The sequence below is a fragment of the Maniola jurtina genome, chromosome 11 (genome assembly GCF_905333055.1).
Source record: "Maniola jurtina chromosome 11, ilManJurt1.1, whole genome shotgun sequence".
Lineage (NCBI taxonomy): Eukaryota > Metazoa > Arthropoda > Insecta > Lepidoptera > Nymphalidae > Maniola > Maniola jurtina.
The window spans coordinates 5,359,115-5,481,010 of record NC_060039.1 but is presented as its reverse complement, the minus strand read 5'-3'; the positions used below and the strand labels follow the sequence as shown (position 1 = coordinate 5,481,010).

General features: G+C 34.3%; 3 protein-coding genes and 2 long non-coding RNA genes across 56 annotated transcripts; 2 read left to right on the top strand and 3 right to left on the bottom strand.

Annotated features, from left to right (window-relative positions):
- Positions 1–447: 447 nt before the first annotated feature.
- LOC123869512 (extensin-like) lies at positions 448–6,967 on the bottom strand. 2 transcript variants are annotated; one of them, XM_045912491.1, is made up of 15 exons: positions 6,870–6,967; positions 5,268–5,336; positions 4,427–4,483; positions 4,233–4,289; positions 4,025–4,081; positions 3,831–3,887; positions 3,637–3,693; positions 3,443–3,499; positions 3,249–3,305; positions 3,041–3,097; positions 2,847–2,903; positions 2,653–2,709; positions 1,828–1,881; positions 1,691–1,740; positions 448–868 (listed from the first exon to the last, which is right to left on the bottom strand). In XM_045912491.1, the coding sequence occupies exons 1-14, from the start codon at positions 6,937–6,939 to the stop codon at positions 1,709–1,711; spliced, it is 795 nt and encodes a 264-aa protein (XP_045768447.1). In that variant the 5' UTR covers positions 6,940–6,967; the 3' UTR covers positions 448–868; positions 1,691–1,708. The 2 variants fall into 2 exon arrangements, with proteins under 2 accessions (XP_045768447.1, XP_045768448.1); XM_045912492.1 differs by lacking the exon at positions 5,268–5,336 and having other exon boundaries at positions 6,870–6,963.
- Positions 6,968–11,403: 4,436 nt separating this feature from the next.
- Positions 11,404–64,178, bottom strand: LOC123869491 (mucin-19-like). Of its 50 annotated transcripts, none has more exons than XM_045912415.1 (91): positions 64,088–64,178; positions 63,150–63,176; positions 61,991–62,029; positions 60,899–60,940; positions 60,404–60,445; positions 59,219–59,260; positions 58,009–58,050; positions 56,917–56,964; positions 56,167–56,214; positions 55,061–55,090; positions 53,938–53,988; positions 53,395–53,445; positions 52,785–52,832; positions 52,252–52,299; positions 51,065–51,112; positions 50,277–50,324; positions 49,181–49,210; positions 48,437–48,496; positions 47,897–47,947; positions 47,224–47,271; positions 46,695–46,742; positions 45,716–45,754; positions 45,403–45,441; positions 45,093–45,128; positions 44,781–44,816; positions 44,171–44,218; positions 43,643–43,690; positions 42,989–43,027; positions 42,676–42,714; positions 42,366–42,401; positions 42,054–42,089; positions 41,444–41,491; positions 40,915–40,962; positions 39,976–40,014; positions 39,663–39,701; positions 39,353–39,388; positions 39,041–39,076; positions 38,431–38,478; positions 37,902–37,949; positions 36,963–37,001; positions 36,650–36,688; positions 36,340–36,375; positions 36,028–36,063; positions 35,418–35,465; positions 34,889–34,936; positions 34,235–34,273; positions 33,922–33,960; positions 33,612–33,647; positions 33,300–33,335; positions 32,690–32,737; positions 32,161–32,208; positions 31,222–31,260; positions 30,909–30,947; positions 30,599–30,634; positions 30,287–30,322; positions 29,677–29,724; positions 29,148–29,195; positions 28,209–28,247; positions 27,896–27,934; positions 27,586–27,621; positions 27,274–27,309; positions 26,664–26,711; positions 26,135–26,182; positions 25,196–25,234; positions 24,883–24,921; positions 24,573–24,608; positions 24,261–24,296; positions 23,651–23,698; positions 23,123–23,170; positions 22,469–22,507; positions 22,156–22,194; positions 21,846–21,881; positions 21,534–21,569; positions 20,924–20,971; positions 20,395–20,442; positions 19,456–19,494; positions 19,143–19,181; positions 18,833–18,868; positions 18,521–18,556; positions 17,911–17,958; positions 17,382–17,429; positions 16,728–16,766; positions 16,415–16,453; positions 16,105–16,140; positions 15,793–15,828; positions 15,183–15,230; positions 14,654–14,701; positions 13,715–13,753; positions 13,402–13,440; positions 12,396–12,437; positions 11,404–11,585 (listed from the first exon to the last, which is right to left on the bottom strand). In XM_045912415.1, exons 1-90 carry the CDS (start codon positions 64,149–64,151, stop codon positions 12,403–12,405), a joined length of 3,774 nt encoding a protein of 1,257 aa, XP_045768371.1. In that variant the 5' UTR covers positions 64,152–64,178; the 3' UTR covers positions 11,404–11,585; positions 12,396–12,402. The 50 variants fall into 50 exon arrangements, with proteins under 50 accessions (XP_045768371.1, XP_045768372.1, XP_045768382.1 ...); XM_045912416.1 differs by having other exon boundaries at positions 48,437–48,487; XM_045912426.1 differs by lacking the exon at positions 16,105–16,140.
- A 522-nt stretch (positions 64,179–64,700) lies between these two features.
- On the top strand, positions 64,701–93,545 carry LOC123869521. 2 transcript variants are annotated; one of them, XR_006796911.1, is made up of 3 exons: positions 64,701–64,719; positions 75,191–75,198; positions 93,213–93,545. It is a non-coding gene; the product is annotated as an uncharacterized LOC123869521 (long non-coding RNA). The 2 variants fall into 2 exon arrangements; XR_006796910.1 differs by lacking the exon at positions 64,701–64,719 and adding an exon at positions 71,508–71,519.
- LOC123869508 (odorant receptor 67c-like) lies at positions 65,919–69,867 on the bottom strand. The gene is made up of 5 exons (XM_045912485.1): positions 68,887–69,867; positions 68,283–68,379; positions 67,928–68,032; positions 67,286–67,441; positions 65,919–66,047 (listed from the first exon to the last, which is right to left on the bottom strand). Exons 1-5 carry the CDS (start codon positions 69,687–69,689, stop codon positions 65,994–65,996), a joined length of 1,215 nt encoding a protein of 404 aa, XP_045768441.1. The 5' UTR covers positions 69,690–69,867; the 3' UTR covers positions 65,919–65,993.
- A 2,156-nt stretch (positions 93,546–95,701) lies between the features above and the next one.
- LOC123869522 lies at positions 95,702–114,029 on the top strand. The gene is made up of 4 exons (XR_006796913.1): positions 95,702–95,973; positions 112,021–112,035; positions 112,071–112,078; positions 114,020–114,029. It is a non-coding gene; the product is annotated as an uncharacterized LOC123869522 (long non-coding RNA).
- Positions 114,030–121,896: the final 7,867 nt, after the last annotated feature.

The window sequence follows — 121,896 nt, the reverse complement described above, 5'->3', positions numbered from 1 at the left end:
TTTTTATCACCCGCTGCGGGTTAGTGCGGGGGCTGTGCGGGTGTGCGGGGCGTCCCCACCCCAGTTGCCATCTCAAACTGTCGCGCACTATACCTACATATATTAATTGTGCGCGATAGATCGAGATGGCAATTTTCTAGTGAGGTGACTTCACGTACTGGGTAATCGATATCGAAATTTCTTTAGTACGCAACAAAATGTAGTCAAGTTATTACTACCTTTTTTTCATAACAATTAGATTCAAATGAACTCATACAAACGTCGCTATAAACACTTGATTTGAATTGTGAAAGAGAAGAATTTATTCTGGGCATAGACTTCTTTTCGATATATGCCATGGTAAAACAGCCCTATCCAGTGAATTAATAAGAATTATTTTTCCGTTCAATATTCTAAGACTTTTCATGCTAGATCACGTGTTTGAGAATGGATTATATTGGTTACTTCTTTTACGCGTGACGAACAGACAACTGCCGTCATATTTTTCAATACACAAAACTACAAGCAACGACGAACTCGATAAATGTGGTCGATATGGACTCGTGCAACACTGAAACTATGACAGCGCGGGTGTGCCGGACATCCCCCCGGCAGGACTCACCTCATACCCTGATTGCCATGTCAACCTGTCGCTATAGGATATATAAGGTTAAGGAAAGCACCACATCTGCACGGACGAGCCTGATGATTAAATTCTTGAATGAAATTTTGCTAGATGTGTCTCTAGCCTTATAGGGCTTTAAATCTGCTACGAGAAAGAAAGCTCAGGATTTCCAGTAAACGATATATGCAAAATAAGACCAAAAATTAGTTTATTCAATATTTATTCAATTTTAGTCAACTCCAAACACTGTGAAGGACTATTTATCTGAAAAAAAAATGTAATATAAATAAAAGAAAAGAACATCTTTTATAATATTAAATCTAACAAAATTATGTCCGTATCACATGGCTTGTATTCGCGCCCTATGATGAGTAAGACAGAAGATACAAAACTACAAGAGTGGAAGAGATAAAGTAATATTTTTACTTTCACGTATTATGTGACTCAAATGTGGTTTTAAGTCTTCACTTTTTTTTACCATTACATCATTGGTAAGAAATATAAAATGATCGAGAAAATATTACAAGAAAAAGTTTACTCTTGAGACCGAAGATTTTAACCGACTTCCAAGAAGGAGGTGGTTCGGCCCGTTTTTTTTATGTATGTACACCGATTTTTTCGATGTTCCTGGACCGATTCGCAAATATATTTTTATGTAGTCAACAGCAGAAGTTTCTGTGGTGGTCCCATAAAAAAATCTGGCTCCGACTCCTTAATCCTGATGCTGCAGGGTTGTATATATATAAGATGCGCTTTGCGGCAAATTTGAAGTCACCGTCAAAATAGCTTAAACCGACTTCTTCTGAATAGTTTCGACTAACATCTCAAGAAACTATGGCTAACTAGTTGTCGGATACAGAAGGCAGTACTTCTTGAGGCGGTTCCTCACTCTGGAGCCCTGACCACCGGAGACCACCGGCTGCTTAGGTCCTACCCCGCTGCTAGTGAAACCCATTCAACCGTGTTTTTAGGAATGTTACTGTTACCTATTTTATTTTTTGTGGACATAATATGATTGATATTATAAATAAATGAGGGAAAAAAAAGATTGTTATATGTAATGATAAATTGTGAAAACTTTGTTACCAAGTTCAGCGTGAACTTTTAACATGTGCTGCATCCAGAGGGTTGATTCACTGCGAAAGACATAAAATAAATGAATACCATTACTAATTAATAAAAATTTAAGCATGAACCAGAAAATATATACACATAATACGTACCATTAATTATTGTTGTGGTTTTATCACCATTTATTTGATCGCCAGAGGGCTGAGCTGGAGGAATATCACAAGCAAGTATTTCATTATTCAAGGCTAGACTGATTAGCCTAGTGGTTTGTGTTTTACTTATAGCTCAATTTCAATATCAATAATAAGTACAAGTGTAAATTAAAAATTTGTAACACCCCCGACAAGTGAAGGTTACGTAACTTGAAAAGAGCTGATAACTTTCAAACGGCTGAACCGATTTTCTTGGATTATAGCTAAGAACACTCTCGATCAAGCCACCTTTCAAACAAAAAAAAAAACGAAATTAAAATCGGGTCATTAGTTTAGGAGCAACGACGCTACAGACAGATACATACGTCAAACTTATAACATCCCTCTTTTTGGGTCGGGGGTTAAAAATACCAATACTGAAAATAATGATGACCAAAACAAACAGACATTTTGTTGGGTTTTTCTTACTATGTTCTAGCCAGGAAAAGAAATACGTTTATTTCATGCATCCAAAATATGTGCGGAACCCTAAAAGGGTGAGTGAGGCCCGACTCGCACTTGACCGGTTTTGTGTTTGCTACGAACTAATGCCAACATCTATACTAATAATAAAATTGTTAATAAATATTATTAAAACGTTATAGACACGATTAGTTTCGCTGCAAGAGGGCGTGCATGAAGGCTGAGCTGGATTTCAACAAGGAAATATTTTATTATTCAAGGCTAGGCTAATAGTTCAACGGAAAGGTGCTTAACTACAAACTAAATTTCAACATCAATAAATCATATTATAACGTTGTTATACAAGCGATTAATTATACATACGAGTTGGTGGTGAAGTTTCAGGGCAGCCAGCGGATGGGCATGGAGGCATAGCTGGAGCTGAATTTCAACAAGAAAATATTTTATCATCAAGGCTAGGCTAATAGCTCAACGGAAAGGTGCTTAACTACAAACTAAATTTCAACATCAATAAATCATATTATAACGTTGTTATACAAGCGATTAATTATACATACGAGTTGGTGGTGAAGTTTCAGGGCAGCCAGCGGATGGGCATGGAGGCATAGCTGGAGCTGAATTTCAACAAGAAAATATTTTATCATCAAGGCTAGGCTAATAGCTCAACGGAAAGGTGCTTAACTACAAACTAAATTTTAATATCAATAAATCATATTATAACGTTGTTATACAAGCGATTAATTATACATACGAGTTGGTGGTGAAGTTTCAGGGCAGCCAGCGGATGGGCATGGAGGCATAGCTGGAGCTGAATTTCAACAAGAAAATATTTTATTATCAAGGCTAGGCTAATAGCTCAACGGAAATGTGTTTTACTACAAACTAAATTTTAACATCAATAAATCATATTATAACGTTGTTATACAAGCGATTAATTACGGATTGTTGTTTATACATACGAGTTGGTGGTGAAGTTTCAGGGCAGCCAGTGGATGGGCATGGAGGCATAGCTGGAGCTGAATTTCAACAAGAAAATATTTTATTATCAAGGCTAGGCTTATAGCTCAACGGAAAGGTGTTTTACTACAAACTAAATTTCAACATCAATAAATCATATTATAACGTTGTTATACAAGCGATTAATTATACATACGAGTTGGTGGTGAAGTTTCAGGGCAGCCAGCGGATGGGCATGGAGGCATAGCTGGAGCTGAATTTCAACAAGAAAATATTTTATCATCAAGGCTAGGCTAATATCTCAACGGAAAGGTGCTTAACTACAAACTAAATTTCAACATCAATAAATCATATTATAACGTTGTTATACAAGCGATTAATTATACATACGAGTTGGTGGTGAAGTTTCAGGGCAGCCAGCGGATGGGCATGGAGGCATAGCTGGAGCTGAATTTCAACAAGAAAATATTTTATCATCAAGGCTAGGCTAATATCTCAACGGAAAGGTGCTTAACTACAAACTAAATTTCAACATCAATAAATCATATTATAACGTTGTTATACAAGCGATTAATTATACATACGAGTTGGTGGTGAAGTTTCAGGGCAGCCAGCGGATGGGCATGGAGGCATAGCTGGAGCTGAATTTCAACAAGAAAATATTTTATCATCAAGGCTAGGCTAATAGCTCAACGGAAAGGTGCTTAACTACAAACTAAATTTCAACATCAATAAATCATATTATAACGTTGTTATACAAGCGATTAATTATACATACGAGTTGGTGGTGAAGTTTCAGGGCAGCCAGCGGATGGGCATGGAGGCATAGCTGGAGCTGAATTTCAACAAGAAAATATTTTATCATCAAGGCTAGGCTAATAGCTCAACGGAAAGGTGCTTAACTACAAACTAAATTTCAACATCAATAAATCATATTATAACGTTGTTATACAAGCGATTAATTACGGATTGTTGTTAATACATACGAGTTGGTGGTGAAGTTTCAGGGCAGCCAGCGGATGGGCATGGAGGCATAGCTGGAGCTGAATTTCAACAAGAAAATATTTTATTATCAAGGCTAGGCTAATAGCTCAACGGAAAGGTGCTTAACTACAAACTAAATTTCAACATCAATAAATCATATTATAACGTTGTTATACAAGCGATTAATTATACATACGAGTTGGTGGTGAAGTTTCAGGGCAGCCAGCGGATGGGCATGGAGGCATAGCTGGAGCTGAATTTCAACAAGAAAACATTTTATTATTCAAGCTAGGCTAATAGCTCAACGGAAAGGTGTTTTACTACAAACTAAATTGCCATTAGCACACTGATGTCCGTGTGGAAAAGAGGTTAAGAAATTAGGAATTCGCGGACTCCCTTGCCAAAGGAGCGCCGGTAGTATTTCGGCATGGCTCTCTTATCGATACGATCAAAAGGGCTCTTGCCACAATAAATATTCCTGCGATCACTAAGCCTACAGCTGGATTAGTCGAGATGATGGTGATGGCAAGAGACCTGATGGATTGACGCTGGCTCCCTGGGAACAGAGACGGGTACTGGTGTAGGACTCAACATGATGTGTTGACACATTGGCCTCGAGTCTATATCAGGCGCACAGCATCAAGCACCAAGAAATGGCTGATTCCGGTAAGCAATGGAAGTATGTCTCTCTTATCGAGAGTTACATTTTTGTTCTGTTTGGCGTGAAGACACTTGGGCCATGGAGTCTCAGTGCTAAAAAAAATTACGAGACATTTCGCGTTATATAGCCCCATCTGGTGAAACAAGGGCTGGCTCATTTTTTGCGCAAAGAATCAGCCTAGTTGTCCAGCGCAGAAATGCAGCCAGAAGGTACTCTTGGCGCCATTCCACGCCGTCGTGATTAGTAGGTACAGTAATTAGATAAGGTTAGCTTTAAGTTTGACGATAAACTTAAAGCCTTCGCTTAAAGCTAATAATTTGATATAAAAACTTTTCTATAACAATAAAATATAATATTATAACATTGTAATACATACGATTTGGTGGTGGAGTTTCACATGACGGTTCAGGAATTTGACCAAAAGTCAAGTCGAGGAATGTTGGTACTAAAAATAAATAATTTTGTAAAACAGTTACCTATTTAAAGATTAATTTTTGGGTTATGATTTTCGACAATGCCGGCCTTAGGTGTTTATTGTCTACGTTATAAGGAAACGTCTGTACGAAATTTCAGCTTTATAGGTCCAGGTTGGGCGTTAATAAATCCATCAGTAAGTGAATCAAGACTTAATTAAAAAATATAGGTAGATGGAAACTTATAACATATCTACCTATTATTATTATGATGTGCTTCGTGAGTTGTGTGTTTCGTTCGGCTGCTTTGTTTCCGTTCGAACCTTCGTAATCGTCCATCGTAATAATAATAACAATTCGCTGGCTCGGAATTCAACACAAAGAGCAATAGCGCACTAGCGGCCAGGCCGCAGCGGCCAGGTCGCGACGGTCATCGAGATAGATACATTAGTATGAAATCGCCATAGAGCACGCGCACCTGGCCGCACGCGGCCAGCGGCCACACCGAGCCGCAGCGGCCAGCGAGATAGAAGCGACGCATTTACGACCCAGGTTCAGTCGCTGGCCGCTGCGGCCACTGAGATCAATTGCATTGTAGTTAAATGACCAGGGTGCGCGCACTAGCTGCGGCGGCCACACGTTTTGTGGAACTACAGCGTGATTTATGATCATCGCGATTGATGACTACCCGGTGATTGATGGACTTAATTTTCTTAACAGTTCTTCAAACGAAGATCATCCGAAAATAATTAAAGAACTTGTCACCATATTGCTGAAGGTCGGTGAAATAAGTATGAAATAATCCCTTTGTTCGCCCTTTCACGTAGCAAGGGATGAACCCAATATTTTTTCCTTTTCTTTTTCCGCTTCTTACTTATAAGATACAAAAGCATTGTCATTTCCTCAACGTCCATTTTGAAGCGCGCTGTATGTGCAACTGACGATCGTAGCCGCGGTTTTGGCCGCGTTGCAAATCGCAACCCCTGCGGCCAGGCCGCGCGGCGTGGCCGCGCTGCCAGGCCGCTAGTGCGCTATTGGGCAAGCTCTCGCGAAAAATAACAACTTTGCAACCTTGCATCTATATTCTATATTATATATATTATATATTATAAATGCGAAACTGTATCTGTCTGTCTGTCTGCTACGCTTTCACGGCTCAGCGGTTCAGCGGTTAACCGCTGAACCGATTTTAATGAAATTTTGTACAGACTTAGGATACATTTCGGGGAAGGACATAGGCTACTTTTTATCCCGGAAAAATAAACAGTTCCCGCGGGATTCCTAAAGACTCATCCGCTTGACTGATTTGTATGAAATTTGGTACTGAGGTAGCTTGCGTCTTTTTATCCCGGAAAATGAAGGAGTTCCCTCGGGATCTTTATAAGACCTACATCCACGCGGACGAAGTCGCGGGCATCATCTAGTAACAAATATGCAATGCAACTATTCTCAACAAACCCCCTTTTAGCATATTGTGTACAAAGAGCCCAGTGAGATATAGGAGGATATTCAGGACATTATATTCGAAACAATTATTATCTAAATTCAATTAAGTAATTACTTACTAAAAAAGCTGCTTCCCAAAGTTATGGAATACGCCGTGAAGATGGCAAAGATATACAACTTAGGAGTCATTTTGCCAAATGAATAGTTTGTAATCTTACTGAGTTCACATTAAGTAACATCTACATTTATACCCATATATCCATGACTAATTAAAATATTCGTGACCACGGTTTGGAATTCATTGACTCCATAAAACTTAAAATAATGTATTTTTAAGTTTATGGAGTCAATGAGTTCTAAAACGTGGTCACGTGGTCTCATAATATTATTACGATATTGATAATATTATTAAATTTTCTTTTTTATTTGCATTTTTTTTACCTATAGTCTTTTATCCATTCCTACCAGTATTTCCCTATCATAAAAATGCGAAAGCGTATCTCGCAGTTCGTCCTTGTTCTTTTTTCACGGCCCATCCGCTTAAAAGATCTTGAAAGAGTTTGGTGCACATATAACTAGCTCCTTGGAGAAGGAATAGATTACTGTTTATCCCGGAAAATCAAAGAGTTCCCATGGGATTTTTAAAAAACCTAATTCCATTTCCAGGCGGGCGAAGTCGTGACAGAAGAGTACTTAAATGGACAGCGCTGGGGAGTGCACTAGGTTTACTTATCTGGACGAATATCTATGCAGGGTTAGCTTCTGAATCAAATGGCGACAGCTAATAGCAAACGGGCAGGCGGATTGATGGGATGGGACAGTATCGTAGAACCCTACGAATAAAGAGACTGTTACAATAAGGCCTACTTTTCAGGAGGCGCATTTTTGTGTTTTATTTGAACATGTTGCTATAGCAATAAGGCCGCCTTTTTACCATCCAGTATAGTTTTTTCTAATGTTTTCTGTGTAATTAAGTATACAGTGTGTTCTTTTTAACTGGGACAGTATGGGGAAATCCAAAACTATAGGAGGTATAGGGAAACTGTATAAGGAAATTTCACCTCTTTTTTTATGAAAACAATTTTGGCATAGTCAAGTTTTTAGTTCGGTCAAGCGGAAGTTCTCCATAAAAATCAATGAAATTGACTAATTTTTTCAATTTCATGTAAGGATCATTTCATTGTATGGAAAGAATAAAATCAGGACAGCATAAGTTGCAAAAATGTTAGTAAATGTTTTTTCATACAATTTCTAAGTAACTGGTAGGCAGGTAGGTAACTTAATAACACTGGTTCAATATGACATTTTATCTTGTCATACAAGTGTAAATTAAAAATTTATAGCACCCCCGACAAGTAAAGGTTACAGTAATTACTAGAAAAGAGCTGATAAGCTTCAAACGGCTGAACCGATTTTCTTGGATTATGACCCAATTTCATCATACTCTGTTTGTTAATTTAACATCCTGTGAAATGGTTTAACAGACTGTTAATGAAAATGAATGTCCCATCATGGACAAACAAGGCATTAATTTCCTTAACAAGTGATTACATTTAATGACAGGTATAGAGGTCCGTTAACTTTGTAACAGACCGTTAGGTTCATAATATTATATCAATTGACAAATGTCAAGCTGTCAAGATGGATGTTGCCTAGATAGGTACATAATTATTTATATTTTGAAAATAATGTTTTGAAAACTCCGATATTTGGATCGTAGGCGCGGAATTTCTAATTTATATCACAGTTAAACGAGAAAACATCAATTCAATTATAACATCAACAGTCAACTAAAGGCATAAAGGCCACGAACAATTTACCTAAACCATAGTCGAACTATTTTTAGGGTTCAGTAAGTATCTTTAGAGAAAAAAAGAACCCTTATAGGATGTTGACTGTTGTAGTCGCGTAGTTGTGCATGGCACCATTAAATATCGTGGGAGGCGCACCTTCTTTTATTTCATCTGCTTGAAGCTTAGCTCAGCTTATTAACGTTGACATAATACGGTTAAAATTAATTATCATCATGATCAAGCTCACTACTGAGCACAGGTCTCCTCTCAAAACGAGAATCCAAGCGCAATATTGGCAGACCTCACGCACCTTTGAGGGATCATTATGGCCAATTCTCAAGCATGCAGGTTTCCTGACAATGTTTTCCTTCACCACTTCGTTCGCAGCATCAGGATTGAGGAGCTGGGATCCAAATTTTTTATGGAACAATGTCGCAATGTTCCTCTATCGATTTAAAAAAAAAATACGTAAATCGGTTCAGAAATCCTCGAGATATCGATGTACATAGGTAAAAAACACAACTCCTCCATTTTTGAAAGTCGGTCAAAAAAATAAACTATGTATGTTACTCCTTGGCTAATCATCTACTTGTCTGTGAAAGTCCCGTGAAAATAGGTCCAGCCGTTCCGAAGATTAGCCCGTTCAAACAGACAGACACAGATAGACAGACAAAATTTTTAAAAACGTGTGATTCAGTTATGGTATCGTTCAAATAACCATATGAGCTTAATATGAGGTAGTTATTTCAAAATTACAGAAAGACACTTCAATTTTATTTATTTTTCGAAATCACAGACAGACACTCCAATTTTATTTATTAGTATCGATATAGATTAAGGTTGATTTCCCAGGACAAAAGTAGCCTATCCGTAATGCCCGTCCCCGGGATGCAAGATATTTCTGTCGTAAAACATTTAAACGGATGATCCTTTAAAAATCCCGTGGGATCACCAGGATTTAGGAATGAAAATCCTTACAGCATCAGGATTGAGGAGTTACGTCCTCGAGGTCAATGACAAAGTCTTTACTTGGTAAAGATATCTTCAATATCGATTTATAACCGACTAAATTCTAAATCCGATTTCTAAATCCCATACACTTTGGTGGTCAGGTCCCCTGCAGCATCAGTATTGAGGAGTCGGGATCTAAATTTTTTATCGGACAATGTCGCAAAGTTCTTATATCGATTAAAAAAAAATTACGCAAATCGGTTCAGAAATCTCGTTGATTTCGGTATACATAGGTAGAAAAACACAACTCCTTTTTTGAAAGTCAGTTAAAAATGTAGTCTATCCAACTCCCTGATTAATCCTCTACTTGTCTGTGAAAGTTCCGTCAAATTCGGTTCAGCCGTTCCAAAGATTAGCCCGTTTAAACAGACGTGGCAAACAGACAGACAAAAATTGTAAAAACGTGTGATTCAGTTATGGTATCGTTCAAATAATCATATGAGCTTAATATGAGGTAGTTATTTCGAAATTACAGACATACTTCAATTTTATTTATTATATAGTATAATAGAGTATAGATAAGGGTTCGGTCGCCAAAAAATGTAGTTTAGTTTTTTTTTTTGTTGTCCTGGTTTTATTTTTGTCATAGAACCAGTGCTGTTTTAGTTACGAATATATGTTCCATATTGATCTAAATATAACCTCTCTGTAGTTTAGATAAAACCATGAAATCTCAGCTATCCTTACAAATTTGTATTTATTTTAGTTTTTTTCCGATTGGCAAAATTTTGTGTGAACAACGTGAGGAAACCTACATGTCTGAAGGGTTCTCCATAATGTAATCACAGATATGTGAAATCTGCCAATGTGCTCTATAGTTTCTAGATGAAATGGTTTCGACACACCGACAGATAGATAGGCTTATAGACTATAGACGTACTGTTGAATATAAGTTCACTAGAGGATGCCCGCGGCTTCACCCGCGTGGATTTCGGATTTTTAAATCCTGTGAACTCTTTGATTTTCCGGGATAAAAAGTAGCCTATGTCCTTCCCCGGGATGTACCCCAAGTCTGTACTAAATTTCATTAAAATCGGTTCAGCTGTTGGGCCGTGAAAGCGTAGCTGACAGACATACAGACACACTTTCGCATTTATAATATTAGTATGGATTATGGATCTTTTATCATCGTCTCAGATTTATTATTCATCTCAAGAATTCTATCATGCATTAGGCATATCATCATCATCTTTTATCATCATCTCAGATTTATTATTCATCTCGAGAATTATATCATGCATTAGGCATATCATCATCATCTTTTATCATCATCTCAGATTTATTATTCATCTCAAGAATTCTATCATGCATTAGGCATATCATCATCATCTTTTATCATCATCTCAGATTTATTATTCATCTCGAGAATTATATCATGCATTAGGCATATCATCATCATCTTTTATCATCATCTCAGATTTATTATTCATCTCGAGAATTCTATCATGCATTAGGCATATCATCATCATCTTTTATCATCATCTCAGATTTATTATTCATCTCGAGAATTCTATCATGCATTAGGCATATCATCATCATCTTTTATCATCATCTCAGATTTATTATTCATCTCGAGAATTCTATCATGCATTAGGCATATCATCATCATCTTTTATCATCATCTCAGATTTATTATTCATCTCGAGAATTCTATCATGCTTTAGGCATATCATCATCATATTTTATCATCATCTCAGATTTATTATTTCATCTCGAGAATTCTATCATGCATTAGGCATATCATCATCATCTTTTATCATCATCTCAGATTTATTATTTCATCTCGAGAAATATATCATACATTAGGCATATTGATGTGGTAGGAGGTGAAAATAGAAAACAACGTGTGTATACTTGCTCAATATATTTGGAAACACAATATAATATTATAATCTTGATTGAAAAAAAATCACAATGTAATATATATGCTTTAATATTATAATTGGCATGATCATTGTCCGTTAGCGTAGCATCGCGATGGTCGGTCGTCGTTGTTACAGATTACAATCTGTAGGTCTCAGCATCTTCTGCCTGTAAATAGATACATTTTTAAATATCAGGCATTTTTTTATTGCAAAATTATCCAATTATAAGAAAAAACTAGCTGATGCCTGCGACTTCGTGCGCGTGGATTTACGTTTTTCATATTCCCGGAAGATTTTCCGGGATAAAAAGTAGCCTATGAGTTAATCCAGGGTATAATCTATCTCCATTCCAAACAGCCAAATCCATCCAGTACTAATTACTGTACAAGTCATGCTCGCGTGGAATGGTGCATGGTGGTGGTGGTGGTGGGCTGCATTTCCGCGCTGGACAGCCGCAATTTATGTGCCTACCTTTCTATTCTCACAAGTTAAGATTACTTCACAGCTTAAACTACTGGATCTAAAACACCTGGCCTTGCAGATTTTGCATATAGATAGTAAAACCGGTCAAATACGAGTCGGACTCGCACATGAATGGTTCCGCACCAGCGCATGAGTCGATAATTATAACAATACGAACATTTAAAAAAAAAATCGCATGATGAAATTTTATTATTTGTTGTTACAACGGCAAATACACAATGTGAAAACTTCAACTCTCTAGTTATCTATTTTATGGTTCATGAGATAGAGCCCCCTGACAGATGAACAGCGGAGGGAAATACATAGCGTTCCGTTGAGATCCTTCATGGACGGAATCGTTAAAACTACAAACTAACAATCTATCCACTAAGAAGCCACCTACTAAGAAAATATTCAGAAATTTTAGTAGGATCTTTAAAACCTACATTTAAACGAACGAGTTCGAGGGAAGATATTATTTTTCTACACAAATAAAATATAAGATAATAAATACCATTCAATCAGCAAGGGCACAAGCAAGTCCTGGAGGTGGGTTCTGAAATATCACAATTATTTAACAAATTTTCACAATATAATAATAATTAAGAGTAAACAAACTATGTAATCCATATCTATACTTCCATACTAATACATACTTCCGTATCCATACTCCATATTCAAACCAATCCATACTATTATTATTATCATTTATTAGGGTTCCGTACCTCAAAGGGAAAAACGTAACCGTTACAGGATCACTTTGTTGTCTGTCTGTCTGTTTGTCTGTCTGTCTGTCTGTCCATCCATCCGTCTGTCCGTAGTGTCGGTCAAGAAAACTTATAGGGTACTTCCCATTGACCTAGATACATGTAGGTAGGTCTTATGCCATAAGTAAAGGTAATAAATCCGAAAACCGTGAATTTGTGGTGGAAAAAAATAAAAAATTTGTATTAATATGTGTGTAATAGTATGTGTGTTAATTTTCAAAGTAAGATAACTATACCATATGGGATATCATATGAAATAGCATTACCTGTACATTCTAAAACAGATTTTTATTAATTTTTATGCACAATAGTTTTTGATTTATCGTGCAAAATGTCGAAAAAATATCCCAGTACGGAACCCTCGGTGCGCCAGCCCGACTCGCACTTGGCCGGTGGCTCCATACTGTGGTAATATGTTAACGGCCACGCAAGCCGCAGTACTACAAGGATATTATTATGTTTAGATCATCTAATTAATATCTCAGTAAACTAAAAGACTTATGTAATCGAAATATCAAAATTTAACTCCATATCTTCACACATTATTTTCGACTTTGCTACTTTGATTTACTACCACCCATTATGCATCCGTTTCATTAACTACTATTAAATCATCTAATCATTCAGTAGTAATAACTAAAATACTACTTTCATTCATATTATTGCAAATGTATTATCTTCATATTAAAGTACCAATGACACTTCTGGTAATAAAATATGAATGTATATTTATTCAAGTCTTTTAATACTTACGTTCAGATCCAGGAGCCGGGCTGCTAGAGTTGGTAGCAGCTGTAACAAGTATATTGATAACATTGAATAAATAAAATGTTAATTAATAAGAATGAAGGATAATAATAATTAAACTCACACTCATGTTTTACTATCACCCACAATGCAACCGTTTCATAAACTACTTATAAATCATCTTATAATTCATAGTAATAACTAAACTAATATCTTCACTCATATTATTTGCAAATTCATTATCTTAATATTAAAGTACCAATGATATTTCTGGTAATAAAATATGAATCAATATTTTTTCAAGTCTTTTAATACTTACGTCCAGATCCAGGAGCCGGGCTGGTAGAGTCGGTAACAACTGTAAGTGGTATATTGAAAACATTGAATAAATAACATAATCATTAATAAGATTAAATAATTATAATAATTAATATACAATAAAATTGTTAAGGGACAATATCTATACAAGACACATTTTGGGTAATAATAATTAACAATGTAGAATTGACATTATCGGATATTATAATACAAAGATAATGGAATATGTAACTAAAACTGTAACTGGGCTATTTCTGTACATCTAAATTTATAAAAGGAAATGGTGACTGATTAACTAGTTTACTGACTGACTGATCTATCAACGCACAGCTAAAAGTACCGAACGGATCAGTTTGAGATTTGGCATGCAGATGCTTACTATGATGTAAATATGCGCTTAGAAAGCTTTTACGAAAATTAGGTGTTTGAAATTTGTGTTGTTCACGCGGATGAAATCGCGGGCATGAGCTAGTTGAATATAAAGTAGGGTTAAATATTATTACTATCGATATAGAATACGAAACAGTTTTTTTAAATTTTTATTTGTCTATCTTGGCGCGCATCTCGCTAAACGGACCTACTGAAAGGATTTCACCACCACATTCATATTTATAGCTTATTCTCCAGTGTAACAATTATAAAGGATAGTTATAATCACCAAAATAATAGGACTCGTTCGGGATAGGGAATGGCAACTTTTGTTGATGCTACTCCATAACTCCGTCAAATCTTTATTGAATTAGGCAATTCTTTTTTATTTATGACAATATTTCTATCACAATATAGAGCTAATAAAATGAGTAACAGCAAGTCAATGGCAATTATTGAAATAGCTTAGTAAAAGTTGACTTTTAACCATGCATCTCTAACTATGACGATGACGGCGATACAAGAATTATTATTTCGGGCTTAAATAAAATTAGAAATAAAATATCCTTACCGACAGAAATTGCGGTTGCAGTAGCTGAGCTGTTGCCTGAAGCGGTAGCTGTATTGTAAAAGCGAATTAGTATGATGTAAAAAGGAAACATTAATTGTGCGTGTTTTCTGTAATAATTTTGTGTCGTTAGATGAAAACATGTTCATTCATTCATTCGTTCATAATTTTTTCGCACACTTAACCTTTGTTGGCAAAATAAAGATAAAATATAAGTGCCTTATAAGAAGTATCGTTTGGCCGGGAATTCGCTTAGACTCACTGGTTGCAAAATAATGCCACTTAATTTATAAAATTTCTGTTCACTTACGCTTAATAATTTTGCCAGGATAAAATACAACGAAACCATTTTGAAACATTGAAAAACATAATAATTCAAATAGTTGACAGTATTTTAACAATCGCATACAAGCTCAGCTGAGTGCCGTGCGTACTGCGCAGGTACTCGGTGTTGGCTTAAGCTTGCATCTAAATATCATTTTTTTTTTAGTTACCTGTACTCTAATGATAAATAAATTTTATAATAATTTACCGTTGGCTGTTGCAGTTGCATCAGAAGATCCACCGCTGGTGTTATTTTCTACAAAAAAAATTGAACTATTTCAGGATATCAAGCAGTAGGCCATGTTTCAGTAACATCTTATTGTTGGTTGGCCGTACATAATAATTATAATTAAAGCAATGCAAACATGACTATCTTTACTTCTATAACAGCTATTAAAATCATGATAAAAAATTTGAACTGTTTTGACATTGCACCAGATCCAGAGCCTATTGTTTTATCTAATCTAAGGAAGGTATCACTCGGGAGGATAAACTAATATTTCTTTTGACTTTCGCTTTCATGTTCTGCAGGCACCCTGATTTTTTTTTCATGAATTGAAACGTGACTCCATACTGTGGTAACATGTTTAAGGCCACGCAAGCCGCCGCAGTACTACAAGGGTATTATTATGTTAATATCATCTAATATCTCAGTAAACTAAAAGACTTATGTAATCGAAATATCAAAATTTAACTCCATATCTTCACACATTATTTTCAACTTTGCTATCTTGATATTAAAGTACCAATGCCATTAATGCCGATAAAATAGCATAATTAAAAGAATCCAATAGTTTTTCAAGTCTCTTAATACTTACGTTCAGGTACAGCAGGCGAGCTGGTAGAATTGGTAGCTGTAAGTGGTATATTGAAAAAATTGAATAAATAACGTAATAATTAATAAGAATAAATGATTGTAGTAATTAAACTCACACTCGTGTTTTACTACCACCCATTATGCAACCGTTTCATAAACTCCTACTAGATCATCTAATTATTCAGTAGTAATCACTAAAATAATATCTTCATTCTTATTACTTGCAAATTCATTATCTCGATATTAAAGAACCAATGACATTTCTGGTAATTAAATATCAATCAATGTTTTTTCCAAGCCTTTTAATACTTACGTTCAGATCCAGTAGACGAGCATGTAGAGTTGTCAGCTGTAAGTGGTATATTGAAAACATTGAATAAATAACATAAAAATTAATAAGAATAAATGATCATAACAATTAAACTCACACTCATGATTTACTACCACCCATTATGCATCCGTTTCATAAACTACTATTAAATCATCTAATCATTCAGTAGTAATAACTAAAATACTACTTTCATTCATATTATTGCAAATGTATTATCTTCATATTAAAGTACCAATGACACTTCTGGTAATAAAATATGAATGTATATTTATTCAAGTCTTTTAATACTTACGTTCAGATCCAGGAGCCGGGCTGGTAGAGTTGGTAGCAGCTGTAACAAGTATATTGATAACATTGAATAAATAAAATGTTAATTAATAAGAATGAAGGATAATAATAATTAAACTCACACTCATGTTTTACTATCACCCACAATGCAACCGTTTCATAAACTACTAATAAATCATCTTATAATTCATAGTAATAACTAAACTAATATCTTCACTCATATTATTTGCAAATTCATTATCTTAATATTAAAGTACCAATGATATTTCTGGTAATAAAATATGAATCAATATTTTTTCAAGTCTTTTAATACTTACGTCCAGATCCAGGAGCCGGGCTGGTAGAGTCGGTAACAACTGTAAGTGGTATATTGAAAACATTGAATAAATAACATAATCATTAATAAGAATAAATAATTATAATAATTAATATACAATAAAATTGTTAAGGGACAATATCTATACAAGACACATTTTGGGTAGTAATAATTAACAATGTAGAATTGACATTATCGGATATCTTAAATATTATTACTATCGATATAGAATACGAAACAGTTTTTTAAAATTTTTATTTGTCTATCTTGGCGCGCATCTCGCTAAACGGACCTACTGAAAGGATTTCACCACCACATTCATATTTATAGCTTATTCTCCAGTGTAACAATTATAAAGGATAGTTATAATCACCAAAATAATAGGACTCGTTCGGGATAGGGAATGGCAACTTTTGTTGATGCTACTCCATAACTCCTTCAAATCTTTATGGAATTAGGCAATTCTTTTTTATTTATGACAATATTTCTATCACAATATAGAGCTAATAAAATGAGTAACAGCGAGTCAATAGCAATTATTGAAATAGCTCAGTAAAAGTTGACTTTTAACCATGCATCTCTAACTATGACGATGACGGCGATACAAGAATTATTATTTCGGGCTTAAATAAAATTAGAAATAAAATATCCTTACCGACAGAAATTGCGGTTGCAGTAGCTGAGCTGTTGCCTGAAGCGGTAGCTGTATTGTAAAAGCGAATTAGTATGATGTAAAAAGGAAACATTAATTGTGCGTGTTTTCTGTAGTAATTTTGTGTCGTTAGATAAAAACATGTTCATTGATTCATTCGTTCATAATTTTTTCGCACACTTAACCTTTGTTGGCAAAATAAAGATATAATATAAGTGCCTTATAAGAAGTATCGTTTGGCCGGGAATTCGCTTAGACTCACTGGTTGCAAAATAATGCCACTTAATTTATAAAATTTCTGTTCACTTACGCTTAATAATTTTGCCAGGATAAAATACAACGAAACCATTTTGAAACATTGAAAAACATAATAATTCAAATAGTTGACAGTATTTTAACAATTGCATACAAGCTCAGCTGAGTGCCGTGCGTACTGCGCAGGTACTCGGTGTTGGCTTAAGCTTGCATCTAAATATCATTTTTTTTTTAGTTACCTGTACTCTAATGATAAATAAATTTTATAATAATTTACCGTTGGCTGTTGCAGTTGCATCAGAAGATCCACCGCTGGTGTTATTTTCTACAAAAAAAATTGAACTATTTCAGGATATCAAGCAGTAGGCCATGTTTCAGTAACATCTTATTGTTGGTAGACCGTACATAATAATTATAATTAAAGCAATGCAAACATGACTATCTTTACTTCTATAACAGCTATTAAAATCATGATAAAAAATTTGAACTGTTTTGACATTGCACCAGATCCAGAGCCTATTGTTTTATCTAATCTAAGGAAGGTATCACTCGGGAGGATAAACTAATATTTCTTTTGACTCTCGCTTTCATGTTCTGCAGGCACCCTGATTTTTTTTTCATGAATTGAAACGTGGCTCCATACTGTGGTAACATGTTTAAGGCCACGCAAGCCGCCGCAGTACTACAAGGGTATTATTATGTTAATATCATCTAATATCTCAGTAAACTAAAAGACTTATGTAATCGAAATATCAAAATTTAACTCCATATCTTCACACATTATTTTCAACTTTGCTATCTTGATATTAAAGTACCAATGCCATTAATGCCGATAAAATAGCATAATTAAAAGAATTCAATAGTTTTTCAAGTCTCTTAATACTTACGTTCAGGTACAGCAGGCGAGCTGGTAGAATTGGTAGCTGTAAGTGGTATATTGAAAAAATTGAATAAATAACGTAATAATTAATAAGAATAAATGATTGTAGTAATTAAACTCACACTCGTGTTTTACTACCACCCATTATGCAACCGTTTCATAAACTACTACTAGATCATCTAATTATTCAGTAGTAATCACTAAAATAATATCTTCATTCTTATTACTTGCAAATTTACTATCTCGATATTAAAGAACCAATGACATTTCTGGTAATTAAATATCAATCAATGTTTTTTCCAAACCTTTTAATACTTACGTTCAGATCCAGTAGACGAGCATGTAGAGTTGTCAGCTGTAAGTGGTATATTGAAAACATTGAATAAATAACATAAAAATTAATAAGAATAAATGATTATAATAATTAAACTCACACTCATGATTTACTACCACCCATTATGCATCCGTTTCATAAACTACTATTAAATCATCTAATAATTCAGTAGTAATAACTAAAATACTACTTTCATTCATATTATTGCAAATGTATTATCTTCATATTAAAGTACCAATGACACTTCTGGTAATAAAATATGAATGTATATTTATTCAAGTCTTTTAATACTTACGTTCAGATCCAGGAACCGGGCTGGTAGAGTTGGTAGCAGCTGTAACAAGTATATTGATAACATTGAATAAATAAAATGTTAATTAATAAGAATGAAGGATAATAATAATTAAACTCACACTCATGTTTTACTATCACCCACAATGCAACCGTTTCATAAACTACTAATAAATCATCTTATAATTCATAGTAATAACTAAACTAATATCTTCACTCATATTATTTGCAAATTCATTATCTTAATATTAAAGTACCAATGATATTTCTGGTAATAAAATATGAATCAATATTTTTTCAAGTCTTTTAATACTTACGTCCAGATCCAGGAGCCGGGCTGGTAGAGTCGGTAACAACTGTAAGTGGTATATTGAAAACATTGAATAAATAACATAATCATTAATAAGAATAAATAATTATAATAATTAATATACAATAAAATTGTTAAGGGACAATATCTATACAAGACACATTTTGGGTAATAATAATTAACAATGTAGAATTGACATTATCGGATATTATAATACATAGATAATGGAATATGTAACTAAAACTGTAACTGGGCTATTTCTGTACATCTAAATTTATAAAAGGAAATGGTGACTGATTAAATAGTTTACTGACTGACTGATCTATCAACGCACAGCTAAAAGTACCGAACGGATCAGTTTGAGATTTGGCATGCAGATGCTTATTATGATGTAAATATCCGCTTAGAAAGCTTTTACGAAAATTAGGTGTTTGAAATTTGTGTTGTTCACGCGGATGAAATCGCGGGCATGAGCTAGTTGAATATAAAGTAGGGTTAAATATTATTACTATCGATATAGAATACGAAACAGTTTTTTAAAATTTTTATTTGTCTATCTTGGCGCGCATCTCGCTAAACGGACCTACTGAAAGGATTTTACCACCACATTCATATTTATAGCTTATTCTCCAGTGTAACAATTATAAAGGATAGTTATAATCACCAAAATAATAGGACTCGTTCGGGATAGGGAATGGCAACTTTTGTTGATGCTACTCCATAACTCCTTCAAATCTTTATCGAATTAGGCAATTCTTTTTTATTTATGACAATATTTCTATCACAATATAGAGCTAATAAAATGAGTAACAGCGAGTCAATAGCAATTATTGAAATAGCTTAGTAAAAATTGACTTTTAACCATGCATCTCTAACTATGACGATGACGGCGATACAAGAATTATTATTTCGGGCTTAAATAAAATTAGAAATAAAATATCCTTACCGACAGAAATTGCGGTTGCAGTAGCTGAGCTGTTGCCTGAAGCGGTAGCTGTATTGTAAAAGCGAATTAGTATGATGTAAAAAGGAAACATTAATTGTGCGTGTTTTCTGTAATAATTTTGTGTCGTTAGATGAAAACATGTTCATTCATTCATTCGTTCATAATTTTTTCGCACACTTAACCTTTGTTGGCAAAATAAAGATATAATATAAGTGCCTTATAAGAAGTATCGTTTGGCCGGGAATTCGCTTAGACTCACTGGTTGCAAAATAATGCCACTTAATTTATAAAATTTCTGTTCACTTACGCTTAATAATTTTGCCAGGATAAAATACAACGAAACCATTTTGAAACATTGAAAAACATAATAATTCAAATAGTTGACAGTATTTTAACAATCGCATACAAGCTCAGCTGAGTGCCGTGCGTACTGCGCAGATACTCGGTGTTAGCTTAAGCTTGCATCTAAATATCATTTTTTTTTTAGTTACCTGTACTCTAATGATAAATAAATTTTATAATAATTTACCGTTGGCTGTTGCAGTTGCATCAGAAGATCCACCGCTGGTGTTATTTTCTACAAAAAAAATTGAACTATTTCAGGATATCAAGCAGTAGGCCATGTTTCAGTAACATCTTATTGTTGGTAGACCGTACATAATAATTATAATTAAAGCAATGCAAACATGACTATCTTTACTTCTATAACAGCTATTAAAATCATGATAAAAAATTTGAACTGTTTTGACATTGCACCAGATCCAGAGCCTATTGTTTTATCTAATCTAAGGAAGGTATCACTCGGGAGGATAAACTAATATTTCTTTTGACTCTCGCTTTCATGTTCTGCAGGCACCCTGATTTTTTTTTCATGAATTGAAACGTGGCTCCATACTGTGGTAACATGTTTAAGGCCACGCAAGCCGCCGCAGTACTACAAGGGTATTATTATGTTAATATCATCTAATATCTCAGTAAACTAAAAGACTTATGTAATCGAAATATCAAAATTTAACTCCATATCTTCACACATTATTTTCAACTTTGCTATCTTGATATTAAAGTACCAATGCCATTAATGCCGATAAAATAGCATAATTAAAAGAATTCAATAGTTTTTCAAGTCTCTTAATACTTACGTTCAGGTACAGCAGGCGAGCTGGTAGAATTGGTAGCTGTAAGTGGTATATTGAAAAAATTGAATAAATAACGTAATAATTAATAAGAATAAATGATTGTAGTAATTAAACTCACACTCGTGTTTTACTACCACCCATTATGCAACCGTTTCATAAACTACTACTAGATCATCTAATTATTCAGTAGTAATCACTAAAATAATATCTTCATTCTTATTACTTGCAAATTTACTATCTCGATATTAAAGAACCAATGACATTTCTGGTAATTAAATATCAATCAATGTTTTTTCCAAGCCTTTTAATACTTACGTTCAGATCCAGTAGACGAGCATGTAGAGTTGTCAGCTGTAAGTGGTATATTGAAAACATTGAATAAATAACATAAAAATTAATAAGAATAAATGATTATAATAATTAAACTCACACTCATGATTTACTACCACCCATTATGCATCCGTTTCATAAACTACTATTAAATCATCTAATCATTCAGTAGTAATAACTAAAATACTACTTTCATTCATATTATTGCAAATGTATTATCTTCATATTAAAGTACCAATGACACTTCTTGTAATAAAATATGAATGTATATTTATTCAAGTCTTTTAATACTTACGTTCAGATCCAGGAGCCGGGCTGGTAGAGTTGGTAGCAGCTGTAACAAGTATATTGATAACATTGAATAAATAAAATGTTAATTAATAAGAATGAAGGATAATAATAATTAAACTCACACTCATGTTTTACTATCACCCACAATGCAACCGTTTCATAAACTACTAATAAATCATCTTATAATTCATAGTAATAACTAAACTAATATCTTCACTCATATTATTTGCAAATTCATTATCTTAATATTAAAGTACCAATGATATTTCTGGTAATAAAATATGAATCAATATTTTTTCAAGTCTTTTAATACTTACGTCCAGATCCAGGAGCCGGGCTGGTAGAGTCGGTAACAACTGTAAGTGGTATATTGAAAACATTGAATAAATAACATAATCATTAATAAGAATAAATAATTATAATAATTAATATACAATAAAATTGTTAAGGGACAATATCTATACAAGACACATTTTGGGTAATAATAATTAACAATGTAGAATTGACATTATCGGATATCTTAAATATTATTACTATCGATATAGAATACGAAACAGTTTTTTAAAATTTTTATTTGTCTATCTTGGCGCGCATCTCGCTAAACGGACCTACTGAAAGGATTTCACCACCACATTCATATTTATAGCTTATTCTCCAGTGTAACAATTATAAAGGATAGTTATAATCACCAAAATAATAGGACTCGTTCGGGATAGGGAATGGCAACTTTTGTTGATGCTACTCCATAACTCCTTCAAATCTTTATGGAATTAGGCAATTCTTTTTTATTTATGACAATATTTCTATCACAATATAGAGCTAATAAAATGAGTAACAGCGAGTCAATGGCAATTATTGAAATAGCTTAGTAAAAGTTGACTTTTAACCATGCATCTCTAACTATGACGATGACGGCGATACAAGAATTATTATTTCGGGCTTAAATAAAATTAGAAATAAAATATCCTTACCGACAGAAATTGCGGTTGCAGTAGCTGAGCTGTTGCCTGAAGCGGTAGCTGTATTGTAAAAGCGAATTAGTATGATGTAAAAAGGAAACATTAATTGTGCGTGTTTTCTGTAATAATTTTGTGTCGTTAGATGAAAACATGTTCATTCATTTATTCGTTCATAATTTTTTCGCACACTTAACCTTTGTTGGCAAAATAAAGATATAATATAAGTGCCTTATAAGAAGTATCGTTTGGCCGGGAATTCGCTTAGACTCACTGGTTGCAAAATAATGCCACTTAATTTATAAAATTTCTGTTCACTTACGCTTAATAATTTTGCCAGGATAAAATACAACGAAACCATTTCGAAACATTGAAAAACATAATAATTCAAATAGTTGACAGTATTTTAACAATCGCATACAAGCTCAGCTGAGTGCCGTGCGTACTGCGCAGGTACTCGGTGTTGGCTTAAGCTTGCATCTAAATATCATTTTTTTTTAGTTACCTGTACTCTAATGATAAATAAATTTTATAATAATTTACCGTTGGCTGTTGCAGTTGCATCAGAAGATCCACCGCTGGTGTTATTTTCTACAAAAAAAATTGAACTATTTCAGGATATCAAGCAGTAGGCCATGTGTCAGTAACATCTTATTGTTGGTAGACCGTACATAATAATTATAATTAAAGCAATGCAAACATGACTATCTTTACTTCTATAACAGCTATTAAAATCATGATAAAAAATTTGAACTGTTTTGACATTGCACCAGATCCAGAGCCTATTGGTTTATCTAATCTAAGGAAGGTATCACTCGGGAGGATAAACTAATATTTCTTTTGACTCTCGCTTTCATGTTCTGCAGGCACCTTGATTTTTTTTTCATGAATTGAAACGTGGCTCCATACTGTGGTAACATGTTTAAGGCCACGCAAGCCGCCGCAGTACTACAAGGGTATTATTATGTTTAGATCATCTAATATCTCAGTGAACTAAAAGACTTATGTAATCGAAATATCAAAATTTAACTCCATATCTTCACACATTATTTTCAACTTTGCTATCTTGATATTAAAGTACCAATGCCATAAATGCCGATAAAATAGCATAATTAAAAGAATTCAATAGTTTTTCAAGTCTCTTAATACTTACGTTCAGGTACAGCAGGCGAGCTGGTAGAATTGGTAGCTGTAAGTGGTATATTGAAAAAATTGAATAAATAACGTAATAATTAATAAGAATAAATGATTGTAGTAATTAAACTCACACTCGTGTTTTACTACCACCCATTATGCAACCGTTTCATAAACTACTACTAGATCATCTAATTATTCAGTAGTAATCACTAAAATAATATCTTCATTCTTATTACTTGCAAATTTATTATCTCGATATTAAAGAACCAATGACATTTCTGGTAATTAAATATCAATCAATGTTTTTTCCAAGCCTTTTAATACTTACGTTCAGATCCAGTAGACGAGCATGTAGAGTTGTCAGCTGTAAGTGGTATATTGAAAACATTGAATAAATAACATAAAAATTAATAAGAATAAATGATTATAATAATTAAACTCACACTCATGATTTACTACCACCCATTATGCATCCGTTTCATAAACTACTATTAAATCATCTAATAATTCAGTAGTAATAACTAAAATACTACTTTCATTCATATTATTGCAAATGTATTATCTTCATATTAAAGTACCAATGACACTTCTGGTAATAAAATATGAATGTATATTTATTCAAGTCTTTTAATACTTACGTTCAGATCCAGGAACCGGGCTGGTAGAGTTGGTAGCAGCTGTAACAAGTATATTGATAACATTGAATAAATAAAATGTTAATTAATAAGAATGAAGGATAATAATAATTAAACTCACACTCATGTTTTACTATCACCCACAATGCAACCGTTTCATAAACTACTAATAAATCATCTTATAATTCATAGTAATAACTAAACTAATATCTTCACTCATATTATTTGCAAATTCATTATCTTAATATTAAAGTACCAATGATATTTCTGGTAATAAAATATGAATCAATATTTTTTCAAGTCTTTTAATACTTACGTCCAGATCCAGGAGCCGGGCTGGTAGAGTCGGTAACAACTGTAAGTGGTATATTGAAAACATTGAATAAATAACATAATCATTAATAAGAATAAATAATTATAATAATTAATATACAATAAAATTGTTAAGGGACAATATCTATACAAGACACATTTTGGGTAATAATAATTAACAATGTAGAATTGACATTATCGGATATTATAATACATAGATAATGGAATATGTAACTAAAACTGTAACTGGGCTATTTCTGTACATCTAAATTTATAAAAGGAAATGGTGACTGATTAAATAGTTTACTGACTGACTGATCTATCAACGCACAGCTAAAAGTACCGAACGGATCAGTTTGAGATTTGGCATGCAGATGCTTATTATGATGTAAATATCCGCTTAGAAAGCTTTTACGAAAATTAGGTGTTTGAAATTTGTGTTGTTCACGCGGATGAAATCGCGGGCATGAGCTAGTTGAATATAAAGTAGGGTTAAATATTATTACTATCGATATAGAATACGAAACAGTTTTTTAAAATTTTTATTTGTCTATCTTGGCGCGCATCTCGCTAAACGGACCTACTGAAAGGATTTTACCACCACATTCATATTTATAGCTTATTCTCCAGTGTAACAATTATAAAGGATAGTTATAATCACCAAAATAATAGGACTCGTTCGGGATAGGGAATGGCAACTTTTGTTGATGCTACTCCATAACTCCTTCAAATCTTTATCGAATTAGGCAATTCTTTTTTATTTATGACAATATTTCTATCACAATATAGAGCTAATAAAATGAGTAACAGCGAGTCAATAGCAATTATTGAAATAGCTTAGTAAAAATTGACTTTTAACCATGCATCTCTAACTATGACGATGACGGCGATACAAGAATTATTATTTCGGGCTTAAATAAAATTAGAAATAAAATATCCTTACCGACAGAAATTGCGGTTGCAGTAGCTGAGCTGTTGCCTGAAGCGGTAGCTGTATTGTAAAAGCGAATTAGTATGATGTAAAAAGGAAACATTAATTGTGCGTGTTTTCTGTAATAATTTTGTGTCGTTAGATGAAAACATGTTCATTCATTCATTCGTTCATAATTTTTTCGCACACTTAACCTTTGTTGGCAAAATAAAGATATAATATAAGTGCCTTATAAGAAGTATCGTTTGGCCGGGAATTCGCTTAGACTCACTGGTTGCAAAATAATGCCACTTAATTTATAAAATTTCTGTTCACTTACGCTTAATAATTTTGCCAGGATAAAATACAACGAAACCATTTTGAAACATTGAAAAACATAATAATTCAAATAGTTGACAGTATTTTAACAATCGCATACAAGCTCAGCTGAGTGCCGTGCGTACTGCGCAGATACTCGGTGTTAGCTTAAGCTTGCATCTAAATATCATTTTTTTTTTAGTTACCTGTACTCTAATGATAAATAAATTTTATAATAATTTACCGTTGGCTGTTGCAGTTGCATCAGAAGATCCACCGCTGGTGTTATTTTCTACAAAAAAAATTGAACTATTTCAGGATATCAAGCAGTAGGCCATGTTTCAGTAACATCTTATTGTTGGTAGACCGTACATAATAATTATAATTAAAGCAATGCAAACATGACTATCTTTACTTCTATAACAGCTATTAAAATCATGATAAAAAATTTGAACTGTTTTGACATTGCACCAGATCCAGAGCCTATTGTTTTATCTAATCTAAGGAAGGTATCACTCGGGAGGATAAACTAATATTTCTTTTGACTCTCGCTTTCATGTTCTGCAGGCACCCTGATTTTTTTTTCATGAATTGAAACGTGGCTCCATACTGTGGTAACATGTTTAAGGCCACGCAAGCCGCCGCAGTACTACAAGGGTATTATTATGTTAATATCATCTAATATCTCAGTAAACTAAAAGACTTATGTAATCGAAATATCAAAATTTAACTCCATATCTTCACACATTATTTTCAACTTTGCTATCTTGATATTAAAGTACCAATGCCATTAATGCCGATAAAATAGCATAATTAAAAGAATTCAATAGTTTTTCAAGTCTCTTAATACTTACGTTCAGGTACAGCAGGCGAGCTGGTAGAATTGGTAGCTGTAAGTGGTATATTGAAAAAATTGAATAAATAACGTAATAATTAATAAGAATAAATGATTGTAGTAATTAAACTCACACTCGTGTTTTACTACCACCCATTATGCAACCGTTTCATAAACTACTACTAGATCATCTAATTATTCAGTAGTAATCACTAAAATAATATCTTCATTCTTATTACTTGCAAATTTACTATCTCGATATTAAAGAACCAATGACATTTCTGGTAATTAAATATCAATCAATGTTTTTTCCAAGCCTTTTAATACTTACGTTCAGATCCAGTAGACGAGCATGTAGAGTTGTCAGCTGTAAGTGGTATATTGAAAACATTGAATAAATAACATAAAAATTAATAAGAATAAATGATTATAATAATTAAACTCACACTCATGATTTACTACCACCCATTATGCATCCGTTTCATAAACTACTATTAAATCATCTAATAATTCAGTAGTAATAACTAAAATACTACTTTCATTCATATTATTGCAAATGTATTATCTTCATATTAAAGTACCAATGACACTTCTGGTAATAAAATATGAATGTATATTTATTCAAGTCTTTTAATACTTACGTTCAGATCCAGGAACCGGGCTGGTAGAGTTGGTAGCAGCTGTAACAAGTATATTGATAACATTGAATAAATAAAATGTTAATTAATAAGAATGAAGGATAATAATAATTAAACTCACACTCATGTTTTACTATCACCCACAATGCAACCGTTTCATAAACTACTAATAAATCATCTTATAATTCATAGTAATAACTAAACTAATATCTTCACTCATATTATTTGCAAATTCATTATCTTAATATTAAAGTACCAATGATATTTCTGGTAATAAAATATGAATCAATATTTTTTCAAGTCTTTTAATACTTACGTCCAGATCCAGGAGCCGGGCTGGTAGAGTCGGTAACAACTGTAAGTGGTATATTGAAAACATTGAATAAATAACATAATCATTAATAAGAATAAATAATTATAATAATTAATATACAATAAAATTGTTAAGGGACAATATCTATACAAGACACATTTTGGGTAATAATAATTAACAATGTAGAATTGACATTATCGGATATTATAATACATAGATAATGGAATATGTAACTAAAACTGTAACTGGGCTATTTCTGTACATCTAAATTTATAAAAGGAAATGGTGACTGATTAAATAGTTTACTGACTGACTGATCTATCAACGCACAGCTAAAAGTACCGAACGGATCAGTTTGAGATTTGGCATGCAGATGCTTATTATGATGTAAATATCCGCTTAGAAAGCTTTTACGAAAATTAGGTGTTTGAAATTTGTGTTGTTCACGCGGATGAAATCGCGGGCATGAGCTAGTTGAATATAAAGTAGGGTTAAATATTATTACTATCGATATAGAATACGAAACAGTTTTTTAAAATTTTTATTTGTCTATCTTGGCGCGCATCTCGCTAAACGGACCTACTGAAAGGATTTTACCACCACATTCATATTTATAGCTTATTCTCCAGTGTAACAATTATAAAGGATAGTTATAATCACCAAAATAATAGGACTCGTTCGGGATAGGGAATGGCAACTTTTGTTGATGCTACTCCATAACTCCTTCAAATCTTTATCGAATTAGGCAATTCTTTTTTATTTATGACAATATTTCTATCACAATATAGAGCTAATAAAATGAGTAACAGCGAGTCAATAGCAATTATTGAAATAGCTTAGTAAAAATTGACTTTTAACCATGCATCTCTAACTATGACGATGACGGCGATACAAGAATTATTATTTCGGGCTTAAATAAAATTAGAAATAAAATATCCTTACCGACAGAAATTGCGGTTGCAGTAGCTGAGCTGTTGCCTGAAGCGGTAGCTGTATTGTAAAAGCGAATTAGTATGATGTAAAAAGGAAACATTAATTGTGCGTGTTTTCTGTAATAATTTTGTGTCGTTAGATGAAAACATGTTCATTCATTCATTCGTTCATAATTTTTTCGCACACTTAACCTTTGTTGGCAAAATAAAGATATAATATAAGTGCCTTATAAGAAGTATCGTTTGGCCGGGAATTCGCTTAGACTCACTGGTTGCAAAATAATGCCACTTAATTTATAAAATTTCTGTTCACTTACGCTTAATAATTTTGCCAGGATAAAATACAACGAAACCATTTTGAAACATTGAAAAACATAATAATTCAAATAGTTGACAGTATTTTAACAATCGCATACAAGCTCAGCTGAGTGCCGTGCGTACTGCGCAGATACTCGGTGTTAGCTTAAGCTTGCATCTAAATATCATTTTTTTTTTAGTTACCTGTACTCTAATGATAAATAAATTTTATAATAATTTACCGTTGGCTGTTGCAGTTGCATCAGAAGATCCACCGCTGGTGTTATTTTCTACAAAAAAAATTGAACTATTTCAGGATATCAAGCAGTAGGCCATGTTTCAGTAACATCTTATTGTTGGTAGACCGTACATAATAATTATAATTAAAGCAATGCAAACATGACTATCTTTACTTCTATAACAGCTATTAAAATCATGATAAAAAATTTGAACTGTTTTGACATTGCACCAGATCCAGAGCCTATTGTTTTATCTAATCTAAGGAAGGTATCACTCGGGAGGATAAACTAATATTTCTTTTGACTCTCGCTTTCATGTTCTGCAGGCACCCTGATTTTTTTTTCATGAATTGAAACGTGGCTCCATACTGTGGTAACATGTTTAAGGCCACGCAAGCCGCCGCAGTACTACAAGGGTATTATTATGTTAATATCATCTAATATCTCAGTAAACTAAAAGACTTATGTAATCGAAATATCAAAATTTAACTCCATATCTTCACACATTATTTTCAACTTTGCTATCTTGATATTAAAGTACCAATGCCATTAATGCCGATAAAATAGCATAATTAAAAGAATTCAATAGTTTTTCAAGTCTCTTAATACTTACGTTCAGGTACAGCAGGCGAGCTGGTAGAATTGGTAGCTGTAAGTGGTATATTGAAAAAATTGAATAAATAACGTAATAATTAATAAGAATAAATGATTGTAGTAATTAAACTCACACTCGTGTTTTACTACCACCCATTATGCAACCGTTTCATAAACTACTACTAGATCATCTAATTATTCAGTAGTAATCACTAAAATAATATCTTCATTCTTATTACTTGCAAATTTACTATCTCGATATTAAAGAACCAATGACATTTCTGGTAATTAAATATCAATCAATGTTTTTTCCAAGCCTTTTAATACTTACGTTCAGATCCAGTAGACGAGCATGTAGAGTTGTCAGCTGTAAGTGGTATATTGAAAACATTGAATAAATAACATAAAAATTAATAAGAATAAATGATTATAATAATTAAACTCACACTCATGATTTACTACCACCCATTATGCATCCGTTTCATAAACTACTATTAAATCATCTAATCATTCAGTAGTAATAACTAAAATACTACTTTCATTCATATTATTGCAAATGTATTATCTTCATATTAAAGTACCAATGACACTTCTTGTAATAAAATATGAATGTATATTTATTCAAGTCTTTTAATACTTACGTTCAGATCCAGGAGCCGGGCTGGTAGAGTTGGTAGCAGCTGTAACAAGTATATTGATAACATTGAATAAATAAAATGTTAATTAATAAGAATGAAGGATAATAATAATTAAACTCACACTCATGTTTTACTATCACCCACAATGCAACCGTTTCATAAACTACTAATAAATCATCTTATAATTCATAGTAATAACTAAACTAATATCTTCACTCATATTATTTGCAAATTCATTATCTTAATATTAAAGTACCAATGATATTTCTGGTAATAAAATATGAATCAATATTTTTTCAAGTCTTTTAATACTTACGTCCAGATCCAGGAGCCGGGCTGGTAGAGTCGGTAACAACTGTAAGTGGTATATTGAAAACATTGAATAAATAACATAATCATTAATAAGAATAAATAATTATAATAATTAATATACAATAAAATTGTTAAGGGACAATATCTATACAAGACACATTTTGGGTAATAATAATTAACAATGTAGAATTGACATTATCGGATATTATAATACATAGATAATGGAATATGTAACTAAAACTGTAACTGGGCTATTTCTGTACATCTAAATTTATAAAAGGAAATGGTGACTGATTAAATAGTTTACTGACTGACTGATCTATCAACGCACAGCTAAAAGTACCGAACGGATCAGTTTGAGATTTGGCATGCAGATGCTTATTATGATGTAAATATCCGCTTAGAAAGCTTTTACGAAAATTAGGTGTTTGAAATTTGTGTTGTTCACGCGGATGAAATCGCGGGCATGAGCTAGTTGAATATAAAGTAGGGTTAAATATTATTACTATCGATATAGAATACGAAACAGTTTTTTTAAATTTTTATTTGTCTATCTTGGCGCGCATCTCGCTAAACGGACCTACTGAAAGGATTTCACCACCACATTCATATTTATAGCTTATTCTCCAGTGTAACAATTATAAAGGATAGTTATAATCACCAAAATAATAGGACTCGTTCGGGATAGGGAATGGCAACTTTTGTTGATGCTACTCCATAACTCCGTCAAATCTTTATTGAATTAGGCAATTCTTTTTTATTTATGACAATATTTCTATCACAATATAGAGCTAATAAAATGAGTAACAGCAAGTCAATGGCAATTATTGAAATAGCTTAGTAAAAGTTGACTTTTAACCATGCATCTCTAACTATGACGATGACGGCGATACAAGAATTATTATTTCGGGCTTAAATAAAATTAGAAATAAAATATCCTTACCGACAGAAATTGCGGTTGCAGTAGCTGAGCTGTTGCCTGAAGCGGTAGCTGTATTGTAAAAGCGAATTAGTATGATGTAAAAAGGAAACATTAATTGTGCGTGTTTTCTGTAATAATTTTGTGTCGTTAGATGAAAACATGTTCATTCATTCATTCGTTCATAATTTTTTCGCACACTTAACCTTTGTTGGCAAAATAAAGATAAAATATAAGTGCCTTATAAGAAGTATCGTTTGGCCGGGAATTCGCTTAGACTCACTGGTTGCAAAATAATGCCACTTAATTTATAAAATTTCTGTTCACTTACGCTTAATAATTTTGCCAGGATAAAATACAACGAAACCATTTTGAAACATTGAAAAACATAATAATTCAAATAGTTGACAGTATTTTAACAATCGCATACAAGCTCAGCTGAGTGCCGTGCGTACTGCGCAGGTACTCGGTGTTGGCTTAAGCTTGCATCTAAATATCATTTTTTTTTTAGTTACCTGTACTCTAATGATAAATAAATTTTATAATAATTTACCGTTGGCTGTTGCAGTTGCATCAGAAGATCCACCGCTGGTGTTATTTTCTACAAAAAAAATTGAACTATTTCAGGATATCAAGCAGTAGGCCATGTTTCAGTAACATCTTATTGTTGGTTGGCCGTACATAATAATTATAATTAAAGCAATGCAAACATGACTATCTTTACTTCTATAACAGCTATTAAAATCATGATAAAAAATTTGAACTGTTTTGACATTGCACCAGATCCAGAGCCTATTGTTTTATCTAATCTAAGGAAGGTATCACTCGGGAGGATAAACTAATATTTCTTTTGACTTTCGCTTTCATGTTCTGCAGGCACCCTGATTTTTTTTTCATGAATTGAAACGTGACTCCATACTGTGGTAACATGTTTAAGGCCACGCAAGCCGCCGCAGTACTACAAGGGTATTATTATGTTAATATCATCTAATATCTCAGTAAACTAAAAGACTTATGTAATCGAAATATCAAAATTTAACTCCATATCTTCACACATTATTTTCAACTTTGCTATCTTGATATTAAAGTACCAATGCCATTAATGCCGATAAAATAGCATAATTAAAAGAATCCAATAGTTTTTCAAGTCTCTTAATACTTACGTTCAGGTACAGCAGGCGAGCTGGTAGAATTGGTAGCTGTAAGTGGTATATTGAAAAAATTGAATAAATAACGTAATAATTAATAAGAATAAATGATTGTAGTAATTAAACTCACACTCGTGTTTTACTACCACCCATTATGCAACCGTTTCATAAACTCCTACTAGATCATCTAATTATTCAGTAGTAATCACTAAAATAATATCTTCATTCTTATTACTTGCAAATTCATTATCTCGATATTAAAGAACCAATGACATTTCTGGTAATTAAATATCAATCAATGTTTTTTCCAAGCCTTTTAATACTTACGTTCAGATCCAGTAGACGAGCATGTAGAGTTGTCAGCTGTAAGTGGTATATTGAAAACATTGAATAAATAACATAAAAATTAATAAGAATAAATGATCATAACAATTAAACTCACACTCATGATTTACTACCACCCATTATGCATCCGTTTCATAAACTACTATTAAATCATCTAATCATTCAGTAGTAATAACTAAAATACTACTTTCATTCATATTATTGCAAATGTATTATCTTCATATTAAAGTACCAATGACACTTCTGGTAATAAAATATGAATGTATATTTATTCAAGTCTTTTAATACTTACGTTCAGATCCAGGAGCCGGGCTGGTAGAGTTGGTAGCAGCTGTAACAAGTATATTGATAACATTGAATAAATAAAATGTTAATTAATAAGAATGAAGGATAATAATAATTAAACTCACACTCATGTTTTACTATCACCCACAATGCAACCGTTTCATAAACTACTAATAAATCATCTTATAATTCATAGTAATAACTAAACTAATATCTTCACTCATATTATTTGCAAATTCATTATCTTAATATTAAAGTACCAATGATATTTCTGGTAATAAAATATGAATCAATATTTTTTCAAGTCTTTTAATACTTACGTCCAGATCCAGGAGCCGGGCTGGTAGAGTCGGTAACAACTGTAAGTGGTATATTGAAAACATTGAATAAATAACATAATCATTAATAAGAATAAATAATTATAATAATTAATATACAATAAAATTGTTAAGGGACAATATCTATACAAGACACATTTTGGGTAGTAATAATTAACAATGTAGAATTGACATTATCGGATATCTTAAATATTATTACTATCGATATAGAATACGAAACAGTTTTTTAAAATTTTTATTTGTCTATCTTGGCGCGCATCTCGCTAAACGGACCTACTGAAAGGATTTCACCACCACATTCATATTTATAGCTTATTCTCCAGTGTAACAATTATAAAGGATAGTTATAATCACCAAAATAATAGGACTCGTTCGGGATAGGGAATGGCAACTTTTGTTGATGCTACTCCATAACTCCTTCAAATCTTTATGGAATTAGGCAATTCTTTTTTATTTATGACAATATTTCTATCACAATATAGAGCTAATAAAATGAGTAACAGCGAGTCAATAGCAATTATTGAAATAGCTTAGTAAAAGTTGACTTTTAACCATGCATCTCTAACTATGACGATGACGGCGATACAAGAATTATTATTTCGGGCTTAAATAAAATTAGAAATAAAATATCCTTACCGACAGAAATTGCGGTTGCAGTAGCTGAGCTGTTGCCTGAAGCGGTAGCTGTATTGTAAAAGCGAATTAGTATGATGTAAAAAGGAAACATTAATTGTGCGTGTTTTCTGTAGTAATTTTGTGTCGTTAGATAAAAACATGTTCATTGATTCATTCGTTCATAATTTTTTCGCACACTTAACCTTTGTTGGCAAAATAAAGATATAATATAAGTGCCTTATAAGAAGTATCGTTTGGCCGGGAATTCGCTTAGACTCACTGGTTGCAAAATAATGCCACTTAATTTATAAAATTTCTGTTCACTTACGCTTAATAATTTTGCCAGGATAAAATACAACGAAACCATTTTGAAACATTGAAAAACATAATAATTCAAATAGTTGACAGTATTTTAACAATTGCATACAAGCTCAGCTGAGTGCCGTGCGTACTGCGCAGGTACTCGGTGTTGGCTTAAGCTTGCATCTAAATATCATTTTTTTTTTAGTTACCTGTACTCTAATGATAAATAAATTTTATAATAATTTACCGTTGGCTGTTGCAGTTGCATCAGAAGATCCACCGCTGGTGTTATTTTCTACAAAAAAAATTGAACTATTTCAGGATATCAAGCAGTAGGCCATGTTTCAGTAACATCTTATTGTTGGTAGACCGTACATAATAATTATAATTAAAGCAATGCAAACATGACTATCTTTACTTCTATAACAGCTATTAAAATCATGATAAAAAATTTGAACTGTTTTGACATTGCACCAGATCCAGAGCCTATTGTTTTATCTAATCTAAGGAAGGTATCACTCGGGAGGATAAACTAATATTTCTTTTGACTCTCGCTTTCATGTTCTGCAGGCACCCTGATTTTTTTTTCATGAATTGAAACGTGGCTCCATACTGTGGTAACATGTTTAAGGCCACGCAAGCCGCCGCAGTACTACAAGGGTATTATTATGTTAATATCATCTAATATCTCAGTAAACTAAAAGACTTATGTAATCGAAATATCAAAATTTAACTCCATATCTTCACACATTATTTTCAACTTTGCTATCTTGATATTAAAGTACCAATGCCATTAATGCCGATAAAATAGCATAATTAAAAGAATTCAATAGTTTTTCAAGTCTCTTAATACTTACGTTCAGGTACAGCAGGCGAGCTGGTAGAATTGGTAGCTGTAAGTGGTATATTGAAAAAATTGAATAAATAACGTAATAATTAATAAGAATAAATGATTGTAGTAATTAAACTCACACTCGTGTTTTACTACCACCCATTATGCAACCGTTTCATAAACTACTACTAGATCATCTAATTATTCAGTAGTAATCACTAAAATAATATCTTCATTCTTATTACTTGCAAATTTACTATCTCGATATTAAAGAACCAATGACATTTCTGGTAATTAAATATCAATCAATGTTTTTTCCAAACCTTTTAATACTTACGTTCAGATCCAGTAGACGAGCATGTAGAGTTGTCAGCTGTAAGTGGTATATTGAAAACATTGAATAAATAACATAAAAATTAATAAGAATAAATGATTATAATAATTAAACTCACACTCATGATTTACTACCACCCATTATGCATCCGTTTCATAAACTACTATTAAATCATCTAATAATTCAGTAGTAATAACTAAAATACTACTTTCATTCATATTATTGCAAATGTATTATCTTCATATTAAAGTACCAATGACACTTCTGGTAATAAAATATGAATGTATATTTATTCAAGTCTTTTAATACTTACGTTCAGATCCAGGAACCGGGCTGGTAGAGTTGGTAGCAGCTGTAACAAGTATATTGATAACATTGAATAAATAAAATGTTAATTAATAAGAATGAAGGATAATAATAATTAAACTCACACTCATGTTTTACTATCACCCACAATGCAACCGTTTCATAAACTACTAATAAATCATCTTATAATTCATAGTAATAACTAAACTAATATCTTCACTCATATTATTTGCAAATTCATTATCTTAATATTAAAGTACCAATGATATTTCTGGTAATAAAATATGAATCAATATTTTTTCAAGTCTTTTAATACTTACGTCCAGATCCAGGAGCCGGGCTGGTAGAGTCGGTAACAACTGTAAGTGGTATATTGAAAACATTGAATAAATAACATAATCATTAATAAGAATAAATAATTATAATAATTAATATACAATAAAATTGTTAAGGGACAATATCTATACAAGACACATTTTGGGTAATAATAATTAACAATGTAGAATTGACATTATCGGATATTATAATACATAGATAATGGAATATGTAACTAAAACTGTAACTGGGCTATTTCTGTACATCTAAATTTATAAAAGGAAATGGTGACTGATTAAATAGTTTACTGACTGACTGATCTATCAACGCACAGCTAAAAGTACCGAACGGATCAGTTTGAGATTTGGCATGCAGATGCTTATTATGATGTAAATATCCGCTTAGAAAGCTTTTACGAAAATTAGGTGTTTGAAATTTGTGTTGTTCACGCGGATGAAATCGCGGGCATGAGCTAGTTGAATATAAAGTAGGGTTAAATATTATTACTATCGATATAGAATACGAAACAGTTTTTTAAAATTTTTATTTGTCTATCTTGGCGCGCATCTCGCTAAACGGACCTACTGAAAGGATTTTACCACCACATTCATATTTATAGCTTATTCTCCAGTGTAACAATTATAAAGGATAGTTATAATCACCAAAATAATAGGACTCGTTCGGGATAGGGAATGGCAACTTTTGTTGATGCTACTCCATAACTCCTTCAAATCTTTATCGAATTAGGCAATTCTTTTTTATTTATGACAATATTTCTATCACAATATAGAGCTAATAAAATGAGTAACAGCGAGTCAATAGCAATTATTGAAATAGCTTAGTAAAAATTGACTTTTAACCATGCATCTCTAACTATGACGATGACGGCGATACAAGAATTATTATTTCGGGCTTAAATAAAATTAGAAATAAAATATCCTTACCGACAGAAATTGCGGTTGCAGTAGCTGAGCTGTTGCCTGAAGCGGTAGCTGTATTGTAAAAGCGAATTAGTATGATGTAAAAAGGAAACATTAATTGTGCGTGTTTTCTGTAATAATTTTGTGTCGTTAGATGAAAACATGTTCATTCATTCATTCGTTCATAATTTTTTCGCACACTTAACCTTTGTTGGCAAAATAAAGATATAATATAAGTGCCTTATAAGAAGTATCGTTTGGCCGGGAATTCGCTTAGACTCACTGGTTGCAAAATAATGCCACTTAATTTATAAAATTTCTGTTCACTTACGCTTAATAATTTTGCCAGGATAAAATACAACGAAACCATTTTGAAACATTGAAAAACATAATAATTCAAATAGTTGACAGTATTTTAACAATCGCATACAAGCTCAGCTGAGTGCCGTGCGTACTGCGCAGATACTCGGTGTTAGCTTAAGCTTGCATCTAAATATCATTTTTTTTTTAGTTACCTGTACTCTAATGATAAATAAATTTTATAATAATTTACCGTTGGCTGTTGCAGTTGCATCAGAAGATCCACCGCTGGTGTTATTTTCTACAAAAAAAATTGAACTATTTCAGGATATCAAGCAGTAGGCCATGTTTCAGTAACATCTTATTGTTGGTAGACCGTACATAATAATTATAATTAAAGCAATGCAAACATGACTATCTTTACTTCTATAACAGCTATTAAAATCATGATAAAAAATTTGAACTGTTTTGACATTGCACCAGATCCAGAGCCTATTGTTTTATCTAATCTAAGGAAGGTATCACTCGGGAGGATAAACTAATATTTCTTTTGACTCTCGCTTTCATGTTCTGCAGGCACCCTGATTTTTTTTTCATGAATTGAAACGTGGCTCCATACTGTGGTAACATGTTTAAGGCCACGCAAGCCGCCGCAGTACTACAAGGGTATTATTATGTTAATATCATCTAATATCTCAGTAAACTAAAAGACTTATGTAATCGAAATATCAAAATTTAACTCCATATCTTCACACATTATTTTCAACTTTGCTATCTTGATATTAAAGTACCAATGCCATTAATGCCGATAAAATAGCATAATTAAAAGAATTCAATAGTTTTTCAAGTCTCTTAATACTTACGTTCAGGTACAGCAGGCGAGCTGGTAGAATTGGTAGCTGTAAGTGGTATATTGAAAAAATTGAATAAATAACGTAATAATTAATAAGAATAAATGATTGTAGTAATTAAACTCACACTCGTGTTTTACTACCACCCATTATGCAACCGTTTCATAAACTACTACTAGATCATCTAATTATTCAGTAGTAATCACTAAAATAATATCTTCATTCTTATTACTTGCAAATTTACTATCTCGATATTAAAGAACCAATGACATTTCTGGTAATTAAATATCAATCAATGTTTTTTCCAAGCCTTTTAATACTTACGTTCAGATCCAGTAGACGAGCATGTAGAGTTGTCAGCTGTAAGTGGTATATTGAAAACATTGAATAAATAACATAAAAATTAATAAGAATAAATGATTATAATAATTAAACTCACACTCATGATTTACTACCACCCATTATGCATCCGTTTCATAAACTACTATTAAATCATCTAATCATTCAGTAGTAATAACTAAAATACTACTTTCATTCATATTATTGCAAATGTATTATCTTCATATTAAAGTACCAATGACACTTCTTGTAATAAAATATGAATGTATATTTATTCAAGTCTTTTAATACTTACGTTCAGATCCAGGAGCCGGGCTGGTAGAGTTGGTAGCAGCTGTAACAAGTATATTGATAACATTGAATAAATAAAATGTTAATTAATAAGAATGAAGGATAATAATAATTAAACTCACACTCATGTTTTACTATCACCCACAATGCAACCGTTTCATAAACTACTAATAAATCATCTTATAATTCATAGTAATAACTAAACTAATATCTTCACTCATATTATTTGCAAATTCATTATCTTAATATTAAAGTACCAATGATATTTCTGGTAATAAAATATGAATCAATATTTTTTCAAGTCTTTTAATACTTACGTCCAGATCCAGGAGCCGGGCTGGTAGAGTCGGTAACAACTGTAAGTGGTATATTGAAAACATTGAATAAATAACATAATCATTAATAAGAATAAATAATTATAATAATTAATATACAATAAAATTGTTAAGGGACAATATCTATACAAGACACATTTTGGGTAATAATAATTAACAATGTAGAATTGACATTATCGGATATTATAATACATAGATAATGGAATATGTAACTAAAACTGTAACTGGGCTATTTCTGTACATCTAAATTTATAAAAGGAAATGGTGACTGATTAAATAGTTTACTGACTGACTGATCTATTAACGCACAGCTAAAAGTACCGAACGGATCAGTTTGAGATTTGGCATGCAGATGCTTATTATGATGTAAATATCCGCTTAGAAAGCTTTTACGAAAATTAGGTGTTTGAAATTTGTGTTGTTCACGCGGATGAAATCGCGGGCATGAGCTAGTTGAATATAAAGTAGGGTTAAATATTATTACTATCGATATAGAATACGAAACAGTTTTTTAAAATTTTTATTTGTCTATCTTGGCGCGCATCTCGCTAAACGGACCTACTGAAAGGATTTTACCACCACATTCATATTTATAGCTTATTCTCCAGTGTAACAATTATAAAGGATAGTTATAATCACCAAAATAATAGGACTCGTTCGGGATAGGGAATGGCAACTTTTGTTGATGCTACTCCATAACTCCTTCAAATCTTTATCGAATTAGGCAATTCTTTTTTATTTATGACAATATTTCTATCACAATATAGAGCTAATAAAATGAGTAACAGCGAGTCAATAGCAATTATTGAAATAGCTTAGTAAAAATTGACTTTTAACCATGCATCTCTAACTATGACGATGACGGCGATACAAGAATTATTATTTCGGGCTTAAATAAAATTAGAAATAAAATATCCTTACCGACAGAAATTGCGGTTGCAGTAGCTGAGCTGTTGCCTGAAGCGGTAGCTGTATTGTAAAAGCGAATTAGTATGATGTAAAAAGGAAACATTAATTGTGCGTGTTTTCTGTAATAATTTTGTGTCGTTAGATGAAAACATGTTCATTCATTCATTCGTTCATAATTTTTTCGCACACTTAACCTTTGTTGGCAAAATAAAGATATAATATAAGTGCCTTATAAGAAGTATCGTTTGGCCGGGAATTCGCTTAGACTCACTGGTTGCAAAATAATGCCACTTAATTTATAAAATTTCTGTTCACTTACGCTTAATAATTTTGCCAGGATAAAATACAACGAAACCATTTTGAAACATTGAAAAACATAATAATTCAAATAGTTGACAGTATTTTAACAATCGCATACAAGCTCAGCTGAGTGCCGTGCGTACTGCGCAGATACTCGGTGTTAGCTTAAGCTTGCATCTAAATATCATTTTTTTTTTAGTTACCTGTACTCTAATGATAAATAAATTTTATAATAATTTACCGTTGGCTGTTGCAGTTGCATCAGAAGATCCACCGCTGGTGTTATTTTCTACAAAAAAAATTGAACTATTTCAGGATATCAAGCAGTAGGCCATGTTTCAGTAACATCTTATTGTTGGTAGACCGTACATAATAATTATAATTAAAGCAATGCAAACATGACTATCTTTACTTCTATAACAGCTATTAAAATCATGATAAAAAATTTGAACTGTTTTGACATTGCACCAGATCCAGAGCCTATTGTTTTATCTAATCTAAGGAAGGTATCACTCGGGAGGATAAACTAATATTTCTTTTGACTCTCGCTTTCATGTTCTGCAGGCACCCTGATTTTTTTTTCATGAATTGAAACGTGGCTCCATACTGTGGTAACATGTTTAAGGCCACGCAAGCCGCCGCAGTACTACAAGGGTATTATTATGTTAATATCATCTAATATCTCAGTAAACTAAAAGACTTATGTAATCGAAATATCAAAATTTAACTCCATATCTTCACACATTATTTTCAACTTTGCTATCTTGATATTAAAGTACCAATGCCATTAATGCCGATAAAATAGCATAATTAAAAGAATTCAATAGTTTTTCAAGTCTCTTAATACTTACGTTCAGGTACAGCAGGCGAGCTGGTAGAATTGGTAGCTGTAAGTGGTATATTGAAAAAATTGAATAAATAACGTAATAATTAATAAGAATAAATGATTGTAGTAATTAAACTCACACTCGTGTTTTACTACCACCCATTATGCAACCGTTTCATAAACTACTACTAGATCATCTAATTATTCAGTAGTAATCACTAAAATAATATCTTCATTCTTATTACTTGCAAATTTACTATCTCGATATTAAAGAACCAATGACATTTCTGGTAATTAAATATCAATCAATGTTTTTTCCAAGCCTTTTAATACTTACGTTCAGATCCAGTAGACGAGCATGTAGAGTTGTCAGCTGTAAGTGGTATATTGAAAACATTGAATAAATAACATAAAAATTAATAAGAATAAATGATTATAATAATTAAACTCACACTCATGATTTACTACCACCCATTATGCATCCGTTTCATAAACTACTATTAAATCATCTAATCATTCAGTAGTAATAACTAAAATACTACTTTCATTCATATTATTGCAAATGTATTATCTTCATATTAAAGTACCAATGACACTTCTTGTAATAAAATATGAATGTATATTTATTCAAGTCTTTTAATACTTACGTTCAGATCCAGGAGCCGGGCTGGTAGAGTTGGTAGCAGCTGTAACAAGTATATTGATAACATTGAATAAATAAAATGTTAATTAATAAGAATGAAGGATAATAATAATTAAACTCACACTCATGTTTTACTATCACCCACAATGCAACCGTTTCATAAACTACTAATAAATCATCTTATAATTCATAGTAATAACTAAACTAATATCTTCACTCATATTATTTGCAAATTCATTATCTTAATATTAAAGTACCAATGATATTTCTGGTAATAAAATATGAATCAATATTTTTTCAAGTCTTTTAATACTTACGTCCAGATCCAGGAGCCGGGCTGGTAGAGTCGGTAACAACTGTAAGTGGTATATTGAAAACATTGAATAAATAACATAATCATTAATAAGAATAAATAATTATAATAATTAATATACAATAAAATTGTTAAGGGACAATATCTATACAAGACACATTTTGGGTAATAATAATTAACAATGTAGAATTGACATTATCGGATATCTTAAATATTATTACTATCGATATAGAATACGAAACAGTTTTTTAAAATTTTTATTTGTCTATCTTGGCGCGCATCTCGCTAAACGGACCTACTGAAAGGATTTCACCACCACATTCATATTTATAGCTTATTCTCCAGTGTAACAATTATAAAGGATAGTTATAATCACCAAAATAATAGGACTCGTTCGGGATAGGGAATGGCAACTTTTGTTGATGCTACTCCATAACTCCTTCAAATCTTTATGGAATTAGGCAATTCTTTTTTATTTATGACAATATTTCTATCACAATATAGAGCTAATAAAATGAGTAACAGCGAGTCAATGGCAATTATTGAAATAGCTTAGTAAAAGTTGACTTTTAACCATGCATCTCTAACTATGACGATGACGGCGATACAAGAATTATTATTTCGGGCTTAAATAAAATTAGAAATAAAATATCCTTACCGACAGAAATTGCGGTTGCAGTAGCTGAGCTGTTGCCTGAAGCGGTAGCTGTATTGTAAAAGCGAATTAGTATGATGTAAAAAGGAAACATTAATTGTGCGTGTTTTCTGTAATAATTTTGTGTCGTTAGATGAAAACATGTTCATTCATTTATTCGTTCATAATTTTTTCGCACACTTAACCTTTGTTGGCAAAATAAAGATATAATATAAGTGCCTTATAAGAAGTATCGTTTGGCCGGGAATTCGCTTAGACTCACTGGTTGCAAAATAATGCCACTTAATTTATAAAATTTCTGTTCACTTACGCTTAATAATTTTGCCAGGATAAAATACAACGAAACCATTTCGAAACATTGAAAAACATAATAATTCAAATAGTTGACAGTATTTTAACAATCGCATACAAGCTCAGCTGAGTGCCGTGCGTACTGCGCAGGTACTCGGTGTTGGCTTAAGCTTGCATCTAAATATCATTTTTTTTTAGTTACCTGTACTCTAATGATAAATAAATTTTATAATAATTTACCGTTGGCTGTTGCAGTTGCATCAGAAGATCCACCGCTGGTGTTATTTTCTACAAAAAAAATTGAACTATTTCAGGATATCAAGCAGTAGGCCATGTGTCAGTAACATCTTATTGTTGGTAGACCGTACATAATAATTATAATTAAAGCAATGCAAACATGACTATCTTTACTTCTATAACAGCTATTAAAATCATGATAAAAAATTTGAACTGTTTTGACATTGCACCAGATCCAGAGCCTATTGGTTTATCTAATCTAAGGAAGGTATCACTCGGGAGGATAAACTAATATTTCTTTTGACTCTCGCTTTCATGTTCTGCAGGCACCTTGATTTTTTTTTCATGAATTGAAACGTGGCTCCATACTGTGGTAACATGTTTAAGGCCACGCAAGCCGCCGCAGTACTACAAGGGTATTATTATGTTTAGATCATCTAATATCTCAGTGAACTAAAAGACTTATGTAATCGAAATATCAAAATTTAACTCCATATCTTCACACATTATTTTCAACTTTGCTATCTTGATATTAAAGTACCAATGCCATAAATGCCGATAAAATAGCATAATTAAAAGAATTCAATAGTTTTTCAAGTCTCTTAATACTTACGTTCAGGTACAGCAGGCGAGCTGGTAGAATTGGTAGCTGTAAGTGGTATATTGAAAAAATTGAATAAATAACGTAATAATTAATAAGAATAAATGATTGTAGTAATTAAACTCACACTCGTGTTTTACTACCACCCATTATGCAACCGTTTCATAAACTACTACTAGATCATCTAATTATTCAGTAGTAATCACTAAAATAATATCTTCATTCTTATTACTTGCAAATTTACTATCTCGATATTAAAGAACCAATGACATTTCTGGTAATTAAATATCAATCAATGTTTTTTCCAAGCCTTTTAATACTTACGTTCAGATCCAGTAGACGAGCATGTAGAGTTGTCAGCTGTAAGTGGTATATTGAAAACATTGAATAAATAACATAAAAATTAATAAGAATAAATGATTATAATAATTAAACTCACACTCATGATTTACTACCACCCATTATGCATCCGTTTCATAAACTACTATTAAATCATCTAATAATTCAGTAGTAATAACTAAAATACTACTTTCATTCATATTATTGCAAATGTATTATCTTCATATTAAAGTACCAATGACACTTCTGGTAATAAAATATGAATGTATATTTATTCAAGTCTTTTAATACTTACGTTCAGATCCAGGAACCGGGCTGGTAGAGTTGGTAGCAGCTGTAACAAGTATATTGATAACATTGAATAAATAAAATGTTAATTAATAAGAATGAAGGATAATAATAATTAAACTCACACTCATGTTTTACTATCACCCACAATGCAACCGTTTCATAAACTACTAATAAATCATCTTATAATTCATAGTAATAACTAAACTAATATCTTCACTCATATTATTTGCAAATTCATTATCTTAATATTAAAGTACCAATGATATTTCTGGTAATAAAATATGAATCAATATTTTTTCAAGTCTTTTAATACTTACGTCCAGATCCAGGAGCCGGGCTGGTAGAGTCGGTAACAACTGTAAGTGGTATATTGAAAACATTGAATAAATAACATAATCATTAATAAGAATAAATAATTATAATAATTAATATACAATAAAATTGTTAAGGGACAATATCTATACAAGACACATTTTGGGTAATAATAATTAACAATGTAGAATTGACATTATCGGATATTATAATACATAGATAATGGAATATGTAACTAAAACTGTAACTGGGCTATTTCTGTACATCTAAATTTATAAAAGGAAATGGTGACTGATTAAATAGTTTACTGACTGACTGATCTATCAACGCACAGCTAAAAGTACCGAACGGATCAGTTTGAGATTTGGCATGCAGATGCTTATTATGATGTAAATATCCGCTTAGAAAGCTTTTACGAAAATTAGGTGTTTGAAATTTGTGTTGTTCACGCGGATGAAATCGCGGGCATGAGCTAGTTGAATATAAAGTAGGGTTAAATATTATTACTATCGATATAGAATACGAAACCTCCAGTTCCATGACTACCTACATATTTCATACATATCAAAGAGTTTTTTAAAATTTTTATTTGTCTATCTTGGCGCGCATCTCGCTAAACGGACCTACTGAAAGGATTTCACCACCACATTCATATTTATAGCTTATTCTCCAGTGTAACAATTATAAAGGATAGTTATAATCACCAAAATAATAGGACTCGTTCGGGATAGGGAATGGCAACTTTTGTTGATGCTACTCCATAACTCCTTCAAATCTTTATCGAATTAGGCAATTCTTTTTTATTTATGACAATATTTCTATCACAATATAGAGCTAATAAAATGAGTAACAGAAATTATTGAACAATTATTGAAATAGCTTAGTAAAAGTTGACTTTTAACCATGCATCTAACTATGACGATGACGGCGATACAAGAATTATTGTTTCGGGCTTAAATAAAATTAGAAATAAAATATCCTTACCGACAGAAATTGCGGTTGCAGTAGCTGAGCTGTTGCCTGAAGCGGTAGCTGTATTGTAAAAGCGAATTAGTATGATGTAAAAAGGAAACATTAATTGTGCGTGTTTTCTGTAATAATTTTGTGTTGTTAGATGAAAACGTGTTCATTCATACATTCGTTCATAATTTTTTCGCACACTTAACCTTTGTTGGTAAAATAAAGATATAATATAAGTGCCTTATAAGAAGTATCATTTGGCCGGGAATTCGCTTAGACTCACGGGTTGTAAAATAATGCCACTTAATTTTTAAAATTTCTGTTCACTTACGCTTAATAATTTTGCCAGGATAAAATACAACTAAACCATTTCAAAACATTGAAAAACATAATAATTCAAATAGTTGACAGTATTTTAACAATCGCATACAAGCTCAGCTGAGTGCCATGCGTATTGCGCAGGTATTCGGTGTTGGCTTAAGATTGCATCTAAATATCATTTTTTTTTTAGTTACCTGTACTCGAATGATAAATAAATTTTATAATAATTTACCGTCGGCTGTTGAAGTTGCATCAGAAGATCCACCGCTGGTGTTATTTTCTACAAAAAAAATTGAACTATTTCAGGATATCAAGCAGTAGGCCATGTTTCAGTAACATCTTATTGTTGGTAGACCGTACATAATAATTATAATTAAAGCAATGCAAACATTTATTAAATTTATTTATTTAATTATTTAATTAGAACGGACCTTTTAAGTCCAATTACACATGACTATCTTTGCTTCTATAACAGCTATTAAAATCATGATAAAAATTTTGAACTGTTTTGACATTGCACCAGATCCAGAGCCTATTGTTTTATATAATTTAAGGAAGGTATCACTCGGGAGGATAAACTAATATTTCTTTTAACTTTCGCTTTCATGTTCTGCAGGCACCCTGATTTTTTTTTTTCATGAATTGAAACGTGGCTCCATACTGTGGTAACATGTTTAAGGCCACGCAAGCCGCCGCAGTACTACAAGGGTATTATTATGTTTAGATCATCTAATATCTCAGTAAACTAAAAGACTTATATAATCGAAATATCAAAATTTAACTCTATATCGTCACATATTATTTGCGACTTTGCTTTTTTGATATTAAAGTACCAATGACATTCATGCCTAGAAAATAGAACAATTAAATGAATTAAATATATATTTTTTTCTTTTAATACTTACGTGTAGGTTCAGCAGGGGTTGGTTCTTCAGTATCACAGGACGGCGGTTCAGCTATAAGTGTTACATCGAAAACATAAAAAAGACGTGTAAGAAAAGAGAGGTCCCTTTTTGTCATTGTAATTATTTCTACAAACTTCGATAGGCAACTTTTAGTGAACGGTAATTTTACCACAAAATGCTTAAGAAATAAATATAGTTATGAATTAAGCAGGGATGTATCGCTCGGGAGGATAAAGCAATATTTTTTCGACTTTCGCTTTCATGTTCTGCAGGTACCCTGATTTTTTTTTAATAAATTGAAACGTGGTTCTATATTGCAGTAAAAAGTTTTAGGCCACGCAATCCTATTATGATATTATTATGTTTAGATCATAACTCAGTATACTGAAAGACTTAATCGAAATATTAAAATTTAACTCCATATCTTCACAAATTATTTGCGACTTTGCTTTCTTGATATGAAAGTACCAATGTCATTCATACCTAGAAAATAGTACAATTAAATGAATTCAATATATATTTTTTTCTTTTAATACTTACGTGTAGGTTCAGCAGGGGTTGGTTCTTCAGAATCACAGGACGGCGATTCAGCTGTAAGTGTTACATCAAAAATATTGAATAATAACAAAACTAAACGTGTAAGAAAAGAGAGATTCTTTTGTCATTGTAATTATTTCTAGAGACTTCGATGGTCAATTTTCGTAAACGGTATTATTTCCACAAGATATTCAAGAAACATCATGATGACGTAAGCAAAGGAGTTATCACTCGGGACGATATACCAAGATCAGTGTTATCTATACTAGTCTATACTAATATTATAAATGCGAAAGTGTGTCTGCCTGTCTGTCTGTCTGTATGTCTGTCTGTCTGTATATCTGTCTGTCTGTCTGTCTGTCTGCTACGTTTTCACGGCCCAACCGCTGAACCGATTTTGATGGAATTTGGTACAGACATGGGCTACATCCCGGGGAAGGACATAGGCTACTTTTTATCCCGGAAAATCAAAGAGTTTTTGCGGGATTTAAAAAACCGAAATCCAGGTGGGCGAAGCCGCGGGCATCCTCTAGTAATGATATAATTATGTTTATTATTATATCTATTTGTAGATTCAAAACTGCATCTTCTGGGAATCTTTTAAATCATCTAATAATTAAGTAGTAATAACTCCATAATAACTTCATTCATATTATTTGCAAATTTATTATCTTGATATTAAAGTATCAATGACATTTCTGGTGATAAAATATAATCAATATTTTTTTCAAGTCTCTTAATACTTACGTTCAGGTTCAGTAGGTGAGCTGTCATCAGCTGTAAGTTGTATATTGAAAACATTGAATAAATAACATAATAATTAATAAGAATAAATAATTATAATATAAATACAATATAATTGTTACGGGACAAATCTATAGAAGAAACTTTTTTGTGTAATAATTAACATTGAGGAATTTACATTAGCGGATATTATAATACATAGAGAAAGGAATATGTAACTAATACTGTAACCGGACTTTTTTTGTACATCTAAATTTACAAAAGGAAACGGTGACTGATTGACTAGTTTACTGACTGACTGATCTATCAACGCGCAGCCTAAACCGCTGGGGTAAGAAACATAACATTTTGACAGTAGGTTTTTTTATAACGTAGGCTTAACTTAGTCACAAGTTCAGCCCCTAAGAGGGTTAAATAGAGGATGGAGTTTTGTTGGAAAGTCTGTCATTTTTTAAACTAATTTCGATGTAAATAATTGGTATTTAGGCTTTCGGTTAAATGTGCCGATAATAATTTTTGAAAATTCTTCTCCCAAGGAGGTTAAATAGGAGATGAAAATTTGTATGAAAGTCCGTTATTTTTCAAGTTTTTTCCGTGAAAGTTGATACTTGGTTACAAATGAAACAATGCGTGTTTCAGGATTTTTGAAAATTTCTCCCCCACGCCGATGCCCAAGGGCAGTTTTTATTAAACCCACCCTTTGGTTTCTACACCACATCGTACCGGAACGCTAACTCGCTTGGCGATACGGCTGTGACAGTAGGATGGTAACTAGCCACGGCAAAAACCTCCCACCAGGACAGACAGACACACAGATAGATAGACAAAAATCTTAAAAACGTGTTATTCAGTTATGGTACCGTTCAAATAACCATATGAGCTTAATATGAGGTAGTTATTTCGAAATTACAGACAGACACTTCAATTTTATTTATTAGTATAGATATCCTTTCGGGACAAGACAACAGCGAATCAATGGCGATTATTGAAATAGATTAGTAAAAAGTTGACTTTTAACTTGCATCTAACTATGACGATGACGGCGATACAAGAATTATTATTTCGGGCTTAAAAAAAATTAGAAATAAAATATCCTTACCGACAGAAATTGCGGTTGCATCAGCTGAGCTGTCGCCTGAAGCGGTAGCTGTATTGTAAAAGTCACGTGAATTAGTAAATACATTTATTATGTAAAAAAAAATCATTGATCATAAACTTTCTTGCACTTCTTGGCAAAATGACAAAATGAAGATATGATGTAAATGCCTTATATTTAGGCCCACTTGCGTCAAATTAGGTTAAATTACTGGTTTTTTCTCAATCATCATTTCGCTTTTGAAGGTTAACATATTATGTCTAATAAATAAATAATATAACCCGACCAAATATGAATGAAGTAGAGTTAAACATCAACATGAAAATTAAAAAATTAAAACTGTTAAAAATAAATCTTGTACGATGGTACGGAACCCTTCCTGGCCAATTTTAAAATCCCTGTTAGATTTGCCCAGTCAAGTGACGTTTTGTAAACTTGCCAAGATAATGAAAGGTAAAAAAAATTGATTTAACATTTTGACAGCTTTGACAGTTTTACAATTGGATACAATTAACTATACCATGCTCGGCTGAATAGTTGCCTTGCGCAGACACGGCGTTGATTTTCAGCTTGCATCTACTATCCAATCAAATACGGAAGAGTGTACAATATGCATGTACCAGCAAGTTACTAACGAAATCAAAATAAAGAACTGAGTAGTCGAAAGTAGAATGAATAACATTTTTTCATAAGTTTTAAATGTTAGTTAAAAGAACAACATTAATAATATTAATTTATTAGGAATCTAGGAATCTATATTTCCTTCTAAATATAATATTAAAACAGTTTACCTGTGGCAGCTGCATCTGCCTCAGAAGATCCATCGCCATTATTTAGTGCTGCGAAAAAAAAATATTGTGGAAAAATCACACTTAATATTATAAAGGACAAAGTTTGTATGTGTGTGTGTGTGTGTGTGTGTGTGTGTGTGTGTGTGTGTGTATGTTTGTTACTCATTCACGCAAAAACTACTGGACGGATAAGGCTGAAATTTAGAATGGAGATAGATTATACCCTGGATTAGCACATAGGCTACTTTTTATCCCGGAAAATCAAAGAGTTCCCACGGGAATTTTAAAAAACCTGCATCCACGACAACGAAGTCGCGGGTATCAGCTAGTGTTACATAAATGGTAGGTAAATGTCGTGAAATCGTATTGTTTACAAACGACAACAATGAAACAACATGCAATGTGTTTATAATTTAAAAACATGCGATTCCCTACTAGAGAAATTACAGAAAATTGCTATTCTTACAGTAGCTTCACAATATATTTAAAAGTACACTAATATGATATTTGTACGACAAAACATTCTCAGTTACAAAAAAACCGGTGACTTCCACGTCAGGCAAACTAGAAACCGTAATAAGCTCGCCAATCCTACGCTCCGCCTCAGGAAAGTGGGAAAGTCATTTGTGGGTGGGAATGAGTGTAATATTTTATGATAAAATTCACGGTTTTCGGATTTTTTCCTTTACTCGTGCTATAAGACCTACCTACCTGCCAAATTTCATGATTCTAGGTCAACGGGAAGTACCCTATAGGTTTTTTGACAGACGGACAGACGGACAGACGGACAGACGGTCAGACATACAGGCAACAAAGTGATCCTGTAAGGGATTCGTTTTCACCACCACATTCATATTTATAGCTTATTCTCCAGTGTAACAATTATAAAGGATAGTTATAATCACCAAAATAATAGGACTCGTTCGGGATAGGGAATGGCAACTTTTGTTGATGCTACTCCATAACTCCGTCAAATCTTTATCGAATTAGGCAATTCTTTTTTATTTATGACAATATTTCTATCACAATATAGAGCTAATAAAATGAGTAACAGCGAATCAATAGCAATTATTGAAATAGCTTGATAAAAGTTGACTTTTAACCATGCATCTCTAACTATGACGATGACGGCGATACAAGAATTATTATTTCGGGCTTAAATAAAATTAGAAATAAAATATCCTTACCGACAGAAATTGCGGTTGCAGTAGCTGAGCTGTTGCCTGAAGCGGTAGCTGTATTGTAAAAGCGAATTAGTATGATGTAAAAAGGAAACATTAATTGTGCGTGTTTTCTGTAATAATTTTGTGTCGTTAGATGAAAACATGTTCATTCATTCATTCGTTCATAATTTTTTCGCACACTTAACCTTTGTTGGCAAAATAAAGATATAATATAAGTGCCTTATAAGAAGTATCGTTTGGCCGGGAATTCGCTTAGACTCACTGGTTGCATAATAATGCCACTTAATTTATAAAATTTCTGTTCACTTACGCTTAATAATTTTGCCAGAATAAAATACAACGAAACCATTTTGAAACATTGAAAAACATAATAATTCAAATAGTTGACAGTATTTTAACAATCGCATACAAGCTCAGCTGAGTGCCGTGCGTACTGCGCAGGTACTCGGTGTTGGCTTAAGCTTGCATCTAAATATCATTTTTTTTTTAGTTACCTGTACTCTAATGATAAATAAATTTTAAGTATAATAATTTACCGTTGGCTGTTGCAGTTGCATCAGAAGATCCACCGCTGGTGTTATTTTCTACAAAAAAAATTGAACTATTTCAGGATAGCAAGCAGTAGGCCATGTTTCAGTAACATCTTATTGTTGGTAGACCGTACATAATAATTATAATTAAAGCAATGCAAACATGACTATCTTTACTTCTATAACAGCTATTAAAATCATGATAAAAAATTTGAACTGTTTTGACATTGCACCAGATCCAGAGCTTATTGTTTTATCCAATCTAAGGAAGGTATCACTCGGGAGGATAAACTAATATTTCTTTTGACTCTCGCTTTCATGTTCTGCAGGCACCCTGATTTTTTTTTCATGAATTGAAACGTGGCTCCATACTGTGGTAACATGTCTAAGGCCACGCAAGCCGCCGCAGTACTACAAGGGTATTATTATGTTAATATCATCTAATATCTCAGTAAACTAAAAGACTTATGTAATCGAAATATCAAAATTTAACTCCATATCGCCACATATTATTTGCGACTTTGCTTTCTTGATATTAAAGTACCAATGACATTCATGCCTAGAAAATAGAACAATTAAATGAATTCAATATATTTTTTTTTCTTTTAATACTTACGTGTAGGTTCAGCAGGGGTTGGTTCTTCAGTATCACAGGACGGCGGTTCAGCTATAAGTGTTACATCGAAAACATAAAACAGACGTGTAAGAAAAGAGAGGTCCCTTTTTGTCATTGTAATTATTTCTACAAACTTCGATAGGCAACTTTTAGTGAACGGTATTTTTACCACAAAATGCTTAAAAAATAAATATAGTTATGAATTAAGCAGGGATGTATCGCTCGGGAGGATAAAGCAATATTTTTTCGACTTTCGCTTTCATGTTCTGCAGGTACCCTGATTTTTTTTTAATAAATTGAAACGTGGTTCTATATTGCTGTAAAAAGTTTAAGGCCACGCAATCCTATTATGATATTATTATGTTTAGATCATAACTCAGTATACTGAAAGACTTAATCGAAATATTAAAATTTAACTCCATATCTTCACAAATTATATTTTGCGACTTTGCTTTCTTGATATTATAGTACCAATGTCATTCATACCTAGAAAATAGTACAATTAAATGAATTCAATATATATTTTTTTCTTTTAATACTTACGTGTAGGTTCAGCAGGGGTTGGTTCTTCAGAATCACAGGACGGCGATTCAGCTGTAAGTGTTACATCGAAAACATTGAATAATAACAAAACTAAACGTGTAAGAAAAGAGAGGTTCTTTTGTCATTGTAATTATTTCTAGAGACTTCGATGGTCAATTTTCGTAAACGGTATTATTTCCACAAAATATTCAAGAAACATCATGATGACGTAAGCAAAGGAGTTATCACTCGGGACGATAAACCAAGATCAGTGCTATCCATACTAATATTATAAATGCGAAAGTGTGTCTGTCTGTCTGTCTATATGTCTGTCTGTCTGTTTGTCTGTCTGCTACGTTTTCACGGCCCAACCGCTGAACCGATTTTGATGAAATTTGGTACAGACATGGGCTACATCCCGGGGTGGTACAGACATGGGCTACATCCTGGGGAAGGACATAGGCTACTTTTTATCCCGGAACATCAAAGAGTTCCTGCGGGATTTAAAAAACCGAAATCCAGGCGGGCGAAGCCGCGGGCATCCTCTAGTAATGATATAATTATGTTTATTATTATGTCTATTTGTAGATTCAAAACTGCATCTTCTGGGAATCTTTTAAATCATCTAATAATTAAGTAGTAATAACTCCATAATAACTTCATTCATATTATTTGCAAATTTATTATCTTGATATTAAAGTATCAATGACATTTCTGGTAATAAAATATAATCAATATTTTTTTCAAGTCTCTTAACAGGGCTCTCTCCGTCACTCGTTTCCATTCGTTTCATACAATCGTAGTTCCAATTTCATTTGAATAATTAGCAACTAAAGTCCATGAAATTTTGCAGACATATTCTAGAAACTAATATCTGTGTCTGTGGTGTTTTAGATTTTTCTAAAAATATGTAGTTTTAAAATTACAGGGGCTCAAAGATTTGTATGAAATTTTAAGGACCGCGTAACTTTGAAACCGAGTATTTTAACAGAAATCTGGAAAACCACAGACATAGATATTAGTTTCTAGAATATGTCTGCAAAATTTCATGGACTTTGGTTGCTTAGTATTCAAATGAAATTGGAACTACGATTGTATGAAACGAGTGGAAACGAGTGACGGAGAGAGCCCTCTTAATACTTACGTTCAGGTTCAGTAGGCGAGCTGTCATCAGCTGTAAGTTGTATATTGAAAACATTGAATAAATAACATAATAATTAATAAGAATAAATAATTATAATATAAGTACAATATAATTGTTACGGGACAATATCTATAGAAGACACTTTTTGTGTAATAATTAACATTGAAGAATTAATATCCGGTAATGTAACCGGATATTTTAATACATAGAGAAAGGAATATGTAACTAATACTGTAACCGGAGTATTTTTGTACATCTAAAGTTACAAAAGGAAACGGTGACTGATTGACTAGTTTACTGACTGACTGATCTATCAACGCGCAGCCTAAACCGCTGGGGTAAGAAACATAACATTTTGACAGTAGGTTTTTTTATAACGTAGGCTTAACTTAGTCACAAGTTCAGTCCCTAAGGGGGTTAAATAGAGGATGGAGTTTTGTTGGAAAGTCTGTCATTTTTTAAATTAATTTTGATGTAAATAATTCGTTTTTAGGCGTTCGGTTAAATGTGCCGATAATAATTTTTGAAAATTCTTCTCCCAAGGAGGTTAAATAAGAGATGAAAATTTGTAGGAAAGTCCGTTATTTTTCAAGTTTTTTCCGTGAAAGTGGATACTTGGTTACAAATGAAACAATGCGTGTTTACGGATTTTTGAAAATTTCTCCCCCACGCCCATGCCCAAGGGCAGTTTTTATTAAACCCACCCTTTGGTTTCTACACCACATCGTACCGGAACGCTAACTCGCTTGGCGATACGGCTGTGACAGTAGGATGGTAACTAGCCACGGCAAAAACCTCCCACCAGGACAGACAGACACACAGATAGATAGACAAAAATCTTAAAAACGTGTTATTCAGTTATGGTACCGTTCAAATAACCATATGAGCTTAATATGAGGTAGTTATTTCGAAATTACAGACAGACACTTCAATTTTATTTATTAGTATAGATATCCTTTCGGGACAAGACAACATCAAATCAATGGCGATTATTGAAATAGATTAGTAAAAAGTTGACTTTTAACTTGCATCTAACTATGACGATGACGGCGATACAAGAATTATTATTTCGGGCTTAAATAAAATTAGAAATAAAATATCCTTACCGACAGAAATTGCGGTTGCATCAGCTGAGCTGTCGCCTGAAGCGGTAGCTGTATTGTAAAAGTCACGTGAATTAGTAAATACATTTATTATGTAAAAAAAATCATTAATCATAAACTTTCTTGCACTTCTTGGCAAAATGACAAAATGAAGATATGATGTAAATGCCTTATATTTAGGCCCACTTGCGTCAAATTAGGTTAAATTACTGGTTTTGTCTCAATCATCATTTCGCTTTTGAAGGTTAACATATTATGTCTAATAAATAATTAATATAACCCGACCAAATATGAATGAAGTAGAGTTAAACATCAACATGAAAATTAAAAAATTAAAACTGTTAAAAATAAATCTGGTACGATGGTACGGAACCCTTCCTGGCCAATTTTAAAATCCCTGTTAGATTTGCCCAGTCAAGTGACGTTTTGTAAACTTGCCAAGATAATGAAAGGTAAAAAAAATTGATTTAACATTTTGACAGTTTTACAATTGGATACAATTATACCATGCTCAGCTGAATACCATGCGCAGACATGGCGTTGATTTTCAGCTTGCATCTACTATCCAATCAAATATGGAAATGTACCATATGCATGTACCAGCAAGTTACTAACGAAATTAAAATAAAGAACTAGTTGAAAGTAGAATGAATAACATCTTTTCATAAGTTAGGTTTAAATGTTAGTTAAAAGAACAACATTAATAATAACACAACATTAATTTATTAGGAATCTACATTTCCTTCTTTTTACCTATGGCAGCTGCATCTGCATCAGAAGATCCATCGCCATTATTTTGTGCTACGAAAAAAAAATTATTGTGGAAAAATGTTACATAAATGGTAAATGTGGTGAAATCGTATTGTTTACAAACGACAACAATGAAACAATATGCAATGTGTTTATAATTTAAAACCATGCGATTCCCTGCGAGAGAAATTACAGGAAATAGGTATTCTTACAGTAGCTTCTCAATATATTTAAGTACACTAATATAATTTTTGTACGACAAAACATTCTCAGTTACAAAAAAAAATCGGTGACTTCCACGACAGGCAAACTAGAAACCGTAATAAGCTCGCCAATCCTACGCTCCGCCTCAGGAAAGTGGGAAAGTCATTAGTGGCAATGAGTGTAATATTTCATAATAAAATTCATGGTTTTCGGATTTTTTCCTTCACTTGTGCTATAAGACCTACCTACCTGCCAAATTTCATGATTCTAGGTCAATGGGAAGTACCCTATAGGTTTTTTGACTGACGGACAGATGGACAGACGGACAGACAGACAGACGACAAAGTGATCCTGTAAGAGATCCGTTTTTCCTTTTGAGGTACGGAACCCTAAAAATCGCGTAGTTTCGACATTGCACCAGAGCCGAAATTGCTATAGTCGAAATTATTTAATAATGGTACAACGTGTTGCGATTTTAGCTACAAAGTACAAACAAACAAAATTACGAAATGATCCTCGAAATTGATTTTGACGAAAGATGCAGAGATAGCTTGTATCCCGGAGGTGGACAAAGGTACTTTTTAACCTCATTTAGGCTTCATAGTAACCGACATAGCTCAATGGGTTGCGAAGCTGAAGTGGTAATGGGCAAAAAGTTGGAAAGACTGATAGACGTTGGGATCCCAAGATGCTAGATTGGCGATCCCGCATCGAACAGCGCAGTGTTGTAAGAGCCTAGATAGACAGTAGAGCCGCAGCGAGCCGCTGGATTAAGGCGGCGCATCACCGTCACGTATGGAAACACCGTGGCGTATGAAAGTCCCTATAGAGACCTATGTCCAGCAGTGAACGTCTATCGTGATAATGATGAATATGTTAAATGATGATTACCTGCAGCATATGCATTGGAATTTCCACCACCTTCGCTGTTCGCTGCGAAAGATTGATTTTATAAATATATTTAATCTGCCAAAATGTAGGTAAGTATATTTTAGATGTCAAATTAGTCTGGTTTTTTTTCTCTTTTTTTGGGGTTTGGTCAAAGATGACTATAGTCTGTTTTTACTAGATCATAGATGACAGATTTACTTAGGCACCGCTAAACAATGAAACAATATGCAATGTGTACTTTATAATTTAAACCCGTGCGATTCGCTACGAGAGAATTTTATGGAAATAGGTGTTCTTACAGTGGCTTCTCAATATATTTAAGTTCACTAATATTATAATTTTTGTACGACAAAACATTCTCAGTTACAAAAAACCGGTGACTTCTACGACAGGCAAACTAGAAACCGTAATAAGCTCGCCAATCCTATGCTCCGCCTCAGGAAAGTGGGAAAGTCATTTGTGGGAATGAGTGTAATATTTTATAATAAAATTCAAGTTTTTCGGATTTTTTCCTTTACTTGTGCCATAAGACCTATCTACCTGCCAAATTTCATGATTCTAGGTCAACGGGGAGTACCCTATGGATTTTTGACAGACACGACAGACGAACAGACGGACAGATGGACAGACGGACAGACGGACAGACAAACAGACAGACAACAAAGTGATCCTGTAAGGGATTCGTTTTTCCCTATGAGGTACGGAACCCTAAAAATCGCGTAGTTTCGACATTGCACCAGAGCCGAAATTGCTATAGTCGAAATTATTTAATAATGGTACAACGTGTTGCGATTTTAGCTACAAAGTACAAACAAACAAAATTACGAATTAATCCTCGAAATTGATTTTGACAAAAGATGCAGAGATAGCTTGTATCCCGGGAATGGACAAAAGTACTTTTTAACCTCATTTAGGCTTCATAGTAACCTACATAGCTCAATGGGTTGCGAAGCTGAAGTGGTAATGGGTAAAAAGTTGGAAAGACTGATAGACGTTGGAATCCCAAGATGCTAGATTGGCGATCCCGCATCGAACAGCGCAGTGTTGTAAGAGCCTAGATAGACAGTAGAGCCGCAGCGAGCCGCTGGATTAAGGAGGCGCATCACCGTCACGTATGGAAACACCGTGGCGTATGAAAGTCCCTATAGAGACCTATGTCCAGCAGTGAACGTCTATCGTGATAATGATGAATATGTTAAATGATGATTACCTGCAGCATTTGCATTGGAATTTCCACCACCTTCGCTGTTCGCTGCGAAAGATTGATTTTGTAATATATTTAATCTGCCAAAATGTAGGTAGGTATATTTTAGATGTCAAATTAGTCTGGTTTTTTTTTCTCTTTTTTTAGGGGTTGGTCAAAGATGACTATAGTCTGTTTTTACTAGATCATAGATGACAGATTTACTTAGGCACCGTTAAACAATGAAACAATATGCAATGTGTACTTTATAATTTAAAACCGTGCGATTCGCTACGAGAGAATTTTAAGGAAATAGGTATTCTTACAGTGGCTTCTCATTATATTTAAGTACACTTATATAATTTTTGTACGACAAAACATTCTCAGTTACAAAAAAACCGGTGACTTCCACGACAGGCGAACTAGAAATCGTAATAAGCTCGCCAATCCTATGCTCCGCCTCAGGAAAGTGGGAAAGTCATTTGTGGGAATGAGTGTAATATTTTATAATAAAATTCAAGGTTTTCGGATTTTTTCCTTTACTTGTGCTATAAGACCTACCTACCTGCCAAATTTCATGATTCAAGGTCAACGGGAAGTACCCTATAGGTTTTTGACAGACACGACAGACGGACAGACGGACAGACAAACAGACAGACAACAAAGTGATCCTGTAAGGATTCGTTTTTCCCTATGAGGTACGGAACCCTAAAAATCGCGTAGTTTCGACATTGCACCAGAGCCGAGAAATTGCTATAGTCGAAATTATTTAATAATGGTACAACGTGTTGCGATTTTAGCTACAAAGTACAAACAAACAAAATTACGAAATGATCCTCGAAATTGATTTTGAAGAAAGATGCAGAGATAGCTTGTATCCCGGGGATGGACAAAGGTACTTTTTAACCTCATTTAGGCTTCATAGTAACCGACATAGCTCAATGGGTTGCGAAGCTGAAGTGGTAATGGGCAAAAAGTTGGAAAGACTGATAGACGTTGGGATCCCAAGATGCTAGATTGGCGATCCCGCATCGCACAGCGCAGTGTTGTAAGAGCCTAGATAGACAGTAGAGCCGCAGCGAGCCGCTGGATTAAGGCGGCTCATCACCGTAACGTATGGAAACACCGTCACGTATGAAAGCCCCTGTAGAGACCTATGTCCAGCAGTGAACGTCTATCGTGATAATGATGAATATGTTAAATGATGATTACCTGCAGCATTTGCATTGGCATTTCCACCACCTTTGCTGTTCGCTGCGAAAGATTGATTTCATAAATATATTTAATCTGCCAAAATGTAGGTATATTCTAGATGTCAAATTAGTCTGGTTTTTTTTCTCTTTTTTTGGGGTTTGGTCAAAGATGACTAAAGTCTGTTTTTACTAAATGACAGATTTACTTAGGCTAGCTTAGTTCGGGAAGCTAGTGTAAGTTTTCAACTTAACAGACAGACATATTCGATAGGTACATTTGAGAGGAATTTCGAACGCATTTTACCCCACGCGCTACTTGATTCGACTAGCCCATACAAATTTCACGCGGTGCGGTTTGAAATTTGCGCGAATATCTTGTGCAGTATGGAGTTGTATGGCACTCGCCGCATTCGCAGTGCGTGTAAAATAAATCGCACGAAGAAAAATCGCTGTTCGGGCTAGGCCTTAGCCCTGGCCTTTTTACTTAGATATTTGCTATTATAAATTTGCTCACCTATTGCATTTGCTGTAGATGATCCCTGGCCTGTGCTCAGTGCTGTAAGATAATACTTTCATTCAATATTTGAAACAGTAGCCTGGTCAATTTAGACTTAAAAAAAACCGACCAAGTGCGAGTCAGACTCGCGCACTGAGGGTTCCGCACTCGGGTATTTTTTCCAACATTTTGCACGATAAATCAAAAACTATTATGCATAAGAATAAATAAAAATTTGTTTTAAAATGTACAGGTAAAGCTCTTTCATATGATACCCCATATGGTATAGTTATCTTACTTTGAAAATTGAAACATAATTTAATTTTTTTAAATGATGTGACCACAAATTCGCGGTTTTCAGATTTATTCCTGTACTTGTGCTATAAGACCCGCCTACCCGCCTTTCATGATTCTAGGTCAACAGGAAGTACCCTATAGGTTTCTTGACAGACACGACGGACGGACGGACGGACGGACGGACAGACAGACAGACAACAAAGTGATCCTATAAGTTTTTCCTTTTGAGGTACGGAACCCTAAAAATAGTGGTCAAATAACAATAATTCCCACAGAGTCAAATATTGAGAAATGGGGTTTACTCAGGAATGGTAGGTAACTCTTAGCAAAAAAATAATAAAACCATTTTTGTAGAGAATTTTAAGATCTACAACTTTGGTCTGAGATTTTTTTGATAAAATTTTGACTTTTGTGCCCGAATAACTTTTGTAGCACATATAGGATCGATGGGGATTTTTAACACTTTATTTGTAATGGTCAAGCTCTCCACCAATATTTGGTTCTGTGGGAATTTTCATTATTTCAAATGACCGGGCTATAGTTTTCATTTGAATATGAGACAGAAGTGCATATGAGACAGAACCTTTGATTGATCCATTCAATTCTTGCAGGTCGAATTTACGAATATCTTTTTTAGTGTTCCTTTTCTCCAGTACACATTGGTCGTACGTATGCTGCAATATACCTACGCCTTTATAAGTTCTCCGAATGCGTTGGGCCAATGTGTACCGGGGTCTTTACGGTTTAAATGTCTTAGGAAGGTCCTAATACTAGTAGCTTAACTTTTGAATATATAATACTGTGTATCATTACCACTGGCTACTGCATTTGAAGATCCACCTTTGGCTTGCGCTGAAAAAGTCTTTACCTGTATTAGTATTCTTTTTTAACCCCCGACCCAAAAAGAGGGGTGTTATAAGTTTGACGTGTGTATCTGTGTATCTGTCTGTGGCATCGTAGCGCCTAAACGAATGAACCAATTTTAATTTACTTTTTTTTGTTTGAAAGGTGGCTTGATCGAGAGTGTTCTTAGCTATAATCCAAAAAAATTGGTTCAGCCGTTTAAAAGTTATCAGCTCTTTTCTAGTTTTCTTGTAGAAAAGAAGGTTAGATAAACCCTTAGGTTCATAATATTCAAGTGTCAATTGACAAATGTCAAGCTGTCAAGATGGACGTTGCCTATACATAATTATTTATTTGACAAGTGTAAATTAAAAATTTATAACACCCATGATACAACTATTAAAATAAATAGTGGCGTCGATTCTGATGTTTTTCTCTAAACTTTTGGAGTATCTGCATGTTTTTCTTTTTGATATTGCTAAAAAAAGCGGAAAATTAATTTTATTTAATGACTATTAATTTATTTAATGATGATTTTATTTTAGTGCACTGTACAAATTGTTCAAACAATAGACTCACGACTGGCACCTAAAGTCGCAAGGTTTGATAGTTCTAATTTAAATTAGTTTTGTCTGTATTTCTCTTATTACATTAGTAAGAAAAAGATGAAAATACTCTAAAATTTAGATGCGCTCAGAATCAGTACCATTATCTGGTCCAAAATTTTAAGATGCTTTTTTTGCATTTTTTAAAGTGCTGATTCTTCTCGGCAGGAAAAGTATTCCAAGCTAGTTATCGAATTAATTGATGATTTGAGGCACTTGTAAAATCTTAATTTTTTATAAATCTATATCTATTTGCTTATGTCTAGTCTGTTAGGAGGCTTCGGCCGTGGCTTCCACTCGTGTTGGCAAACATTGTGGTCTGGTGCGATATCGTCGTAGAAATCGTCGATCAGACCGTAGAAGTCAGTCATAAAAAATAGATGATTAGGAGTAATAATTTTTGAACTGCTATTCCTTTTCCAAGTGGGCCTACCTCAATCTCAAACTACGTAGTCATCATAATATTATCCAGGTGAGGTCGCAGTAAGGGCTAATTTAAATAAATAAAATAAAATAAACCTTACCGAACGCTACAGCACTAGCTCTACTTCCTGTAAAAAATATAGGTAAATAGTATGCAAAGGCGACTGATAAATTATGTATTAATATAAAAAAGTAAGCAAGGCGTATGCCATACAACTTCAGAAATCTTTAATATTTTATTTCTCTGTACAATAGAGAATTTGCCGATTTTGATGAATGAGGTGTCAATCGATTCGTCATAAAGGCCCGGGTGACATAGGCTATATTTTTCTAAAAAAATTGACCTAACGGATGTTAGATCAAAAAATGTGGAGGTCTCCAAAAATTTTTTTTTGTTATTGTATCGAGTAGGATGTCAAATGAAAGAGGAGAAAATTTTGAGCCCATGAATATAAAATATGAACAATAACATTAAAATATACCAAGCGACAGAAAACAATTTTATCATATTATTTCAGCGTTTATTAACGCGATCGCAGTCGGGTTTTAGTTTTCAACTTTATCTTATTAATCCGGCGTGGATATAGATCACACACGTTTCCGAGTTTACATCTATGGTTTACACCCTGGGATGGATGTTTTAAGGTGGATAAAAGGAATAATCCTTTAGCTGTAATAATTTCAGTCACATACTGATCTTGATAATAAATAATTTATTACGTGATGTAAATACATAGATAGCCTCAATAGCTCAACGGTTAAGGAACGGACTGAATTCTGAAAGGTCGGCGGTTTTCTGAAATCCCACCCGTTGCACTATTGTCGTAACTACCCTTATCACAAGATTTACGCTTACTTGGAGGGGGAATGTAGGTCATTATTAAAGTAGCTAATATTATTTACAAAAATAATAATTCAAGGAACAACATGAATATGTAGAAAAAACCTGGTAGGTAACCAGCACTAACTGGAATTATATAAAATATTATAACTATAAAATAAAAAGACTAAATTCAAAATATATCATTTTTGTACTCACCGACATTTCTAGTTAGCACGGTAGGTGCTAGCAAGAAAAGTATTATTAGATGCTTTGTACCCATCTTCTTAGGGGTTCAATGGACTGATGAACTTGCACGGATTACCGAGGCTTATAAAGGGAAAAAGCGATTAAAAAATTTAATGATCTGTAAAAAAATCGTGAAAAAAATATAAAAGTAATTATGATGATTATTAGAAATTTATTATTTCCAATAAAAAGTGTCGTGATTTTCTAATAATAAAATTGATAAATTAATATTCTTATTGTCTTATAAATAGGACCTTTCGTAAATATAGATAAACTTTCAGTATCAAGAAATAAATTTATTCCTAAATAACTGGTTGGGTAGTCGTGGTTAGGATTGAGCGTCTTTATTTTTATAAGTCACATCATGGAATTAGTTTTCATGCGTGGGCCAATGCCCAGGCGCGGGTAAGAAGTTGTCAATAACTTCGTACAGTGTCATCCTTCATACAATATCGTAAAAGGCCTCTCTCCGTGACTTATTTCATACAATCGTAGTCGCAATTTCATTTGAATACTAAGCAACAAAAGTCCATGAAATTTTGCAGACATATTCTAGATACTAATATCTGTGCCTGTGGTGTTTTATATTTTTCTAAAAATATGTAGTTTTAAAATTACAGGGGCTCAAAGATTTGCATGTGAATTTTTAAGATCGCGTAACTTTGAAACCGAATATTTTAACGGAAATCTGGAAAACTACAGACATAGATATTAGTTCCTGGAACGTTTCTACAAAATTCCATTGATATAATTGGTTAGTATTCAAATGAGAGACGAACTACGTTTGTATGGAGCGAGTGACGGAGAGACCCCTCTTAATTTTAATTCTTTTAGCCATGCCCCGTCCGTTGAATCGATCCTTAGACGTCGATTCCTACGTTCTGTTCTATCTAAAAAATCCGTAAATTGCGAGTCGGACTGGCACACGAAGAGTTCCGTACCATAACTTTTTTACTTTATTTACTTCGCAATTGCCCTTATGGTTTGACTTCTAAAGTTCAGCAATAAAAAACACTCTATTTTACTCACACGAATTTATCTCTATTATTAGACGCCGAAAATTATAGGGAACAAACTCAGCTTTTTAAACATAAAACCGACTTCAAAAACCACAAATTTTTATTTCACAATTTTTAGTGGCCCCACTGTACTATAATATGCTATGCCAAGTTAAAACCCTACGGTTTACTAAGCTATTACACTGATCGCGAGCAATTTTCTCTTATCCATTGAGGAGTTCTGTTCTCCATCTCCGAATATATTCATCAGATGTTCACCAAATTTATATGGGACCACCTGCACACAGTATACCTACCCTTTCAAACAAAAAAAATCCAAATCGGTTCAGGGGTCTTTGAGTAATCGGGGAAAATACATTAAAAAAAAAAAAGATTCCTATGAATTGAGAACCTCCTCCTTTTTTGAAGTCGGTTAAAAATTGAAACGGCCGATGAAACAATATTCTCTCAATATGCCTACGAAGACTCGTAATATGAATGTAGACATCTTGGTTTTATGGCGTCGTCGGTGTGAAATCGCTTCAATAATATTGTTCGTTGTATTGAAGCTCCCTCGTTTTCACTTATTTGAAAGTGAAAATAACTGCATAACTAAACTAACTAACTAACTAATAAGCAAACTGTATTTTTTATCAGACTTTCATTTTTATCAGCGTTGAATCGTAGACAAAATGCATGGATAACTTACTTAATATAAATGTGTGTCTTCCTTTTAACTGTCATAACAACATAGGTACGAAATATTAGGCGCAAAATAAGTGTGAACGTGTGAATAAATAATTTTTAATTTTACTATAATTCATTTAGTTGCTGTATTTTTTGTGATATTTTATGGTAAAATCTAATTTCAATAATATTTATTGATAAATGGTGCGCAGTAAGTTGTATAATTGGTAGGATGTGCTGCAAATCTGAAAAGAATAAAAATTTTAGTTATTTTTCTTCGATTAGTTGAAATGGTTATTTAAAATATTTCTTTTTATTAACCCCCGACCCAAAAAGAGGGGTGTTTATAAGTTTGACGTGTGTATCTGTGTATCTGTCTGTGGCATCGTAGCGCCTAAACGAATGAACCGATTTTAATTTACTTTTTTTTGTTTGAAAGGTGGCTTGATCGAGAGTGTTCTTAGCTATAATCCAAAAAAATTGGTTCAGCCGTTTAAAAGTTATGAGCTATTTTCTAGTTTTCTTGTAGAAAAGAAGGTTAGATAACCGTTAGGTTCATAATATTCAAGTGTCCATTGACAAAATATGTCAAGCTGTCAAGATGGACGTTGCCTAGATATACATAATTATTTAATTGCAAATGATTTGTCGGGGGTGTTGAAAATTTTTAATTTACACTTGTTATTTACTAGATGATGCCCGCCTCTGCATCCGCGTGTATTAAGGCCTTTTGCAAATCCCGCGGAAAATGTTTGATCTCCATAGGTAGGTATAGATGATCACTAACAAAATGGCATCGCGCAAGTGGCCAGTTTTTTTTTTAAACGAGAACAAAAATATTTAATTCAAATAAAACTTAAGAGGGCTCTCTCCGTCACTCGTTTCATACAATCGTAGTTCCAATTTCATTTGAATATTAAGCAACCAAAGTCCATGAAATTTTGCAGACATATTCTAGAAACTAATATCTATGTCTGTGGTTTTCCAGATTTCTGTTAAAATATTCGGTTTCAAAGTTACCCAGTCTTAAAAATTTTCATACAAATCTTTGAACCCTTGTAATTTTAAAACTACATATTTTTAGAAAAATCTAAAATACCACAGACACAGATATTAGTTTCTAGAATATGTCTGCAAAATTTCATGGACTTTGGTTGCTTAATATTCAAATGATATTGGAACTACGATTGTATGAAACGAGTGACGGAGAAAGCCCTGTTAACGCCTAAAAAATAGGTAAGTCTTAATTCGACTATTTTTAAATATTTTTGCTTTTATTGTTCGGGCCGCTTCTAAAACTCTTATTACAAATCTTGTAAATAGATATTCATATCGCTGACGGAATGCAAGCTTGGTTTTTCAGTACCTTTTGTCAAAATCGGTTAAAAGGATGAGTTGTAAAAAACTAGCAGATAGACAGACACACGTTTGCATTGCACAGGATTTATTAACATAATATTATTTTAAACTTCAAATTACTCACGCTGCTATAACTGTTCATATTCATGACAATATAACCATTTCCAGTCAACTGGAATGGTTTCCGAGTTCTCACCATAAACATTAGCATCAACTTCTTCGCTTCAGGGCTGGCGTTTGGCCAGTCACTGAAGTATATTGCTTCTGTAAGATTTTTACTCTGTTGGACATAATGTTTTTATTACATTGTGTACCATATCTAAAATCCGGCATTCTGGTATCCGTTTTCCCCCTCCACTTATAATATAGGTTCCTTGGAATCAATAGTGGCATCTTCTAGGCAAACAAGCTCCATCTTAAGTTGCATCATTATTCTTGTCAGAAGGTCTGATTGCAGCCAAGCGCTAGTCTATAAATTAATGAAAACCTTATCAATAAACTTCTCTAGAAGTACGTATCAAAAAACTGCCGATATCTAACAGCGCTCGATTGGAATTCGAAATAAATCTATGGAGTACTCTTTAGGTCATTTCTAAAAATGAATCATAATTGAACATAATTTTAAAACTTTAACTTATTCTTAAAATTACATTTTTTCTTTTCGTTAAATAATGAATTAAACATTAAATAAATTGATAAAATAACTGTAGACTTTCTTTAAGTATTTAGCTAGATTACTTACTTACAGTAAGAGTTTTTTACTTACATGATCACTTAATACTTGTCCAAGAAGGCAATTATTAAATATTTCAATGACCAGCGACATAAACATAAGGAAGTAACGTATCCTTTTGTATGTAACGTCTATGACCTGTAAAAATATAATTTCCGTAATTATTTTACTAAGAAATAAATATTAGACTTCTATTAATCGAATCATAAAATTACAGCCTCAGATAAGCTTAAATCACCAAAAATAAACAAGTTACTGGTCATGAAAATAAATTATAATGGTACATACAAAAGATTATTTAAGTTACAAAAAAGCTTAAAGCAAAGTTAGATATTAAGATACAACAAGACCAATAACATTTTAAAATGAATAAATAAAATCATTTTACCGTGAACGTAAAAGCTGTTAAACAAATAAATATAGCTCCGAGGGAATAGTTGAGAAGCATTGCGTCACCTAAAACTTTGTCAAGTTTAGATGATATTCTGAAAAGTTAACGATTACTGTTATTACTACTGCACAGTGAAACTTTCCGTAAAAACCGGCCAAGTGCGAGTCAGACTCGCGCACCGAGGGTTCCGTACTCGGGTAATTTTTCCAACATTTTTACGATAAATCTATTGTGCATAAAAATAAATAAAAAATTGTTGTAAAATGTACAGATAAAGCCCTTTCATACGATGCCCCACTTGATATTGTTGTCTTATTTTGAAAATTGAAACATATTTTAATAATTTTTTTAACGATGTAACCACAAATTCACGGGTTTTGCATTTATTCCTTTACTTGTGCTATAAGACCTACCTACCTGCCAAATTTCATGATTCTAGGTCAACGAGAAGTAACCTATAGGTTTCTTGACGGACACGACGGACGGACGGACGGACAGACAGATAGACAGACAAACAGACAACAAAGTGATCCTATAAGGGTTCCGTTTTTCCTTTTGAGGTACGGAAACCTAATTACTATAATAATAAGCAACTACTCACTTGTATAAGAAGTCATGTTTCACTATAATGACTTTTAATTTTCTGACAACAGTCCGGTGAATCGCACTGACATTATGCCCTTTTCGCATTTTTTCAACGTCGTGAGGACTCAGAATTTCCTCTAAGCAATTCCCGAGTATTTTTAACTCCATACAAATAAATCCCACATAAGATACGTGCATTACATCAGCGATTGTAAATACAGCTATAACTATAGCTGTCATGAAACTTTCCCAAATATATGCAGCAGCGTACCATTTTACTTTATCAAAAGGGTACCATGCATCATAAGGATATAAGTATTCACCAGATACACCGTGTACTTTGTTTTTATACACCATGAGTAGGTACGGAAAAGAGTCGACTGTTAAAGCTAAGGGCATAGTGTAGTAAACCAAAAAACGATTGATCACCATCACCAACCATTTGTAGGTCTTGATAATTTTCTGGTGTTCTTTAGATTTGGTTGCTACCATATTCCAGAAATCATCTTGAAAGTGATAGAATATCTGCTCATAAAATTCTTTATATGCGTTAATTCTTGTGTATTTTATATAAGCCATTACAATCACACCCAGATTGGGAGCGACATTGATTATTTCGATCCAATCCTTGCTGCCTTCAATAAAAAGTGTTAGAAAAAGCTGCATGATTGTGCAAAGAATTAGCACGCAAATTATGTAATAACCAATCATTTGAAATTTCGTTCTACCAATAAAAGGGCAAAGGAATATTTTGGAAGCAATCGACTGCAAAAAAGCCAATTCAAGTGAGATTTCATTTTTCAGTATGTTATTAGACATGCTGCCGTTCTGAGGTACACGAAATGAATGATCAATTGCTAGGCGCCTGTTTAATAAAAGCTTCGCATTAAAGTCTACGTTGATTTAACTTGCTCTGTAATTTACCTGTGGGCTTGAATGTGGGTTTATTAGTGGTTCTGACTTCTAGATAATAATGGACATAAAATACGAGCTTTTTATCTTTTCTTATTTTCTTTTATATTAAGTTTTTTTGCGCAACCGATCAACCTGTCTGTCCAGCGCATTATATTATTCTTGGCACTTTATAGTAATGCGTAAGTGTCGCTCCCCAAACGTCATGTGTTGCGGTCTTTGTAGCGGTCGCAAAGCTCAAAGTGTATCTTAAGAGTACTCTCCCAGTCAAGAAGATGTTTTAACAACGCAAATCGTACATTATTTTTAAAACTAATATTTTTGAATATGATTTATTTACGCACGAAGATGCTTCAGGCCTAAAATAGTGATATTTCAAGAGTCATAATTTTCAAAAGAAATATCATTTTATTATATTAATTTATTGGTGTCGGGCATAATCGAATAAGAAAAATCGATAGCTGGCTTAGTTTTAGATCTGGAACAATATATTTTAACTGTATAATCTGCGTATGAAGTGTAACCTTAATAAGATTCTATTTTTTTTTTAAATTCCTGTGTTTTATGCATTTAAATCTTCATGTAAGTATGTTCTATTTATAACTAGTTACTTCTATAATAATATCATGTAGAAACAAAGGTCATCCACCTTCCCGGCACGATGTCTACTGCAATTTATTACTGTAATGCTGGCAATCTGTCGCTTTGCCGGCGTCATAGCTTACGAGCGATATAAGCGATTATGCTTTGTAATAGCGATTTCGCCTTGTTTATTGTTATTTTGGGTTTTATATGAACGTTTGGTTTAAGTTCAGCAATAAACGAAAGTGAATTGTGGCTAAGATGAATAAAAATGTACCAAGTCATGGAAACAGGAACTTGTTTCATCTTTTATTGTTTAACAATTTTTTCTGAATCTCAGCGGAGGCAGGAATAGTAAACTGTATACTAGTAGGTATAGTAATTACTAGTAGGAGTTAATAGAAATAATTCACTGGTGTTTACACAAACATAGATCCATGCCTCTCTATTTCTTCATTCTCATAACCATACGAGTAGGTGTCCGATAGAATGGTATATGTAACAATCTCAGAGAGATCACATTTTTTTGACGTGACAACGTCTTATAATTCGATAGAGCCGGCTGCACGCACGAAAAAACATGACTCATGCGGCGTTACCTCGCTCTGAGGCGTTCCATGTAAGGCTTGAAGTGCAAGCGAGAGCGCGGAACGAGCGACACAGAAGCACAATCGGCCTTTGTTGTCACGTTCAACTATCGTCAGTAAACCGACTTTACAGACAACCAGTTTTTAAGTTTTTTGCGTTGCCATCTCAACTTGTCGCGCACTATAGGTATCTAAAGTGAAGACTTAAAACGACATTAAAAACTACAACACTTTGGTCACATTTGTAGAGCGCTATCTCTTCTATTCTTGTGCGTTTTGTATCTTGTTCAAAATTCGTCCTTTTATGCGCCATGAACTTAACATGAAAGTAATGTTCTATGGTAGGTATAAAATATTATAATGGCACTGTATAGCTGGTATACAATTCCACAAATTTTCCAAAATATATTCATATTGGCTGAAATTACAACGCGTAACCCATACGATGAGGGTACGGCGTGCTTTATTAAAGTTTAAAGGTCCCACCCATTATTCATGAGGTCTCGCTTGATTCTCCACACGAGATAGTTGCAATAAATTGGGACGACTTTATTGGCTATTAAAATAAGTAATGAAAATGTTTCGTGCACTGTACCGTTTCATTTTGTAGCACGTTTGCGGTTGTGGCTGAAATATCGATAAAAGAAAAAGAAATCTTGCTTTATTATTATGGTATATTCGACATAAAAAGTATGGCTCAACTCAACTTTGCTATCTTAGCTACATATCTAATATATTTTATGTAACGCTGAAACGTGACGTATGAAAGTGTGTCTGTGTATCTGCTAGCATTCACGGCCCATCCGTTTGATAGTTTGTAACCCGGGAATGGACATAATCGTAAACTACTATTTCAACCCGAAAAATACAAGAGTTTTCTGGTCCATCCGTTTAACTGATTTTGACGTAGTTTGTTACAGAGATAGTTTGTATCCCGTGAATGGACATACTCGTAAACTACTATTTCAACCCGAAAAACACAAGAGTTTTCTTGGGATTTTTAAACACCTAAATCCACGCGGACAAAGTCGTGGACATCATCTACTTTCGAATAACGATAGTTTGCATTTTTTTAAAAGAACACTGGATAATTTACAAACTGATTCCACGCAGACGAAGTCACGGACATCGGCTGGTACTTAAAATTTCCCTTCCATTTTATTTTTAAACATTTATACAATAGAGAGAGCCGGCGAGGGCCAGGCCTTCGTTATTTTATAAAAGCTGTAAGTTTATCTGCGTATTGTCCCCAACACAGGCAGGAATGATCAGCGACTATGAAGTTTGGATCATGGTGGCATTGGGAGATAACTGGTAAAATAGGTGTAAAAAATCTTACGTTAAAGTATAAAGTGTAATTTTTTATATTTTCTTCGAAATAGTATTAGAAATCACGTCATGCATTGTAAGACGCTTAGAGTCGTGGCAACCTCCTGCCAAACACCCTTAAAAAGTTTAATGGTGTTTGGCAGGCTGGCTACCTGTTATTTCCCAAAGCCACCATGATCCAAACGTCACAGTCGCTGTTTGTTTTCCTTGTGTTGGGAACAATACACAGAGAAACTTTCAGCTTTTATAAAATAACGAAGGTTTGGCACGCGCTGGCTCTTAGTCCACAAGTGAAGTGGTACTACAGTCAGTCGTTGTAGAGTAACAGCTCTTAGGAGCTTTAGCAAACGATAAGTAGTTCCTTGCACTAATTAAAGCAGACACTGAAATAAATGAGCATTTCGTAAGCAACGCAGCCTCTGCTTTCGAGGAGAAGACTGAAGCTCTGAAGATACATTTCTGTTAAAGTACTGGACCACTGGGTCCAAAAATATATCAATACAATCTTACGAGGTATACAAATTCAATTTTTTTTCTTTTCTTGATTTGTTATTGTAGTCCAGACTATAATAATATTATAAATACGAAAGTCTATCTGTCGTCTGACTGTTTCATAGCGCAACCATCGACGCGATCTGGATGAAAGACACAGCTAATCTAATCTAATAGCTTGCGAGCTAGAAAAAGATATGAATTGACATCCCGGATAGTTAAAGAATTCCCACAGGATATAAAAAATCCCTACACACACTAACGAAATCACATGAAAAGGTTTACAATAAATAATATAGTATAACAAATATTTTAACTGACTACAAAATGAAATATATTATATTATTTTATCGGGATGTTGAATTGCAATTGCTTACACGTGAGATCTAATAGTGAATTTTAATGTCAAATATAAAACATCGCATCCATCTTTTGAAACTAGTAGTATATAATTGTCTTATTACGACGTTTAACGAAACAAGGCGATAGATTCTAGCAAACTCCAAAGTCATCTCATAGTTTACTTAAAACTACCCACTCTGAGCATGTTGAAATGGTCAAATCAACCAACCAACTATGTCTACTTTTAGACGTGTTACTTGTAGCATTCAGGTACTACTGAGTAATACTTTTGTAGTAAACAACGTCGCAAATTAGATTCCGTTCCTCTTTGTGTTCCAGAATTAGTTGGGAATAATAATATGTAAAGTCGCTCACTGCGACTGGGTGTTTTTTTTTAATTTTCACTTTTTAATTTTGTTCTTTTTCTTTTTTTTATTTACACTTTTTTTTATATTAGATCTATCTTAAATAAGGATATTTTTGGTGATTGCTAGACCGTACCTTAGTATTTTTATCGAGAGGCAAGAACATTTTTTTGAATGGTTCTTTTGACAAAATAAATAAGGTATATTTGCAGTCAATTTAGATATATAGTAAAACATATTATTTATTATACCTATATAAATATATTATGTGTATAGTCATACTCAGTATTTAATAAGGAATTGTTCTTCAAAAGATATTATTATAATAATATTATTAATGCTACGAAGTGCTACGAAAACTACTAACGTACCATAATATTGAATTTTGCAGAATGTCGTCGCAAATTATTGCCGGCAAAAGTCATAATCTAGACTCTAGAGCATAGTACTTCTCTTCTGAAGGTTATGATCCCTTTCATTAATCACATAATGGTAGAGGTTTTCTGAGCCGTGATACCTAGGTAGCCGTAAATAATAATTACGGTATTGGTATAATTTACAATTGAATCCAAAGATATTCCACTTAATTAAGGACTCAGTTAAGCTGAGCTATTCATTCGTAATCCGTTGACTTCGAGGTATGCAGTGAATCCCGTATTTCCATCAAATTAAACAGCACCTTTGCCAACTATTTATAAAGATTGTCGGGGGTGCTATTCAAGATGTGAAATTTGACGTATGAGACCTCCAAGCGACCCGAATGAAACGTTTTTTCCTGCTATTGTGTGGCACTGAGTGAACATGTCTGCCTCATAACCTTTCAACTTATTATTCTTTGAGACGTCCTCATTTTATGGGTTTCGAATCGCCACAGAGTTGTTAATACCACATTGTATCAACAACAATGAAATGAAATATACTCAATTGTCCATAAACACAAAAAATAAAATAAAAGTAAAACATTAAACCACAGAAATTGAAGAACGATTGGCAGCCTTATCGCTTTCTGCTTTAAAAATAAAAAATAAATAGTTTCTGCTTTTAAAACACTTGCTTTGACTCCGAAGGAAAACATCGTGCGGTACCTATCATACACATACCTGATAGTTCTTCATAATGTTCTCAAAGATGTATAAAGCCTACCGATCCACACTTGGCCAGCGTGGTAGACTAGCCAAACCCTTCTCATTCTTAGAGGAGAACTGTGATAAATAGTGATCTAGGGATGGGTAGATGATGATGAAGATGATGAAAAACAATTTCCTTTGTAGCCTCTCCTTATAAATCCAACTACGTTCTTGATCTGGAACCCATCACACCGTGTGAATAAAGAATACTTACATATAAAAGGCTCAAACGCGACTCGCGTCTTATATTCCCAATCTATTTAGATTTCTCATGATACATTGGATATGCCTCCATCTTCCCGTTCACGGAAGGAAAGATGGCAATGGGAGGCCAGGATACACTGGCCGTGTAGAGGACAATCAGGATCGCGCACGATCGCATTTATAAAGATTCGGAACGCATTCACTGAATGAATACAATTTGAAGACGAATGCGTTTTTGTATTTGCAATTTCAATGAGCATTTGCACGCCTGATTCGATCTAAATGCATGCAATATTTCGTGCGAATGAGTTTTTATGGGATTTATTTTATTGTTCAAATTATATTTATTATCTTTAAAACATTTTATTTATGTCATTGAGTTTGGATAGTTAATTTATTAAACTGGTTTGGGTTGTTTTAATTTTTTCTTATGAAAACCACTTAAAACGGGTCCGTCACTCGCTTCATACAAACGTAGTTCCTATTTCATTTGAATATTAAGCAACCAAAGTCCATGAAATTTTGCAGACATATTCTAGAAACTAATGTGTGGATATAGGTTTTTACAAAATCCTGTGGATTTTCTGTGAAAAAAGTAGTATTTGTGTTAATTCAGGGTATAATCTATCTCCACTCCAAATTTCAGCCAAATCCGTCTTGTAGTTTTAGCGTGAAAAAGTAACAAATATACACACATACTCACATACACACAAACTTTTGCCCTTATAATATTAGTATGAAGTGTGATATACACAACAATACTCGTGAGGACATAGATGTTAAATATCGATACATATTATTATTTTAGCTTTCAGTTGTTCCTACAAAACAAATTAAATAAATACATTACATACGAAATAACATTTCAATATATTCAAAGTCGAACCCCACAACAAATAGACAAAGGGAATCGTAAAGTACAAAAGCCATGCCTACATTAGCATCAAGTGGATGACATGCTCCCATAGGATTAGTGCCATATTAGCATGCGTCAAAGACTTCCAAGCGGCATGCGGAGTGCTCTCATGCGATTTACCTCCGAACAATACGCCAAATTATAAGTAATCGCTACTTCTGAGAGCATCTTGACCTATTTCGATATTAAATTTAAATAGGGCTTTGTGGAGATTCAGCCCTTGCGAAACATTGATAATGTATTCACAATACACCTACCTACGGTACTTCCTACGTACTGTTACATAAATGATAAAATTGATTTTGTATATATAATTATTATATGTTCACATATAAATAAAAGTGAAGAAAAGAATAAAATTCAATAAGAAAGAGGATTTTGTGAAATTCCGACGGGATATTTGAGAAACCTTAAAACGTAGTCGAATGAAAAACCTAATTTATTATTTTTAACCTAAGTTTTTGATTTTTGCAGAGTCAAATATCTACTTCAAAAGTATTTTTTTTTTTCAATTAGATATCCAAATGTTTGTTTTACTTCTGTAGACAAAAAAAAAACTACATTAAAATCGGTTCATTAGTTTAGGAGCTACGATGCCACAGACAGATACACAGATACACACGTCAAACTTATAACACCCCTCTTTTTGGGTCGGGGGTTAATAAAGAAGTTGTCTTGGTAACTTCTTTGAAGTTTACCTGAGATCGATAGATAGTTAGTGAAAGTTTACTTTTACGAAGTCTCTTTAATTTTTTACCATGATTGACGTTTCTGTGAAATAAATAGGGTAATTGTACAGGGCAGTAATAATATCATCCGATTTATTTATTGACATCAGAAGCAGAAGTCTTGCTTATCACATTATACTTTTTTCTTTCTACTCTATAAATGCTTATTTACAAAGATATATTTGATGGTGTTTTCACACCGATATAAATACCTACCTACACTGATACCTAAAGATAATAATAATAGAAAAAATGCTAGTTATTATTTTCATGAATAGTTACTAATGAAACAATAATGATTTATGGTTATTTTTCTACTTTATTTTGTTATATTTTCTTGCTTTATAACAACTAAAAAGAACAAAGGCAACGCTTATAAAGCTAGGATTAACTAAAAGCGAGGGACCAACTCAATAAAGAAACTATTCGTGGTATGCCGTCAAAAAGCAATATAATAATTAATTGTTACAGCCACTATCCGACGGTCAGAGCGGGCAGAATTTATGGTGGAATTATTATTGAAACGCTACGTGGAGGGACAAATTGTGCGGTTTCCATAGACGACCGCGTGCCTCACTGTGTTTATTACTATGTATAGAGCTACTGGTTTTCATTTTATTTTCTTATATAAACTATCTGAGTAAAATGGTGGATTTATTTTATGTACGAGTAATATTTGTGTTCGCTCAGAGAAAAATTTTCCTATTGTCATATTTGAGCTCATATCATGAACACATTTTAGTTTTTTTTTGTGATGAGCTCTCTCTACACTAATGAGTCCTTGGAAAGAAACACGGAGAGGGGTCTCTCCGTCACTCGCTTCATACAAACGTAGTTCCAATTTCATTTGAATATTAAGCAACCAAAGTCCATGTTTTGCAGATATATTCTAGAAACTAATATCTATGTCTGTGGTTTTCCAGATTTCTGTTAAAAAATTCGGTTTCAAAGTTACGCGGTCTTAAAAATTTTCATACAAATCTTTGAGCCCCTGTAATTTTAAAACTACATATTTTTAGAAAAATCTAAAACACCACAGACACAGATATTAGTTTCTAGAATATGTCTACAAAATTTCAAGGACTTTGTTTGCTTAATATTCAAATGAAATTGGAACTACGATTGTATGAAGCGAGTGACGGAGAGAGCCCTGTTAATTTTCACTAGCACAGTAAGCAATATCATCATCGTCGCATCATCCCTAATGTCACCAAAGCATATCATCGAATGTGGTAAACAACTCACAAGCCAACTCGACGCCGCTTCTCGATCGCCGTGCTTACACCATGTTTCCGCCACAAAGGTTTTTTTCATCTACTATCCCGGGTTTCTTTTAAGTAGAGACCGCCAATAAGATTTTTTCATCTACTATCCCGGGTTTCTTTTAAGTAGAGACCGCCAATAAGATTTTTTCATCTACTATCCCGGGTTTCTTTTAAGTAGAGACCGCCAATAAGATTTTTTAATCTACTATCCCGTGTTTCTTTTAAGTAGAGACCGCCAATAAGATTTTTTCATCTACTATCCCGGGTTTCTTTTAAGTAGAGACCGCCAATAAGATTTTTTCATCTACTATCGCGGGGTTTTTCACATGAGACTATTGGTGCAGCGTCGCACCAGATTACTCTAGTCAGCCGAGCTAACTCCAGAATCCAAGCAGGCCACTCGAGTCAGGGAGGACATCAGAAAGTGTTGCTGGGGAGCTAATGTAGGCTTCTTGTTGAGTGGATACACCCCTGCTTTTAAGCAGTACTTGTACTGGTGTTCACTCTCCATGTAGAGGGCTGTCGGTGATACCTAGAATGAAGAGATGTTTGTTTAGTGAAATGTGTCTTGCGACGGCACTACGTTCCGGCTATTTCATAGGCAATTATTTTGAATATTAATAAAAAATAAATATAAAAAAGGAATAAGTATGCGATTTGCAACTTTTTTCTTTTAATTAAACCCAGTAATTTTTAAGTAGGTAAATAATAAATGAAAAAAAAAAACTTTAGCAGACTCTATAAATGAAAGTATGTGTCTACTACGTAAATATGCAGAACCAATACGAGACAATCCCCGTTACCTATAACAACGTTACACCCTAATCAATGCTCGACAGAACAATAAACCGTGTGGTCATCCTTCAAATTCGGGATGAAATTCAATAAATGTGGGGGGCGACTATCCGACAAGGAACTTTTGAATCGCCGTCAGCGGTCCCCGTCAAATTGAGGGGGTACCCTTTTGTCCACTAAATTGCCTTATTTCGTATTTCTATTAAGAACTTCTGGAACTATCAGATGGATAATTGCGTCTTTGTATTCTTCGGTTATCCTTTGAAGCATAATCTGAATTTGTTTTCCATTTGATATCAAAACAATTTCTCCTTTGATATTTAGCTATGCTATTAGTTATAAATTGAAAAAAAAAATATAGAAATATCAGATCCTAGTGCTGGCAGAGTGAACTAAGTTTCTACCTACTTAGTCCTAATGTTGCAAAATCATGTTAGGAATTAGGATACAAGAGATTATGAGTCCATTGTTGGCGATATTTTTAAATATTTGGAAAAATTCATATATGTATTTATTCTTATAATAGCAAAAGTATGAGTAGAAAATGTACAGCCCTATCGGTTATTTAAAAAAATAGCTCTTACATTCTCAAAAACTCAGTTGTAATTATTTTTTTAAATATTATTGTATAGCTGTAACCCGCGACTTCATCCACATAGCCTTAACACTCAAGAATCATTAATTATAGGTCAGTGAAATAATTTTTAATATCGAATCATTCGTTGCAGAGATTACTCTTTATAAAGGTATACAAACTCACAAACTAATAAAATTTCAACTATTCACTTCTCGGTTCACATTTTGATTAGCAACTACAGTATTATTATGTTTAATATTACGTGCCTATACTTTACTTATATTAGTTATAAGTGTAAATTAAAAATTTATACTTAACATCCCTGACAAGTGAGAGTTACAGTAACTAGAAAAGAGTTGATAACTTTCAAACGGCTGAACCGATTTTCTTGGATTATAGCTAAGAACACTCTCGATCAAGCCACCTTTCAAACAAAAAAAAAACTAAATTAAAATCGGTTCATTATTTTAGGAGCTACGATGCCACAGACAGATACACAGATATACACGTCAAACTCATAACACCCCTCTTTTTGGGTTGGGGGATAACAAAACGCAATCAGTGAACAATATTATGCTTTTCGGCCGTATTCATGCCGAGTCACGCTAATCCATCTCGCTCGGATTTCCCCGAGGACCTGCAACATCGAGATATCTAATTACAATAAACCGATGAAGCCAATAATACACCAACGTTTCCTATTTTACATAATACTGGATTGTTTATTTATCTTAAACTAGCCAATGCCCGCGACTTCGACCGCGTGGATTTAGGTTTTTCGAAATCCTGTGGGAATTTTTTGATTTTCCAGAATAAATCCCGGAAAATCAAAGAGTTCCCACGGGATTTCGAAGAAGAGAGTTCGAGAAAGAGTAGCCTATATGCTAATCCAGGATATTATCTATCTCCGTTCCAAATTTTAACCAAATCCGTCAAGTAGTTTTTGCGTGAAAGAGTAACAAACACACACACATACACACTTTCGCCTTTATAATATTAGTGTGATAGTGTGATAGTGTGATTAGTGTGATAGCTTTTGCCCATGACTTCGTCCGTGTGAATTTAGTTTTTTATACTATTTTCCCTGCGAACTCTTTGTTTTCACTTGATAAAAACTGGCATGTCGTTTGTCTGCTTGTGAAATTTACTTCAAAATCGGTTCAACATTTGTCGACGAAAAGTTAGACAAGAATAAAAGAGGTGTTTTTGAGGAACTTCATTTAGAATTATTTGTAAATATCTATCAAATATCTTAGTTCACACGGGGTCATTATAAATTTTGAAGTTTTTGTAGAGATTGTTTTGATATACAGTCTACTTAATTATACTAAAAAAATGGAACTGCATGCTCAATATTCTTCTGCTTTCTTGTTTCAGGTCATGCAAACTGGAGAAGACACTAGAAATAGAAGCCTCGATAGCTCAACGGTTGAGAAGCGGACTGAATTTCGAAAGGTTGGCGGTTCAAACCCCACCCGTTGCACTATTGTCGTACCCACTCCTGGTACAAGCTGTACGCTTAATTGGAGGGGAAAGGGGAGTATTAGTCATGATTAGCATGGCTAATATTCTTTATAAAAAAAATATCTGCTGAAACCAGGTGGGCGGAAGACTGCAACGTGAGGAAATCCGTGTAAGAGACATTATGTCCAGCAATGGATGTCGATCTGTTGACGACAATAATGGCATGAAAACTGTGGAGCAATCTTGGAGCAGTGTTCCTTCAAAACTACGATATGAGAATATTCTTATGTAGTCTAAACTGCCTGTTTACGCGTTATTTGAAATAAAACCTAACAAGTGTAAATTAAAAATTTATAACACCCTCGACAAGTGAAGGTTACAGTAACTAGAAAAGAGCTGATAACTTTCCAACGGCTGAACCGATTTTCTTGGATTATAGCTAAGAACACTCTCGATCAAACCACCTTTCAAACAAAAAAAAACTAAATTAAAATCGGTTCATTAGTTTAGGAGCTACGATGCCACAGACAGATACACAGATACACACGTCAAACTTATAACACCCCTCTTTTTTGGTCGGGGGTTAATAAAATAACTTAGACGGTAGCTAAAATAATCTATAAAAATTGTAATCACACTTCACACTAATATTATAAAGGCGAAAGGTTTGTGTATGTATGTGTGTGTGTTTGTTACTCTTTCGCGCAAAACGGATTTGGCTGAAATTCAGAGTGGTAATAGATTAAACCCTAGATTAACACATAGTCTATTTTTTGTACCGGTAAATCAAAGAGCTCATGCGGGATTTTGAAAAACCTAAATCCACGCGCACGAAGTCGCGGGCATCAGCTAGTAGTAAATATACGAGGTAGTTCTGTGTGCATTTTCACTTTCATTAAATAGCTTTCAAACAATTCTACCCAATCACACGGCTGAGTACCGAAAATGGGCAACTCATTAATTAGTGTAACTATTCAAAATGTGAATTTTAATTGGGTTCCTGTTAACAGGTAACTCTCCTTAATTAGAGGGCCTGTGGCTATTGACTCGTCATAGCGATTGTTGCTGACCATACGCTACACACTGTTGTATGAAATGTACAACAATGTAACTTTACTTCGGTGGATTAGTTAAATAAAATTGAAGCTCCTATAGGCAACTCACTTTGTACCAATGAATACACCTAGCAATAAACTGTTCAAAATAAACAATAAATAGACATAGAAACAAGTATTTTTGTTTTAAAACTACCTATATAATATTATAATAAGAATAAGAAATTCAGATAAAAGAAACAAGGTCAAAATAATATGCAAAAGTTCAAAGCTCTCATCTCATTAATCTCTTCTATTATATTATAAGAAAATTAGGTGCATATTATTTTAAAAGATTAGATTATCTATATGGCGTCGAGTTTGATAAAAATCAAATACACCTTTTACCGACTTGAATTTCTAATCTTGGGACCCCAGTGTGCGGCAATGGTAACCAAGCACCAGAAAGTGCAGTGATGGTAGGTCCCACTAGGTAGTCAAAAGATATTAAATGAATCACAGCAAATCGCTAGACACAAGCGGAAAAAGGTCATGGAGTGTGCAAAGTCCTTTGATTGACCTTTGCCCAAGTGATCAATTCCGAAAAAGCTGCATCAATTATTTTTACAATATCAGTTATTGTGATTTATAGTATTTTTGCTGCAACATGGCAAATAGGTAGGTATATAACGACTTTTACACAACATTGGCGAAGTGCATTGTGCTTGTGCACTACTAAAAGCCATTAAATACAAAATAAAAAGAAGAAAGTATAGCGACAGAGTGTCTGCCAATCAGATGTGATTTCGATTGGCACAATGTAGCTGTCAACCTATCACGGTAAGGCCTCAAAGGCGTCCATTCGTTGACATGATGGTGACGATGTTGACAAACTCTACTTTTGTAACAAAAATGTTGATTATTTATTCTTTCTGAACGTATGTATCAGGACAATGGACAGTAGAATGAACATCGTCTCACGAGGTGGGACGGGGATGCTATTGTTACTCTCGGGATTTGAATCTGTATAATCTGAAGGGTCTTCACATTCACCGGACATCACACTCGTCACTAATGAACGAGGGATCTCTATAAAAACGCCAGATACTTACCTATTTTTATTCAAACATATTTTTTAATCGACACGTTTTTTTGGACGAACAAGCAGGTTCAAAATATATACAAGGTTTTAGGTGTGTCCGAATAACTTAAAACAGGCTCCAACTATTTATTAAGGAACGTATTAAAACACATAACAGTATAAGTAGGTATCTGTAGATTAAAAAAAATCGTCTTTACTATATGATGTATAGTATGAATTACCTATATAGATACTGCTAGGTATATACTGCACGTTTTACGTCTTTCTAAAGTATTTATGTAGATAAATGTATAGATTACGCCTGTGTTTAATACGAGAATGGTAAAAACCTCACGATTTTATCATATTTCTTACATAACGCGAACACGCATGCAATATCTCTGCGCCGATTGTAAACAATAGCGCATTAATATAGATAAAGAACGGAGTCGCTTTATATCTCTTGTATCCTGTAAAATTCCGCCCCATAACATTATGTTGATGGCCGCAATAACGCCTGAAATATTCACAAAAATATAACAAACGGTTTTGATGTATAGCGGATACCCGTGCCGAATTGACCGTGTCTTTTTTATCACTGATAGGTGTATGCTTGATCTTACATTTTTTTATAGTAGATACGTAGATGGGTACCGGTAGGTTTCGGGGCCGCGACTGAATTGACGTGGGCACGACCTTAGCGCACGACAGACACAACGAAAATGTATGGCGGGTGTTTGTCTTGTTGCGTCAGTCGCGACTCGCGACGCGACTGCGGCGCGGCTCAGTCGTTTCAGCCGCGATCCACGGAAGTATACCTTAATAGGACGTGATTCAAACTTCAAGCTATTAAGTTGGAAATAGGGCTATTAGCACGAAAGTATATTCAGTATCACATTGCTAAACCTATTGCATTTCAGCGAATAGTGAATGTCAGCCAATCAAAGATGACTGCGATTGTCGTACTGTAAGATATTTACTACGGCGTTAGGCCTACTGTATACAATACATATTTATTCTATTCTATGCTAAGTATGATAAGTTATTTACCACCATTAGTGTCTTAGAAAAAACCTAGTAGATACTAGAAGTACATACCTACCTATTGGTTACACTAAACCGTTGAGGCTGTAGTTTTGTAGATATCTACAGTAGGTACCTATATTCTTAAATAGGTAAGTAAAGTACAAAATCTTACAATTCACTAAACATAAGACCTAACAGTGTAGTTATTTTGAAACAAGTCCTTTGAGTAAGTTAATTAAAAGGAAATACAGATGGCTTAAAAACGGAGAACAGTTCCTTTGATGATATAAAGCTCTTTGTTGGAGTTCCTATTAAAACTTCAGTACAGCTGCAAGCAATTCCGCAGCATATACTATAACTAATGGAACACAAAGACTTTTCTGATTACATTGCACCCATTTCATATTATAATACCTTCTGTGTGTTTAGTATAAGATTTTACGTCACACAAACGTTGATAGAATTCGAGCGTCGAAAAACTTTTTTTTTTTTTAATAAAAATAGCCAGAATACGAGCAGGCAGGTCACCTGATGTCAAGTGATGACCGCAGCCTATGAACATTTGCAGCACCAGAAGAACCGCCAATGTGATGCCGGCCTTTCAGGAATTTGTTGGTGCACCCTTTGAATAACTCCATGTTGTAATCTGGCGCGAACACCGCCAAAGAGTTCCACAGTTTGCATGTGCGTAGAAAAAGGGCTCGATTGTCAGATTTCACACACCTTTGAGAACATTACGGACAATTGTGAGGCATGCAGGTTTCCTCATGATGGTTTCCTTCTCCCTTAAAGCAAGTGATATTTTATTGCTTAAAATTAAAAAACAACCCAAAGTACCCGGGATCGAACCCCCCGACCTTGCGAAAAGCAGGCGGACGTCTTAATCACTAGACTATCACAGCTCTATTACTTCAGTATAGTAAGGTAATCTCTATTGAGTATGAGAAGGATAAAAATGTTCAGAAGAAACTTTTAAAGCGAGTAAACGTCGACGCAGCAGGAAAAGGGGAAATGTGGATGCGAATTGTGAAATAAATTACACAAGGTGCAAATGTACCCGTGCATTACTGCAGACGCCGGGACAAACGACGTGATATTGCGTTGATACAGAGTACATCGATACAATACTTAGATTGTAGTCTATTTGTAGATACAGTAAGAGAGGTGCTGTAAACTAGAGGTTGTGACGTCCCGCAAAACGGTCGCAACCTATTCCGTAAAAACCTGCATCAATCAATTACAATCGCAATTGTTGTTATTGGCTAAATTTAAACTATTCTTGTTCCAACGATGTAATGTAGCCAATAGGGAGCTGGCGTCAACCAATCAGAGGTGATTGCGATCGTGACGTAGCTGTCATTCTACGGCCATCGAGCTACTACTGATGAAAAAGATGACCATTGACCAGTGTCCAGCTGCAGATTGGTGCTGTAATTATAGTGATTACGTCATGATAGCTGCATCTGTGGTATAGTGACAGTTTTACTTAACCATAATTAGCATCACTGTATCACAGAGGTAGATTATGTTCAAATTCAGTTTCAAATTCAAAATATTTTAGTCAATGAGACTTTTACAAGTTCTTTTGAATCGTCAAAAGCACCTACCATATTTTCTGTTTCCCAAATACTTACGCTTATAGAGGGAGAAAACAAGAGCGGGGGTCTTGCTCTTTAACATAATAAAATATTATGATGCAACTCGTATGGTTAAGAGTATGTAAGATATCAAAATTTATTTGTTTTTGTTTTCAGCTTCAAGTACAGAAGAATCACTAAACAAAGGCGTTTAAATAAATAGCGATTCCTTTTACGATGCAATAAAGTGCAATCCAGGTCGCACAACACTGAAGCTTAAAATTCAATAAACTCTTTCTCCCTCTTTCGATGGCGTAAACAGGTCTCTCTCTCTCTATCTCTCTCTCACTCTCTTTTATAGTCAAAGGGCCCCGTAGTTATTTTACTCGGGTCACCAAGTGAGCCTGATGATACTGTAACAAGAGTAAAAGAAATACAAACATTACAATATCTTGTTTTCTGAGTGGCTAGGGCGATTTATTAACGCCTGTTCTATGAGTTCGACATCTCTGTGGTCTATACTCAATGGCTAGAACACGCTATGTCTAAAGACAATAGTGTCTTTACAGTGTGCTCGACTGGAAGGAACGATCAAAGGTTCTTTTATATTATATTGCAAAGTTTTCTCATCAATTGATACAATTTCTGTTTTACATTGGTTTACTTTGTGCCTTTGATGTTAAAAAATACATCGCAATAAAAAAATTCTACCTGTAAGTCGTGTTTTTGAGGTTGAACACCTGAAAGTTAAGCGTTTTCCATCTTTATCATCACCTAATATTTAGTATGATTGCAGTCAAGCGCATAACTATTTAGGTAACAAGTGTAAATTAAAAATTTATAACACCCCCGACAAGTGAAGGTTACAGTAACTAGAAAAGAGCTGATAACTTTCAAACGGCTGAACTGATTTTCTTGGATTATAGCTAAGAACACTCTCGATCAAGCCACCTTTCAAACAAAAAAAAAACTAAATTAAAATCTGTTCATTACTTTTGGAGCTAGATGCCACAGACAGATACACAGATAGACAAATACACACGTCAAACTTATAAGTTTATAACACTCCTCTTTTTGGGTCGGGGGTTAAAAAAGATAGTAGGTACAGAGCACGGCATTAAAAAGTCGGTTCTTTATACTTGTCATCTAAGAAGAGCTCCGCCATACTTTCAATCCTTTATTTTTCTTCATCGTCGTTTCAACCAATAGGTATATCGACAGTTGTGGCATTCCTTGCATGATGAAAAAAATAAATTCAGATACAAGTTAGCCCTTGACTGCCATTTCACCTGGTGGTAAGTGATGATGTAGTCTAAGATGGAAGCGGGCTAACCTGGAAGGCTGGCAGTTTTTTTATTAAAACCCATACCCCTTTGGATTCTACACGGCATCGTACTTGAACGCTAAATCGCTTGGCGGCATGGCTTTGCCGGTAGGGTGGTAACTAGCCACGGCTTAGCCTTCCACCAGATAAGACCAGAGATTTAGAAATTATAAAATTCATAAACCCCTGCCGGGAATCGAACCCGGGACCTCCCATTAATAAGACCACAGCACTTACCCCTGCGATCCAGCAAAGATTGTACAAATACAGAGCCTTGATAGCTCAACGGTTGAGGAGCGGACTGAATTCCGTACGGTCGGCGCGGTCCAAACCCCACCCACTAGGCACTAGGCACTATTGTCGTACCCACTCCTGGCACAAGCTTTACGCTTTATTGGAGGGGAAAGGGGAGTATTATTCATGATTAGCAGCATGGCTAATATTCTTTATTAAAAAAAAATGTACCACAAGACGACGTTGCGCTGCTTGTGTCCAGCAGCTCCCAGCGAGTCGATTTAAATTGTCCATCCACCCAGTGAGGACTTTTCGAACGCTGCATTTCACCCTTGCTTCAAAGAAACTTTTCAAATTATACGTGGCAGGAAACACAGACGCCGGAATAGTGAAAGAGATAATGTGTTCGAATGCGAAACAAATTGCACCAGGTGCAAATGTAGCGAAGTGATTTACTGCAGCGCTGCGTCAAATGACTCCAAATTGTTCCGATACAGCGAAGATGTAGACTGAAAGCTTTGATATAGGAAATTCAAGATATTAAACTAAATAAACCGGTCAAGTGCGAGTCGGGCCTCGCTATTTTAGGGTTCCGTACAAAATTACGAATATCATATTTTGGGTGTCACACTAATATTATAAAGGCGAAAGTTTGTATGTGTGTGTATGTTTGTTACTCCTTCACGCAAAAACTACTGAACGGATTTAGCTGAAATTTGGAATGGAGGTAGATACTATCCTGGATTAGAACATAGGCTACTTTTTATCCTGGAAAATCAAAGAGTTTCCACGGGATTTTGGAATACTTAAATCCACGCGGACGAATTCGCGGGCATAAGCTAGTATAAAATATTTCTTTTCCGAGCTAGAACATCGCAATAAACCTGAAAAAAAATCCGAAAAATGGGACTGTTCCATTTCCTTATTTTTAAGATAAAAAATAAATAAAAATGAACTACTTAAAAAATAAACTAAAATGTGTGTTTTAAGCAACTAAATATCACTTGTTTTAACGGTGAAGGAAATGATCGTCAGGAAACCTGTATTCCTGTTCTCCATAATATTCTCAAAGGTGTGTGAAGGATGCATTCCATTCCCAATCCACATTGGGAAACACTAACTGTATATCTTGAGTTTTAGATTTCAATGACTAGTGTTTTTGTAGAGGAGTCTGCGCGATACTTTTCTATATATCGTTTTCATGTTCGAAACGTTTGTAAATGATCAAAACCTTTTTCTTCTTGACGGTCCTTTTTAACCCCCGACCCAAAAAGAGAGGTGTTATATGTTTGATGTGTGTATCTGTGTATCTGTCTGTGGCATCGTATCATAGTTTTTTTTGTTTGAAAGGTGGCTTGATCGAGACTGTTCTTAACTATAATCCAAGAAAATCGGTTCAGCCGTTTGAAAGTTATCAGCTCTTTTCTAGTTACTGTAACCTTCACTTGTAAGGGGTGTTATAAATTTTTAATTTACACTTGTAACAAATGATATTGTGGCTTTATATGTATTTAATAGAATTTCTATAATCTTAAAATATTATTTTTATTCTTAACTAAAATCCATTTTGATTTAGTGTAAATTTGAGTCTGGCACTAGTTACAGTTGGTATTTAAGTAGTAATTTTGTGTTCAGGATTGTTTAAGTATTATAATATCTTAACGTTTCAATAGCTAATCCTGGAGGATTGAGTTCCTAATCCCACAGAGAAAATAATAGCAGGAACAGAATTTCTATTTGAAAAATAAAAATCCTCAGCTGAACATGAGCACCGCAATAAGAACAATGATAATAGTATATCTATTCTAAAACCAAATTAAAGGAAACCTGAAGCAATAAAAGGTCAAAATAAACTCCCTTTGAAGCTGAAGTCTGAGATATATTGCCTTATTTATTTGTCCGCATTTTCCCTAACCACAAAAACCCTACACCGCAAATGGTTTCAAAAAAATTCTCTTTAAATATCCATAGCATTTAGCTTAATGAGAATAACATAAACTTCAACCGCGTAAAGCGATCCGGGACCTTGTTTCGGAATGCGTCGGGGTATATCCAGAGATCCCTAAATTAGATGTTATTGAGTGAGTTATTTAAGCGAGGTTCGTTCCACGTGCATTTTTGCTTATTATTATTATTGGGGCCTTACATAAGCCCGGCTTAATCCAATGAACTTTCATTACCGTGCGTTTCGGAAGCAACTTTATTTGCTCTCCTGGCTTTACTGCGAGCCTGCTCATACCCTTAATAGCACGCTCTGGTAGACAATGTTATTCCGAACATTTGGGGCATACTAACATAATTATTAAAAATTGCTTTGGATATTACTTAAGCGTAATTTTGTTTCTATACCGCAGTCCCCATCTGGTAAACTCATTTTACAAAGCAATCAATTGCTTTAAGTAGACTTCATTGATAATACAAAGGCTTTAGAATAAAAAATAAAAAGTTAACTATTTCCAAAGTTTAGCGTTTTAACGCGGCTGGTTTTTTCTCCCGTAAAACGTTTTAAAGACTGATGCGCTCTTAAAAATTAAAACTCTAATTTAAACCGGCTAATGGACAGGGAAGCGAAACATTTTTCTCGCTGATCATAGACTTGCGAAAGACTGAAATAAAATTGAACTTTTGCAAAGGATGGGTCGGGAGAAGGGTTGAGGGGAGGCCGGGGAGGCAGGCCCCGCTGCCCGCTAAGCATTATGTTTATGACTTCTATAGGGAAATAGCAACGATGTACCAACTAAATGGAAAAACTTTTATTCCCATACAAGCGCGATATTAGGTGCATTTTCATATTTTTCGCCTGTGGAGTGTGGACGCGACGAGTTTTTTTATGTTTATGCCCTCGTAAAGTTACTGGTCGTTATAGTTTATGTGACATTGTTGCCTATGTGTTTACGTGCCTAATATAAAACTGTTCAATGTAACGATCGCTAACTGATTGTTTATGAGCCACCCACTGCAATATTTTGGTAATAAAAATTTGGATTGTGCGCGAGGATCGTAATCAAGTACAGGTCTATTCTACGCCTTGTAAAATAATTCTCCTACGTATATATTGTAAAATTTTCTACCTACCATGACTATTCAACTAACGAGGAATTAGTTATAAAGGTTCTGAATACTACAGGAAATATAAAATAAGGAAAAAATAAGAAAGCTTTGTAGGTGACATTTTTACGGCCAAGGTAGTCTTAGTCAACTAAGCCAGAAATCCTGCCAATTACATGACTTCTTATAACTGTAGTGGTCTTTTGAAATGTATAACCAATTCAACATCAAATCATGATCGCTGTCGAACAGTCTCATTTAATTATGAACAACTGGTCATCATTTCAATTAGCGTTACTCGTTAGGGTACGATATATGAAGAGCTCTTTTATTGACCCCTACACAATCAGGCCTACCATTGTACATGCCAACAAAGTGACAAGGAGCGCTCCCCCGAGATTACAGTTCCCATTGACGCGATGGAAACCGCTATCTCGATGGCATTTAAACACAAACACGGTTTTAATCAATACATCAAACACAACTTGGCCGCTACAGCAATAATAATTAAAAGCGAATCATTATATGGAATATTTGCACAGGACCAAAGGGGCCCCATCTCCCCGCCCGAGGCGATGCCTCTATTGCATAACTAAGACATAGTTATAATCCTGCCCCCTTCTGTAATCCTGGTCCAGATGATGATTGAGTCCCATTTTAGTTTACAAAAGGTAATCCTTAAAGGAACTATTGGGGAACTTCGGCCCTTTGAAAGGTTGTTAGTGTTTACGATGTAAATTTTGCCGGTAATATCATAAACCTGTTTGATTGTGATATGTTCAATGTTTTTGGGTAAGAACTTTGTTCGTGTTAGGCTCTTTACGCACTGAATCTCATCTGGATCCGAGAAAATTCAGATGTTCAGATCAAATCCGTATGTCGATTTTACACTCGGTCCATTTCGACGTTTTTTGATTTTGACCACACGCATGACGTCTCGGATTTGGATTGGACCCAGTGCGCAAGCAATCATACACGTAGTATTGTTGTGGTGAATTCGGTCCGTGAATAATGCTCCGAATTAGAGATATTCTTGGCTTAGAAAATGAAAATGAATCTAGGTGGGCAACCCCCCAATTACGCCTAGTAACTTTAGATCAAGAACCCTCGAATTTAGATCTATACTATTACAGTTCAGGTAAAACTACTTATTTCAAAATCTTATTTCGTAGGGCAAACGTTTATAACTTAATAATATTATGGTCTGTAAGTATTTTGTCTGGTGCTTGGGCGCCATCCCATCAGCAACCAAGCACAATCTTAGGCGGCTGGTAAGTGATAATGCAGGTTTATATTACATATCTTTTGTTGTACTGAATATGAAAATATTAATTTGCAAAGTAATTCCATTTGAAATTAACCGACGAAAAGTTGAAAAGTGCTTTTAATGTATTCATTCACATTCTTCATTTGGTACCCTCGTCATCCCTTATTTTATCAAAACTCGTATTGTTTCCCGTATCTGTTTTCGTAGGCTCCGTGTTTCCGACGTCATAATACAGCCTCTTGAGATATAAAAGAACATTTCATTGCGTACGCGAAACGAAAGGGTTATTCACAAAAGCTCTTTTTCAAAATACTTTCGGCAGGCATATGGTGTGTAATGAACCCCCACTGTTCTTAACAAGCAGCCATTGAGCTATAGATCATAGAGGAGCATACTTCATAGTGTAGGCATCAGCAAAATATCCCAGATATTTTTTTTGACGTGACAACCTCTTATAATTCGATAGAGCCGGCTGCACGCACGAAAAAACATGACTCATGCGGCGTTACCTCGCTCTGAGGCGTTCCATGTAAGGCTTGAAGTGCAAGCGAGAGCGCGGAACGAGCGACAAAGAAGCACAATCGGCCTTTGTTGTCACGTTCAACTATCGTCAGTAAACCGACTTTACAGACAACCAATTTTTGTAAATAATATTCTACTCCATTACTTTTTTTAGGTACAATATGATAGTTTGTCTGTCCTCAGTTGGATCTCTGGTATGTATGCTACCTAAGTATCATTTTCAGGGGTATTATTTAAGCAACTATTAATTGCTTTAATGGTGAAGAAAAACACCTTGAGGAATCAGATTTTCTAAGAGTTATCCATAATGTTTTAATGGTATGTGTAAAGTCAGCTAAGCCGCACATATCCAGCTGGTGCAGCAGCTATGACTTAAGCCCTCCTCATACTGAGAGGCAAGCTGTAGATAAAGCTAAGCTGCTGTTAACAAAGACGCTGCGCTTCGACTCCACTCCACTCTGAGTAAGCGTCACACCTTGGAGTAACATCATATAAAATGAAAAAGATGAATCATATTATTGACAAAGTAAAGAAAGACTAAAACCTTGATCGTTGGTAACATTGCCTCTAGTGTTTATTGCAACTCTCTGCAAGCAGGACTGTGTAATACCGAGTAATTATTGCAATATTTGCTTTTTTGGTGGCCGATCCCTTTTGTCTGCTTATTAAAATACTAGCAGTTGTATTTTCATTTCGTTTGTGTAAAATATGACGAAATCTTAATGAAATAAAAGACGTATTTTCAGGAACGGTCTATAGGTACTATTGTTTTATTGATTAATTCATAAGCACTTATTATATAGGTAAGCAAGTAGGTAGGTAAATCTGTCATCTCGCACTTTTAGCGCAGAATCTACCAAGTATAAGCGTCGGTCAGAAAAAACAAGTCTTATTTAAATACTAGCGGATGCCCGCGACTTCGTCCGCGTGGATTTAGGTTTTTAAAGATCCCGTGGGAACTGTTTGGTTTTACGGGATATAAAGTTGCCTTTGTCAATTACAGGGACGCAAGCTACCTCGGTAGCTTTCATACAAATCGATCAAGCGGATGAGTATTTAAGAATCCCGCGGGAACTGCTTGTTTTTCCGGGATAAAAAGTAGCCTATGTCCTTCCCCGGAATGTATCCTAAGTCTGTACAAAATTTCATTAAAATCGGTTCAGCGGTTGAGCCATGAAAGCGTAGCAGACAGACAGACAGACAGACAGACAGACAGACAGACAGACAGACAGACAGACAGACAGACAGACAGACAGACAGACAGACAGACACACTTTCGCATTTATAATATTAGTATGGATTAGTATGGATTTTCATCGAGCAAGACCACGTAGGGGACGATGGGGGAATTTCGGATGCTGGGTAAATTTGGACTAATAGGTTAGGTTAGGTTCAGTTCTATTTTAGTCCTAAAAGTCATAAAAATCCTTTGCGCACAAATGCACTGCGTATGCTGCGCAGCATTAAGAAAGACGCTAGTCCCAGTGTAAAGTATTTGGTCTTTGTATATTTTTCTATTAAAAATGACTAGAGTAACCCCAAAGATTACCACTATTCTTAGAACAGAAAACGCCTTGCCAAGCACATTCAAGCCATTCAAAAGAACCAGTAGATTGTTATAGCGCTATTCACGTTAGAGCATTCTAAGTGGTGTCTGAGTTTCTATTTTATTCTTATGGCTTATAATATTTTGTTTTTATCCCAATATGCTGAAATTGCAGTTTATTCCTGAGGGATATTAAGCCGCCCGCCGCGCTTCTCCATACTTCTCCATACGAAATTGCCCGCTTCCTGTTTACCGTGTGCTTAACTTCTTTTTATACGTTTATGTTACGAATAAACAACTTTTTTTAGAGATATGTTGTGGTATGAAACCTTTTTCTGCAGAATACGCTTAAAAGAATGAAGCTTTCAAATAAAAGCTTTATGGTGTTGACCAAGCATATTATCTAGTCTAGTATTTATAAACACTCAATCTCAGATCTCAGTACTAACGGCGGTCTAGTGTTCTAAGGTTAAGGTTGGTTGTCAAAATTGAACAATCAAAGACAGTTTTTGATTGGTGCAACTTTTTTTTCACTATAGGCACACGCTTGACCACGATCACACTCGATGGGAATTGATAATGTGAGTTGTGACCGAAGATGACACGCGTTTGCCTAGGAGGTTGCCTTGTTTTAAAGATACCTGGATTATAAGTGGTAGGTGGGAAACACTGATCTCGAAAGAGTATACTCCAAACCCTAACCATACGTCGGAGAAATGTTAACGGAAAGAGTTTTGTGCTTGTAGAAGGAATGCCGACGACATGGGGATGGAAACTTGCCCAGCGTCTTGAGGTACGATGATAAAAAGGTGAAGGGGACAAAATTGAAAAGTTACAGGTTAACTACAAAAAATTGTTTACTCATATTTTAAATACCGCTATGCGTATCTCTGCATATGTTATCATTTATACCTAACGTTGAAGCCTGACCTGATAGATTCCTTAACAGGTACCTACTTATATTATAATTTCTGATCTAACAGTTTCCACAGTGTACGTGGATATCTCAGTCAGTCAGTTTATGTAGTATAGAGTAATATAACCTACGCAGTCTTAGCGCGTGATATAATCTTTTTAACCCCCGACCCAAAAAGAGGGGTGTTATAAGTTTGACGTGTGTATCTGTGTATCTGTGTGTCTGTGTATCTGTGTATCTGTGTATCTGTCTGTGGCATCGTAGCGCCTAAACGAATGAACCGATTTTAATTTACTTTTTTTTGTTTGAAAGGTGGCTTGATCGAGAGTGTTCTTAGCTATAATCCAAAAAAATTGGTTCAGCCGTTTAAAAGTTATCAGCTATTTTCTAGTTTTCTTGTAGAAAAGAAGGTTAGATAACCCTTAGGTTCATAATATTTAAGTGTCAATTGACAAATGTCAAGCTGTCAAGATGGACGTTGCCTAGATATACATCATTATTTATTTGAAAATGATTTGTCGGGGGTGTTGAAAATTTTTAATTTACACTTGTTATTACATTGGTAAACCCTTTTAAGTACCGACCTACCTACTATTAAGTATAATATCATTTGAGTCGTAGAAGGTACAATATGCTATATTACGTGCATAAAATGATATCTTGGAGCTGATGTCAGGTTATCGCCTAATTAGTCGGCCGACTACGCGCAATGCATGTTAACGAGTGACATTTGCATTCGCATTGCCCTCAGCCTCTGCCTTCTCTGCGTTGCTTAGGGTGCGACTACATTCAGCGATTTCCAAAATAGTTCTCTTAAGTTTATTAGAGTCTGGCTAAATTGCAACGGTTTCGCAAGAGTGGTTTTTATGTCGTTATATAAAATGTACGAATAATAGAAAACATCATATCAGTACGATAAGACACCTATGGATATTTTTCTATAAGTAGTAACAATTAGTAGGTATAATTTGGTGTCCTCTTTCTTTCTCTCTTGGTTTTCTATCTGAACCATTTCATGTACTGCTTCAATTACAGTAAATAAAATGGTTCAGACTGGTCCTGGGGTATATATTGCGGCTAAACTAATTTATGTTAAAAGGTATTTAAAGAACCTCGTTACCAATATGAAACTGTCCGGCAATTTCCATTATTTATTATCGTGTAGGAAATTGCTGGCGTGCGTACCGAAAAGCTCGTGACAGCCTAGTGGTTAGAACGTCCGCCTCCTAATCTGAGGTCGGGGGTTCGATCCCGGGCACGCACCATTAACTTTTCAGTTATGTGCGTTTTAAGCAATTAAATATCACTTGCTTTAACGGTGAAGGAAAACATCGTGAGGAAACCTGCATGCCTGAGAGTTCTCCATATTCTCAAAGGTGTGTGAAGTCTGCCAATCCGCATTGGGCCAGCGTCGCGGACTATGGCCTAAACCCTTCTCATTCTGAGAGGAGACCCGTACTCAGGTAGTGGGGCGGAAATGGGTTGATCAGGTACCAAAAAGTAGAGTGTTTTTTTAAATGATGTAGTAATTTCCGGGAAAGTGGGAGAAAATAATATTGTATATAGCAATGTAAACACGACACTACAAAAGGGTGGTAGCTGTCAAAATCACCACGTGATCGTTACACCAGGGAATGAGTCGGAAAATGAGCGCTCACGGATAATTGGCGTCCGGAATGAATTTGTGATTCCGTAACGCGATATTTTGATGAGCTGCCCTGACGTTGACGTTGTTACGGAATATTTGATCAGGCCTTCTTGTGTGTTATGTATTCTATGCCCATGTTAATTAAATATACATACCTAGCTTTCCTGATATTATTAGATTACGAAAATATGACTAGTCGATTATAAAGCTGATTTTTCAAAGAATATCACATCACACTAATATTATAAAGGCGAAAGTATGTGTGTATGTAGGTATGTGTGTATGTATGTTTGTTACTCCTTCATGCAAAAACTACAGGACGGATTCGCCTGAAATTTAGAGTGGAGATAGATTATACCCTGGATTAGCACATAGGCTGCTTTTTATCCCGGAAAATCATAGAGTTCCCACGGGATTTTTAAAAAACTTACATCCACACGAACGAAGTCGCGGGCATCAGCTAGTTCATCATAATTATTAATAGATTTAGAGCCTCAATAGCTCAAAGGTTAAAGTAGTGGACTGAAATCCGAAAGGTCGCCGTTTCAAACCCCACCCGTTGCACTATTGTCGTACCTACTCCTAGCACAAGCTTTACGTTTAATTGGAGGGGAAAGGGGAATATTAGCCAGTATGATAAACCTAGCTAATATTATTTTGTATAAAAAATACGAAAGTGTGTTTGTTTATGCTCTATAGGTTTGTCGCTGGATTTATTTAAAGACCTGAGTGATATAGGCCACTTTTTATTCCTGGAAATCACAGTTTTAATTTTTTTATACTTATTAAGGATTTTAAAAACCTAAATCTTGTGGTTCTCCTAAGAATCTGGTTTGATCACGTAGAAAAACTCCAAGCATATAATTTACTTCACCGCCTGTTGAGGACTCTGAAACACACATTGAAACATATTTTATATTCGTTTAGAATTCGAGTGGTAGTTAGAGCAGTTAAATTAGTTCCTCAAGATTCTGAATTGGACGGAGCAAGTTCGCGCCCCTTCACTCTCTGAACCGGCGTCTGAAACGAGCATACATTAAAAGTTTACCGACAACATAATACGATAGAAAAACCCGTCGAATAAATGAAAAATATACGAAAATTTATCGCTGAGTCTTAATGGTCTTGGCTCTTATAATTTAATTAGCACTGGTTTTAATGTCATCTATATACAGGAAAACATATGAAATAAGGGGATGATCTAATAAAATATAATCTTTATATAATGAAGCATAGTTTTCATCTTTCAACACACACACACAGATTAGCATATAACATTACTAGCTGACGCCCGCGACTTCATCCGCGTGGATTTAGGTTTTTCGAAATCCCGTGGGAACTCTTTGGTTTTCCGGGATAAAAAGTAGCCTATGTGCTAATCCAGAATATTATCTATCTCCATTCCGAATTTCAGCCAAATCCGTCCAGTAGTTTTTGCGTGAAGGAGTAACAAACATACACACACACACACACACACACATACAAACTTTCGTCTTTATAATATTAGTGTGATTATGAAAGAGGCATAAAATCAGAGATTTCATAAAACATAGATAATAATATGTTTTGTGAGAGAAGTTATGGCCATGCTAGTAATACGTATCAGGAAAATACGCGGCTTTAACATAACATATTTGGCAGTATATGTAAATTTATTAATTCCATCGAAGCGGTAAGGGCACTCAGACCAATATTGCCTATTTGAACTATTTCAAAGTAATTGCTTTACATGCTCTGTTATATTATAAGGCTGCCTTTCTACCAGCGATGTGCTACGTTACTTAGCTACATCGTGCGTCAAACCCACCAATAGGATTGCTTGATTTTCATATAATAGCTTAACTTAGTTCTAATGGAACCCCTTTCCACCAGAGATTTGCTACATTGCTAAGCAACGAATGAATGTCAACCCACAAAAAGATCGCTTTGTTTTCATAGCTTAAGAGGGCTCTCACCGTCACTCGTTTCATACAATCGTAGTTCCAATTTCATTTGAATATTAAGCATCCAAAGTCCATGAAATTTTGCAGACATATTCTAGAAACTAATATCTATGTCTGTGGTTTTCCAGATTTCTGTTAAAATATTCGGTTTCAAAGTTACGCGGTCTTAAAAATTTTCATTCAAATCCTTGAGCCCCTGTAATTTTAAAACTACATATTTTTAGAAAAATGTAAAACACCACAGACACAGATATTAGTTTCTAGAATATGTCTGCAAAATTTCATGGACTTTGGTTGCTTAATATTCAAATGAAATTGGAACTACGATTGTATGAAACGAGTGGAAACGAGTGACGGAGCGAGCCCTGTTAACTTAGCTATAATTGAAAGGGGTTTTTACATACAAGTTGAAGCAATAAATGCGAGCTAAAGACACAAGCTAAAAATGCGAGTGGTTTAGCTATTGGAAGTTCGGAGAACAGAACAAACTAACTTAAGCTTGCATCGTGCATCACTCTTCCTCGCACAGCTATCTCTACGACGCGCATCTTCATAGCACATCTTAACTGCTCCTCTAACCACTTAGACACAGCTTAGTTCTAACCTAGCTCACCGCTTAGCTACATCGCACATATCCGGTGGAAAGGCAGCCTAATAGCCAAGTCAATACCTAATCTACATTCTCAAATAGAGTATAATAGCTATTCGCAACAGTAAACCGACCAATTTTGGATGGTCTTTGTTTATAACATTAATACTCACAAATCTTCACTTGAATGTATAGGGGAGAAGATCTGAGAATGTTCATGTTATTCTGGTGGGTTTGTAGTGCTGCGTACTTGTCAGTTAGCATAAGTAATTAAGTTACGTAGCAATGAAGGGGTCTCATGCTATCTCGAACAGATAATAACTTTATCTATCAATTGCTATTGCCATTTAACCTGAATATTGTAGATATTAATAAGTATTTTGATAGTTAGTTTATTCTATGGCCGCAGTAGGTATACTAAACTTATTTGAATAGCAAAACACCTAAGGTATTTACCACTTTATGAAGTCTAATAGACAGACAAACAGACAGCTATGTCAGTCAAAGCTCTGGAGGCGAGAACCTGAATTACTCGCTTGACCGCATACTAGAATATATTTCGCTTGGCTTAATTTAGTATTAACAAGGGTAAAATTTATAACAATCCCAACAAGTGAAGGTTACAGGAACTATAAAAGAGCTGACAACTTACAAACGGCTGAACCAAATTTTTTGGATTATAGCTAAGAACACTCTCGATCAAGACACCTTTCAAACAAAAAAACTAAATTAAAATCGGTACATTAGTTTAGGAGCTACGATGCCACAGACAGATACACATATACACACGTCAAACTTATAACACCCCTCTTTTTGGTCGGGGGTTAAAAAATAACCTATTGTTATGTTCTTTTTATACAAGTAAATAGGTATATTAACATAAACCTTTTAATTAAATATAACATAAATGCAAAAAGTGTGTTTGTTTGTTGGTTTATTCTTCAATTATAAAGAAGCAACGAATCGACGTAACCTTTTGCATCGAGAGTGATATGGGGTACTTTTTATCTCAGAAAATCACAGACTTCCCGCGGGATTTTTAAAAACCAAAATCCACGCGTAAGGAGTCGCAGGCATCATCTAGTCATTCTGTAATTGACGATCATCTGTCCCTATGGTTAGGTTTAAAATATGACAAGAAAAGCTTTATTACAAAACTGTTTAAAATGATACTATTGATATGAATGATATATATTGATATAAGTATATCCTCTTACGATAGTCGTCTATATCTCTAGCTGACGCCCGCGACATCGTCCGCGTGGATTTAGGTTTTTCGAAATCCCGGGGGAATTCTTTGGTTTTCCGGGATAAAAAGTAGCCTATGTGCTAATCCAGGATATTATCTATCTCCATTTCGAATTTCAGCCAAATCCGTCCTGTGGTTTTTGCGTGAAGGAGTAACAAACACACACACACCCACACACATACATACAAACTTTCGCCTTTATAATATTAGTGTGATAACACAGTACAGAGCTTACCAAAATTGAAAAGTTACTACGAATTGAATATCTTTTTTGATAATCTATTGTAAACAGTGTTCTTAAACATAAAGGCGCTCAAACGAACCCAAGATTTGCATGTAATTATCATTTTTGATTCGCTCTTCTTTTGTGTAAATACTCCCTTGAAAGGAAACGGCGTAAATGACATAATGTGGCTAAAGATACGCTGAATTATTTATACGATAATACGCTCGGCGGTACCTCTTCGCCTCTTCGTTTTAAGGCTGAGTCAAACAAAATGAGTAATCGCTGAGCGACGCTACGCACGAAAAATAATTTTTCATGATTCATCACCTGTGAAATCACTGTAAAGAAATAGAAATTTTATACTGGCAATAATGCCCGTCTCCATAATCCCAAGAAACACCGAAGCGACAATCCGTGCTTTAGTGTAGTTTTTCAAGTTAACTTTATACTGTGTAAACCAGTCATTTAGTACGATAGAGTATGAAATTGACTCACGGAAAATTTCAGAAGATGTACGCACAATTACTGATAGCTTGAAAAGTTACACATAGGATTCAGCAGTCGGATCCGGATGCCGTGCGTGGGAGATTTCGATTTGCTTTATGTACAATCCCTTGTATTACAAATCATACACGCTAAGCGCGCGGCCCTGTAGCTCGAATACAGTACCCTGTAGGGTGATGTTTTCTCGCACCGTTTTTATCAACAATATATAAACAAGTGTAAATTAAAAATTTATAACACCCCCGATAAGTGAAGGTTACAGTAACTAGAAAAGAGCTTATAACTTTCAAACGGCTGAACCGATTTGCTTGGATTATGACCCAATTTCATCATACTCTGTTTGTTAATTTAACATCCTGTGAAATGGTTTAACAGACAGATCGAGAGTGTTCTTCACTCTCGATCAAGCCACCTTTCAAACAAAAAAACTAAATTAAAATCGGTTCATTAGTTTAGGAGCTACAATGCCACAGACAGATACACAGAGACACAGATACACAGATGAACACGCTACATACCATGCAGTTGCCGCGCCACGCTGTAGTCACGCGTTGTGTTTACTTCGAGCTTTAGCGTTGAATTACGCACCAATGAGTATTACTTTTGGGGATTTTTGTTGCTTAAATAAATTATTACATTTGACTAAGAACAGCTTTTAATGAATTTTGAACGGAGCGTAATACGATTTCCTATTTCGTTTTGTTGCTCTTAACATGAAAGAGAATTTGTTTTGGGGTAAGTGTATGGCGTCAGTACTTTATCTTTGTAGATATATGTCGGTCTTATTAAGTAATGTATGTCAAAATAGTTACGAGTTTGTTAACCGACTTAAAATAAAGAGCTTATGTACCTATTCAATTATGTATTAATGTATGTACCTAATATGTATGTTTGTACATAGGTACATATTATTTCAAATCATGGACCGATGTTGATAATTTTTTTTTTAATTTTATTTAAGTTACTATACTACTAACATTTATAAAATAAAGTGATTTGAAGAATCACGAATTATTTTATTTATACGTTGGTGAATTTAACAAAAATCCTGCAACCCTATTAAAAATTATTATGAAACGAGGTTTAAGTACACTATTTTATTTATTTTTTTAATTTGTTTACTTACCAAGTCAAAACTCTAAATAGGTATTGGTTTAGATATAATTCTTGAAATTTTCTAAGAAACCATCACGTGCAGGAGGGGTTTTACGCGAAAACCAATTTCGTCTTGATTTCAACGCTACACCGTTTCCGAACAAATAATTTTCATGTCAAACACAATATCGAATCGTTACAATAACTCGTGAGTAGAAACGTCAAACTTTATTTCGAGCAATTCTTCAATTTCCCCCCAAATTATTGCCAAAATAATTGTTGCACATGTTTGGATAAATTGCCAACATATTATATACAAACAAATACATATATGCACTGTAAATATATATACAATGTGACAAATACATATGTATTACATATTAGTAAAAGAACAATAGTATTTACATATCCACCACCACACAGATTTTGATAATATTTTGCATACAAAAATATTGTATGCTGGAGAGTTTCGGAAAAAAATTTAATTCTACGAAAAAACATTACTATGTACCTACTTCTTAGCAGATATTCTTAGATCACAACAACACACAACAATTGTACTTATTTAAGTATTAAATGATTACTCAATGCTTACTAAAGCAATTATTTTCCATTAAAGAAGAGCTTTAAAACAAAAATCCTGTTCTAAGAAGCAGTCAGAATTAAAATGATGTGGTTAGTTCTATCAAAATATACTAGAGACCTTTTTGTAGATAATAATTTCATGAATTTCGTTGTCTTAGCTTAATTTTTGTAGAAATTACACAAAACCACGACCGGCCAAAGATGAAAACTACGTTATTTATTTTGTGGTTAAGGTCTACTAATACTAACTAATCAAGATGCGAGCAAGAAAGTTGCAGGGAGCAAAAAATTTGTTTGGAATGTTCTGTCTTGTACGTATATAAACACAGAGGTCGTTGTTATTTTCCCTTATTTCTCTTTCAGATAAAGCCACGTAAAACGCCAAAATAACGTGATTTTAGATCAGTAAAATCCCTTAAAAGTCTGTGAACGTAAACGCAAAAACTCCGCACTAAAAATTCAAATCGCGCACTCTTCGTTAGGGCAGCCCTTACCTGCGCTGCATATATGTTACACTATCCGTCTACATTTTACACAGAACTACATTTGCTTTGTTTATTTGTTGCTTGACGATGGATAAATTGAGTTTCCTTTGATTTGCAGACAGGAATTGTAAAAACAAAGACAAATTGGACAAATAAAAACAGAAAACTAACAAAACTTTTACCTACTGTTTTGCAAAGTAAGAGTCAGTTAGTCATGGTTTCCACATCAATACCTAACGTTAGCATATAATATAGAATTTGAGAAAAGTTAAAATGTATTTGAAATAAAGTAAAATAATTTAATCAAGCTTTTTGATTTTGTCAAAGGGTTTTTAATTCTTACTGACTCTACTACTAATCACGTTGGAGTGTTTTTATTTCATATCTTATTAAAAGTTAAATAATAAAAAAAAATTCAGAGATTACTTTCAATTTTTTTTAATTTTCTATATTTCAAAAGCATAATATTGTGTTTAGTTTTTATAGAATGAAATATTAACCTCATATGAAGAATTTTCATCTCGGAGCGAGCCATTCTCTAATGTATAAGTAAAGCTATCCTGGAGGACTTTATAGGGACAGAAAATTAGGGTTGGGTCTCATTTATATCATGAATATGTCCCCATTTATCCCGATTAGGACTGGAACCTTGCGGGCTTAAATCTTACTAACGACTTTCAAGGACCATGCGTCAAGTTTTAACGAGAATACCTACTAATTATTAATTATTACTTGGTAAAGCTAAAGCTTATTAATTCGGTAAATAATTTAAAGAAAATCATAAATTTCTAAATCACAAAATAAAAACGTGAAAAGTAAAAAAAAATCTCAATAAGAATAATGTTCAAGTAGGTACTAGGTATGTTAACTAACATTTTGTATTTTGAGTTAAATAAGCACTTAAAAATATTTTACTAAGTATATCTTACATTGATTTGCAAATTATTATCCAAAGTAAATAAATATCCCACAAACATACTTTTCAAAAGACAAAAAGTAAAAAAAAAATAAGGGAAACATATTTTGATTTTAGTTTAAAGACAATGGGTGATTTAATAAGGTCGTTAAAATCAAAATTATTAGCCGAAACGGTATACAAATCGGGGCCAAAACATTTGCCCGAGCAATTATAATATTCATGCCCCAATTATCAAAATTTATAACGCAACGTGTTTATTAAATTAACTTACCTGCCATTGTGACCTCTGGAATCTGAATAGAGCTTTAATTTTCTACCAAAGTTTGAATGTCCTGACTAATATTAAATGTTCGAATTAAATTGCATGTAATCAACATAAGTTAAAATTGTTTAGACTTTTTGGAAGGGCCATGTAGTTTTTGCTCGCAACTTTGCTTGCATATCTTATTTTTTTTTAATGACTTATTTAAGAAGACCCCTGAATTAATTTTTAGCAATTTTGACCCCTTTATAATTTGTTAATCCTTACATTTATTTAAAAACTTATTTATCCAGATTTAACGTTTCCAGAGTAATAGACCAATTTAACATGCATTATTGCAACGAAGTGATACTAATACGTTAATCTTCTTTTCAATAAGTAAAAACAATATTAGTACGCACATAAGAATATATCTAAGCAGATATGGTAGGCGCCATAATATATTCCAATTGCAATGGAAATTCATTTATTTCATTTTTTACTAAACGTACCTACTCTCATATTTTTGTGTGTTAATTATGCATTTTAAAAATATGATATTTTAATATTTTTATCTTCATTTGTTTTACCATTATTACCTACATTATTTTTCTTTCATCAATAAAACCTTTTCTAGCAATTTTTCTTCGCATATCTAAAACTAACATAGCATCCGATCACGAACGCATTACAAAATTCTATAAAAATAAATTTTTAATAACTCGTCTAGACCGAACATTCGCGGAGTTTTGCAAATGCTAAGTTTTTCAACGTTCACCCACAGTTTATTTCTTGTTTACTAAAACGATCAAGTCTGTTTAAACTCAATCACATTCACTACTATGAAGAGTAATAAAAACGAGAATAAATCAATCCTTTTAGATATCTGTACCAGGTAGGTATATCTAATATTGGAAAAACATCGGAAAATATATATTGTTGGCATTAAATTTTGATACGAGTTTATCTATTGCAATTGATTCTCAGTACTAAGTAAGGAGTAGAATGGTCAACATTGAAACAATTTGGAATTGAAAATCTTGCACAGTTAATTTTAGGACTGAAATATAATATAAGACACCCAAGATACCAGGTTAATATCGTTAGACCCATAGATGTAATAATACTACTTTAGACCATAGATATAAAATTCCCTGCTACATCATGGAAACGACGAAGATGCAAAATGGTAAAAATTGAATGTACGTTGAACGATAATGAAAATTGTTACTAAAATATCTGCCTATCTTTTCTTACTATTATAATAGGTACATTGGTATGAAAAAATTAAATAATATTTTTTATAAACAGCTAATTATACCTATTGCTAACCCCGACCCAAAAAGAGGGGTGTTATAAGTTTGACGTGTGCATCTGTGTATCTGTCTGTGGAATCGTAGCTGCTAAACTAATGAACCGATTTTTATTAAGTTTTTTTTTTTTTTCAGCCATTTGAAAGTTATCAGCTCTTTTCTAGTTACTGTAACCTTCCCTTGTCGGGGGTTTATAAATTTTTAATTTGCACTTGTATTTATCTGTAAGAACAAACAATGAAAATGGAACTTGTACAGAAGAGGAATATTGTAAAACCGCGGACATAATAAACAAAGCACGATGAACTTTTGAATGAACCTTTTGAGAAAACCGACTCATTGCAAACTTCTGCGTAGTTGGACTCATTATTCCTCTAGAGTTCTAGACGGGTAAATATTTGCTAGACTAAGTTTCGCCCGCGGTATTCCTTTCACGTTTTGTTTTGCTTAGCATTGGTTTGATTTGGAAACTACGAGTAAGTTGAATTGAAAGAAATAATATTTTAACACTGAAACTAAATACCCGACTCTGCCACACAAAGGTTGCCTGGTAGAGATTGCTCCAAGCAATAAGGCCGCCTTTGCACACAATTGTTTTTTCTGTTTTCTTCTTTCTGTGTTGTGATCCTTTACATGTGTTTTTGTGCGCAATAAAGTGTTCTATCTATCTATCTATCTTTTAGCATATACAAGGTGTTTGGTAATTAGTATATAAAGACAATGCTGAAGTATAATGACGAAATAAAATTATAAAAATTTCCATGGGTACGTGTCTTCTTTATATATTAATTACCAAACACCCTGTATATCTTTTAAGAACATTTTGTACAAATATAAAGGTAAAGTATAGGTGCTGTGGAGAAGTCTGCACGGATCTCTTCTTAGAATGAGGTTTGATACCATAGTCTACCACACTGGACAAGTGCGTGTTGACAGACTTCATACATCTTTGAGAGCATTATGGAGAACTCTCGGACTTGACAATACAGCATTGTAAAGTCGAAATCTCCTGAGGATGCTCCGGTGTCGGGGCGAAACGTGCGTCGAGAGTAGTGGAAAAGTCTTGTGTGGTGTTGCATGTGAATGGTGGTGGCAGTGCTTGCTTGGGAACTTGGCTTTATTGCTTGGTTGGGGAGGTAAGCGGTGCTTAGCTTGTAACTGCATGTTTGACCATACAGATTTATCCTGTTGGCGGATTACAGCAAAATAATTTTTAACTGTTTCTTGCTAAAATTAATACAGTATAATTCGCCTATGTAAAAAATACCTACATTATTTTTCATATATGATTATGAAATAGAGGGTCTTACAAAATACGTAAAATCACGTCCTTTGTTAGTTTTAAGTGTAATTAACGATTTTAAATTATTGATTAAACTAAAAAAGCTTGTCGTATCATTGTGACGTCACATGCCAATAATTCATAGAAGCTCGCATACTAAGCGCGTGTTTTGACGTTTGATAAAAAGATTGACTAGACTAATTTGACTAGTTGTTGAATACCGGATTACGTTGGAAGGTATAACTAACACGAAACTTCTGCTAGAACTAGGCAAACTATAATGCATCAAAAGACTAATCCGAGTTAATAACTCTCCTTACAAAATTAAGGAGCATAGCAAACTTTGCAAGTATGTAATACAGTCTTAATTCAGTTGTCTTGTTACCATCAATCTTCTCAAATGGCCGCGGTATTACAAAGTTATTTTCCCCTACGCCTAAAGCCCAAGAGGTCACTTCCTCTTATAGTTAATTATAATAATTGGCGAAAGGGTCTTAACCGAGATGCAATATTGGAAGGCCACTTTGTTTCCGTACCCTTTTCGAATTATGCTCTGAGGTTGTTAGAGTTACTTGAGCTTATTTTAATATCAATAGTTGTATTTATACTCTCCCGACTAAAGTTCGGTTATGGCGGCCAATCGCCACAGAGATTTAAACACTGCGCGGGAGATATCACAAACACAGGTGTATACTATTTCTTTTTTTCCATAGCCTGATGGGACAGCAATCCGATACTACTGGAGGGAGATCAAGTGCAGTGCAGACGGCTTTATGGGCTCTCCAAAGCACGGGGTTGAAACCCCGCCAACTTTCTAACTCCCGTACTGAGAATTTCTAGCCAGAAACCCCCAATACCTAACTATTTTTGACCTGATCTGGGAATCGAACCTAGGACCTCGTTATCCGCAGTCGAAAATCCTTGTGTTGTATTAATAAGCCAATGGCATACACAATAATTATACCAGTATCTTACATAATAAAGACATGACTAGCTGATTTGCATCGGATGGACTCGGGTAGGTAGGTACAAATCATTTCAAAAGAGCATGCTGTTGAAAACTTGAAAAACCGTGATTAATATTTACGATCGTAACGCAGTGTCTGAGCATAATTAGAGCATTGCCTGAAATAGCTTTTTATACAGTTTTGCAACCAATATGCAGCATTTCAGATTTTTAAATCTTTAATTTCTCTTATAAGAATTCAGCCTATCTTCACGTAAGTACATGAGTAAACTGGTGAGACACCAATATGTCACAAGCAAACAGACAGACACACTATTAGATTTAGGTATAATACACATTATTAAGTAATTTATTAAATGTTTGTTGATGCAGACTGCCTCGCGTAGGGTTGGCGGCAGCGCAGAAAAAAACTTATTTTACGATTTCCTTTGCGAAAAGTATCTTGCTATCGAACTGTTGGCTCGCGTAAAATCTGTTATTTATGGCACTTGTTACAAGTTTTTAGGAAAAAGCCTATAAATATGATGATATTATCACTTTGAGGGCGTTGGAAAGAAAATATATTAGAAAGTGGGCCATAACGTTTTCCTGTTTGTTTAAACGTAGTTCTCATAAGTATATTATACTACAGGGACGTTATGCAAAATTATATTTACCTACTTGTCACACTAATATTATAAAGGAGAAAGTTTGTATGTGTGTGTGTGTGTGTGTGTGTGTGTGTGTGTGTGTGTGTGTGTGTGTGTGTGTGTATATGTTTGTTACTCCTTCACGCAAAAACTACTGGACGGATTGGGCTGAAATTTAGAATGGAGATAGATTATACCCTGGATTAGCACATAGGCTACTTTTTATCCCGGAAAATCAAAGAGTTCCCACGGGAATTTTAAAAAACTACATCCACGCGAACGAAGTCGCGGGCATCAGCTAGTACTATAATATTACTATAGTATTGTAAGGAAATTTCGATGATCAGTACAACAGTAAGAATAACAATGGCAATGACAGTAACAAAGTAATTAGCCCTTGACTGTCCTTAGATAGCAATCGTCACTTCATTGTGACAATTGCTATCTGCGATAGCTTGCAAGGGGTAAAAATGGTAGTATTCCCATATCCCTTATCGCCTTGTCTGGCTTCGGAAATCGCACCCGGGACCTCATAAGATAACAGCGCTGACCATTAATTGGTTATCATCGTCCGAATATTGAAATTATGCAAATGTATATCATTCTATTTATGCCTTAACAAAAAAAGAAAATCTTGCAAGTAAAAAGGGTATGAAAACACCCTTTTCACAGCTATATAGATTCTAAAAGAGCAAAACTTTAAGAGCTTTAAAAGGTGTTTATAAGCTTCAGTATCGGAGCTTGTAAAATTTTCTCAGCATTTCTATCTCGACGAGCAAATAGCCAGCTTTCAGGAGGCAAATTTTCCAAACGATATCTTCCCCGCCCCGAGTTGACACTGTACGTGTTACTTTTAACAAAGGGCCAATCCATGTGAAATGACATAGGCTGACAGCATCCAAACGATCGTCGAACATTATCACAAAATACCCTTAACTCGATTCGTTCATATAATATTCATGACGTGGCGCAATCTTTCAAAAATTGACACCTTTTTGCTGGGGAGACCCTTGGGGCCGAACAAGTTTTTTGTATTCCAACCGGTGAATAAATTACGAATACACAATAGGTCTCGTGCTCCACGATTCCGCAAATCCTTGATGAGATGGACGACAAAATAAATGAATTAATGTATTACCTATATCAATTTTATCCCAAGCTACTGAAGTCTATAATCCTTTTTGATATTTCCTACCTTTATTTTGGAACGCTAATTACCTACACTGGGCACCACCCACAGCTATTACTCTCATAGAAATTCAAAAATCCAGCTTTATTCCTTGTCTGTGTTAAAAAAGGAGTGTTTGCACAAAATTTCAGCTTTCTAGGTCTAAGGATTTGGGCTGGGCCAGCGAGTCAGTGGGCGAGTAAGGACTTTACTTTTCTTTTTAATATATAGGTAATAAGGTCCATCACTGGCGTTACTGAGGATGGGACTGAAAACTGTTTTTTTTTTTTTTCAATTTACAGACTAGCGCTTGGCTGCAATCAGGCCTGCTAGCAAGTGATGATGCAGTCTAAGATGGAGCGCGCTTGCCTAGAAGTTGCCTATTGACTCTTGACTTGAAAGTATATTACAAGTGCGATGCGGACGTTCCATATCCTAGCGGTTCGGATTAGAAACGAGGAAGCAAATCGCTTCGTACGAATTTTCAAAACACCGGTGACCCCAGTGTTTCAGCTACCAAAACATTTAAAGAAAACTTTAAGAGCAACCCAAACATAAATTCAAGCCCAATCAAACATTAAAATACGCAAGCGAGTCCATTACATTAGAGTTATTGGTCAACACTGGAAATTTTTAGAGGGTTGACCTATGTACACATTACTTAGTAATAAAGCTTTAAAACAAATAGCGTATTCCCGGGAGGGCGGGAGTGGAGAGGCGATCAAATAAGAGGTGAGGACCGTCCCGCGTCACTCCCGACCGCGTAACTCGAGTTGATTGTTTGCACTACGGACATGGATTTTTCCACTTGATTGTCTGATGTGATTTACCCGAGAGCTTCTTAGACTGCCCATCGGATGGATTGCTTAAATGTGTGTGTATATTTTGAAAATAAAAGATGAAAATATTTTGTACTAGAGGATGCCCGCGACTTCGTCCGCGTGGATTTATGTTTTTAAAGATCCCGTGGGAACTGTTTGATTTTCCAGTATATAAAGCCTATGTCTTACCCCGGAATGTATCCTAAGTCCGTACAAAATTTCATTAAAATCGGTTCAGCGGTTAAGCCGTGAAAGCGTAGCAGACAGACAGACAGACAGACAGACAGACACACTTTCGCATTTATAATATTAGTATGGAAAAGGATAAGTAGCACATCTTACGTAGCATATTTTACTGTACGAATTTTATTTTCAATACACGTTGTGACTGTCCGTAAATGGAGTTACAAACCTTACCTCTATAGAACTTAAAAAATATGTATTTTAAGTTTGTAATTCTGTGGGCGGTTCCGTGACAAATAAAATAAAATTAAAATTAAAATCTCACGAAAGTACAACACATTTAATCGATATACGTTTTATTCTATCATAGCAACTATTTTAGGACTGGACTATTTGACTAATTCTATTTACATAATTAGATAAAAGATCTCAGGACAGGAAATAAAGGTCCCAACGCACTTGAGCTGCGTTGTGTCACTCAGCGTGGCAAGTTAATATAAGTTTGTATGGAGCAAAGCGTTCAGTGCTTCATATGGTTTGGATCTTAATGGTAAATATAATTTCTTTTTGTGATGAAAGTAAATACACAAAGTAGGTACACAATGATAGGCTAATTTGGACAGAAAGGAACCGCATACATGGTTACAATATCTTGGATTTAAATAAACACATAATATTCCACACATTCCACATTATGTAAGTACATGGTGGGTGGAAAATATCATCCGTCAAACAATCAACAAACAATAAGCAAACAATAATGTATTTATATTCGGCTGTCAACTAGATCTTCCCTCGAAAGCGCTTCCTGACAATCTCGCGACGACAAGCGTTTCGAATCTCCGCCATTGTCCACTTGTCATTAAGTTTTTGTCTTGTCTCCCCTTCACAACTTAAGATCTGCGGCTTATTGAATAAGAAATACAGACAACGGTAATGGCTAACAAATTAAAAGAGAACATAGTAATTGAGAAAGAATAAACGTACAAACATCCAAACGGACACGTAAAATCTTGATTCTAGAACGAATTCGTAGCTAAAATGCCGTTTGCAAGCCTATACTCCGACTTCAATTAGCAAAATAGCTGACCTGCTCTGCTTTCCTCGGGTGTAATTTCTAAAAACCCATTTTTGATGAGGGTTTCAAAAGGAAATCTACATGAAAATCTCAAGTTTCTAAACCCAGCAGCTTATACGCTAATGTGTAAGTCAGTTTGTACAGAAGATGTTTTGTTTTGTCAGATACAAGGTAGCTGTTGACTACAATTTCACCTAGTGGTAAGTGATCATGCAGTCTAACATGGAAGCGGGCTAACCTGGATGGGGTATGGTAGTTTTATTAATCCCATACACCTTTGGTTTCTACACGGATGTTTGATGGATCTTGTGCAATTTTAAAAGAATAGTTTTTATTATGGCTTTAAGGAATGTCTGAGTTATTTCACACAACTTACAAATCCGTAGCTACAAGAAAACTGCTCGTATTTCGATTGTAAACTGTCAAACAGAGCGTTTATGGTGACAGTGACACCAAAGACGCTCGGCTTGAAAGTGTATCCATGGTGGGCATAATATTGTCGTCTATAATTATTTGTGAATTACGTCGAACAGCATCATCATTTCCCCTCTTTATAATATGATATTATCTACTGGTCCATTGTCCAAGTCGCGAGCTTTTGTGTGTCGGATATTAAAAATTGTGTTCCCCAAACGTCATAGCCGTGTGTAACGTTAAGTTAACGACGAGGCAACACTAACGACAAATGGAGGCAGATTGACGTCACATTTATTTCACTGGCATCCTGTTGGAGCGGAGATTTATTTATTGGTAACGAAACTAGGAAACGTTATAATGGGATTTTTATGGCGACCAACTTCCTGATTCTATGCATTTAGCAAACACGAAGTAGGTGGTAGGTAAAATAAAGTACAAGTAAAATTATTGCACGCCAAGCAATCATTTTAGACAACCATGTCTCTGGTATAGTGATGCTGTTGCTAATTCTGTTGTACATAATCTCTAAACTTTACTAAAATTATAAGTCTAAATGTATTGTTGTCCGTTTCATAATGCTTTCTGTGAACAAGGATAGCACTAGTTGTAGATCTGTCAATTTATTTTAGTTAAGAGGTGGGTACGTCAGAATTAACCATCATTTATTATGAGCTTTTCTTGCCTAACAAATGGTAGTTCCAGATGGAATCGATTCCCAGGTATTTTAACTTGGGAATTGTAGTGGTTTTCACATCAATCCAGTGGACTTCAGGATTATATCGCATCATACATAGAAACAATTGTATCCTATCTATAAAACTACCATCAGGGTACCAAATACCTACTCTACGATACATCCCATACAATTTAATTCCCCTCACCGCCAAGTTTAATTCACCTCTTTAGTGGAAAATTGTACATAAAAAGTGAATGTCATCAATTTCTTCAATCTTACATGGAGAAAAGATTCCGAAGGCGATTGGAATTATCTCGTATTCGTGAAAAATGCTGACACAGCAACTCTATTCGGTATCTGGTTTGTGAAATAAGATATACTAGAAGTGATTCCAAAGTAATTTAAATTTTATTTGATTGGTTTCATGATTTTTGGAGATGGAGGACGGGACTTCAATCGTATCAGCTCACTTGCACACTTTGTGTGTTGTAGAATTAAGGTGACACAAGCCGGTATTGCTTCATACAAACGTAAGAGGGTGATAACTACATTATTTGAAATTTTACGCTCAAAATTAAGTATTACATCGGTTTATCTCGTCATTATCTAAGTTTATTGATATATTATAAAACAATGAAAAAAATATTTAGTTATGAGCCTCGAAGGATTTCTATTTTTCCACTAAATTTATGACAACTTTGGGCGTAAATAAATAAGATTAGGCGTATGAAAATTCCAAAACAATTGTCACCTTCTGTTCAACCCTTTTCGCGTGCTTTGGTGAAAATCATCGTGCCTCTCACCCAAAATAATTGATTCCAAGCGGATGGTGGAGGAAAAGGCCAGCCGGCGCATCTATATATTTCTCACATAATTGCTATATAAACAGATTGCCCACGTGCGCCGGCAATTTCGGTCGAGCGTACTGCTTCCCCTTAAGTTTTAAGTAGGTTAGTGATATTTGAGCATATCTAGCAGGTGCTTTACATCAGTGTATACCTACGTCTCGTACGCGCGCAATGATCGGCGCCGGGCGGACCGCTAACTCGATTACCTGACACGAGTCTCGCATTGTAAGCACACTGGTACACACTGTTGTACAAATTATTCCATACCCTCCTGATTTTATATACAAATAACCAAGCGATGTACAATATTTTATGGATAAATGAATAAATTTAGCGGGTATTGTGAGGAGAAACCTACCTATGCATACCTACTGTGAAATTCAGTTTAACTTTTATACAATTTCTTACTATCAGCTATATAGGTACCAGCTATTCGTTGGTATATACCTACAATTATTTACAGGTATAATGCCCGACAGGTTGAGATGGCACCCGCACATCCCCCTCGCTAACCCGCTGCGGGTGAGCGGGGCGTCCCCTCGCCTCATATTCCGATTGCCATTTAAACCTGACGCGTATACTTCGCCAATGTAACAAGAAGGCAATAATGGTGGGAATAGAAAGAAATTTTGCAAGTGGTGACTGCCTACTGTACACCGTCCTCACCTATGGTGCTGAAACGTGGACACTGACAAATGGCCTTGTTCACAAATTCAAAGTTGCTCAACGAGCTATGGAGAGGGCTATGTTAAGAGTTTCCCTGAGGGATGAGATGCGAAATAAGGAGATCCGCAGGAGAACCAAGGTCACATAGGTCATATACAAGGGAACATAGCTCAAACTATTAAAAAGCTGAAGTGGCAGTGGGCAGGCCATGCCTGTTGTAGAGGTGATGGCCATTGGAGCTGGAAAGTCTTTGAGTCGAGACCGCGATTAAGCAAGCGTAGTGTGGGACGCCCTCCAGCACGATGGACCGACGATGTAAAGCGGCTGGCGGGAAGTGGCTGGATGATGAGGGCTGAGGACCATAAGTGGTGGCGCTCTATAGGGAAGGCCTATGTCCAACAGTGGAAGTCCACAGGTTGATTATTATGATGATGATGATGACTGCCTACTGGTGTTTTGTCCATTATAGTGGGCCTCCTATTTCATGGGTCCGGAGTCAAATCCCAGGTACGCACCTGTAAATTTTCAGAGCTAAGCAATTAAATATCACCTGCTTGAAGATAAGGAAAAATATCGTGAGGAAAGCTGCATGCCAGATAGTTCACCATAATGCTTTCAAAAGTGAGAAATCTGCTGATTTGCATTTGATCAGTGGCGTGACTAAGGCCTAAATCCTGCTTATTTTGAAACCTGGCTTCACTAGTGTACTGCCGATAGTTCAGATGAGATGATAACAAACTTTTAGAACAAAATAGTGCAGTTAAAGACCTTCCTACCGAAAAGAAACTTGATGTATAAAAGTAAAAAAATCAGGTAAGATTAAAATTCCTTATTTCAGACAGCTATGTTAAGTAACGAACTGTCCTAAAAGCGTCTAACTGAAAATAAGTAAAAAGAGCACTGAAATATCATGGAAGATGAAGTACCCCGACTCTGAGTGAATATTGTGGATTTAAATATTGGCAGCATACTGGCACAGACTAATAAAAAGGGTATTAAAATACCGAGCAAGGCCGATTAGTGAGCTAAGATAGCGACAGTTAAACTACGATGATGGCGCCTTTAATGGCGTCTGTATATTCCTCCCTTATTATCTATTTACAACCCGCATTTTATTATTGGGGTTAAGATGGTACAGGGCATAAAAGCTGTACTACAGGAGTTGGGCGGGGCTAAGGGTGAGTGAGATCGGACGATCGTTAAGGGATGTTTTTACGACCATCAAAAGATACTTTGTGAGATGGCATCCGGTAATTCTGCAGTAAGTACGTAATCTTGAGTATTCTCAAACGATCTTGTTGAGTTACGAGTTTAATCCAGGATGCTGTTTTCAAGTTTTCCTCTCATTAACGTAAAATTTATGTGTTTTTTGTTTCATATTTTGACATTTAAATAACTTTGAATTTCACCACTATAAACATCATCTTACAAATCTAACAATTCTGACCATCAAAAGATGTACAATAGTACCTAGGTACTTTGAAGAAATGATTTTGAGTTTGAGTTTGAATTTAGAATTGCTGTACAAAATTGCTGTGTTACTAGAACAAATGAGGTAGAGATATAGAAAACTTCTACATCCTCAAATTTCTTTCGTGTTCAAAGTTCGCAGCGGCGGCAAAGACAGTGAAAATCAATATTCAACCACCTAGTCATAACATCTAGTTAGTCATAGCCGAGATATGACTATTTATGCAAAGATGGAAGTACCACTATTAAATTACTTATGAACTATACAATTTATACTGTAAAGAACAAACAAATGATAACAAGTGTAAATTAAAAATTTATAACACCTCCGACAAGTGAAGGTTACAGTAACTAGAAAAAAGCTGATAACTTTCAAACGGCTGAACCGATTTTCTTGGATTATAGCTAAGAACACTCTAGATCAAACCACCTTTCAAACAAAAAAAACTAAATTAAAATCGGTTCATTAGTTTACGATGCCACAGACAAATACACAGATACACACGTCAAACTTATAACACCCCTCTTTTTGGGTCGGGGGTTAAAAATATAAGACACCTCACTGACAGCTTGATAAAAACTGACAACATTTAAATAAAATCTCATTGTTCGCAATCGCAGATCTATCTGTACGTGCTCAAGCCCGTTTAGTCGTTATGAACAACTCTTTAGCTCCACTGGCACTTGCAGACTTGCAAATTAAATGGTGGGTGATAGAAGATATTTGTACTGGTAGATAGGACAAAGCTAGAGAAAACAAAAGAAAATGTACAAAAACAGATTCTTTATAATTCTATATTATATCATTCTAATTTATTTATCTCAAAAACAGCCGAAAAACTAATTTATTGGCAGTGGGTACTAATAAAAATTACAAGCCTTTCCATCAGAAAATGTGCGAAGTTTAAAATTACGATTATAAACCGAAACTTCAGTTTTTTTTCATTGCAGTTTATCTAATAGTTTAATGTATCCACCACTAAAAAATAAGCTATAAAAATGAAGTACTCTTACCGTCTTAATACGATTCATTCACTACGTTTCGAACTTATTGGTTTAGTTTTTTCTAATTTATTTCTCATTCTCTTTGCATATCTACTTTAGGTATCGAGAAAGAAGTTTCTAATAGCTGCTCTACCTTGTAAGTTAATCTCTATGTGGATAGTGAGAAAGTGTAATTTAGTAATAGGTACTGTAACAAGTATAAAACTGTACATTAAAGTAATTAAAGAAAGAACATTACGTTATTACGTGCCTAGTATGTTTACGAGTGCTTGTTCGTACGTAGTTTTGAGTTGCTCTTGAGTAGTTGTTGTAGGGCCTGCGCTGTGTGTGTGTGTGTGTGTGTGTGTGTGTGTTTATAGTTTGTAGTGCCTAGGGTTATTTTGAAATAGTATAAAAGTAATTCCTCAGAGTCTAAAAACAAAAGTGTTTAACCAGTGTATCCTTCCCATCCTCATGAATGGTGCTGAAACGTGGACACTGATAAACGGCCTTGTCCACAAATTCATTGTCGCGTACCTTATATAAGTCGTATTTAAAGTAAAAAATGTTTTTCGCAATTTTTTTTTACAAAAATAGCATACTTATCTGAATTACAAAAATTTGCTTAATTTTTCGAAACTTTACCAAAAGCTGAAGGCTCGTTTACCAGATGAGTATTTATCTCACTGCGCAGACTGCAGATAAATAAATTAATTATTAAAGGAGAGATAGTCATAATTAATTATAATTTATAGCAATGGCGTCGAAAATACCTCGAATTAAACTCTATAAACCACACGAAAATACGTTGCGGTGTCTATAATCATTAATATTCGTATAAAACAGAAGCTGGATCGCAGTTTTACGTCTTATTAAAGGGTTGTAAAATTTTATGTGCCCCCGCAACCGGCGGGACTTGTTTAATTAAAAACGCTTTGTGAATAATCATGACGCATAAATGTTCTGTGTTTTGTGTTATGAAAAAGAGATGTTGAACAAAGAAGTCATTTACAGTTTTTTTTAATGGACCTCACAATGAAAATTGTAGCCACTACACACTCACTAAGCGTATCTGATGGTGGCTTTTTAATTTCGATAGTAATAACGACGACTCTGCCGTGACTTATACATATAACAGGCCAAGCACAATTAGTTCAAAAATACTTTCTAGCTGATATTTAGACTGCAGGCTGCAAGAATAGCGAGTGGTAGAGATATACCTGATCAACCCATTTCCGCCCCACTACTGAGTACGGGTCTCCTCTCAGAACGAGAAGGGTTTAGGCCATAGTCTGCCACGCTGGCCCAATGCGGATTGGTAGACTTCATATACCTTTGAGAATATGGAGATCACTCGGTCATGCAGGTTTCCTCACGATGTTATCCTTCAACGTTAAAGCAAGTGATATTTTAATTGCTTAAAACGCACATAACTGAAAAGTTAGTGGTGCGTGCCCGGGATCAAACCCCCGACCTCAGAATAGGAGGCGGACGTTCTAACCACTAGGCTGTCACGAGCTTAGAGATATATCAGAGAGCACGAGCACACACTTGAAGTCCTCCACGCGGACCCTTTCGGCGAGGTAGACATATATCTTGGGTTAAATAACCCTTCATTGGCGGTGCTTGCGCCGCGCCGGCCGCGTCACCTGCCACCTAGCAAACGCCGTACAAAGTTCTGAGACACGTTTCGTTATATCTATATACTTAAACCGTGCATTTTAAAATATAACCTACCTTATATTCTAATTCCTCTTCCATAATGTAGCCCTTCTTCCTAACATCAAGTATGTCAACTACAAATTAATAAAGTCGTGCAGTGAAAGCGTGTATCGATGAAATAATCATGTCTTACGGCTGGATACTAAAACGTGTACTTATATAGAGTATTCCGAATGCTAGAGTCACTTTGAGTTTAAGATGCAGTACCAGATGTTTAATTTGGTCGTTAAAGATTTAGGTACTATTACTATTTAGGATTCAATTAATCTAAAAAAAAAAACCTTTTACCCTTTAATTTTTGGATGAACCCTGTGTATCTATTTATCATAGCTATAAATAAGTACCTATCATCCCAGTCTCCTGGGACATTGACCAGTACGTAACGGAGATTAAATAGCGAGATGTAATGTTGCCACCCTCTAAAACACCCCACAACTTTGGCAATAAAACCAGCGAACCGGGTGCAGATAAATATTAAAATGTAGTGTCACTATATACAATCCTGGAAAGTGTAATAAAAAGAAACAATAAAAAACGTAAAATACTTTTTATGTCACAGTTTGGACAAATTTTGTATCAAAATAAAGATTAGTCTTATCATTATTACTTAAGTTCTAAAACCATATTTTCTTTTCTTTTTAAAAGGTACTAACACAGGTATGAAGAAAATAACTAGATGAAGCCCGAAACTTGACCCGCGTGGACAGTTTTGAAATTCTCTTGGAAACTCTTAGATTTTCCGCGCTGAAGAGTAGAGAGTTACCTTTATTATCTTTGTAAAAAAAAGATATTTTTCACGATTTTATTCACATGGATTTAGGTTTCTTAAAAATTTAAAACTCTACACCGATCATGTGAAAAAGCAGCTGACAGGACAGAGATAGTCACACTTTCGCATAACATTTATAGTATTAGTATAGCTTTTTTAAGAAAATCGTATAAGTACTTACAGAATATTTGTCCTCCACCATACCTACCCACAACAACAATAAAATTAGAAAACATGGCGCCTATTTTGTATACGTTTACATTCTGTGATTTAATGCCCAGATCATATAGCAGGGGCATTGGCTTCGCAAGATGAATAACTAGCATAACAACTAGGACATTGTACTAGTCCCACCGGTCACCTTTGAAATGATCTACATGTTGCTATAAACACGAGTCCTTAGTTTTTGGCCATTAGCGTCTACGAAACTAAGTGAAACTTGAATTATATACGATTGTCTAGACATTCCATTGTAAGAAAAACAAATTAATTTCCCTCTATTGTAGGTACGGTCGAAAAGTACTCTCTAGTGAATTTATGTGCTGTATTGAATTATAGCGCAATGGTAAAAATGAGGAGCGAAAATTAACTAACGCATTCAGAGAATGAACGCTGGAGCACTTTCGCCGAATGGATTTTTACTTTACGAGATATGATTTTTTATTTTACAAAAATGCTTAATATCTCTCTTTATTGTATCCGTTCGTCGCTACAATAAAGCTATTATTATTTGAACATTGTCACTATTTTAGTAGGGAAAATTAATTTTTCTAGTAAAATGTATTACCGAAAGATAAAATAATCGTTTTAGAGTTAAACTTAGTTTAGAGGATCGCCCAACACCGAGAAGAATGGCGTGCACATGAGGAGGCCTATGTCCAACAATGGATAAATGAGGGCTAAGAAAGCAGAAGAAGAAGATACTGATTTTCAGGCATATGACGTAAACAAGATAAAGTTGAAAACTAAAACCCGACTGCGATCGTCCTAATGAACGCTGAAATATTGGAGCAAAATTATTTTTCTGTCGCTTGGTGTATTTTAATGTTGTTGTACACTTTTATTCATGAGTTCAGAATTTTCTCCTCTTTCATCTGACATCCCACTCGATACAATAACAAAAAAAAATTTTGAGACCTCCACATTTTTTGAAGTAACATCCGTTAGGTCAACCCGGACTCACAACGAATCAATTGACACCTCATTCATCAAAATCGGTCCAGTAGTTTAGACACTACGGTGGAACACACAGAATTTGGATACAAACGTACACACACATAATTATATACATACACACATACATACATACATAAATACATACATAGACTGCTGAAATCATTACCCTTCCTTTTGGCTTTGCCGCAGTCGGGTAAAAAATATCAGCAAATTATCGAGCCATTCAAATTAGAGTAATTCACAGTTGTCAACACAGTTGTTACCGCAAATCTAGCAGAGCGATCGCTCCACTACATTTAGATTTAATCCCGCTAAGTGGAGCGATTGACGATATTTTACGACACGTTCGGGCCGTAATCAACTCGTATTTATCTGTTACTTCATCCCTTTGGCACGCTATCACCATTCACCCCTCCTTTAACAACTAAAAGATAAAAGAATACCTACACACTTATTATGTACTTCTCGCGTTGTTATACGAAGTTGTTATACGTATTTTATTTCACCTAGTTTATATTTGTGGACGACTCTTAAATCAATTATTGAAATAATTCTACATTACTAAACTTATCATCCATACTAATATTGCGAATAAATGCGAAAGTGTGTCTGTCTGTCTATCTATCTGTCTGTCTGTCTGTCTGTCTGCTACCTTTTCACGACCCAGCAGTTTAACCGATTCTGACGAAATTTGGCACAGAGTTAGCTAAAGACCCGGCCGCTAAACCGATTTGTATGAAAATTGGTACCGAGGTAGCTTGCGTCCATGTTATTGATATAGACAAATTTTTATCCCGGAAAACCAAACAGTTCCCACGGGATCTTCAAAAACCTAAATCCACGCGGACGAAGTCGCTGGCATCCACTAGTGTTTTATAAACCTTTAGGTTACTTACAACAAGTTAATGACAAACAATAGAAACAAAAAAACAAAGTAATAATTCAAACATGTGGGACATTAGTTTATGGCATCTATTGAAATAAAAATTCTTAGCAGGTTAAATAAAATCTACTTGAAGATGTAACTTCTTTTTTAACCCCCGACCCAAAAAGAGGGGTGTTATAAGTTTGACGTGTGTATCTGTGTATCTGTGTATCTGTGTGTCTGTGTATCTGTGTATCTGTCTGTGGCACCGTAGCGCCTAAACGAATGAACCGATTTTAATTTAGTTTTTTTGTTTGAAAGGTGGCTTGATCGAGAGTGTTCTTAGCTATAATCCAAAAAAATTGGTTCAGCCGTTTAAGAGTTATCAGCTCTTTTCTAGTTTTCTTGTATAAAAGAAGGTTAGATAACCGTTATGTTCATAATATTCAAGTGTCAATTGACAAATGTCAAGCTGTCAAGATGGACGTTGCCTAGATATACAAAATTATTTATTTGAAAATGATTTGTCGGGGGTGTTGAAAATTTTTAATTTACACTTGTTACATAAATAACAAGCAATCCATCAAGAGGGTCACCTGATTTTTAGTCAGAAGTAGCCGTTAAACATTTGCTGCATTAGAGGAACTGCCAAGCATTGCAGACTTTTCTGGAATTTGTCAATCTGCCCCTTGAATAACCCGTGCCAAATTATCGAGAGTTAGGTTGTAAACAGTCAGACCTAGTCTACAAACAAACTAAACGTTTACAAAATGCTTATATAATAGATTTTAAATCTCTCTTAACCTATATCTGGAAGTACAGACAAGTGGGTAATCGAGATCAAGCGAGTGCAGTTGAGTGTGATATCATCGAAATCTGTCTAAGACAACCTTTGCTTCGTTGGGTTCGTGACGAGGGATAACTATTAGTTTAAATAAAATTATGTTTCGAGGTTTAACTCTGCAGATGTCACATCTCACAGCTTTTGCAACCCTTTATCGATAAAAAACCGCGAGATAGATATTATGTCGCATTAATTATTGTGCTAGGCATACACTGTTCTAAAATAACCGTATTTAATAAAAATATTTTGTTAAAAATTAAGGGTCTGCTTTTCATACTCATTGAGTAAATTAATATTCACAGATATCAAAACATTCGCAATTGAGGATATTGGGTATCTCAAATTTTTTTTCTGAAAATTCCGGTTTTTCTGCCAAATAGTGCAGGGGTTAATGCGGCCGTGGT

Bases quoted from the DNA above. Each gene is read 5' to 3' on its own strand.
- LOC123869508 (XM_045912485.1), bottom strand. From the start codon at position 69,689: ATGTCTAATAACATACTGAAAAATGAAATCTCACTTGAATTGGCTTTT. The intron at 68,033-68,282 runs GTAAAATGATTT...ATATTTTTACAG, and splicing joins TAACAGCTTTTACGTTCACG to GTCATAGACGTTACATACAA. The intron at 67,442-67,927 runs GTAAGTAAAAAA...TATGTCCAACAG, and splicing joins GACAAGTATTAAGTGATCAT to AGTAAAAATCTTACAGAAGC.
- LOC123869491 (XM_045912415.1), bottom strand. From the start codon at position 64,151: ATGGGTACAAAGCATCTAATAATACTTTTCTTGCTAGCACCTACCGTG. The intron at 52,300-52,784 runs GTAAATTATTAT...TTTACAATACAG, and splicing joins TGCAACTGCAACAGCCAACG to CTACCGCTTCAGGCAACAGC. The intron at 21,570-21,845 runs GTAAGTATTAAA...TACCACTTACAG, and splicing joins CTCGTCTACTGGATCTGAAC to CTACCAATTCTACCAGCTCG.
- LOC123869512 (XM_045912491.1), bottom strand. From the start codon at position 6,939: ATGACTCCTAAGTTGTATATCTTTGCCATCTTCACGGCGTATTCCATA. The intron at 3,694-3,830 runs GTATGTATAATT...GTTGAAATTCAG, and splicing joins TGAAACTTCACCACCAACTC to CTCCAGCTATGCCTCCATGC. The intron at 2,710-2,846 runs GTATGTATAATT...GTTGAAATTCAG, and splicing joins TGAAACTTCACCACCAACTC to CTCCAGCTATGCCTCCATGC.